The sequence below is a fragment of the Papaver somniferum genome, unplaced genomic scaffold (genome assembly GCF_003573695.1).
Source record: "Papaver somniferum cultivar HN1 unplaced genomic scaffold, ASM357369v1 unplaced-scaffold_45, whole genome shotgun sequence".
In the NCBI taxonomy this organism is placed as follows: Eukaryota; Viridiplantae; Streptophyta; class Magnoliopsida; order Ranunculales; family Papaveraceae; genus Papaver; species Papaver somniferum.
In genome coordinates this window covers 282,242-426,420 of record NW_020647082.1, presented here as the reverse complement: position 1 = coordinate 426,420, position 144,179 = coordinate 282,242, and the positions used below count along the sequence as shown (strand labels likewise).

The 144,179-nt window shown below is 36.7% G+C and overlaps 5 protein-coding genes, 1 long non-coding RNA gene and 1 pseudogene across 8 annotated transcripts; 4 read left to right on the top strand and 3 right to left on the bottom strand.

Annotated features, from left to right (window-relative positions):
* Positions 1 to 34,379: 34,379 nt before the first annotated feature.
* Positions 34,380 to 36,277, bottom strand: LOC113342601 (ribosome maturation protein SBDS-like). Its single transcript, XM_026587093.1, has 5 exons — positions 35,908 to 36,277; positions 35,664 to 35,793; positions 35,359 to 35,559; positions 35,044 to 35,211; positions 34,380 to 34,924 (listed from the first exon to the last, which is right to left on the bottom strand). The coding sequence occupies exons 1-5, from the start codon at positions 36,054 to 36,056 to the stop codon at positions 34,442 to 34,444; spliced, it is 1,131 nt and encodes a 376-aa protein (XP_026442878.1). The 5' UTR covers positions 36,057 to 36,277; the 3' UTR covers positions 34,380 to 34,441.
* A 36,721-nt stretch (positions 36,278 to 72,998) lies between these two features.
* On the top strand, positions 72,999 to 74,488 carry LOC113342605 (ribosome maturation protein SBDS-like). The gene is made up of 5 exons (XM_026587095.1): positions 72,999 to 73,019; positions 73,164 to 73,301; positions 73,406 to 73,606; positions 73,754 to 73,921; positions 74,018 to 74,488. The coding sequence occupies exons 1-5, from the start codon at positions 72,999 to 73,001 to the stop codon at positions 74,486 to 74,488; spliced, it is 999 nt and encodes a 332-aa protein (XP_026442880.1).
* Positions 74,489 to 76,130: 1,642 nt separating this feature from the next.
* On the top strand, positions 76,131 to 78,165 carry LOC113342616 (galactokinase-like). The gene is made up of 6 exons (XM_026587101.1): positions 76,131 to 76,265; positions 76,486 to 76,590; positions 76,971 to 77,156; positions 77,268 to 77,402; positions 77,694 to 77,828; positions 78,070 to 78,165. The coding sequence occupies exons 1-6, from the start codon at positions 76,131 to 76,133 to the stop codon at positions 78,163 to 78,165; spliced, it is 792 nt and encodes a 263-aa protein (XP_026442886.1).
* Positions 78,166 to 79,500: 1,335 nt separating this feature from the next.
* Positions 79,501 to 82,033, top strand: LOC113342626. The gene is made up of 3 exons (XR_003356762.1): positions 79,501 to 79,711; positions 80,006 to 80,079; positions 81,526 to 82,033. It is a non-coding gene; the product is annotated as an uncharacterized LOC113342626 (long non-coding RNA).
* A 12,496-nt stretch (positions 82,034 to 94,529) lies between these two features.
* On the top strand, positions 94,530 to 98,859 carry LOC113342593 (galactokinase-like). Of its 2 annotated transcripts, none has more exons than XM_026587088.1 (13): positions 94,530 to 94,838; positions 95,399 to 95,585; positions 95,743 to 95,789; positions 95,876 to 95,970; positions 96,090 to 96,172; positions 96,247 to 96,315; positions 96,662 to 96,847; positions 96,947 to 97,081; positions 97,365 to 97,499; positions 97,676 to 97,746; positions 98,027 to 98,104; positions 98,258 to 98,399; positions 98,580 to 98,859. In XM_026587088.1, the coding sequence occupies exons 1-13, from the start codon at positions 94,642 to 94,644 to the stop codon at positions 98,688 to 98,690; spliced, it is 1,536 nt and encodes a 511-aa protein (XP_026442873.1). In that variant the 5' UTR covers positions 94,530 to 94,641; the 3' UTR covers positions 98,691 to 98,859. The 2 variants fall into 2 exon arrangements, with proteins under 2 accessions (XP_026442873.1, XP_026442872.1); XM_026587087.1 differs by having other exon boundaries at positions 94,532 to 94,810.
* A 4,221-nt stretch (positions 98,860 to 103,080) lies between these two features.
* On the bottom strand, positions 103,081 to 107,154 carry LOC113342622 (F-box/LRR-repeat protein At4g14103-like). 2 transcript variants are annotated; one of them, XM_026587106.1, is made up of 6 exons: positions 106,885 to 107,154; positions 105,501 to 106,724; positions 104,181 to 104,342; positions 104,030 to 104,071; positions 103,631 to 103,920; positions 103,081 to 103,403 (listed from the first exon to the last, which is right to left on the bottom strand). In XM_026587106.1, the coding sequence occupies exons 1-5, from the start codon at positions 106,918 to 106,920 to the stop codon at positions 103,702 to 103,704; spliced, it is 1,683 nt and encodes a 560-aa protein (XP_026442891.1). In that variant the 5' UTR covers positions 106,921 to 107,154; the 3' UTR covers positions 103,081 to 103,403; positions 103,631 to 103,701. The 2 variants fall into 2 exon arrangements, with proteins under 2 accessions (XP_026442891.1, XP_026442892.1); XM_026587107.1 differs by having other exon boundaries at positions 105,501 to 106,691.
* An 18,284-nt stretch (positions 107,155 to 125,438) lies between these two features.
* On the bottom strand, positions 125,439 to 126,837 carry LOC113342603 (annotated as a pseudogene).
* Between the last annotated feature and the right edge of the window lie 17,342 nt (positions 126,838 to 144,179).

Genomic DNA, 144,179 nt, shown 5'->3' with positions numbered 1-144,179 from the left:
TTGTTAACCATTGAGAAGATCAGTCCTTTCATGGTCTCTTATATACAAGTATAGACACATTTAAAAAAGTAAAGTTCTTCATCTGTCTTTTCTTTTCTTTTTTTGTTTTTATTAGCCTTTATCATTCCTGTCAGAGGTATACATATCTAATTACCAAAGGGTTTATAACTAATATCCACTTTTTTGTTCTGTAGATAGCGAACCACTTACCTGTCTCAGCTTAACCTAACAGCATGTTACACATTGTGAGTTTTTATCTTTGCTTGAATGATTAAAAGTTGTAGTAGGAAGGAGGAGCTGGCTTTGAAATTTGAATGTAGTTCCTTGCTTGGTATGTTAGCAACTACTTTGTGTCAGATGATAAGAGAAACCGGAATATTTAAAGCAATAACTATTCCTGGCAAAAGCCAAAAAAAAGCAAACGCAAGAGAAAATATCTTACGGAGAGAGATGCCAATTGACAGAAGTTCGGAACTGGTAGGGTTTCCCTGCCTTTTTCAAGCATCAAACATGTCCCTCCTTCTCAGCTGATGTCAGTGTCCTTTCATATAATCGTGCTTCTCATGTAGTCATGTTGTATATGTCATCCTCAAAAGAATTTCTTGAGAACACTACCTTTTCCGAACTATGTTATTCCTCTTCTAATCGGGACGACGGAAGGAGTCCCTTCTATACTATATTATGGGGTTAAAAATGCATTGCTCGCAACGTTTATTATTGTTATCTTTTTAATCAATTCAATTGAATGAGTATTGGTTATTTTTTCAAGAAATTGGGTCGGCAACCTCAACTACAGCTAGGAGGGATGAAAATCAAAGAAAATTCGTCACCTAAACTTTATATTTTAATCTTGATTGTTGATTACCAACAAAACTAAGCCATCAAATCTATCATTGTTAGAAATATTGCTACACGACTGTTACAAAATAAGTATTACGTAAAATATGACGCTTACAGATTCTATGAAAACTGTTACGAATATTATCACAAAAACCATCCCTACGAATCCACTAAGCCGCTCGGCACTCCAAATTTCGGTCGTCCTATACTGTTGAAATAGTCATCTAGTTTGTATATCTCAACCTTGCAAACCACAAAAATTGGGTCCAATGCCCAAGAAAGCTTAAAATTTAGTTTTAAAGTACATATAAAAGTTATAGGTGGGTGAAATGGACATTAAATATTGTAAACCCTTATGTCCGTTACTTTTTTATTTTGTTTTATTATTTCTTAATCGATTTCTCTCTTTGATTAATGTTTTTCTTTATCTCCAATTTAAAATCAATCACAAAAATAGATCATAACTTCCAAAATAAAAGTCGATTTTTAACAAAATTTATATTTTTGGAAAAGGTTTTAGTAGACCTATAAACAAGACCCGTTGTTGATAGTAAATTTGAAACTTTTATTTCTTCAAAAAAATAGCGAGGATGAAACTGATTGCATCTTATCTTAAACGAATATAAGAAAAAATTAATCAATAAATAACTATGATGAAATTGATTGCATTCAGTGTTATTCTTGGATTAATATGATTTACATATAGGTAAAATCTTTGTTTCTACCCCTTGTTCAATATAAAAATCAAAGGAAAAAAAAACAAATGATCTAGCATAACCGCTAGTAACAACATTTTAAACCGCCACAAACAGCATACTCCCACCACCGCCTTCAATTGTAATAAACACCACCATCACCTTCGGCATAAAAATAAATATCTAAATATATGCATAATGAAACAAGATACATTTTGAGAATAACATATGTATTTGTTAGAATATGCATGATGAAACTAGATACATCTTGACGAAAATATTTTTTTTGTAACCGTACGCAGGATGAGAACAATTTTTATTCAGGTTTTAAGTAAGATAAAATTGGTTCCATCTAGAAATTTGTGATAACAATTAATTCTGAGTATCCATGTCGTTTTCGTTGCGGCGTTTTTACGAATAAGTGGTGTTTGGACTGATGTAAAATGGTGGTCAACTAAGAACCTGATGTTGTGTGTCTAATTTAGCTTGTCCCTTGCATTTATTCAAATCCGGTTAAAAGAAACCCATCAATCATGTTAGAAAAATATATATACCATGATGTTCAAGTTATTATTTTCTCAATGTTCTAGAATTTATTATACATAGAATGTTTTGTATTCTAGGAAATCTTAAGTTAGGAATTACTTGTATCACAAGTCTTTCAATTGTTTAGGAATCTACCTTATGAGTTTGTATAAATATATAGCTCTAATGTGTGAATAATACACACGAATTATAATCCAAATTTATTATTCTAAACACTTCTCTTCTCTTGTCCATGTCTTAGAATACATAAACCTAACTTGGTATCATCCTTATTCGATTCTCCATGTCTTCCGTAGCTTCTACAGTCTCTACAATTTCAACTATTATCAACTCGTCTCAATCTATGATGGCTTCATCTGTTTTCTCTCAACCTCATCACGTTATCACTGTCAAGCTTGATGAAACAAATTATTCTCTTTGGGATGCTCAAGTCTTACCCCATCTTCAAGGTGATGATTTTGATGGATATGTGAATGGTGAAACACCTTTGTCCTTTTGCTACTCTGACAGACACAACAACCCATAATCCTGAATATGGTCCTTGGAAGAGATTGAATCCACATGATCACAGCAGTAGCAATAGCAAGACCACGACATTTAGCTTCACTGTTGGAACGGGATACTATTTTCTGTTTACGAGCACTCCAAGAAATAATATTACCACCTAATTAGATAAAATATCCACTGGTAGAGTGACGGTCAACCAAAGAACCATCCCAATTAGAGTTTGTATAAGCAGTGAACGATAATTATAAATTTTGATGGTTTAAGAAGAATCCCAAATGTAGAAGTTGCTTTAAAAAACGTAATATACATTTAACTAAACTCCGGTGCATGGTATTCAGTTGGAGTATGCATGAATTGATAGACCTTATTAACTGCATAGGCTAAATCAGGACGAGTAAACGTCAAATATTGCAATGCACTGACAATGCTCTTGTATTTTGTAGCATAGATTAACAAAGTGCTACGATCAGAGGATATATCTCCAGTTCTACAGAGTGGAGTTTGAATTTGTTTTACACCATCCACTTTTTTCTCTAATAAGAAGTTTATAAGCATATCTTATTTGTGTAAAAAATATACCTGAACAAATACGTGTTGCTTCAATCCCTAAAAATAAGATAGAGAACCAAGATCTTTAATTTCAAACTCAGTTTGCAAAGAAGTACGAATAGATTCCAACACTTTTGTACTTGAACGAGTAATAATAATACAATCGACAAAAACTAACAAGAGAACAACGCCAGTGTCATTACGTCAAAAAAGAGATGAGTTGATGGTACCAGGCACGTGGGGATTGTTTCAAGACATAGAGAGATCGATGTAGTTTACATACATATGTAGGAAAATTAGGATCAGTGTATCCTGAGGGTTGTTTCATGTAAACCTCATCTTCAAGATTTTCGTGCAGAAAATCATTTTGAACATCATACTAATTAGTAGATCAATTATGAGCAAGTGTCAGTGTAAGAATAATATGTACAGTGCAGGGTTTTACAACCGTACTATATGTTTCACCATAAGCAACACCTTCCTGTTGATTGTATCCTTTGGCCTCAATCATGTAAAACTGGTCTTACTCCGTAAAGACCGCATCATACCAGTAAGAGGAAGCCATGCGTTCTTTATAGTATAGTGCTCTCACGTTAAACGGTGATGGAACCCTTGCTTCCTATTGCGGCGAATAGGCCTTTTATAATGTAGAATCTATGGTGAGGACACTTGGCATAACTCTATTGATCGGGATATTAGAAATTGGTTACACTTTGTTTACATCAAGTATTTAACCGTCCGTTAGTCTTAAATTTGATATTTGATAACTAAAGATGAAAGTAAAAGACACAAATATTGGTTTCTTCTGTGATGATGGAAGATGAAAACTTCAAGTCTATTTATATTGTACTAGTTCATTAATACAAGGAAGAATTTACTTAAATATATAAACAAATATATTTACAATGAATGCATATAATCCTAGTTTACATAACTAATTCGTCTTCTTTCCATTCCATGAGATATACGATAGTTATTGTCAATCTTTTCCCTTCTCATGAAAACATGTAGCTTTGATTTGAAGATACACGGAAGTAATGCTCATTTATTTCATAATCTTTTAGTCTTTAAGAATAATGAAAACTGTTTACAGGTTGGAAATGAAAATTACACGTATGTAATTTTCAATACCCCCTAAAGTTGGAGCGGGGGAAGAAATAGAGACCACGCCCAACTTGCTAACGATTCTTTGATAAGCTTCAGCTCCAGTGGTTTAGTAAAAATGTCAGCAAGTTGTTGATGGGAAGGAAGAAAAGACGGGATAAGTAGACCAGACTTGATTTTTTCACGAACAAAATGACAGTCGATTTCAATGTGTTTCGTGCGCTCGTGAAAAACTGGATTATTGGCAATGTGCAATGCAGCCTGATTATCACAGTAGACAGTCATGGGTTGAGAATGAGATATCCCAAGATCACGGAGTAGAAACTTGAGCCATTGAAGTTCTGAGGCTAAGGAGGAAAGTGCTCGATATTCAGCCTCAGCAGACGATCTTGAAACTGTATGGTGTTTCTTACTTTTCCAGGATAGTGGACTAGAACCCAACATGGTAAAATATCCATTAGTAGATCTACGGGTTATTGGGCAACCAGCCCAATCAGAGTCAGTGAAGCCACTAATATGAAGTGAACTAGAAGAGGAAAAAAGGAGACCGTGATTGATAGTACCTTTTAGGTAACGTAGAACCCGTGTAGCATCATCCATGTGAGCTGTATGTGGACTTTTCATAAATTGACTTAAGTAGTTGACGGAATAGTTAAATATAGTAAACGACGATAAACAAATGGGTCAGGGAGAGGAGTGTCGTCTGTAGGAAGAAGTTTTAGATTTTTTTCCATTGGAAAGTTACAAACTTTTCCTCCAAGCAGACCGGCATCATTTAGAATATAATGTTTTAGTCTTTAAGAATAATGAAAATTGTTTACAGGTTGGAAATGAAAATTACACGTATATAAAAGACACAAATATTGGTTTCTTATGATGGAAGATGAAAACTTCAAATCTATTTATATTGTACTAGTTCATGAATACAAGGAAAAATTTACATAAAGATGGAAACAAATATATTTACAATGAATGCATATAATCCTAGTTTACATAACTAATTGGTCTTTTTTCCATTCCATGAGTCTTCTTTCCATTTCATGAGATATATGATAGTTATTGTCGATCTTTTGCCTTCTCATGACAGCCTGTAGCTTTGATTTGAAGATACACGGAAGTAATGCTCATTTATTTCATAATCTTTTAGTCTTTAAGAATAATGAAAACTGTTTACGGGTTGGAAATGAAAATTACACGTATGTAATTTTCAATAGTTAGCAACGCCGTCAACAAAAAGGAAGGTGCACAACACTTCCCTGAGAGTTTTAAACTAATTAATTTACTTACACCGTGTTTACACCAAGTACTTAACTGTATGGGCCGGTAAGGCAACTTTCACTTTCACTGACATTGTCGGTCTCATCTCACTCAGAACTTGTGAATATACACGGCACCCACTGTCTTAACAAATGTGTCTAGATTGCTACTCCACGGATAAACAACAGCTCTAAATTACATGATGGTAAAGTAATCGAAGAGCAAACAAGATGAGACACTTTCCTCGTACCATCAAGGGTTGCGCATGGTGGCCGAGCCAGAATCGTAAGTTGGAAGGAGGGGGGGGGAAATCATTGTATGGACTATAAGTGCGAATTCTAATTGACATTTTAGGTTCATAAAAAGAATTGAAGTATTCTTTCTGTCTTTTTTAATCTGCCCTAATTTCTACTTTGGTCTGTCTTTTTCTATCTATCCGCTCTGTTTATAGACATACTTTTCCCTTAAACTATCAAATATAACCTTAATTTTTATAATCATAAAATCATTTTTAATATAAACTTAATTTAAAATCTTAAATATTATCACCATATATAAGGAAAGAATTTATTCAATATCTTTGTATTAATTGTCATTCTTTTTTTTGAATAAAAACATTTATGGATAGTTATAAAATTCCTAACTTATTCTTACATCCCGTTCTAATTATGCACTCCATAATAAAAACAGTATATGTTTGTTTTATTTTCTTAAAATATTTTTAAAATAATAATAATATCTAATTTATAATTTTTAATACTATTAATTTTAGTTTTTGCTAACAAGATAACATTAAGTAGGCTAGTCAAGGATTAGTCACGATATTTTATAGAATTAACTTAATATCTTGACAAAATCAATTAGGACTGTTAATGTGAGACAGAGGGAGTAATAAACAAGGCGATACACAAAAGCCATTACGGCACAAGGTGACTGGCACTCCATCCACGGACAAAGCAAATAGCTTAACGAAAGGAAAAGCTCCCAACTAAAACACAACAAATGGACTACAACCAGCGGCGTATGAGGACAAACCACTCAATGAATTTCAAAAAATTAAGATGTTTTCCCATTTGACCACAACATCTTCGGGATGAATAGAAGGGAAACCTGGTTTTGTAGACGCCCAGTAAAAAGATTGAATTTTAATGTCGTTTATTAAAGCGGTACTTTTTCTTTTCCGCAACAGACCATTGAAGGACCTATTATTTCTTTCCAGCCATATGTTGCAAATAATACTGGTTGGCAATCTCATCCAAATTTCTTTTCCCATATTAGACAAACCAGACCAATTCCAAGAAGAAATCAAACTCAAGACAGTTGAAGGAGCTGCTTCCAATTTGTGAGCACAGTTTCTAAAATAAGACCAAATCTTGGAGGAAAACCTGCAATACAAGAAAAGATTGCTATCCTCTGGAAACTGCCGACAAAAAATGTGGTTCATTGACTGTTTGCACTCTCCTTGCACTAAGAATCTGGCTTAACTAGCAATATAGTCCTTTGCTTAACCGTTCATGGAATTGGGATCTTAGTGCTCGAGGGAGCATTGTATCATGGGAATCTGGAAAGAAGAATCCCAATAATGACTAGGTACGAACCCTAGGGTTCAGTCCCATCACACCAAGTTGAGCAGTTTGATGTTTGAAACACCAATACGATGGAGTAGTTAAAAGTATGTGGAATTCAACCACAACGCAATGTTCCTATACAGAAAAAAAAAGTACATCAGCAATTGAGTAGTTAAAGTATGCTCATGGGAGGATCGTCATGGAAGACATAAATCAAACTTATTTTTGTATCTAAAAACGATAAACTTACTATAATAATAAAAAATCCCTCTTTATTGCTCATATTAATTTTTTTATTTCATTCTATTAAGAAAAACATTTTGATCATGGATCCCAAGTATATCTTCTTTCCCAACCCTTTCTATCAACACGATAGAGATGGAGTCCATCTCGGCGAGCAGACCAGAGGCAATTATTGCGACAGAAGCTGTAGTACTTGTCTTTAAATGCAAAAAATTTTGCATGATAAACTTCATGGCTACCCTCATACCAACGATGATTCAAGTTATCATACCATTTATAATCACACCAAAAGTGTGTCGTACCAATTCCTATATGAAACGACCAGTTCCATTCTTCACCAGGATGGAGTCCATGTTCACCCAAATCGTCGTCGTTGGAATGGCAATGGATGTTCAAGTACACATCGTTACCTTCGATATCATTCTGTACGTGCACAGTCCGTCTGGTGAGAGATTTTGAGTAACCTTTCGAAACTAGTATCGAAAACAAGATGAAGAAATAAACAATAACGAAGCTGGAATTTGTAACACCCATTGTGTTATTTTTCTTAATCATGTAAACCATGTAAACCTAGTTAGCTGATGCTCTAGATATAGACACACAAATTTCCATGTGCATATAGGCATAATTAATGCGGATTATTTTGGTTAACAGCGCCATATGTATATTTAACGTATGAATATTATGGAAATATAATGAATAATGCCAATTTACAGCTAACATAGGAACAATATAAGGAAACAATAACATAGACTGATGCTCTAGATGTCGACTTACAAATTTCCATGTGCATATACGCATAATTAATGTGGATTATTTTGGTTAACAAACTAAGTGAAATTTTTGACGAACCCAAATTTGGTTCCTCTTTCTTCCAAAAACCTGCCATAAAGATGGTATATAGTTGTAACCCAAAAAGTATGATCTATGGTTAAGATACTGTAGGTTAAGATACTGTAGTTTAAGATCAACTTTAAACTTTCTAATTTTTAGATGGACTATTGTAACCTTTATCTATTAAGTATTATTAACAAAAAAAAAAAACAATTAAAGAAAAATAAGGAACAAAAAAGTCTGTTAATAATCGGTCATTAACTAGGGCGTCTTTTGTGGGCGTTTACTCAGGGAGTCACGTTTCTCCTTTTCCTATCTTTTTTCTAACAATTTTTTTCGCTGGAGATTATTCTCCGATCTTTTATTTGACTGTTAAACGTAAGTGTATTAGTTTTTGTCTTTAAGGTATTCCTTGAAATTATTTTGCTCATAATTTCGATTTTCACTATACTCAACTATGTCAACGAGGTGAAAATTACAATTTTTTACCAAAAAGTGAACTGAAATTTCATGAGGGGTGATAATTGTGAAAATTTGGTACAGTAATAATTGGTGAAAACTAGAATTTTCAAGGAGGTGATAACGGGTTCAGTTGATTAATAAAAAGTGAAAATTATAATTTTCAAGGGGTGACTGATAATTGTGAAAATTCAATTTATCTGAAAACTAAAATTTGAAAAGCGGAATTTTCACAATTCTCATCTGTTTCACTCATCTGTTTCAAGTGAAAACACGAGTTTCCACTTCATGAAATCATGGATATGATGTTAAGTACCAACTGCAATGTTCCATTGCACATAAAACAAGTTTATAAAACTTGTTTTTAGACGATTATTACAACTCAAATAAAAGAAGTTTTATTACCCAAAAAACATGGAGATTGAAAATTAGGGTTCTTACACTGCCACACATGACCAAGATGAAAATTGCTTTTTTCACATATAAAACAGTTGTTTTGAGACTAGGTCTTTAATGTCAGTAGTCACACAAAAACTAAAATAGCTATTTTAACTTTAGAAATATAAACCATGCGTATAGTAGAAACCATGCGTATGATTGATGATCTCAATTCCTTCGGGGCTTTAGCTATATAAAATAATGATTTTTTACCAGCAAGAAGCCAAGAGGGAGAACAAAATAAAATAACGAAAGCGTTAGGAAACTTTTTAGGGGCATTTTTTCAGGAGATAAAAGAGGAAATAAAATACGAAAAATTAGTTAATCCAGGACCTTTTTAAGGAGATATTTTGGGGATTGAATAGCTGTCATTTTCTAGGAAAATCCAGTATTAGTTGGAAATTAATTTGAAATTTAATAAGTTAGTTAAAGGTCATTTGTGTAATCCAACTCACACTATTATTAATTATGGGTTCTTTATGTATACAATCTTATTGACGGATTTGTGATAAACAAAAATAGCAAAATGGCTACAGATAATTTTCCCCTATTTTACGTATGAATATTGTGGAAACAATATAAGCTATAGTATTCATACCATTCGAAAATAGGGTTTTTGGCGCATTACATATATAGTGGGGGAGTTACTACCCATGTATTTTTGGCCGATTCTGAAACTACTGGAGAAATATAAAACAGGCGCGATGTTCTCATCATGGCTGGTTTGTGAGTTGCCGGTGTTGTAATTGTTCGGAAGTGTTTAAAACACCTCTTTAAATTCAAGGAGGGGTTTAAAACTGCACCTAAAAACTATGAGGGGTTATTGTATAAAACACGTCACCGAGTTTCAAACAACGCATGTTGTGTTTGGGAATTGTTAAACTAGAAGTAGTTAAAGTGACACTAATTAACTCTACTCCCACCAGGTTCATAGTGGTTTATAATGTTGCATCACATAAACAAAGCAGCAGTTGAAAAAATGCAAGAAGAGATTGCAACTATGTTCGCTTTACTACTAGAGAAGAGTTACATGGAAGGACATGAGCTTACTAGAGAAGAGTTACATGGAAGGACATGAGCTGACTAGAGCTGGCAAACAAGCTGAAACCCGCGGATTAACTCGTACCCGGCCCGTGAAAACCCGAGCCCGGCTTGGCTTGGTCCTAAACAAGCCGGGCGCGGGTTGGAGAAATAGCGGCTTGTGAGAAAACGGGTTTATCCGTCCCGGCCTGTAAACCCGCGGGTTAAACCCGTCAACCCGTCTACAACACCTAATTAATAAGTTATATTTAATCCCTACCGTCAGATTATTCTAGGGTTAATCTTATCCATACGTTAAAGGTATAAAAGGATAAACCTAAACCTAAATGAAGAGATATCATTCTCTTTTCTTCTCTCTTTTCTTCTTCTCCTCCGTTCTTCGACAGCCGAATCTTCAAATTTGGATACGTAATCTTCAAAGCAATTCATAGTTTCATACCCTTCACCTTCTTGACGTGTTTTTGATCATATTTACAGAAGCTCTTTGCCATTAAATGGTCGATATTTACAGAAGCCCCTTTAATCTAGTAATCGATTTGTTAGATGAAACAAGGATTTGTTGGCTATTGATCATATAGAATTGGTAAGTCTCTCTCTGTTCTATTTCAATTTTCAAAGATTATTCTTCTTGAATAGATTTTGATTGCCTTGATTTTGAATCTGAAATTGATTTTGAATCTGAGTTCGATTTTGATTGCCTTACACTGTATTGTATCAGATTTGCTTTCTTTTCAAGGTAAGATTTACTTCTGTTTTTCCAATTCTAACGTATTGTATTTTCATATGTGCGTGATATTTGATCAACATTTGCATGTAAAATACTGGATTCATAGATCCACATTCTTTGCATCTACAGTTTTATATGTTAATAAATTGTTTAGATGTAATCTGCCAGCAACATGTTGAATATGGGTTTGATTTATTATCTGTACAGAATTCATGGAATTGCTTAGGCATCCAATGAGGTGCAGCAGATTTATGATGTTAATGACAGTGGTCGTGTATTATCAATAAGCCTACAACAATCACAGTATGTAGTTGGGATTCGATTTGTGGTTGAAAAGGAAGAATGTTTATCTCATTCTATGCCATATGAAGGCGACACGGTTCAAGTTTCTTATGTTGTGATCAAAGCTGATGTCCCATGGAATTCCGGTTTAGAAGACGGTGTCGATCTTATTGTAAGTTTTGTTTACATATTCTTTTTCTGTTGGACTTGTTGAGCAATTTCAGCTAGTGTCATTTGTGCCACATTTGGTTCTGAATTTATTTGGCATGTATATGCTTATTAAAAATGGAAGTTTCCTTGTCGCTGACTTATTATCATTCCCCTTTCTTGCTTTCGTTTACAGTCAGGTGGGACAGACCTTCGACGTTCTGCCAGGAAGAGGAAGCGTTTACAGTCAGTTAAGGAGTCATTCACTAGGAAGCGTTTACAGTCAGTTAGGAAGCGTGAACCTTTTTAATAAATTCTTGGCTTGTTTTGACCCCTTAATTAGTGATGGTGTATGACATTGTTTGCCATTTTTTAGTTTCTTTCATATGGTGGTGTTGTACTGATGTTCTTCTTTTCTTTCTCCTTCCGCAATTGTTGTTGTTGCTATTGAAGTAGAGATTGTAGCAGTGTGTAATGTATCAGCGTCTAATGTCTTGATCTTGAATGTGCGAGTGCAGTGAATGAGTTAGATGAATGTTATGTTGCAGGGAAAGTGTTTTAGATGGTCTGAATGTGGTCGAAAATAAACCAGGAAACTGAGGAAACTCTGTCAAATCGGTTTCTGGAGAGTTGACTCACCATAAACGGGTTAACCCGTGAACCCGCAGGTTTAACCCGTTACGGGTGCGGGTTGAAGAAATGACCACCCGTGAAGAATATCAACCCGCGGGTTTTGACCCGTGTTAACCCGAATCCGTGTAACCCGTAACAAGCCAGCCCCGGCCCGCCCGTTTTCCAGCTCTAGAGCTGACTTTGGGCTGATACCCAGGAAAATAAGACTTTTCATTGGGTAGATTGGAGCAAGATTTGTAAATCTAAAGATAAAGGAGGGTTGGGCATCCGAAGAATGTCATCCATGTAGGGGCGAAATATCACACAAGACAAATCTACAACTTCGCTCCAAACAAAACAATATTAAGCACGACGATACAACAATTACCATGAAGTAAGGCGAAGAACAATTACGCGATAACAGAAGAAGAATGCGAGGAATAGTAATGTAATGATCAACTCCACCAGAAGAAGCGCGAAAAACCAAGCAGTAACGCGACAGATAGAAACAGTTCCCAAAAGCCTAGCGAATAAGACAAACTTAAATAGAATCAGTCAACTGACATCTTGCACGTGAACCACGGTTGTCTTCTACTGATGTATTTGCCTATATAAGGGCTCAAAAATGATAGAGAGAGAGAGATCGACATCAGTTGAGATAGAAAGGCTAAGGAAGTTGTCAGAGAGAAAAGAAATAAGTCCTTAGAACTAGCTTTCATCTTGTATTTCTCCGTTGATGTATACAATCTCAACTTGAATCTATTGTAAGAAGAACACACATTCCATATAAGGTGTTTGAGAAGATCATACTAGTTTCAAAGTGGTGAATAATATCATTAATGTTCGAGTTGATTCATATGACTTAAGCTTTGTATTATTATCGTTGCAAAGGATGTAGTTGTGGGATTTTCCGCAACTACATTTTGGCGCTAGCAACAGGGAGGGTGATGAGTGCCAAATATTGTATATATTTATCCCTTTTTGTTGGCATTCTAACTCATCTGTTGTGCATTAATTCTACATTTTATCCCATATTCTGTATTTTCATTGTTTTCAAGAATAAATATTTTTATTAATTAATTTTGCATTTTTAGGTAATAAATAAAGTTCGGATGAGTCGCGGAGCGAAAAGAGCAGAAAAGTAGTAAAAAGCCGGGAGAAATTACGCAAGGAAACCGCGAAGAATGGTGCGCACAACCTCATTTTCTACACACAAAAGCGCCTCCGTTCTCAGCCATCAGATCAGTTCTCAGAAGCATCCGACGGTCGCTCCTTCATAGAGCATCAAAATCTGATGTCTCTGCCGAGCACCACAGCGCTGAAATTCCAAGCCTTCAGATTAGATGGTAGTTGAATCCAACGGTCGCTCCCTTGCTGTGCATCAAAGTTTGATATCTCCGCCTAACACTACAACACCTAACTCCATCTGGCATCGTTGATTTCGTTGTATCAAAAAATCTGACGGTCGCTACAAGCTTCACTTCACATCACCGTCCGATCTACCTACCAGCTTCGCATCCAGTGACTCAGCGTCACAGAACATCAAGATTGGATGAAGCCGCCTCACACCCTAGCGACCGAATCCATCCACCTAACCAAACACCCTTCTCTCCCAAACCATCGAACCCTTTCTTCTCCACCACCCCCCTCTGCAGAACCATCACCCTGCAACTGCCGCACCACCATCATCACCACCAACTCCACTGCCACCACCACACCTCCACCATCATCACCCTATCACCCAACAACCAATACCATCTGTTCCCTAGCCCTCTAGTTCCCTATTTCCTCACTTTTTCACACTTCTCTGCCTGAAACCCTAGGCGTGAAAAATTGATGAATTAGGTAACCTAGAGAAGCAATTGATGCATGGAGGTGATACAGGAGAGTCAGAGAAAGGATGGGTCGACAACAATTTCAGAGAATTAGGTGAGATTTCTCCAATTTCTAAAAGCCCTAATTTCACTGACTTTGGGGAAAAATTTGGGGAAGAACCCTAATTGTATAATTTAGGAATTTGGGGGTATAAATAGACTATGGGTGTGTTGTAGAAAGTATGTTTGGACTAGCCTACATCCAGGACTCTCATGTCCTGTTAATTTTCAATTTACAAGCTCAATTACAGTTCACTTGTTATGCTTAATGTTTTTAGTTCAATTTGCTGCTTGTTTAATGTTCATGTTCTGTTAATTTCTGTTTAGTGTGATGTTTCTGTTAATGTTTTTATTTTCATCTCCTGTTAACATGTGTCCTGTTTAGGTGTTGTTCATTGTTAGTTCAGTTAGTTCTGTTAAATGGAGTGTTAGATTAAACTTAGCTGCATAGTGTTAATTGAGTAGTGGGGAGAAACTAGTGCTCACTAGTGACAATGAGCAAGCTAGCTTTCTTCCCACTCTAAAAGAGTGCCTTAGTTTAGCTCCATGTTAGCTTAACCATCTTCCCCTGCCCTAGGCTAACTGCCTTTGTGTCATTTTCACTTTGCTCCTTTGTGTTTTGTTCACTGTTTAGTTTTCATTTGCTTTGTTCCATTGTTTTTGTTGTTTAGTTCTTCCATTACTTTTGTCTTGTTGTTTCTTCCCTGCCCTGCAACTCTGTTGCTTTTCTGTTTTGCTGCTATTTGTTGTCACTTCCCTTGCAGTTGTCTGCAGCTGCTTGTGCATTCTGTTGCTGCTGCTTTCTCTGCTGCACTGCTGCTGCACTGCTGTGCATTTTATATTGCTGCTGTACTGCTTTCTCATCTTGTACATTCTATTGCACTGCTGCATTCTATTGCTGTGCAGCACTTTTCTTTCACTGCATTGCACTGCTGCTTTGCATTGTTTGCCTTCCTTTTCCTGCCTGCTGCTGTTGCTGCTGCTGCTGTGCAGCACTTGTGCTGCTGCTGCTGTTGATCCTGCAAACTGCTGCTGCTACTTGCACTGCTTGTGCAGCTGCTGTGCAGACTTGCTGCTTCCTACAGCCAAGCCAAAGACTGCTGCTGCCGAGCCCAAAGCTCAGTTCACTTCCAAAAGCCTCTGAAGCCCAGTTAAGGCCAAAGCCTAGTTCACTGCCAACCCAAAGCTCAAGTTCAGACTGAAGCCCAATTCAGTCAACTGTGGGCTTAACCAAATCCCAGTTGTTTAAGACCAAAGCCCAAATTCATTAAGGCCCAATCCAATTCTGGCTTAATCAAAAGCCTAAGTTTAAGGCCAAAGCCCATTTGCATTTCAAAGACCAACTGTGCCCAAGCTCAGTTCCTTTTATTGTGAACAAACCCATTAGTACTCAAGCCCAATTTAAGCCAAAAGGCTTCTAAGCCCAAAGCAAATTTAGGAACCCAATTAGCTAGAAAACTCAAAACACACCCGATCTCTGTGGATCGACCCGTACTTGCACGAGCTACAACCGACGACCGTGCACTTGCGGTATTAGTGTAGGCCCCCGTTTTATCATTGCTTCATTATATACACCTTTCGGACCTGCCAAGTTTTTGGCGCCGCTGCCGGGGACTAACATAGGGTTCATCCTCACCTGCTAGCTAATCACTAAAAATCATCATTTTCCGAGGTGTAGTTGTTATTCTCATCTCTTTCATTTTCCTGTCCACCATGAAGTTTCGGTAAACATATCACTACCCTTGTTGGAAAATCTCCGTCAAAGAACCTTTTACCTCTCAAAGTTTCAAAAAACACACTGTAGAAATCCTTTCTTGAGATTCCTTCTCTGTAACCGAGTACTAGTGGAATCTCGTTTACCAGATCCCCTCACTAACAGAATGATAGGAGTCTCCTCAAGGGAAGCACATGACATCGCAACGCGGAGAAGCAACAGAGTTGCAGGCAGAAGAGGAATAGGAAATGAAGAAGAAACTTCACCTACAGGAGAAAGACGGGGCTTAGAACAAAAGAATCGCAACCGCAGCATACTCTCCATCATCGAAAAATCCAATAGAACAACACTACTACCACCCAAGATCCAACATAGCAGAATAATAATGAGGATAGAATCATCTATGAAGAAGGTCTTGTCCACACGACTGATACAGAAACAATGGAAGAAGAAAACCCAGCGACACAAAGTAGAAGTGAAAATCCAGTCAATGAAGACAACTTGACATTCAACAGTTAAGAGAACGTCTCTCACAAGACAGTCGAATTGAAAGAGAGCTGAGAAAAGGACACGAACGAAATAGAGCAGGATATGCAGAATTGTTGGAGGAACGAGTAAACTTGGCACGACGAAACGCCCTGTTAGTAGAGGAAAGTAATCGAATGAACAATGAGAAGCAGGAGCGGACTCATACTAGGAAAACAGAAACTCAGACAAGTAGGAGTTCATCAAGGCGGAGAAGATCGTCATGCAGGACATAGAGAGGTACAAAAGTAACAAAACAATTACAAAGAATATGAACGAGAAGTGCGCGAAAGAGAGCGAGAAAGGGAAGATGCACGCGATAGACAAAGAAGGCAGCAAGAACGAAGAAAAATAAGAAGGAATCGTGAAAGGAGAGAAAGCTCAGAGTGCGAAATACAAAGATATGATCTTAGGAGAGAAAGAAGTTGGGAACGAGATACTAGAAAAGCGATAGAAAGAAGCCTAATAAAACAAAGAGGACTTGAGGCAACAGGAGAACCAAGGAAGACAGGGCAGACTGATGCGAATCAAGCCATACTACAACAACTCGTAAAACTCATAGCAGCGATGAAAAACAATAACAGGAGAGGGGGAAGAAGAATGAAGTTGGCAGAAGCAAAAGAAGTGGTAGAGCGATCACCATTTTCGCGCGAAATATTACAAGCACTGATTCCCGCTATATGTACCTTGCCTACATTCTCCCGTATGTTTGACCGGAGGGGAAACACGGTACAACACATGAAGGCTTATAACCTTATTTTAACGAAATGGGCCCATCATCAAACATTGTTATGCAAATATTTTCCCGCAAGCTTAATAGGAGAAGCCCTATTATCGTACCTCCTTGCAATGACTTCGTTCGCAGAACTGCAAAGGCTGTTCTTGGGAAACTACATAACCAACAGCCAGTCAAAGGAGGCAATCGAAACTGCATTTGACTTAAAGAAAGCTCATGGAGAAAGTTTACGAAGCTTGACTACACGATGGAGGACCATGTGCAGTGAGTTATCTAGGGAAGTATCAGAGAGACATTTGATTCTAGCCTTCGTCAATGCTCTATACCCGATTGATCTCTTGTACATGGAAATATTTAGAATCAGAAGCGAGCTTGAAATGCAAGAACTAAAGCAGTACCAGGAGGAATATATCGAGTTGGAGGAAAAACACAGAAAAATGGAAACCAACATAACCACCATCACAACTGCAAAAGGAGGAAGCGCGACACTTCTACCGCGAATAACGGGCAATGTGGAATGTAATCCCAGTATCTTACAGAGCAGACCAGTGATAGAATATACTGCGAAAGAGGTAACCCTATCTGGCAAGGACGAAAAATGGTTCCGAAGGGAATATGAAGATAGACTCCACGCGTATAACTACCTAGCAAGGAGGTACGGTAATCAGGGGGGAGATTCAACAATGATCGGAGAACGGGGAACAATAATAACCAAATATTTGAGCGAAATCCATATAACCCTCCCTTTGAAGATGTTAAACTCCCTCGGCTAAACGTCTCAATAGAAAAAAAATCGAGACAGTTGTGCAGACTGAAGAAATACCGTCACCAGGGAATCTAGGACGAGAACCTCTGTCAGGGAATATGAGTAATGAATAATTCTTGTACCATCGGTTTCATGGCCACAGCACCACACGCTGCAGGAATGTGCGAATGTTCTTATTGGAATTAATCGAAAGAGGAGAGTTGAACCAATATCTGGAGACAAGTGAACTACCACGAGCACCCCCTCTCCAGCACGATCACCAAAATCAGCCGCAACAACCGGCAGTGATACATCGCAATGAAATTAGGCAAAACTCGAGGTGAATAAACTATATCATCCATTTCTCTAAAGATATAAGTGAATTTCACGATAATGTCTTAACTCGAGTACTACATAAAAGAGATCGCAATGGAGAAGAAATACACTTGGTGACGAAAGGCCCACCGCTAGAAGAATGACAAAAGCAACAGATTTCATTCACAACATAAGATGTTCCTAAAGAAGGAGGAATGCATACAGATCTATTGGTCGTCACCATGACCATGCAGCCGCACTCTAGGTGGGAGGAAGTCGAAGGAGAAAAGAAGTTACTTTGGGAGATAAACAAAATCTTGGTAGATACAGGAAGTTCAGTAGATATCTTGTTTTATGACGCGTTCAAGACTATGGGGTACACCGACTCGGACATGATCCCTTCTACATACACGATATATGGATTCAACAGCTTCACGTCGAAACCCAAGGTCGAGATCACCATGGACATTCCTGCGGGAAGTCTGGAGACAGTGGTGACATTTTGCGTAGTAAATGTAGAATCGCCCTACAATGCTATCATTGGGAGGCCCTAGATCCATGGAGTAAGGGGAGTCGCTTCAACTTGCTACAGGCGTATTCGCTTCCCCATGCCATCTGGCATAGGAGAAATCTTATATGGGATTGTACAAGCGCGAAGTGATGTAATGAACTGGATGTGAAAAGTATTAAGGAAAGGCGAAGTTAAAGGAAAAACAAAAACAAGATGTGAAAGATGATAAACGAGACGAAAGATTAATGATTGATACAATAAGGGTGGAAGAAAAAGCAACAAGAGATTATGCGAAACAGAAAGGCGATCAGAGGAAGAATCTGGGGTGAAGTGCAAAAGGGAAGGATAAGGCTGAACGCGACATTATAAGCATGCACGAATGCAAGTTTGCGAGAATTGAAGAAAGTATTCAAGCATGGCGAAGGGAAAGCATTATGCAAGACCAATCAGTTACATAGCGTACCCCCTGAAGGAAAAGCGAAACAAGGCGGGGCGGAAAAATGCAAGTGTCCACAAGAAGCAGGTATCACATCCTGCTCAGAGTTACAAGGTGCATTCATAAATGCATATGCACACTGTTCAGTTTGAAAAGGAGACAGGGCGAAAGTTTGCGAGACCTGGTGTCACGATGGAAGGCTCGGTACAATGATACCCCTTGTCGCACATCGGAAAACGATTCAGTTCACAATATAAGTAAGGAAAGGGTTGCATATCATCTGAAAGAAGTCAAGACCGAATTCGCGAGAAAAACAATTGAAGGCGAAAACAAAATTTGTGCATCGCATCCGATGTATAATGCGAAGGGCGTACGCAAAGAAACAATATCCACGGCTTTGAAATTACGTAAGACCTCAATAGGGGACATCAAAGTTACATATTAAAACTTCTACTTAGGGAGGCTGGTACCCAATTTTGGCGTGTCAACTTAGTTCGCGTGATTGTGCGACGACGATTTAGCACGATCACGTAAGAGGCAATCATATTCCCTAACGCGCATCATATCGGGAAACTAGAAAATTCATTTATATTTGGGTGAATAAAAAAGCCTATCCGTCGGAGGCCACTGTGAACGAACCACTCAGCGAATAAGTTCTCCGACATAGGGTGTGGAAACGTGTCCACTGTGGAGTAGAAGGAGTTCCTGACATGGTAATGCACTCGGTCCCGAGTAAACCCACCTAGGGTGTGATCTTGTACCCATAAGCCACATAGGCGGAAGGAATGAGATTACGAAAACAACTGATTGTCGCATGACTGGATTGAGGAGCCCAACTTAAATGGGTAGGGTAACCTGCTTGAAAGGGAAACTCATGGGGAAGTAAAGGTACATCACCCTCCACTAGGGAGTTGAATTGTTTCAAAGACGGAAATGTGTTGGGACTTTTACTCACGGGAGTATCTAAGACCTGGCATTTTGTCGCAAATACAACCTGAGGAGGTAAAAATACTTACACAGTTAAGGTGAGATCGATGGCCAATGACTCGCAAGAGCACTTGGAACTGAGATTTCGTCTCCCAATATTGAAGACCCTGCCCAAGGCGACCATAAGTCCTTTAAGTTCTCTATGTGGGGGAAGGCAATAAGACCTTACTTAGAAGGCAAATAAGACATGTAAAAGATCGTGCGAATACAAATCACAAAAGAAACGCGAAGGAAAGTGAGGCAATGAAAGATCGTGATGAGACACGGAGGATCAATAGGAAGACACCCTCAGCGAGCTAAGTATTTCCTAAGTTGAACAAATCTTATAAGTATTTGATGCTCCCAGTACATTCATGTGCATGATGACATAGGTATTACGTTATTTCATTAGCTTATTTATAGTAGTATACTTCGATGATATTTTGGTGTATAGTCGTACCAAGGATGAACACCTAGTTCATCTAACACAGTCGAATGAAAAATTATATCCCAATCTTAAAAAGTGTTACTTTTGTAATTTTTGGGAACTATGCTTGATAGTAATCTTGTTGATCACTCGGTTGACGACGACAATCGCCAAGAACCATCTTTACTGGAAGTCAATAATGATGGTGTAGTAAATGGGCTCTTGCTATACTAATGCAGAACGGAAGCGTGAATAAAGAATTTTGATAGTAAAAATAGAAGAATAGTTGAAAAATCTCAATACTGGTTTATGATAATATGTTCTAATACAAAGGACTTGTCCCCTATTTATAGTGAAGAAAATAAAACTCATATTCCTAAAATAATCTAAGACTCAAACTTGGAAAATAAGAAATCCCTAAAATAAATAACGTTCTAGAATTTAGTAGATTCTTAAAAATAAGTAATTCTAATAATTAAATACTTCCAAAAATAAAGAGAGCCTAAACATAGGATGTTCTACATCAGGACAAGAACTCGTCCACGAGTGTAATACCTCAAATCAAATCAATTGGAAAGATAATCACCGACTTCAGCATAAGTGTGAATTTCCGGAACATCAGGGGGATCTTCTGTTAAGGAATTATCACCTGCTTGAATTACAGCGGTACGAGATTGATTGCTACGACATTCGTGAGATTGGTGACCTGATTGCATGCACCTGTTACATCTACCGATAGTCGGACGAGCATATGGATTTGACTTGGATGTGCCAACTTGAATTGGGGGATTTGTAGCATATGGATTTGAGTTGTCTGTACCAGCTTGAAGTGGAGGATTGGTAGTAGGTGTTGATGACATACGAGCATTACTTGATTGAGACGAATTCACAACAATGGAAGGAGTAAATGAAGGTGTAGGTATAAGAGGTGGAAGAGACTTGGTATTCATGGGTGTATGGGGTAGTTTTTAGCTGGAAGTTGGGGTGTATTCCATGTTTTGTGAAGACGACTTCGAAACATAATGGTTTTCCACAACAGACTCCGCTTTTATTTCCAAACACACAACATCATTCAAAGTATGGATAACCTGTAAGGCTAAGCATTCTTGGATGTCTTTCCGAAAACCATTGATAAAACGTGCAGTTTGTTGGGAGTCATTTTCAAGCAAACCATTACGAGCAGATAAACGATAAAATTCAGTTGCATAAATTGAGATAGTACGATTACCTTGTTCACAATTATGGTACTCACGGAATAAGACTTGATCGTAATCAACGGGAAGGAAGTGAGCCTTTAACAAACGACGCATCTTTTGCCAAGAACGAATAGGTTGCTTTCCAACACGAGTGCGAGAAAATTGCACATGTTCCCACCATGCAGAGGCATCACTTTTAAGTTTTGAAGCGACACAAATAACTTGTTGATTATCTGGAATGTTGTAAAACTTGGAAAGATTTTCAACTTCCGTTATCCAATCAAGAAAACTTTCGATATCACGGTTTCCATAAAATTGAGGAAGAGCGTTTGCCATTCGATAATTAACTTGATTATTATTTGGGACTTGAACAACTTCATCATCATCACTATCTTGCTCTCTTTGGTGTTGAATAATATGACCATTCAAATTGGCTTCTCCGTCGCGAGTTTGATGGTTATTATTTTCTCCGTCATTGTGAGGTTGATGGTTATTATTTTCATCGTTGCGATTAAGAATAAGAGCATCCAAATTGGTCGAAATTAATTGAAGTTGACGTTAAATTTCGAATTGAAATTCCCTAAGTTGACGTTGGGTTTCGAGTTGAGATTCCTTAAGCTGACGTTGGGTCTCGGCTTGAGTATCCGTAAACTTCTGTTGGGACTCCGCAATAGCACAAACAAGATCTAAAAGGCTAGCACGATTATGTTTTCCACCGTCTTTCTCTTTGCCCGTCATGGTGATACACAGTTCACGGAAAAAAAAGAAAAGAAATGGATATTGGGTAGACCTATGCGACTGTTGGGCTTGGACCTTTGGAGTCAGTAAAGATGAAAAAGTGGTTGATTGTTTACTGTTTGCCGTAAGAAGTAAAGTTGGAAAATATTAAGGGAAGGTGGACAGAACAGACGTGGGACGGAAGAATAACGTGGAACAAAATTTGTGGAAAAGTTACGGAAGTAGATGGTGAAAATTTGGATAACACTGACACAGAGAGTGTTGTTAGGGTTTTCTGTTGCGGCGATTCTTTTTTTTTTTTGAAAATAAAAAGATAATAGGGTTTGGAAGAAGAGATGCGGAGATCTCGATAAGTAAAGGTGACGAAAGGGTAAAGGGAGTTTAGATGAAAAGAATAAAAGGATCGAAGCCGAAGCTCGTGGAAGTGTGAATAAAGAATTTTCATAGTAAAAGTAGGAGAATAGTTAAAAAATCATCCACCTAACCAAACACCCTTCTCTCCCAAACCATCGAACCCTTTCTTCTCCACCACCCCCCTCTGCAGAACCATCACCCTGCAACTGCCGCACCACCATCATCACCACCAACTCCACTGCCACCACCACACCTCCACCATCATCACCCTATCACCCAACAACCAATACCATCTGTTCCCTAGCCCTCTAGTTCCCTATTTCCTCACTTTTTCACACTTCTCTGCCTGAAACCCTAGGCGTGAAAAATTGATGAATTAGGTAACCTAGAGAAGCAATTGATGCATGGAGGTGATACAGGAGAGTCAGAGAAAGGATGGGTCGACAACAATTTCAGAGAATTAGGTGAGATTTCTCCAATTTCTAAAAGCCCTAATTTCACTGACTTTGGGGAAAAATTTGGGGAAGAACCCTAATTGTATAATTTAGGAATTTGGGGGTATAAATAGACTATGGGTGTGTTGTAGAAAGTATGTTTGGACTAGCCTACATCCAGGACTCTCATGTCCTGTTAATTTTCAATTTACAAGCTCAATTACAGTTCACTTGTTATGCTTAATGTTTTTAGTTCAATTTGCTGCTTGTTTAATGTTCATGTTCTGTTAATTTCTGTTTAGTGTGATGTTTCTGTTAATGTTTTTATTTTCATCTCCTGTTAACATGTGTCCTGTTTAGGTGTTGTTCATTGTTAGTTCAGTTAGTTCTGTTAAATGGAGTGTTAGATTAAACTTAGCTGCATAGTGTTAATTGAGTAGTGGGGAGAAACTAGTGCTCACTAGTGACAATGAGCAAGCTAGCTTTCTTCCCACTCTAAAAGAGTGCCTTAGTTTAGCTCCATGTTAGCTTAACCATCTTCCCCTGCCCTAGGCTAACTGCCTTTGTGTCATTTTCACTTTGCTCCTTTGTGTTTTGTTCACTGTTTAGTTTTCATTTGCTTTGTTCCATTGTTTTTGTTGTTTAGTTCTTCCATTACTTTTGTCTTGTTGTTTCTTCCCTGCCCTGCAACTCTGTTGCTTTTCTGTTTTGCTGCTATTTGTTGTCACTTCCCTTGCAGTTGTCTGCAGCTGCTTGTGCATTCTGTTGCTGCTGCTTTCTCTGCTGCACTGCTGCTGCACTGCTGTGCATTTTATATTGCTGCTGTACTGCTTTCTCATCTTGTACATTCTATTGCACTGCTGCATTCTATTGCTGTGCAGCACTTTTCTTTCACTGCATTGCACTGCTGCTTTGCATTGTTTGCCTTCCTTTTCCTGCCTGCTGCTGTTGCTGCTGCTGCTGTGCAGCACTTGTGCTGCTGCTGCTGTTGATCCTGCAAACTGCTGCTGCTACTTGCACTGCTTGTGCAGCTGCTGTGCAGACTTGCTGCTTCCTACAGCCAAGCCAAAGACTGCTGCTGCCGAGCCCAAAGCTCAGTTCACTTCCAAAAGCCTCTGAAGCCCAGTTAAGGCCAAAGCCTAGTTCACTGCCAACCCAAAGCTCAAGTTCAGACTGAAGCCCAATTCAGTCAACTGTGGGCTTAACCAAATCCCAGTTGTTTAAGACCAAAGCCCAAATTCATTAAGGCCCAATCCAATTCTGGCTTAATCAAAAGCCTAAGTTTAAGGCCAAAGCCCATTTGCATTTCAAAGACCAACTGTGCCCAAGCTCAGTTCCTTTTATTGTGAACAAACCCATTAGTACTCAAGCCCAATTTAAGCCAAAAGGCTTCTAAGCCCAAAGCAAATTTAGGAACCCAATTAGCTAGAAAACTCAAAACACACCCGATCTCTGTGGATCGACCCGTACTTGCACGAGCTACAACCGACGACCGTGCACTTGCGGTATTAGTGTAGGCCCCCGTTTTATCATTGCTTCATTATATACACCTTTCGGACCTGCCAAGTTTTTGGCGCCGCTGCCGGGGACTAACATAGGGTTCATCCTCACCTGCTAGCTAATCACTAAAAATCATCATTTTCCGAGGTGTAGTTGTTATTCTCATCTCTTTCATTTTCCTGTCCACCATGAAGTTTCGGTAAACATATCACTACCCTTGTTGGAAAATCTCCGTCAAAGAACCTTTTACCTCTCAAAGTTTCAAAAAACACACTGTAGAAATCCTTTCTTGAGATTCCTTCTCTGTAACCGAGTACTAGTGGAATCTCGTTTACCAGATCCCCTCACTAACAGAATGATAGGAGTCTCCTCAAGGGAAGCACATGACATCGCAACGCGGAGAAGCAACAGAGTTGCAGGCAGAAGAGGAATAGGAAATGAAGAAGAAACTTCACCTACAGGAGAAAGACGGGGCTTAGAACAAAAGAATCGCAACCGCAGCATACTCTCCATCATCGAAAAATCCAATAGAACAACACTACTACCACCCAAGATCCAACATAGCAGAATAATAATGAGGATAGAATCATCTATGAAGAAGGTCTTGTCCACACGACTGATACAGAAACAATGGAAGAAGAAAACCCAGCGACACAAAGTAGAAGTGAAAATCCAGTCAATGAAGACAACTTGACATTCAACAGTTAAGAGAACGTCTCTCACAAGACAGTCGAATTGAAAGAGAGCTGAGAAAAGGACACGAACGAAATAGAGCAGGATATGCAGAATTGTTGGAGGAACGAGTAAACTTGGCACGACGAAACGCCCTGTTAGTAGAGGAAAGTAATCGAATGAACAATGAGAAGCAGGAGCGGACTCATACTAGGAAAACAGAAACTCAGACAAGTAGGAGTTCATCAAGGCGGAGAAGATCGTCATGCAGGACATAGAGAGGTACAAAAGTAACAAAACAATTACAAAGAATATGAACGAGAAGTGCGCGAAAGAGAGCGAGAAAGGGAAGATGCACGCGATAGACAAAGAAGGCAGCAAGAACGAAGAAAAATAAGAAGGAATCGTGAAAGGAGAGAAAGCTCAGAGTGCGAAATACAAAGATATGATCTTAGGAGAGAAAGAAGTTGGGAACGAGATACTAGAAAAGCGATAGAAAGAAGCCTAATAAAACAAAGAGGACTTGAGGCAACAGGAGAACCAAGGAAGACAGGGCAGACTGATGCGAATCAAGCCATACTACAACAACTCGTAAAACTCATAGCAGCGATGAAAAACAATAACAGGAGAGGGGGAAGAAGAATGAAGTTGGCAGAAGCAAAAGAAGTGGTAGAGCGATCACCATTTTCGCGCGAAATATTACAAGCACTGATTCCCGCTATATGTACCTTGCCTACATTCTCCCGTATGTTTGACCGGAGGGGAAACACGGTACAACACATGAAGGCTTATAACCTTATTTTAACGAAATGGGCCCATCATCAAACATTGTTATGCAAATATTTTCCCGCAAGCTTAATAGGAGAAGCCCTATTATCGTACCTCCTTGCAATGACTTCGTTCGCAGAACTGCAAAGGCTGTTCTTGGGAAACTACATAACCAACAGCCAGTCAAAGGAGGCAATCGAAACTGCATTTGACTTAAAGAAAGCTCATGGAGAAAGTTTACGAAGCTTGACTACACGATGGAGGACCATGTGCAGTGAGTTATCTAGGGAAGTATCAGAGAGACATTTGATTCTAGCCTTCGTCAATGCTCTATACCCGATTGATCTCTTGTACATGGAAATATTTAGAATCAGAAGCGAGCTTGAAATGCAAGAACTAAAGCAGTACCAGGAGGAATATATCGAGTTGGAGGAAAAACACAGAAAAATGGAAACCAACATAACCACCATCACAACTGCAAAAGGAGGAAGCGCGACACTTCTACCGCGAATAACGGGCAATGTGGAATGTAATCCCAGTATCTTACAGAGCAGACCAGTGATAGAATATACTGCGAAAGAGGTAACCCTATCTGGCAAGGACGAAAAATGGTTCCGAAGGGAATATGAAGATAGACTCCACGCGTATAACTACCTAGCAAGGAGGTACGGTAATCAGGGGGGAGATTCAACAATGATCGGAGAACGGGGAACAATAATAACCAAATATTTGAGCGAAATCCATATAACCCTCCCTTTGAAGATGTTAAACTCCCTCGGCTAAACGTCTCAATAGAAAAAAAATCGAGACAGTTGTGCAGACTGAAGAAATACCGTCACCAGGGAATCTAGGACGAGAACCTCTGTCAGGGAATATGAGTAATGAATAATTCTTGTACCATCGGTTTCATGGCCACAGCACCACACGCTGCAGGAATGTGCGAATGTTCTTATTGGAATTAATCGAAAGAGGAGAGTTGAACCAATATCTGGAGACAAGTGAACTACCACGAGCACCCCCTCTCCAGCACGATCACCAAAATCAGCCGCAACAACCGGCAGTGATACATCGCAATGAAATTAGGCAAAACTCGAGGTGAATAAACTATATCATCCATTTCTCTAAAGATATAAGTGAATTTCACGATAATGTCTTAACTCGAGTACTACATAAAAGAGATCGCAATGGAGAAGAAATACACTTGGTGACGAAAGGCCCACCGCTAGAAGAATGACAAAAGCAACAGATTTCATTCACAACATAAGATGTTCCTAAAGAAGGAGGAATGCATACAGATCTATTGGTCGTCACCATGACCATGCAGCCGCACTCTAGGTGGGAGGAAGTCGAAGGAGAAAAGAAGTTACTTTGGGAGATAAACAAAATCTTGGTAGATACAGGAAGTTCAGTAGATATCTTGTTTTATGACGCGTTCAAGACTATGGGGTACACCGACTCGGACATGATCCCTTCTACATACACGATATATGGATTCAACAGCTTCACGTCGAAACCCAAGGTCGAGATCACCATGGACATTCCTGCGGGAAGTCTGGAGACAGTGGTGACATTTTGCGTAGTAAATGTAGAATCGCCCTACAATGCTATCATTGGGAGGCCCTAGATCCATGGAGTAAGGGGAGTCGCTTCAACTTGCTACAGGCGTATTCGCTTCCCCATGCCATCTGGCATAGGAGAAATCTTATATGGGATTGTACAAGCGCGAAGTGATGTAATGAACTGGATGTGAAAAGTATTAAGGAAAGGCGAAGTTAAAGGAAAAACAAAAACAAGATGTGAAAGATGATAAACGAGACGAAAGATTAATGATTGATACAATAAGGGTGGAAGAAAAAGCAACAAGAGATTATGCGAAACAGAAAGGCGATCAGAGGAAGAATCTGGGGTGAAGTGCAAAAGGGAAGGATAAGGCTGAACGCGACATTATAAGCATGCACGAATGCAAGTTTGCGAGAATTGAAGAAAGTATTCAAGCATGGCGAAGGGAAAGCATTATGCAAGACCAATCAGTTACATAGCGTACCCCCTGAAGGAAAAGCGAAACAAGGCGGGGCGGAAAAATGCAAGTGTCCACAAGAAGCAGGTATCACATCCTGCTCAGAGTTACAAGGTGCATTCATAAATGCATATGCACACTGTTCAGTTTGAAAAGGAGACAGGGCGAAAGTTTGCGAGACCTGGTGTCACGATGGAAGGCTCGGTACAATGATACCCCTTGTCGCACATCGGAAAACGATTCAGTTCACAATATAAGTAAGGAAAGGGTTGCATATCATCTGAAAGAAGTCAAGACCGAATTCGCGAGAAAAACAATTGAAGGCGAAAACAAAATTTGTGCATCGCATCCGATGTATAATGCGAAGGGCGTACGCAAAGAAACAATATCCACGGCTTTGAAATTACGTAAGACCTCAATAGGGGACATCAAAGTTACATATTAAAACTTCTACTTAGGGAGGCTGGTACCCAATTTTGGCGTGTCAACTTAGTTCGCGTGATTGTGCGACGACGATTTAGCACGATCACGTAAGAGGCAATCATATTCCCTAACGCGCATCATATCGGGAAACTAGAAAATTCATTTATATTTGGGTGAATAAAAAAGCCTATCCGTCGGAGGCCACTGTGAACGAACCACTCAGCGAATAAGTTCTCCGACATAGGGTGTGGAAACGTGTCCACTGTGGAGTAGAAGGAGTTCCTGACATGGTAATGCACTCGGTCCCGAGTAAACCCACCTAGGGTGTGATCTTGTACCCATAAGCCACATAGGCGGAAGGAATGAGATTACGAAAACAACTGATTGTCGCATGACTGGATTGAGGAGCCCAACTTAAATGGGTAGGGTAACCTGCTTGAAAGGGAAACTCATGGGGAAGTAAAGGTACATCACCCTCCACTAGGGAGTTGAATTGTTTCAAAGACGGAAATGTGTTGGGACTTTTACTCACGGGAGTATCTAAGACCTGGCATTTTGTCGCAAATACAACCTGAGGAGGTAAAAATACTTACACAGTTAAGGTGAGATCGATGGCCAATGACTCGCAAGAGCACTTGGAACTGAGATTTCGTCTCCCAATATTGAAGACCCTGCCCAAGGCGACCATAAGTCCTTTAAGTTCTCTATGTGGGGGAAGGCAATAAGACCTTACTTAGAAGGCAAATAAGACATGTAAAAGATCGTGCGAATACAAATCACAAAAGAAACGCGAAGGAAAGTGAGGCAATGAAAGATCGTGATGAGACACGGAGGATCAATAGGAAGACACCCTCAGCGAGCTAAGTATTTCCTAAGTTGAACAAATCTTATAAGTATTTGATGCTCCCAGTACATTCATGTGCATGATGACATAGGTATTACGTTATTTCATTAGCTTATTTATAGTAGTATACTTCGATGATATTTTGGTGTATAGTCGTACCAAGGATGAACACCTAGTTCATCTAACACAGTCGAATGAAAAATTATATCCCAATCTTAAAAAGTGTTACTTTTGTAATTTTTGGGAACTATGCTTGATAGTAATCTTGTTGATCACTCGGTTGACGACGACAATCGCCAAGAACCATCTTTACTGGAAGTCAATAATGATGGTGTAGTAAATGGGCTCTTGCTATACTAATGCAGAACGGAAGCGTGAATAAAGAATTTTGATAGTAAAAATAGAAGAATAGTTGAAAAATCTCAATACTGGTTTATGATAATATGTTCTAATACAAAGGACTTGTCCCCTATTTATAGTGAAGAAAATAAAACTCATATTCCTAAAATAATCTAAGACTCAAACTTGGAAAATAAGAAATCCCTAAAATAAATAACGTTCTAGAATTTAGTAGATTCTTAAAAATAAGTAATTCTAATAATTAAATACTTCCAAAAATAAAGAGAGCCTAAACATAGGATGTTCTACATCAGGACAAGAACTCGTCCACGAGTGTAATACCTCAAATCAAATCAATTGGAAAGATAATCACCGACTTCAGCATAAGTGTGAATTTCCGGAACATCAGGGGGATCTTCTGTTAAGGAATTATCACCTGCTTGAATTACAGCGGTACGAGATTGATTGCTACGACATTCGTGAGATTGGTGACCTGATTGCATGCACCTGTTACATCTACCGATAGTCGGACGAGCATATGGATTTGACTTGGATGTGCCAACTTGAATTGGGGGATTTGTAGCATATGGATTTGAGTTGTCTGTACCAGCTTGAAGTGGAGGATTGGTAGTAGGTGTTGATGACATACGAGCATTACTTGATTGAGACGAATTCACAACAATGGAAGGAGTAAATGAAGGTGTAGGTATAAGAGGTGGAAGAGACTTGGTATTCATGGGTGTATGGGGTAGTTTTTAGCTGGAAGTTGGGGTGTATTCCATGTTTTGTGAAGACGACTTCGAAACATAATGGTTTTCCACAACAGACTCCGCTTTTATTTCCAAACACACAACATCATTCAAAGTATGGATAACCTGTAAGGCTAAGCATTCTTGGATGTCTTTCCGAAAACCATTGATAAAACGTGCAGTTTGTTGGGAGTCATTTTCAAGCAAACCATTACGAGCAGATAAACGATAAAATTCAGTTGCATAAATTGAGATAGTACGATTACCTTGTTCACAATTATGGTACTCACGGAATAAGACTTGATCGTAATCAACGGGAAGGAAGTGAGCCTTTAACAAACGACGCATCTTTTGCCAAGAACGAATAGGTTGTTCCAACACGAGTGCGAGAAAATTGCACATGTTCCCACCATGCAGAGGCATCACTTTTAAGTTTTGAAGCGACACAAATAACTTGTTGATTATCTGGAATGTTGTAAAACTTGGAAAGATTTTCAACTTCCGTTATCCAATCAAGAAAACTTTCGATATCACGGTTTCCATAAAATTGAGGAAGAGCGTTTGCCATTCGATAATTAACTTGATTATTATTTGGGACTTGAACAACTTCATCATCATCACTATCTTGCTCTCTTTGGTGTTGAATAATATGACCATTCAAATTGGCTTCTCCGTCGCGAGTTTGATGGTTATTATTTTCTCCGTCATTGTGAGGTTGATGGTTATTATTTTCATCGTTGCGATTAAGAATAAGAGCATCCAAATTGGTCGAAATTAATTGAAGTTGACGTTAAATTTCGAATTGAAATTCCCTAAGTTGACGTTGGGTTTCGAGTTGAGATTCCTTAAGCTGACGTTGGGTCTCGGCTTGAGTATCCGTAAACTTCTGTTGGGACTCCGCAATAGCACAAACAAGATCTAAAAGGCTAGCACGATTATGTTTTCCACCGTCTTTCTCTTTGCCCGTCATGGTGATACACAGTTCACGGAAAAAAAAGAAAAGAAATGGATATTGGGTAGACCTATGCGACTGTTGGGCTTGGACCTTTGGAGTCAGTAAAGATGAAAAAGTGGTTGATTGTTTACTGTTTGCCGTAAGAAGTAAAGTTGGAAAATATTAAGGGAAGGTGGACAGAACAGACGTGGGACGGAAGAATAACGTGGAACAAAATTTGTGGAAAAGTTACGGAAGTAGATGGTGAAAATTTGGATAACACTGACACAGAGAGTGTTGTTAGGGTTTTCTGTTGCGGCGATTCTTTTTTTTTTTTGAAAATAAAAAGATAATAGGGTTTGGAAGAAGAGATGCGGAGATCTCGATAAGTAAAGGTGACGAAAGGGTAAAGGGAGTTTAGATGAAAAGAATAAAAGGATCGAAGCCGAAGCTCGTGGAAGTGTGAATAAAGAATTTTCATAGTAAAAGTAGGAGAATAGTTAAAAAATCTCAATAGTGGTTTATGATAATGTGTTCTAATACAAAGACTTGTCCCCTATTTATAGTGAAGAAAATAAAACTCATATATTCCTAAAATAATATAAGACTCAAATTTGGAAAATAAGAAACCCTAAAATAAATAACGTTCTAGAGTTTAATAGATTCTTAAAAATAAGTAATTCTAATAATTAAATACTTCCAAAAATAAAAAGAGCCTAAACATAGAATGGTCTACATCATATCCGAAGCAGGTAAACTCTCCAAGATCGTCAATCCATGTTGTGCTTTTTACTGTTATTATGATGGTTAGAATATAATATTTTACTTAACTACTTTTTACTGTAGATGTAATTTCAAAACAAAAACTCAAATTATCATTAAGTTATTATTTAATTTCATTCTTATTCGTTTTATTGATAACTTAAAATAAAAAGGTTAATGAAGTGTCACATGACGTAATTTGAAAAGGAAAATAATAGTGAAATAGAAATGAATTGTATATATAGATTTATGGTTAATTTTCCCATTTATAAAATAAAATCTAAAGATTTAAAGGCCTAGATAAATTAAGCAGGAAACTCTCGCTTCCTATTGGTTGAAATATGTTTTTTTTTTTTGAGTTTTGTGAAACGAGCGTTTTGATGAGGACATTGGTAACGTATGCTTGGTTTAAAAAGAATAGGAAAAGATTAAAAAACAGAAACCAAATTCAATTTGGAATTTATAAAGTGATAATGTTTAGGTGAGGACACATGGCAATATATGATTGATTTAAAAATTACGAACTTATAAGGAAAACCTAACTTATCATATGTTTGGAATTTTATGGAAGTCCAAATTCAATTTGGAAAAAAAAAGTAATTGCTATATTAGGACTATTTTTCCAAATTAATATATAAAAAATGGAAAAAATCCCTATATTTTCAGCGAAAATAAGTAAAAAATAAATAAAATTTCCACATATTTTCCATCTATTTAATGTATTTTCCCCGCCACACCAAATCAAAAATACATCTCCACGGGGCGGGGCGAAGCCCCGCGCTCACCAAATCAAAAATGCATTTCCACGAGGTGGAGTGAAGACTTGCGCACACCAAGTTAAAAGGAAAAAAAATTTACACATATTTTCAACCTATTTAATGTATTTGCCCAACATACTAAATCAAAAATACATCTCGACGGGGCGAGGGGAAGCTCCGTGCACACCAAATCATGCATTGTCACGGGACTGGGCTAAGCCCAGCACACGCCAAATCAAAAATACATCGCCACGGAGCGGGGCGAAGCCCTACGCACACCAAATCAAAAGTACGTCGTCACGGGACGGGACAAAGCTCCTCGCACACCATGTTAGCAGACTCCCAGTGAAATCGCTTATGAGATTCAAGTGTGTCTGTAAACTTCGTCGATTTACACTTAACCAGATCAAAACAACGTCCAGGTCTCTTCATAAATTTACCAGTCATTGCCTCCCGTTATCCATTTCCAAAAGTCAGTAAAGGGGATGAATTGGTTTTGTTGACAGCTGACTTATTTCAAGAGGGGCACCCAGTTGCAGTCAACACGGTGTGGAGAACGAATTCTTTGCATTATGATCGAGTTTTGGGACCTGTTATGTTTCATTGATATGTCAGTATATGCTTTTCAGATATACAACGTTTCTACCAGAGAAGTAACGCCATGGATTAGTTCATTAGTATTTATGAATGAAAAGAAAATGTCAAATTCATGTATTGGTGTGTAGAGTATGATGTTCCTGTGAATGATAATCCGATGGAATATAAGTCGGCTGAATTCTTAGTAGCGTTTGATATCCAGAGTGAGAAGTTCAGAACGATCAAAATCCCTGAAGGTTTTGATAATTTTGAAAGCGTCTGTGATTTATTAAAAGTTGATGCAAGGATAGCTGTATTGCGTAGGCGTAGGTTATGTAACAGTTTCAAGATGTGGATATTTGATGATTGTGATAAGATGGAGAATGGAACTACCACTCGTTCTATCAGTGAGGATCTTCGGTCTGTAGTGACTATCACATTGCCTTTCTACAGCGACCAACCATTCTATTTTCATTCCATTCCTGGGACAGACCAGATACTCATAGAAACCGCAGCGTTTGATGGAGGAATGAAAAGTTATGAAGAGACGGCTGAATACCGAATAGCGCTTGCTTGGATTCATTTATACAATTGGAAAGAGCATACTATGGCTAAAGTTGATATCTGTGCTATTTCCTCTGCAATTCCTCCTAAAATTAATGTGGTTACTAACCTCTGTTCGACATTTGTGGAAAGCCTTTTGCCTGTTCGGAAGAAGCTGCAACACCGTGGTACTCAACCTCAAGAAAAGTGAATATGGGAGATACGAGTCAGACATGGGAGACGGTAATGTTTGAAGCCCAAATTTTTCGTCATTCAAGAACCCAAAAAAAAGACTCAAATTCACATCAATGGTCAAGCTCGAGATGATCAAAATCAAAACTAAGCAAAAGAATTGAGCGAGAAAAAAAAATATTAGAAATTATCAAAACGACCTGCCCGGAGAGGATCACCAACCACCTGATTTTCGTCTTTCTTGCACAAAAGCTACATTGTTTGTGGGCTTAGTTCATGGCATTCTGAAGCAGTTGAATAAAATAAGAGCAGAATTAATGAATTTCGATGCTAAGTAACAGATGATTTCCGTAAAAACTCAAACAAATTAAGGATTCATCGATTTCATCTTTACAATCATTCTTCCTAACTAACTTTCCAAGTTCAATTCTTCCTAAATATCCAAGTTAAAAAATATTTTTGAACAAATTGTTCTTGGCGCCCTAAGTTTCACCGCCTTTCTCAACAACATATCAATTGTAAACAACAAGTTCTACAGCAGATATTAAAATGTGTACTCTTTCAAATCTGACTTCGCATCACGCATGTCCATATCTTCCAAGCATTCGTCAGCAGTGAGAGGGGGGAGTTGCCTTGTCTTTCGCCTCAGATTATGCTTATGCCATTCACTCTTTAAGTGTTCACGGTATTGCTTAGCATCCCCCACGAACACATTGCAGGTACTACATTTGCTTTGTTTCACCTCTACTGCTTCGACTCCAGCACTTCTCTTATCAGCCCCATTATTTCTTGTGGAAATCGACTGTTTCTGTAGTCCCCCACTTAACTTGATCTCATCTAAATCCGCAGCGTTCGATGATGTTATAGGATGATGACTTGGTTCAATGACGTCCTTGTGATCATCGTAATGGTCAATATTGGTATCCTTCTCAAAGTGGACTGATACGGCAAGCATTTCTGACCTTCCATGGAGACTCTTAACCAAAGCATCACATTCTCGGAAAAAACTAGGCTCCATCTCACAGACCTATTCAGATTCAGATATAACGAGGATTAAACACCAAAAACACCATAAGAGAGACATCCCACACATTCTCCAAAAGAAAAGGATAAATGAAAATCAGACTATTTCAATTAAGTTCTTACCAAAGATATCTGATTTCCAGATTCATCTTTCGATGCTATATCTGCATTCCATGCATTGAGCTTTTCCATAAGAGAAGATGAACTTTCTTCAGGTATGATGAGCCGTAATCTCATTGGGGCCCTTTTGATGGGATACCGCTTCTGAAGCTCACGTATAACTTCTAAGGCCTGTGCAAGTCATAACAAAGGATAAATTAGAAGCAGATAGAGAAATGAGTCGAGACTCCTGATATGAAAGAAAAGTGGTTCCCTAATTAAACACAGAGATAACTAAGAGGTGCCACTTCACATATCTAAAAAGTGGGTAATACATACCTGTTTCTTTGAGGTGCTATGAGGATCAACACCAAAGTGAATTCCATGCATAAGCTGCTCAATCATACTAATAGAATATGGACGTTTAGTTTCTGGATTGATCGTTTTCTGCATGACTATGGTTGCAATATCCCGAAATTGACTTGATAACTGAGAGTCTCTTTCCTTCCCAGCAACTTGAAGCTCTCCCTTCTGCATAATCTGCACAATTTTGATACAGCAAGCAGAAATCAGTATTTCCTTCTCATTATGTACAGAACACTAGAAAAAGACTGTGCGCGGTGATGGATCAATGATCAATTTGCCTCAATGCAAATCTTTGATAAGTCGTCCGTTTGAAAGGCAGCAATCATATCTTTGGACTTGCCAAGTACTCCTTTAGAAACATTTGAGTAAACAGTAACCGACTGCAATACTTCATCTATATCTTTCTCTCTGCAAAGCAAAAAAGACTAAGGATATCAGTTCTTCCTTGCACATACTTTTAGATGCAGTACGAATTAAGTTAATTAATTAAAGGGAAGGAGATCTAGAGAAGATGATAATTACATTCCAGAACGCCAGGACAGGACTTTGTTCTTGAAACAAGCAATCTCGAACCGCATTCCATGCTTCTTTAGACGAACAACCGCAACGTTGGTCAATCTCTTTTGACCTACTGGATCGTTAATCACACACCCCCTTGCTCGGAAAGACATATCTATCGAATACTAACAGAGGCTGAGTGAACGAATTATTAAGATGTTGGTATGAGAGACGAAAGTGAAGACTGAAACACAGAAATAATAAGACCACTTACAACAGACTTGCATCTTTTATAGGGGAAAAACAATAGGTTTCCGATTTCTAATTAAACCCTACTTTCCTTAACCTGCAATCTAAGTATTTCCGAAAACAAGATTTCCTAACCCTAAAAACACTTGCCATAAATACACTCCGGGTTAAGCTTCTAAATAACGGCACCAAAGCCAGTTTTGTTTGATAGGAGGAAATGAAGGGATAGAAAATATCACAATTTCATATCCATCAAACGAAAAGAAACAATTAAAGTTATTTCTGTGTATGAAACAAAAATCCCCTAATAAGGAGTAAATTGAGATTATTATATATTATGATCTTACTAATGGTAGAGAGGAAATATCATAATGCTTCGTCTTGATTGATTCAGGTTTTGAGTTTCAACCACTACCACCACATTCCCATGCATATAATCTATCTCTTCGCCTCTTTGCGAATAAATCAGAATTCTTGTGGAGAATGAGTGGATAGTAGTTGTAAATCAGAATTCTTGTGGAGAATGGGTGGATAGTCATTGTAAAGTGTTGAAACATATATTGAATGAAAGTTAGTTACAACAACAATAAAGTGGACAGCACTATTTATTACACAGAGAGAAAGGGAAAATACAGGCTATCATGAAAGACAGACTGGCACAATGACAGCCATACACCTATACTAATTGAAAGACTCTAAAACAGATAAAGACATAGGACTAAAAGTAAAGACAGAATGAAAGAACTATTACCAAAGATGGAGAAGGTTATAGGGAACAATCTTCAGCTTTTCTCTGAGAAAGGAGAATTTTGGTCCTGCTAAGCCCTTTGTCAAGATATCAGCTACATGCTGCAGAGTTTTTTTTTTGAACCAAGTCCCTCACAAAATGAAAATCAATAGCAGGGTGCTTCATTTTACTGTGAAAGACAGGATTAGAAGAAAGAGATATAACACTGATGTTGTCACATGAAATGAGTGGTGGAATGGCTAAAAAGAGATGCAAGTCTCTGAGAAGCTGACAAACCCAAACAACTTCAGCAGCAGTATTGGCTAGAGATATGTATGCTGCCTCAGTTGAGCTTCTACCTACACCATTTTGTCTTTTGCTAGACCAAGAAATGAGATTTGATCCAAAAAAGATGCAGAAACCACCAGTAGACCTTCTTGTATCAATGGACCAGCCCAATCAGCATCACTAAACCCTTTTTGAACAGAAGACCATAGTGCACAATATGTTTGATATACCTGAGAATTCTTTTGCAGCAGTGAAGTGGACATCAATAAGTGCCTGCATATGAAGACAAACCTGATTCACTTCATACCCAATTTCAGGTCTTGTCCAGGTTAGGTATTGAAGAGCTCCAACAAAGATTTGTAGCTCCCCCAAAGCTAGCAGCTGACTAATCCAAGATATTAACTAAATAAAGAGGCACTAAGAATCTAAATCATATACTTAAACATTCAATTACGGAATATTTTACCAAACTTAACCCAAACACTAACCCCGCTCCGAAATATATATATATATACAAGAAACTTCTCTCAAATGATACATATATAGTAGTCATTTGGTTTACAAACGGAATATACGACATAATAAACATAGCAGAAGTTAACCACTAATTAACGAACTCAACCCTGAAGCTTTCTTTAGCGCCCCTAAAGCTAGCAGCTGACTAACCTAAGAGATTAACTAAATAAAGAGGCACAAAGAATCCAAATCAATTAGAAAAAAAAATCTGTTACAAAACCTAACCCAGAAAACAAACCCCACTCTGAAGTATAAATATACAAAACTTCTCTCAAATGATACATATACAATAGTCATAGTTTGCAAATAAAATATATAACATAATAAACATAGTAGAAGTAATCTAACAAACGCCTCGAAGCTTCCGCTGCGCAACTTTGATCTGTCTCTGAAACTGAAAGTGGGAATAATTAACATTTAACTTCTAAGTAATCATAGGCAAGATTTGGAAAACAATAATGTTTCCCCAAGCATTAAAAAGTGACCAAGTCACTCAAAGAAACAAATATGTATATGGACAAACTCCTTCGTCAAACAATGTATAATATGGTTGTGTAATTTCGCACTCGCAAATCCATACCTAATAGTTTGTATGGATGTCGACAATTCCAAACTCGCAAACTGCCGACCAATATATCATAAAAGCTCTAGGTATAAATGTGAAGGAGCGTATCATATACCATACGTGGAAATTCTCATTTCCCATAACAATTCATATTGACCACAAAACATTACAGGTCCTTTCCAAACCATGGAAAGATTAACAGAATCAACAGAGTAATCATAATGCAAATTAAATAAAGCATGGAATGCATAAACTGAAAATGCATGAGTTTATTAAACAAAGACTTTTGTAAAAGAACCAACAATGGTTACAAAAGGGTCAAATGTATTCCCACCTCTTTGATGATAAGCCACGCCTACCTTGAGATCCACGATCCACTGGTTCATCCTTTGAATCGATCGTTGTTAATATAGACTAACTGTTAATCACACAAGAGGTCTAAGAATCTAGCAAAAATAGCTCATACGAGAATCATACAATTCTATCTAGTTGTTTTAAGCCAATTTATGGTTCTACACCTTTTTATCATCTATCTTTAGCATAACTGGGATTTACTAATTCAATTATATTGGTTCTATAATTCCTTAGCTAAGTCACATGAATATCTACAACCTTGTAGAAAGAACCAAAGGTTAATTTGGACCATAAAGGTCCAACACATCAAAACTATAATCCCAAGCCCAACAAACAATTTCCTTAAACTAAGGCCTTTTCCAAAAGAGTATATTAACGGTCACTGGCGGTCAAATGGGTCAACTAACAGTCCACGTCAGCCAAAATCTAGGGTCAAGGTCCAACTCGATCCAACGAGTCAACTCGGGTCAAGACAGGGAACTCGCTGAGTCAACAAAGTTCAACTCGGGTTATCAGGGTCAACTCGACTGAGTCAGCTAAACAATATTGAATCAGACTGAATAATCTCAGTCAGACAGGCCAAGGTCCTTCTCACATATTGTAACCCTAACTCTCTAACTCTACAACTCTAACTTTACAATTGTAACTCAAATACAACTTCATTCTACTCAAAGCATCTATCCACAACATTTTTATTATAACTCAAAATTGATTTCAAGATAACAAAGTCTACCTGCAAATGCAGTTTCCAAGCCTCAACCACACACACCACTACTATCTTTAGCTACCATTGGTCTGCAACTGCAATTTTATTATCTTACAAAACACAAAACTCCAACAGAATGAGCTTAAGTCTCAACACTTCAAAACAACCAACCATACACACCTGCAATTCATATCACATCTCCACTAGACCAAACTCAGATCAACTCTTGTCCTCGGCCATAATAATCCAATCCCCATATTACCAATAATCAATTCAACTCAGAACCACATCATTAACACCTCTAGGATTCATTTGAACAGTTCACTCAACCCACCATAATAACATCCTAAACATTAATCCACATCTCCAATCCCTGTACAAACATCCCCTGTCATTCATCATAACCTAACTCCATCTGCAAATCCCTTTTAAACACACAAAATAACTTCATAACTCTAATCAAGATTACAATTAACAGATCCACCATGCTTGATTAATATCCTCATTAATTCATCCACTGCTTCAGCTCAATCTCACAAAGAAACATAACAAGTCCTCATATCATTATGTAACTCAATCTCAACACAAACCCATAAGACAATCCATCAATTCATACTCAATTTCATATAATTAATTAAACATCATTTAAGAAACACTAATTTACCTCTTATCTCTGAGTTTGATTCCACCTCTGAATCAACACCAATAGTATCTTCATCACTTTCTTAAACCGAGAATCAAACCTTAATCCTTCATCAACTTCAATTCATAAATTCCAGAACCCTAACTTTCAATCTCCAACAATTCTTCGGCCTAAACCTAATTCCTAACAAACCCGTCTTTAATCTTTCATTTAAACTCTCAATTTCATCTTATAATTCTTCTTAATCGTTACTCGAATCGAACTCCAATGCAATTCACTGAGAATCCCTAACTCTTTGATTCACCAACAAAACCACTCTAAAATTTCAATTAACCTCTACCCATGATTCTTCATCTAACCACAGTTCTGTTTATCATGTTCTAAATCTTCATAATCATAATCAAATCTAAGAACCCTAATTCTGCTTCATAAAACTTCAGCACCACTTTCAACTCTTCAGCAACCTCAGAAGCTACTTATAACCGAATCCTCATCGCAGATCGATTCTCTCAAACGAATTCTCTAGATTTTCTCTCAAAAACCGCACAAGAAGAAGAACATAGGAGAAGAAAAGAAACAGAAGAAATGAGAAGAAAGAAGAAGGAAGAAAAGATAAGAAGAAATGTTCTTCTTCGATTTGGTTTTGATAGATAAGACGAACAGGGAACACTAAACACATACTATCCGAATAAGGGGAGCTCGGTCGGTCTAATAGAAAAAGACTAATTTACCCTTTATGATAATCTGATGATTTCTTCTTCGTTCAGTATCCGAACTACACGTTCGAGTAGTCCATTCCACCTAACTTTTAGAGATCTATCCAGTTGTACTAGTTTCGTATCTAGTTCGTTGTTAGATTAATTCCTATTAATTAGCATTCGTGTTAAACTAACCGAGTTATTATCGACTAAATCGTCTCTTGACTAGTCTAATAGCATTGACGAGCTTGACGGTCCTTACACTTTCGCTGCAACTCTGATCTTTCTCTGAAACTGAAAGTCGGAAAGGGTGAGCACATCATCCCTAAAAGGGGTGCCCCGTGGAAATAACATTTAACCTTCAAGTAATCATTGGAATGATCTAGAAAACAATACATGTTTTACCTAAACATTAAAAGGCAACCAATTCACAGATTTAAACAATCATGTATATGGAACTAACTCCTTCATCAAACAATGTATAATATTTATGCTAACTACACTTAATAATAATATTGCGGTGTATCGCCCTATCCATGTCCATAAAAGCTGAATTCATGTAGGTATAAAAGAAGGAGCAGTATCATATATACCACAGACGGAAATTCTCATTTCCAAACATACAAATGGAAATTATTATTTCCCAAACAATTCATAAAGACAAGCAAAGCATTATAATTCCTTTCCAAACCATGGAAAGATTAAAAGAGATAACAGAACTTTCAGAATTTAAAACTAAACAATGCAAGGAATACACAATCAGAAAATGCATGAAGCATGAATTTTTTAAACATAAACTTTGGTAAAATAAAACAATAATCACAAAAGAGTTATATATAAATTCCCACCTCTTTTAATGACAAGCCACACCTACCTCAAGATCCACGATCCATTGGTTCATCCTTTGAATCGATCGTTGTTAATAGACTAATTGTTAATCATACAAGCACTCTAAGAATCTATCCAAAATGACTCATACAAGAATCATACAAATCTATCTAATGGTTTTAAGCCCATTTATGGTTATACACCTTATTATTATCTGTCTTTAATATATCAAAGGTTTAATAATCCAATTAGGTTGGTTTTATAGGCCATTAATAAAGTCTTATGAGTCTCCACAACTTTGTAAAAGAAGCCAAAGGCTAAATCAGACCATAAGGGCCCAATACATCAAAATAGGAAACTAAACCTAAGCTCAAGTACACTTAACAAGCCCATTAAACTAAGGTCCAGTCCATCTGAGTCAACTAACGGTAAATGAAATTCAACTAACGGTCAACGTCCAAAGTCAAGTCAATGGTCAATGGGTCAAGGTCGGATCAACTGGTTAGCCCAGTTAACTAACTGAGTCAGGAGAGTCAAAACCGAGTCCACACATACAACTCAGTCAGACCATAAAATTCAGATAAGTGAGTTAAACTGACTTGGATGATTATAGGCCTAAACTCAAGGTTGCAAAAGTTCATACAATTCAACAACTATAATTCTGAACAATAAACTTTCTCAAATCAAACTTCATAATTCATTAACAAATACAACTTCAGATTACATGCAATTGCAGCTTTAAGCCACACTCAGATCATCTCAACTCAAACACACTCAACTTCACCCTTAATTGTAAGACCATTGTACTTACTAAAGTCCACCAGCATAATAAAATCCAACTCCAACCACCCCTGCACCTGTAAACACCAACACTGGAAGTTCCAAACTTGTGCAATAATAACACATACACCCTATTAACTTCAAACCACTAAATCTTCTTTCCCACCATTCACCTCAATTAACCATTATTCTACTTGCATAACCAAAATTCTTCTCCAACAACTCCATGAGACTCAATTCCCAACAACCCATGACTTCATCAAAACCATTATCACTTTTGTACATCTAACATCTCTTCATACACAACTCCAGATTTCTTCCCTGCATCTTACATCACCACTAATACAGTTCTAACACTAAGTTCAGCTCATACTTCTCAAGTCACTAGACTTTCCCCAACTACAACTTCTCAACTTTATTCAACAAAAATATCTACAAACACTCATCCATTCTAAATAGAATCAACATCATCTGCACTTCCACTTCAGCACCACTGCTTCTAACTTCACATCCTTTCAATTATAATTCATTAGACTCAATCCAATACAACCAACCAATGTTGTAAAAGGCGCTGGGCGACGCGAGGCGCCAAACCCAGCGCCTAGGGCGCCTAAGGCGAGCGCCTAGAGCGCCCGAGATTTAGAAAAAACAAAACTAGGTTTTATTTTTGCACCTTGAGCGCCTAGGCGAGAGCCCGGGGTGCCTTTTACAACATAGAAACCATCCAAGCCACATCATCTGTAATTCTTCTCAATGCTTGTTCTAACAACTCAATCTCTGCATCAACACAACATCCACCAATTACTATGATTCAACACCATCATAAACTATAACTACAACTCCAACTATAATAACCATGCATCACCAGATACATAATAAAACAACATCTTCTTCACAACTGTCTCTTCTATCTCAACAGTGCCACCACAACCAACAACAGTTCCCTTAATTCAACACAATACTATCTATAACCAAACTTCATTTCATAGTCATCTCAGACCTTAGTTTAACTATCAACCTCCCATACTCAAATAATAAAATTACATAACTTTATTAATCAATTCAGAAGAACAATTACCTCAAGTTAAATCCCAATTTGAAACAGATGATTCACCTTTGCTTAATCTTCAACCTCATACCCTAACTCAGACTAAGCCCACTTCTAATCATTTTTTGAGTTCTTCTTAAAAACCCTAACTTCTTCAGTTCTTCCCTAAACAACTTCCGAACATTATTTTATCAACAACCCTTTCATTCTCTGAATATCAGCATCTCAACTTACTGACCAAATTCCAAACAACTTCGAAGATAAAAATAAAAACCCTAATTAAAAACTCTGGGAAACCCTAACTTTTGATTCATATTCAAAAATACTTCATAACTTCAATTAAACTTAGACCAGTTCGTTCTTCATCTAACATCAGCCCAAATCACTCATCAATTTTCTTAAGAAATCAATATAATCACCAAAACCCTAACTTGGTTCTCTCCGTTCTAATTCGTCAACCTCTAATTGATTTTATTTATGATTTACACCACCACACCATCTCCTATTTTCTCTGATTAATCTACTTCTTCCACAAACAAACCCTAAATTCAACTTACAGTAACATCAATTATCTTCTCCCGGTCCAGTCAACCATAATCCATCACTTACCCCTTTGATTAATAAAGATAACAAACTTCTACGAGTCACTCTCATCAAAACACGCTCGCTTATTTGATAAGAAAGTCGACAGAGAGAAGAAGAAGAAGAAGAGAAACAAAGAAGAAGAAGAAGAAGAAGAAGAAGAAGAAGTAGAAAAGAGAAGACCGAGTTTATCTTCTCGGTTTGGTGAAGATAAGGCCAACGAAAAATGATAAAGGCACACATCACCTGGATATGGGAATCCAGGGTCGATCCAAAGAAAAAAAACTTTTCTTCCCTTCATATTTATCCAATGATATCTCCTTCGACCAGTATCCGATTTTCATGTTCGAGTAGTCCATTCTGCATAAGTTTTCGAGACCTATATAATGGTACTAGTTTCTTATCTATATCTTTGTTATATTAGTTCCTATTAATTAACGTTCGTGTTAAATTAATCGAGTTATTAGCGGCTAAGACGTTGCTTGACTAGTCTAATAGCGTTGACGAACTTGAGGGTCTTTACAAGATCTATATTCACTTGGATTACAAAGAATAGTTCCATCTGGCTGAGACGTTTGAGAAGATGGTGAAACTGGTGTGCTACATCATTTGGCACCTGTCATGTTAAACTTCTCCACAAGGTCAAGAGCATACCTTGTTTGGCTGAGAAAAAGACTGTCTCCATTTCTTTTGACCACTAGTCCCAAAAAATAATGCAGATAACCTAAATTATTTATTGGAAAATGAGTTTGGAGTATGGTGACAAAGTCATTGCAGTATTGTGAAAAGTTTCCATTGATAATAATATCATCTACATAGGCCTAGTATAATTGTTATTCTTGAACCAATTTTCTGAACAAAGAGAGAAGAGTCTACTATAGGATGAGTAAAACCATATGAAACAAGCACTGTCACGAGCTTGTGCTACCAAGCTCTTGGATCTTGTTACAATCCATAGATGGACTTTTGCAATTTACATACATGATTAGGTTTAGACTCATCCACAAATCCTGGAGGTTGCTACATATATACCTCTTCAGTTAAGTCACCATGTAGATATGCATTACTTACATCAAACTGATTTATCTTCCATCCAAAATGAACTTCTAAGGAGAGATCTAGTCTAATTGTTGTTGGCTTGGCAACAAGACTAAAAGTCTCTATGAAATCAACACCTTCTTTTTGATGAAACCTGTAAAGACCCTCAGAATCGTCAACGGTATTAGACTAGTCAAGAGACGTTTCAGCCGATAATAACTCGATTAGTTTAACACGAACGTTAATTAATAGGAATTAATCTAACAATGATTTAGATACCAAACTAGTACCATCTATTAGATCTCGAAAAGTTATGCGAAATGGACTACTAGAGTGTGTCATTCGGATGTCGGATAAAGAAGATATCTTCAGATATGTATGAAGGGTAAAATCGTCATTTAGTAGAAAAACGTTATTGATGCAACACAGACACGTTGTGGCTTCCCTTACCAAAGCAAGTGTGTGTCATAGTGCTTCCTTTAGGCATTATCCTCACTAAATCGAACGGAGAGAACTATTTTCTCTTATTCTTCTTCTTTCTTCTCGTTTTCTTCTTTCTCTTTCTTCTGCTAGTGAACCGAGAGATGATTCGAGATTTGATTTTGAGTGAATCAAGTGATTAAACTGTGAAGATAAATGAGGAGTTGAGGTTTCTGTGTATTGTGGGGAAGAAGGTGGCGCCGTTGTGAATCACGAAGAAGGAATAAATGAGAAATTATTAGGGTTTCTGTAATTCAATTCGAGAATTCGATTAAGGGTGAATAAAGAGAAGTTAGAAGATGGGTTTGTTCTTATTTGGTGTTTTATGGAAGCTGTGGTGTTGTTTGATAATCGTCTAAGTGAATTAGGGTTTTAGTTGGAAATCCAGATGAAGAACTTCAAAATGAAATTGAGGGTTAAATGACGGATTGGAGATGGGTTTTTGATTGATTTGAAGATTGAGATTTGAGATAGAGATTTTGAGATGAAATCGAGTATTAGGGTTTCGGGCTCAAACTGATGAAACATATGGTGATTGTAGATGAAGGAGAAGGGTATCCAGCACTGATTGGAATTATGTTGAGTTAGCAGAGATGATTGTATAGCCATATGAGTTTTGTATTTCATTTGAGGTAATCATGTTCTCTTTTGAATGGATTGATTTTCAGTTATTATGATGTGTTGTTGAGTTTCAGTTTGTTGTAGTAGTTTTTGTATTAAAGAACAGAATGGTTGGAGGTTGAGTATGAAATTGGATTGTGAATGAGCTTGTAATAGGAGATTTAATTGTTACAATTGATGGTGAAATTCAGTTGGATAGAATTCTTGTTGATGGTGTTGTGGTTTAGGTTGTGCTGAATTCTAGGAAGATTATATGTGCTGGAATGATGTAGTGCAGGGATGTAGTCAATTTGATAGTATTGTTACTGATATTGTGTTTACAAGGTGGTTGTGAACCGAAAGAGAAGTAGAGGTGGAGAAAAGGATGTTGTTTGGTCTGTAACAGGTGAAAGATTAGTGGCAGTGTTTGTGTAATGGGTTGGTTGGCTGTTAGAGCTGAACTGTTGGTGGTTGGTGCTGATTGTGTTAAGCTAAGACTGAAATATGGAAGTATGGCAATGTTAGTGATGATTCGCAAATGAGTTGTGCAGGTTCTGTGATTTCTGGTTATGGAGTGAAAGATGTGATTTGTGGTTAAATGAAGAATTGCAAATGGGGTTGAGCTGTGTTGTGTGAGTTGCAGTGAAAGGGTTTATATGAGTGGATTGATCTGAGGTTGAGCTTAGTTTGATAGGGATGATATAATTGTAGCTAGTGTTCCTGTGAAAGCTTGCAACATCTGAATTGCAGGTAATTTAAGCTTCTGTTGTAATTAGACTTTGTAGCTTATTTAAAATAAATATGTTGTTGTGGTGTTGAGAAGTTTTAGTGTTATCTATTAGAAATGAAATAAATTTAGATGAAACTGTAACCTAGTGAGACTGTTACTTGGATCAGGCTTGTGGGGTGACTCATTAATGCTTCTGAATCGGTATATCTGACTGAGTTGAGTCATCTTGACTCACTGAGTTTACCTATCTTGACCCTGAGTTGAATCATTGACCGATTCATGTTTGACTCATTTGACCATTGACCCTGGACTTTGACTTGGCATGGACTGTTAATAGACCTTTGACTGTTAGTGACCGTTTGTTGACCTAATGGACTGGGCCTTAGGTTAATGGGTTGGTTCGGTAGACTTGGGCTTAGAGCCATTCTTCTTATTAAACATGAATTAGACCTTTGTGGTATGAATTAGCCTTTGCTTCCTTTCATAAAATTGTAGATGTTCATAAGTCTTATCTAATAGACTATAGACCTAATCTAATTGAATTAGTAAACCATTAGATATGCAAGAGATGGGTAATGAAGATGTGTAGAACTTTAAATGGGCTTAGAACAATTAAAGTAGTTCACTTATCCTGTAACTAGAGAATTGTATGAGATTATGTTGTGAGCCTTGTGTGGGCCTTTTGGCAAGATTCTTAGACTTCTTGTGTGATTAACAGTTAGTCGTTATTAACAACGATCGATTCAAAGGATGAACCAGTGGATCGTGGATCTCGACGTAGGCGTGTTGTCATCAAAAGAGATGGGAATCGATAACGAACTCTCTTGTATTCATCATTATTTTACAAATCAATCTTGGTGCTGTGAATTTCATGCATATCTTTGTGTGCTCTGTGTGGTATGAGATGTGTGCCGACACAATATCCAGTATTCTAATGAGTGTGGTTAGCATGAATATTACCTAATGAGTGTGGTTAGAACGAATATTATTCTTCATTTATATCCAGTATTCTCATGAGTGTGGTTAGCACGAATATTACCTAATGAGTGTGGTTAGTGCGAATATTACTCTTCCCTTATGTGCAGCAACACACATCTCATACATGGATGTTTACTGTTATTTATGAATGTCTGTGAAGAAGTTTCTACATTATGTTTTATTGTATGTCCTTGTATTACCGACTTTCGATAAAACCTGCATTGTCTTCGAATCATATTAATGATTACTTGAAAGCTAGTTGTTATTCCTACGGGGCACCCCTTTTAGGGATGATGTGCTCACCCATTCCCACTTTCAGTTTTAGAGACAGATCAGAGTTGCGCAGCGGAAGCTTTGTGGCGTTGAGTCTTCTATCATGTATATTATGTTGTATATTCTATTTGCAAACCAAATGACTATTGTATATGTATCATTTGAGAGGAATTCTTATTTATATGTTTCTGAGCGGGGTTAGTTTTTTGGTTAAGCTTTATAACAGATTTCTTAATTGAATGTTAAGTAAATGTTTTATATTCTTAGTGCCTCTTTTTTTAGCTAGTCTCTTGGATCAGTCAGCTGCTAGCTTAGGGGGCGCCACAAGTTAGTATCAAAGCTCACTATTAGATCTTATATGGGAAAAGATAGAAATAGCCAGTGCAAGTTAAATCTTAACCACTAAAAGCTATCAACAGTTAAAATATTTATTTGATTGATTGATTTGCTTGTTTGATTGTTTGTTTACGTAATGAAGTAAAAATTGTAGGGTACACCAATAACTTTAGCCAATAAGGATTTGAGAATAATTAATAAAAAGTATGAACACGTAAACAATCTAATATTATAATAATTGAGGGAGTAGTATTATTGATAGAACTTGTAAATCACATGGAAGTTTACTGAACACGTTGACTTATGAAGAGTAAACAAACTATAATTACCTAAATGTTAATAATATTTTTGGGACTTAATGATAACTATAACAATAGTTGAAATAATATTTCGACCACCAATGTTAATAATAAAAATATTATAATTGTAACTATAGAGGATAATAATAGTAATAATAATTTTAATATAAAATAGTGTTAGCGTTTATCAATTAGTATCATACTACACTTAACTAAAATTTCAATAAAGATATATAACGATAAAAATAATAATTATGTTTAATTAAATAGTTATTGAATATTAATAACGCTTGTGTACGATTAAATTGTGTAAATTATAATAATTAAAAAAATTAGAGATATATGTTTTGCGTCTAAACTAGATGGTTAATGTAATATATATATTAGGCGTTAGATGTAAGAAAATAAGGATATAACGTATAAAATAAAAAGACTCAACTTGTTAATAACCATGTACCGAAATTATCTTTAGTCTAACAAATGATCCAGTAAATCCTTAAAATGAAACAAATAGACGCGAAGTAATAATAATAGTATTCAGATGCTTAGTGTAATACTAGAATTAAAAGAAAATAAATTCATATATTGATAGGATCCTTCTTCGTAAATAGATTCAATCGTCTTTTGAAATGTAAAATTAGTATGACGAACTTAAACTGTTAGAATTTAAATTAGTATTATATTGAGTATAACTTAAATTAAAATCTCATTAACAAATATATAGAGATATAATAATGATTTGGAGTAAATAGCTACGAAAAATTATTAGTACATATCTACGGTTAAGTTTTGCAATGTTAACTAATAACAAATGATCTGGGCTTGAAGAGGATGGGGTTTTCCCTAGTTGCTCGTCTGCGATGGATAAGTTTGGTGATCACGCCCTGCACTGCAAAAATGATCTGGGCTTGAAGTTCAGACATGACCTCCTTCGTGATATTATTGCGGATATATGTTACCGGTTGGGTGTTCCGACACGGAAAGAAGTTGATCTCGGACTTATCTCTGATAATGGCTCTGGTCTTATTCCGGCGGACATAATGGTTTATAACTGGGACAATGGTCGTGATGTTTGCTTTGATCTCACTGTTGTTTCCCCCTTCACATGAAATGGTGTTCGTTCCTTTGTACCCGGTCAAGGCATTGAAAAAGCTGTTTCCCTCAAGCATAAGAAGTATCTGGAAAAGTGTAATGCTCAGGGTTTCGGGTTTGGCACCTTAGCTTTAACCACTTAGGGTGGACTGGGTGATGAGACTATCGACTTTCTTAAGAGATTGCGTAATTTCTCGGCTAGTCATGATGCTAATGTTAGAGTGGGAAATTTTCTTTTCCATAGAGTAGGGGTTGCTCTTCAGAGAGGGGTTGGCACACAACTTGTGTCTCGTGTGCCAACTAACTTCTTGAAAGAACCAGTCTTGGAGTGATGTTTAAAAATACAACAATTATAACAAATTAGAATTATGAGTTTTGCGTTTAAACCGGATTATTAGTAGACAAGACTTATTAGGTACGATTGAGAAACGTGAGGTCATATAATATATAAAATAAAGACTAAACTTGTTAACGACCTTATAAACGTATTTTCTTTAGTCCAATAAATGATTCATTAAATCACTAAATAATACACATGAAGTGATATTTATAATACTTTAGTACAAAATTAGACTTAAAGGAGAGTAGATTTGTCTATGAACAAGATACTTATTATTAATATCAAACCCTAAAGACTATTAAGACATATTAAAATTTTATGCAGACTCAAATTTAGATCATATTAAATATACCAAACCCTTAATTCAACACAATACTATCTATAACCAAACTTCATTTCATAGTCATCTCAGACCTTAGTTTAACTATCAACCTCCCATACTCAAATAATAAAATTACATAACTTTATTAATCAATTCAGAAGAACAATTACCTCAAGTTAAATCCCAATTTGAAACAGATGATTCACCTTTGCTTAATCTTCAACCTCATACCCTAACTCAGACTAAGCCCACTTCTAATCATTTTTTGAGTTCTTCTTAAAAACCCTAACTTCTTCAGTTCTTCCCTAAACAACTTCCGAACATTATTTTATCAACAACCCTTTCATTCTCTGAATATCAGCATCTCAACTTACTGACCAAATTCCAAACAACTTCGAAGATAAAAATAAAAACCCTAATTAAAAACTCTGGGAAACCCTAACTTTTGATTCATATTCAAAAATACTTCATAACTTCAATTAAACTTAGACCAGTTCGTTCTTCATCTAACATCAGCCCAAATCACTCATCAATTTTCTTAAGAAATCAATATAATCACCAAAACCCTAACTTGGTTCTCTCCGTTCTAATTCGTCAACCTCTAATTGATTTTATTTATGATTTACACCACCACACCATCTCCTATTTTCTCTGATTAATCTACTTCTTCCACAAACAAACCCTAAATTCAACTTACAGTAACATCAATTATCTTCTCCCGGTCCAGTCAACCATAATCCATCACTTACCCCTTTGATTAATAAAGATAACAAACTTCTACGAGTCACTCTCATCAAAACACGCTCGCTTATTTGATAAGAAAGTCGACAGAGAGAAGAAGAAGAAGAAGAGAAACAAAGAAGAAGAAGAAGAAGAAGAAGAAGAAGAAGTAGAAAAGAGAAGACCGAGTTTATCTTCTCGGTTTGGTGAAGATAAGGCCAACGAAAAATGATAAAGGCACACATCACCTGGATATGGGAATCCAGGGTCGATCCAAAGAAAAAAAACTTTTCTTCCCTTCATATTTATCCAATGATATCTCCTTCGACCAGTATCCGATTTTCATGTTCGAGTAGTCCATTCTGCATAAGTTTTCGAGACCTATATAATGGTACTAGTTTCTTATCTATATCTTTGTTATATTAGTTCCTATTAATTAACGTTCGTGTTAAATTAATCGAGTTATTAGCGGCTAAGACGTTGCTTGACTAGTCTAATAGCGTTGACGAACTTGAGGGTCTTTACAAGATCTATATTCACTTGGATTACAAAGAATAGTTCCATCTGGCTGAGACGTTTGAGAAGATGGTGAAACTGGTGTGCTACATCATTTGGCACCTGTCATGTTAAACTTCTCCACAAGGTCAAGAGCATACCTTGTTTGGCTGAGAAAAAGACTGTCTCCATTTCTTTTGACCACTAGTCCCAAAAAATAATGCAGATAACCTAAATTATTTATTGGAAAATGAGTTTGGAGTATGGTGACAAAGTCATTGCAGTATTGTGAAAAGTTTCCATTGATAATAATATCATCTACATAGGCCTAGTATAATTGTTATTCTTGAACCAATTTTCTGAACAAAGAGAGAAGAGTCTACTATAGGATGAGTAAAACCATATGAAACAAGCACTGTCACGAGCTTGTGCTACCAAGCTCTTGGATCTTGTTACAATCCATAGATGGACTTTTGCAATTTACATACATGATTAGGTTTAGACTCATCCACAAATCCTGGAGGTTGCTACATATATACCTCTTCAGTTAAGTCACCATGTAGATATGCATTACTTACATCAAACTGATTTATCTTCCATCCAAAATGAACTTCTAAGGAGAGATCTAGTCTAATTGTTGTTGGCTTGGCAACAAGACTAAAAGTCTCTATGAAATCAACACCTTCTTTTTGATGAAACCTGTAAAGACCCTCAGAATCGTCAACGGTATTAGACTAGTCAAGAGACGTTTCAGCCGATAATAACTCGATTAGTTTAACACGAACGTTAATTAATAGGAATTAATCTAACAATGATTGATACCAAACTAGTACCATCTATTAGATCTCGAAAAGTTATGCGAAATGGACTACTAGAGTGTGTCATTCGGATGTCGGATAAAGAAGATATCTTCAGATATGTATGAAGGGTAAAATCGTCATTTAGTAGAAAAACGTTATTGATGCAACACAGACACGTTGTGGCTTCCCTTACCAAAGCAAGTGTGTGTCATAGTGCTTCCTTTAGGCATTATCCTCACTAAATCGAACGGAGAGAACTATTTTCTCTTATTCTTCTTCTTTCTTCTCGTTTTCTTCTTTCTCTTTCTTCTGCTAGTGAACCGAGAGATGATTCGAGATTTGATTTTGAGTGAATCAAGTGATTAAACTGTGAAGATAAATGAGGAGTTGAGGTTTCTGTGTATTGTGGGGAAGAAGGTGGCGCCGTTGTGAATCACGAAGAAGGAATAAATGAGAAATTATTAGGGTTTCTGTAATTCAATTCGAGAATTCGATTAAGGGTGAATAAAGAGAAGTTAGAAGATGGGTTTGTTCTTATTTGGTGTTTTATGGAAGCTGTGGTGTTGTTTGATAATCGTCTAAGTGAATTAGGGTTTTAGTTGGAAATCCAGATGAAGAACTTCAAAATGAAATTGAGGGTTAAATGACGGATTGGAGATGGGTTTTTGATTGATTTGAAGATTGAGATTTGAGATAGAGATTTTGAGATGAAATCGAGTATTAGGGTTTCGGGCTCAAACTGATGAAACATATGGTGATTGTAGATGAAGGAGAAGGGTATCCAGCACTGATTGGAATTATGTTGAGTTAGCAGAGATGATTGTATAGCCATATGAGTTTTGTATTTCATTTGAGGTAATCATGTTCTCTTTTGAATGGATTGATTTTCAGTTATTATGATGTGTTGTTGAGTTTCAGTTTGTTGTAGTAGTTTTTGTATTAAAGAACAGAATGGTTGGAGGTTGAGTATGAAATTGGATTGTGAATGAGCTTGTAATAGGAGATTTAATTGTTACAATTGATGGTGAAATTCAGTTGGATAGAATTCTTGTTGATGGTGTTGTGGTTTAGGTTGTGCTGAATTCTAGGAAGATTATATGTGCTGGAATGATGTAGTGCAGGGATGTAGTCAATTTGATAGTATTGTTACTGATATTGTGTTTACAAGGTGGTTGTGAACCGAAAGAGAAGTAGAGGTGGAGAAAAGGATGTTGTTTGGTCTGTAACAGGTGAAAGATTAGTGGCAGTGTTTGTGTAATGGGTTGGTTGGCTGTTAGAGCTGAACTGTTGGTGGTTGGTGCTGATTGTGTTAAGCTAAGACTGAAATATGGAAGTATGCAATGTTAGTGATGATTCGCAAATGAGTTGTGCAGGTTCTGTGATTTCTGGTTATGGAGTGAAAGATGTGATTTGTGGTTAAATGAAGAATTGCAAATGGGGTTGAGCTGTGTTGTGTGAGTTGCAGTGAAAGGGTTTATATGAGTGGATTGATCTGAGGTTGAGCTTAGTTTGATAGGGATGATATAATTGTAGCTAGTGTTCCTGTGAAAGCTTGCAACATCTGAATTGCAGGTAATTTAAGCTTCTGTTGTAATTAGACTTTGTAGCTTATTTAAAATAAATATGTTGTTGTGGTGTTGAGAAGTTTTAGTGTTATCTATTAGAAATGAAATAAATTTAGATGAAACTGTAACCTAGTGAGACTGTTACTTGGATCAGGCTTGTGGGGTGACTCATTAATGCTTCTGAATCGGTATATCTGACTGAGTTGAGTCATCTTGACTCACTGAGTTTACCTATCTTGACCCTGAGTTGAATCATTGACCGATTCATGTTTGACTCATTTGACCATTGACCCTGGACTTTGACTTGGCATGGACTGTTAATAGACCTTTGACTGTTAGTGACCGTTTGTTGACCTAATGGACTGGGCCTTAGGTTAATGGGTTGGTTCGGTAGACTTGGGCTTAGAGCCATTCTTCTTATTAAACATGAATTAGACCTTTGTGGTATGAATTAGCCTTTGCTTCCTTTCATAAAATTGTAGATGTTCATAAGTCTTATCTAATAGACTATAGACCTAATCTAATTGAATTAGTAAACCATTAGATATGCAAGAGATGGGTAATGAAGATGTGTAGAACTTTAAATGGGCTTAGAACAATTAAAGTAGTTCACTTATCCTGTAACTAGAGAATTGTATGAGATTATGTTGTGAGCCTTGTGTGGGCCTTTTGGCAAGATTCTTAGACTTCTTGTGTGATTAACAGTTAGTCGTTATTAACAACGATCGATTCAAAGGATGAACCAGTGGATCGTGGATCTCGACGTAGGCGTGGCTTGTCATCAAAAGAGATGGGAATCGATAACGAACTCTCTTGTATTCATCATTATTTTACAAATCAATCTTGGTGCTGTGAATTTCATGCATATCTTTGTGTGCTCTGTGTGGTATGAGATGTGTGCCGACACAATATCCAGTATTCTAATGAGTGTGGTTAGCATGAATATTACCTAATGAGTGTGGTTAGAACGAATATTATTCTTCATTTATATCCAGTATTCTCATGAGTGTGGTTAGCACGAATATTACCTAATGAGTGTGGTTAGTGCGAATATTACTCTTCCCTTATGTGCAGCAACACACATCTCATACATGGATGTTTACTGTTATTTATGAATGTCTGTGAAGAAGTTTCTACATTATGTTTTATTGTATGTCCTTGTATTACCGACTTTCGATAAAACCTGCATTGTCTTCGAATCATATTAATGATTACTTGAAAGCTAGTTGTTATTCCTACGGGGCACCCCTTTTAGGGATGATGTGCTCACCCATTCCCACTTTCAGTTTTAGAGACAGATCAGAGTTGCGCAGCGGAAGCTTTGTGGCGTTGAGTCTTCTATCATGTATATTATGTTGTATATTCTATTTGCAAACCAAATGACTATTGTATATGTATCATTTGAGAGGAATTCTTATTTATATGTTTCTGAGCGGGGTTAGTTTTTTGGGTTAAGCTTTATAACAGATTTCTTAATTGAATGTTAAGTAAATGTTTTATATTCTTAGTGCCTCTTTTTTTAGCTAGTCTCTTGGATCAGTCAGCTGCTAGCTTAGGGGGCGCCACAAGTTAGTATCAAAGCTCACTATTAGATCTTATATGGGAAAAGATAGAAATAGCCAGTGCAAGTTAAATCTTAACCACTAAAAGCTATCAACAGTTAAAATATTTATTTGATTGATTGATTTGCTTGTTTGATTGTTTGTTTACGTAATGAAGTAAAAATTGTAGGGTACACCAATAACTTTAGCCAATAAGGATTTGAGAATAATTAATAAAAAGTATGAACACGTAAACAATCTAATATTATAATAATTGAGGGAGTAGTATTATTGATAGAACTTGTAAATCACATGGAAGTTTACTGAACACGTTGACTTATGAAGAGTAAACAAACTATAATTACCTAAATGTTAATAATATTTTTGGGACTTAATGATAACTATAACAATAGTTGAAATAATATTTCGACCACCAATGTTAATAATAAAAATATTATAATTGTAACTATAGAGGATAATAATAGTAATAATAATTTTAATATAAAATAGTGTTAGCGTTTATCAATTAGTATCATACTACACTTAACTAAAATTTCAATAAAGATATATAACGATAAAAATAATAATTATGTTTAATTAAATAGTTATTGAATATTAATAACGCTTGTGTACGATTAAATTGTGTAAATTATAATAATTAAAAAAATTAGAGATATATGTTTTGCGTCTAAACTAGATGGTTAATGTAATATATATATTAGGCGTTAGATGTAAGAAAATAAGGATATAACGTATAAAATAAAAAGACTCAACTTGTTAATAACCATGTACCGAAATTATCTTTAGTCTAACAAATGATCCAGTAAATCCTTAAAATGAAACAAATAGACGCGAAGTAATAATAATAGTATTCAGATGCTTAGTGTAATACTAGAATTAAAAGAAAATATTCATATATTGATAGGATCCTTCTTCGTAAATAGATTCAATCGTCTTTTGAAATGTAAAATTAGTATGACGAACTTAAACTGTTAGAATTTAAATTAGTATTATATTGAGTATAACTTAAATTAAAATCTCATTAACAAATATATAGAGATATAATAATGATTTGGAGTAAATAGCTACGAAAAATTATTAGTACATATCTACGGTTAAGTTTTGCAATGTTAACTAATAACAAATGATCTGGGCTTGAAGAGGATGGGGTTTTCCCTAGTTGCTCGTCTGCGATGGATAAGTTTGGTGATCACGCCCTGCACTGCAAAAATGATCTGGGCTTGAAGTTCAGACATGACCTCCTTCGTGATATTATTGCGGATATATGTTACCGGTTGGGTGTTCCGACACGGAAAGAAGTTGATCTCGGACTTATCTCTGATAATGGCTCTGGTCTTATTCCGGCGGACATAATGGTTTATAACTGGGACAATGGTCGTGATGTTTGCTTTGATCTCACTGTTGTTTCCCCCTTCACATGAAATGGTGTTCGTTCCTTTGTACCCGGTCAAGGCATTGAAAAAGCTGTTTCCCTCAAGCATAAGAAGTATCTGGAAAAGTGTAATGGTCAGGGTTTCGGGTTTGGCACCTTAGCTTTAACCACTTAGGGTGGACTGGGTGATGAGACTATCGACTTTCTTAAGAGATTGCGTAATTTCTCGGCTAGTCATGATGCTAATGTTAGAGTGGGAAATTTTCTTTTCCATAGAGTAGGGGTTGCTCTTCAGAGAGGGGTTGGCACACAACTTGTGTCTCGTGTGCCAACTAACTTCTTGAAAGAACCAGTCTTGGAGTGATGTTTAAAAATACAACAATTATAACAAATTAGAATTATGAGTTTTGCGTTTAAACCGGATTATTAGTAGACAAGACTTATTAGGTACGATTGAGAAACGTGAGGTCATATAATATATAAAATAAAGACTAAACTTGTTAACGACCTTATAAGTATTTTCTTTAGTCCAATAAATGATTCATTAAATCACTAAATAATACACATGAAGTGATATTTATAATACTTTAGTACAAAATTAGACTTAAAGGAGAGTAGATTTGTCTATGAACAAGATACTTATTATTAATATCAAACCCTAAAGACTATTAAGACATATTAAAATTTTATGCAGACTCAAATTTAGATCATATTAAATATACCAATGCCAATATTCAACAAGATAGAGCATACGGATTTAATATGAATAAATAAAATCTATTATATCAACCTTAACGTGAAAGAAGAGTTATATTTAAAAGATTACGATTTTGTGTACCAATTGGACTATTAACTTAAGAATAATGAAAACGATAATATAATTAAGACAATAATTTTTGATAAGATAAGCAAATAATAATATTGTATAATACCAATCACTATAAAATTTAGAGTTATTGTAAATGTCAATTGGATAATTATTATTGGACAGGAATAGCAAAATGTAATTTTTATTAATAGTATAACTTACAGATTACTTAGCAATAATTTAAAATTTAAGGAAATAAAGTTAGATCAGATCAAATCTAGTATTAATAATAAAATAAAACTTGCATTATGATTAATTATGATTAACTTTATCGGCCTAAGAAATAAGACGTAAATTTATTATTATAATAATAAAATATCAATACCAACGACTATGAAAAATTGTTAGCGGTTATTTATTTATATCAAGTCACATAATGAAATAAACAAATAGATTCGACATTATATAGTAACATTTGGATAATGGTTAAAACATTAAGTTATTCTTAAATAGTACATGAATTTAAAAATTATATATATTATTACAACAAAGTTAAAAACATCATATATTCTAAATGGAAGTAAAATCGAATTCTGATTACTTATACTGGTAAAAGAAATAAATAAAATAAATTTTGGATGATTAAATTATTTAAAAAAAAACTGAAAACTATTTATATATTTTGCTAAGTAAATTTATAAGACTTACACCGATTACGACAACAGTTAGAGAATTACTTAATTTTAATAAATTAATACTTAGTTAATCCAGCACTGGGGAATAATGAAGTTGGTAATTCTGATGTGTTCGAGTGATACTTGTTACGTAGGTAGGCATTGTCAGGAGTCATGTACCTAGACAGGGAAACTGCATTCTTGTATCACTAGGCATTGAAGGGAGACTTGCTTCTTTTAGTGGACTGATAGATCCCAGATCTTACTTAGAAACTTATTTATAGAGTATTTCCTCTTGTAATTAGAACCAGTAACTTATTAAAATGGAAATTAGTATTTTGAACCTAAAGCCGCAAATTTTAGTTGTAGAAAGCCATATAGGTTTGTGCTTTATTTCTTGTTGTTTGCGCTTAGACAAGAGATAAGTTTATTTTATAAGGTGGGGAGTTTTTGAAGACCAGAAGGATGTTTCGATTTTCGAGGACGAAAATAAATAAGGTGGGGAGAATGTAAAGACCCTCAAGCTCGTCAACGCTATTAGACTAGTCAAGAGACGTTTCAGCCGATAATAACTCGATTAGTTTAACACGGACATTAATTAATAGGAATTAATCTAAAAACGATTTAGATACCAAACTAGTACCATCGATTAGATATCGAAAAGTTATGCGAAGTGGACTACTCGAGTGTGTCATTCGGATACCGGATAAAAAAGATATCTTCAGAGATGTATGAAGGGTAAAATCGTCATTTCATGGGAAAACGATATTTACGCAACACAGAAACGTTGTGGCTGCCATTACCAAAGAAAGTGTGTGTCCTAGTGTTTCCTTTGGGCCTTATCTTCACCAAATAGAACGGAGAGAAGTATTTTCTCTTATTCTTCTTCTTTCTTCTCGTTTACTTCTTTCTCTTTCTTCTGCTAGTGAACCGAGAGATGATTCGAGATATGATTTTGAGTGAATCAAGTATTAAACTGTGAAGATAAATGATGAGTTGAGGTTTCTGTGTATTATGGGGAAGAAGGTAGTGCCGTTGTGATAGACGCATTTATGTGTCTAATTTGTCCTCAATTTTTCGTATTATTAGTACTCGTTTTCTTCCTTATTACGGTGTTTTGTGTGTTTGTAGGCATTTTTGGGAAATAAACATTTTTGGAAAATTCGGCTCGAAAAGTTATTTTTTCACCCGGAGGACACGTGTTATTCGGACTCCCCTGCCTTGATAAGGGGCACCTCAGTTTATAAGGGGCACCCTAATTGGACATCTGTTATTTACACTCCACAGACGGATAGGGGGTAAACCCTTTCTTCCTCATTTGGACGATGTTTTTGGCGGGAAACAAATCATCTCACCTGCAGAATTAGGGTTGAGTTTTTGATCGAGTTTTAGAGAGACTAAAAGGTTGAAATTGATTGGGTTTATTTATTAGGCCTAAACAGGCCTGGTATAGTCATTTGGTTGAACCCAAATTGGTTAGAACTCGAATTAGAAGGAAACAGAAAAGCACGAGTTATGCGGGAGAATATACGGGATTACGCAAGATTTAGACGTGTAATGCTTGTGCTTGGATTGTGCCAAACTGGAGCAGAAACGTGTAGAAATCAAATAAGGATAGTTTACAGTAACAGACGCGTGAAGAAGAAGAAAAAGGAAATAAAAATATCTCCGAGGCTGGAAGAGTTAAGGAGAATTATTACGAGTTATTACAAGAGATTTTCATCGTATGTTGTGTATAAATAGCGTCTTGGTGTAGCAGAGAAGAAGACGGAGAGTTTGGGAGAGGAATAGAGCACCACAGAGTCGAAAAATCAAGCTGCAGAAACCACCATTTCTGTTGTTGCATAGCTGAAGAACACGAAGAACAGACCAGCAAAGACAGTCGTTTTTCTACAGTGGTAACGACTCACAGCCGAGGGTCGTACATCAGAGGCAGACTTATTTGCTACAGTATCAGTGACACATACTGTGGGTCGTTCTGGTTTATAACACATATAACTGTTACAAACCCGGTTTTCATTATATTTCTCCCTTTCATCATTTATAAACCATTTTTGAGCAATAATAATGAATTTCGAGCGTGTTTCCAACATGATGAAGCTATTTACGCATGAATAATTTGGTAACTATTATATTTTCTCTAATATTTAATTATAATTCACTCAATCACTGCTTTTGCAGAGTTTTTAATTGTTTGCATAATTTTCTTCATTAGTTGTGATTCAAGTAGATAGGTTATGCTTTGATTAGATAATCTATGCTTAGGGGATACAATTAATTTTTGAGAATTTTCATGATTATTTGTGAGTTATGAAAATAAGGGACTTAAAAGATAATTAGAGTTTTGGGTTATTTACCATCATTCATTCATGTGTAATAGTGGAATCAGTGTCTTGGTTATTTTCTCATATCTTGAAATCAAATTTTGAGTTAAGTTTTCTTTTTACTACAACTCAATTGAAAATCACATCTATTTTTGGCGCCGCCGACGCGGATTTGTTTATAAATTTTTTTTTTAGTTTTTTTTATTTGTTCCTTTTTACGCCTTTTGATATTTTTTGTTTGCTTTAAGATTTGGAACTGAGCTAAAGAAAAGGGGAGAAAGTGCTGAAAACAAAAGCGAAGCCAAAGAAGAAAAGAAAGGAGGAATCCAAAAGGAGTGAAGAAGAAAATTTTTGTATATAGATATTCTAATTTATTTTATTTTTTTTAGAAACTGTAATTAAGGTTTTTATTTTTGTAATCTTTTATTTTCGGACATTGAACTTTGGGACTTTATTTATTTTATTTTTTTGAACCCTACGTAAGGGTAGTTTTAAATATAATTGTGTGCAGAGAAGGACGACGATTACGATATCGTCTCGGCCCCTCGGGTTCGTAAACGACATTGGAGTTGTGGCCCGAGTCGACTTCAACGGTTCATCCCCCGTATGGAACGGGAGGTTAGAATTTTAAACACCTGTGAATCCCCTGTCAGCGGGTTTACTGGATGATTTTGTATGCATATATGCTGAGGAATCGAATACGGCTGTTTTAATTTCCTAGTAAAGGGCAAGGCCTGGCCATACAAGATAAGGGTTCGGATTTCATCACCGTTCTCTTCTTGCCCGCCTTAGGAAAACGAAACCAAACGCGAACATAAGCCTAAAATTTTGACTAGAACGAGGCCGATAGGGTAACGAGCTTAATAGGAAAGTCATTCGAAAAATATTGGTTACTCTTTTAAGCATACTTCGAAGTTCATGATGGTTTCTGTGAGTTGAATGTGTGACTGCGCCGCCTTGTAATGCGGTGAAGCCTTGGGTATCAAAGCTCCACGAAGCTTCCCTCGCCTCTATTCAACTTACTTTGACTCGGATTGATTCCGGAGGGGTTTGCTTAAATTGTAACGAATTCCTTTTCGAAGGATTAGAAGCTGGTCTAGAAACAATCTAAGTGGAGCCTTCATGCTTTTTGTTTTCTAGATAAAATAGGCTTGTGTGGTCGAGTCAGCCTTCTCTGTGCTTGTTTAGAATCCCCTTGCAGTTAGGATGTCGAACTGGTATAGACAATACAATGATTATCCAACCGAGCAACATGGAAATTACTCTTTTTATGATCATAGTGTGAATAGTGGTTGGGCGCGCCAACCTTTGCAAGATTTTGGGTCATACCATGGTGAGCCCAATTACTATCCACACGTGCATCAGTCTTACGAGCAAGAAGATTATAGTACTAGTTCTTCGTCTCTAGAGGATACAATCAAACTATTGAAAAGTAGTCCTTTTTATGATCCATCTGTTCATATTACTCCTTTAGAAGAGTCCCTCAGGAAGTTAGCTGAGTCGACGCGTAAGTTAGCTGAGATGAATAGTATAATTATAGACGAAAGAACTACAATAATGAGTGAACCTTCTTTAGAAAACCACCTCAAGCAGATAGCTGAGACGAACGAAAGAATTACTCGAAATTATATGAATTTCCAACACAGTGTTCCCAGTTTTACCCTTGAAAATGAGGATAGTTACTATTCACCTAATCAAGATGACGAGGATAGAATTGGAGACACTATTTTAGATGAGGTTCGATCTCTTTCATGTTATTATGATGAGGATAGTGTTGATGGAGAATCATACTTATGTAGGAATAGTGATCAGGAAATGGTTACTCCAATTGAGCTTTACAATGATAGTATTCTTTCTAGTTCAAATCCAAACAAAATTAATAATTATTCACCTATTCAAAAGGACGAGGATTTGACTAGAGATACCCTCGTTTTAGACGATGTAGTGTTTCCTATTTACAAAGCCGATAATGATTTAGAGGAACGAGTTTATTCTGAGAATAATGTTTTAGAGTCTAGCGATTTAGAAACAATAGTCTTAGACGAAGAAGATGAACTCGTAGAGCTTTTAAATATGAGTGAGGATGCATCACTAGAGTATAACCTTAAAGAAGCAATTGACCATTTTCAGGATTCCAATGATCTAGAAATTGTAGTTAGTCTATCTAGAGACACCCAAAACTCTAAGTTTGGGGGTGATTATCATTCTCCTTGTGATTTACCTTTAACTCTTAGAAATTTCCCTCGTCTAGGACTTGACATTTGTGCCTCAACCATCTTACAAGATTATCTCCATACACGTTTTCCCGAACCTAGTAATGTCCAAAAAGAAACTCAGTTGTTAGAAACCCATCCTCTGGATACCAAGATTGATTTTGTTTTTCCACCAAAAACTTTTCTTCCAATTGTGGGAACATATGATTTTCAGATGTGTCGGTTATTAAGTTTTGAGACTAAACCTAATTACTCTAGGAGAATAGGGTCGACACATTTTCTTAAGGAAGACCACCTCTTTCATTGTGGTCAGCTGTATGAGTCAAATCTGACTGACTTAGAGGATCCCCAGTTATTCAGGCTTTTGTTATGCGCTTCTAAGTTCTTACTTGAGTATTTCCAGACTCTTCAGCCTGATATTCAGAATGTCTTTGAGGAAATCGAATCAATGAAAGCTTTTTTTATCTAGACCATGTTATAGAACCTGAACCTGAACATCAGCTAGATGTAGTTGTCTTAAACAGGAAACTAGACAAGGGTGTGCTTTATTTGCTAATTTTCTTGGGATGTTGCGGATTCCTTTTACTTGTGATAGCCCTATTTGGTTTTGGTGATCCACAGTTATTCCGGCTATTACTTTATGATTCTAAGAGGTGACTAATTCCTTTTGATGTCTGGCTGAAGACTTTAAACTTAGCACTTCTTGGGAGGTAACCCATGCTCATGCAACACGGTAATATCTTTCCTTAACTCTTTTGCTTCAAGTGGTAACAGTTTCTCCTTGTTCATGTTTTTAATTTTATCTTTAGAACATTGAGGACAATGTTAGATTTAAGTTTGGGGGTATGGGAGAAACTTTTTAGTTGCAGTGAAAAAAAAAACTCCAGAGACTAGAAATTTATGCTTATTAAGGTCGGCACTAACCTATCTAAGTGGATGGAAACATCTTGGTTTTAGGAGTTGTGGAACCAATCTTATTAGATGGAAACATCTAAAGAGTCTATTCATAAAAGCACAGAGCTCAGGTGTTAGAATAAAAAAAAAAACATGGTAGTTTCGCCATATCTCGTTGAATCCTAATCCTTCTGTTTTTATTTTTTAAGTGATTTGGTGGGGCACACGATTCAAGTTGATACCTTTGCTAGGGTGAAATAGGGTGATTGAGATACCAAAAAAAAAAAAAAAAAAGAATTAAGACCAGACCATCAGACCAACCAGAATAAATTCAATAAAGTCGACCACTGGTGCCCTTGTATATGCCAGTTGTGTTGACCTAGATTTAGGTTTATCCACCACCGGTCCCCTTGTATATGCCAGTTGTGTTGATATTAGTCAGACCGGTATCTCAGTTCATTAAGATAGGTTCATCTTGGAAGAGGCCTCCAGACAGATATGGGAAACACCGTTCACTTTAAACCATCGATTTTTTCTCTTTATCCATCTTCTTAATCTTTCCAGGTGATTGGTTGACTCCGGTTATGATGTCCAGAAACTATTTGAGTAGAGCTCTGTCACTTTATATGAATTTTAGTATGTGGGTGCAAACTCGTGTACAACAACTGGAATTTCGCATCAGGGTACTTCCTCCTGTAGTCAATAAGTATGCCAACCAAGGAGATTATTTAGTTCCTTCCAAGGTTCTGCCTAGATATCTAGGGTCTGGAGTAAAAGGTTTTTATGGGTACACCTCTGTTAAACCCACCGAGACTAACTCGGTTTCATTTTTTTATTAGTTTTGCTAGAGGACTAGCAAAGAATAAGTTTGGGGGTATTTGATAGACGCATTTATGTGTCTAATTTGTCCTCAATGTTTCGTATTGTTAGTACTTGTTTTCGTCCTTATTATGGTGTTTTGTGTGTTTGTAGGCATTTTTGGGAAATAAACATTTTTGGAAAATTCGGCTTGAAAAGTTTATTTTGACACCCGGAGGACACGTGTTATTCGGACTCCCCTGCCTTGATAAGGGGCACCTCAGTTTATAAGGGGCACCCTAACTGGACAACTACTATTTACACTCCACAGAAGGATAGGGGGCAACCCTTTCTTCCTCAGTTGAACGATGTTTTTGGCGGGAAACAAATCATCTCACCTGCAGAATTAGGGTCGAGTTTTTGATCGAGTTTTAGAGAGACTAAAAGGCTGAAATTGATTGGGTTTACTTATTAGGCCTAAACAGGCCTGGTATAGTCATTTGATTGAACCCAAATTGGTTAGAACTCGAGTTAGAAGGAAACAGAAAAGCACGAGTTTTGCAGGAGAATATCACGGGATTACGCAAGATTTAGACGTGCAATGCTTTTGCTTGGATTGTGCCAAACTGGAGCAGAAACGTGTAGAAATAAAATAAGGATAGTTTATACTAACAGACGCGTGAAGAAGAAGAAAAAGGAAATAAAAATATCTCCGAGGCTGGCAGTGTTAAGGAGAATTCTTACGAGTTATTACAAGAGATTTTCATCGCATGTTGTGTATAAATAGCGTCTTGGGGTAGCCAGAAGAAGACGGAGAGTTTGGGAGAAGAATAGAGCACCACAGAGTCGAAAACTCAAGCTGCAGAAACCACCATTTCTGCTGCTGCATAGCTGAAGAACACGAAGAACAGACCAGCAAAGACAGTCGTTTTTCTACAGTGATAATGACTCACAGCCGAGGGTCGTACATCAGAGGCAAACTTATTTTCTACAGTATCAGTGACACATACTGTGGGTCGTTCTGGTTTGTAACACATATAACTGTTACAAACCCTGTTTTCATTATATTTCTCCCTTTTCATCATTTGTAAACCATTTTTGACCAATAATAATGAATTTCGAGCGTGTTTCCAACATGATGTGCTAATTCTCTCACAACCAAGGAAATGAGGAAGCTATTTACGCATGAATAATTTGGTAACTATTATATTTTCTCTAATATTTAATTATAATTCACTCAATCACTGCTTTTGTAGAGTTTTTAATTGTTTGCATAATTTTCTTCATTAGTTGTGATTCAAGTAGATAGGTTATGCTTTGATTAGATAATCTATGCTTAGGGGATACAATTAATTTTTGAGAATTTGCCTGATTATTTGTGAGTTCGCAATAGTTCTGTTAGGGTTCTCTGTAACAGTGGGTTTTGTAACAATTATAACTGTTACAAACACACTGCTTGATACATTTTCTTCTATAAAACACCTTTTTGAGCTATGGAAAATTATTTTGAGCGTGTTTTTACCATGTGGAGCTAGACCCCATCACTGGGACAACGGAGGAAGCAACTTTTCATGATTGTGGTAAATGAATTAATTCTTTTATTGACTTTTTGCATAGATTTAATTGCTTTATGATTTCTATTAATTATTTGTTATTTTGTTAGATGCTGCATGCTTAGTTCTAAATACTTTAGATGCGTCATGCTTTTAACTTACAAATAATATTTTACGAAATCTATTTTTGGAAAATAACTAGAGTCACAACTTCTTTTGTTTGAGCTATATTGTCTAGAGTTAATGACTGAACCATAACAATATGAAAAGTAGTGGAATCCCGCGTCTCAGTGTCTCTTCATCTTGTGACAAATTGTGTATATATATTTTTCCTTATTTTATTTATTAAGTCTTAAAACAAATTGTCAACAAATCTGAATGAACGAATCATCTTTTTACTACAACTCAATTGACAATCACATCACGTTGTGAATCACGAAGAAGGAATAAATGAGAAATTATTAGGGTTTCTGTAATTCAATTCGAGAATTCGATTAAGGGTGAATAAAGAGAAATTAGAAGATGGGTTTGTTCTTATTTGGTGTTTTATGGAAGTTGTGGTGTTGTTTGATAATCGCCTCGGTGAATTAGGGTTTGAGTTGGAAATCCAAATGAAGAACTTGAAAATGAAATTGAGGGTTAAATGACGGGTTGGAGATGGGTTTTTGATTGATTTGAAGATTGAGATTTGAGATAGAGATTCTGAGATGAAATCGAGCATTAGGGTTTCAGGCTCAAACTGATGAAACAGATGGTGATTGTAGATGAAGGAGAAGGGTATCCAGCACTGATTGAAATTATGTTGAGTTAGCAGAGGGGATTGTCTAGCCATATGAGTTTTGGATTTCAGTTGAGGTAATCATCTTCTCTTTGAACGGATTGATTTTCAGTTATTATGATGTGTTGTTGAGTTTGGGTTTGTTATAGTAGTTTTTGTATTAAAGAACAGAATGGTTGGAGGTTGAGTATGAAATTGGATTGTGAATCTAATTGTTAGAATTGATGGTGAAATTCAGTTGGATAGAATTCTTGTTGTTGGTGTTGTGGTTTAGGTTGTGCTGAATTCTAGGAAGATTATATGTGATGGAATGATGCAGTGCAGGGATGAAGTTCTGAACTGGTGGTGTTGCTCTGGTTGTGTTTTTGTTGGTAAAATGTGATGAATGTTGTATTCAATTTGATAGTATTGTTACTGATGTTGTGTGTACAAGGTGGTTGTGAACCGAAAGAGAAGTAGAGGTGGAGAAAAGGATGTTTTTTGGTCGGTGACAGGTGAAAGATTAGTGGTAGTGTTTGTGTAATGGGTTGGTTAGCTGTTAGAGCTGAACTGTTGGTGGCTGGTGCTGATTGTGTTAAGCTAAGACTGAAATATGGAAGTATGCAATGTTAGTGATGATTCGCAAATGAGTTGTGTAGGTTCTGTGATTTGTGGTTATGGAGTGAGAGATGTGATTTGTGGTTAAATGACGGATTGCAGATGGGGTTGAGCTATGTTGTGTGAGTTGCAGTGAAAGGGTTTATATGAGTGGATTGATCTGAGGTTGAGCTTAGTTTGATAGGGATGATATAATTGTAGCTAGTGTTCCTGTGAAAGCTTGCAACATCTCCATTGCAGGTAATTTAAGCTTGTGTTGTAATTAGACTTTGTAGCTTATTTAAAATAAATATGTTGTTGTGGTGTTGAGAAGTTTTAGTGTTATCTGTTAGAAATGAAATAAATTTAGATGAAACTGTAACCTAGTGAGACTGTTACTTGGATCAGGCTTGTGGTCAGCTTAGATGACTCATTAATGCTTCTGACTCGCTCTATCTAACTGAGTTGAGTCATCTTGACTCATTGAGTTTCCCTATCTTGACCCTGAGTTGAATCATTGACCGATTCATGTTTGACTCATTTGACCATTGGCCCTGGACCTTTCTTGACATGGACTGTTAGTAGACCTGTGACTGTTAGTGACCGTTTGTTGACCTAATGGACCGGGCCTTAGGTTAATGGGATGGTTCAGTAGACTTGGGCTTAGAGCCATTCTTCTTATTAAACAGGAATTAGACCTTTGTGGTATGAATTATCCTTTGCTTCCTTTTACAAAATTGTAGATGTTCATAAGTCTTATCTGATAGACTATAGACCTAATCTAATTGAATTAGTAAACCATTAAATATGCAAGAGATGGGTAATGAAGATGTGTAGAACCTTAAATGGGCTTAGAATAATTAAAGTAGTTCACTTAGCCTATAACTAGAGAATTGTATGAGATTATGTTATGAGCCTTGTGTGGGCCTTTTGGCTAGATTCTTAGACTTCTTGTGTGATTAACAATTAGTCGTTATTAACAATGATCGATTAAAAGAATGAACCAGTGGATCGTGGATCTCGAGGTAGGCGTGGCTTGTCATCAAAAGAGGTGGGAATCAACAACGAACTCTCTTGTATTCATTATTGTTTTAAAAATCAATCTTGGTGTTATGAAATTCATGCATATCTTTGTGTGCTCTGTATGGTATGATATGTGTGCCGACAAAATATCCAGGATTCTAATGAGTGTGGTTAGCATGAATATTACCTAATGAGTGTGGTTAGCACGAATATTATTCTTCCTTTATATCCAATATTCTAATGAGTGTGGTTAGCACGAATATTACCTAATGAGTTTGGTTAGCGCGAATATTACTCTTCCCTTATGTGCCGCAACACACATCTCATACATGGATGTTTACTGTTATTTATGAATGTCTATGAAGAAGTTTCTACATTATGTTTTATTGTCTTTCCTTGTATTACCGACTTTCGATAAAACCTGCATTTACTTCGAATCATATTAATGATTCCTTGAAAGCTAGTTGTTATTCCTACGGGGCACCCCTTTTAGGGATGATGTGCTCACCCATTCCCACTTTCAGTTTCAGAGACAGATCAGAGTTGCGCAGCAGAAGCTTTGTGGCGTTGAGTCTTCTGTTATGTATATTATGTTGTATATTATATTTGCAAACCAAATGACTATTGTATATTTATCATTTGAGAGGAATTCTTATTTATATGTTTCTGAGCGGGGTTAGTTTTTGGGTTAAGCTTTATAACAGGTTTCTTGATTGAATGTTAAGTAAATGTTTTAGATTCTTAGTGCTTCTTTTTTTAGCTAATCTCTTGGAACAGTCAGCTGCTAGCTTAGGGGCGCCACAAAACCCTTTAGCAATCAGTCTAGATTTAAACCTAGAGATAGTACCATCAACATTATGTTTGATTCTATAAACCCATTTGCATCCAACAATGTTGTAAGAAGGATGAAACTCAACTAAGGACCATGTACCAGCATCTTTTAAGGCAGTGTATTCTTCAACCATTGAGTTTCTCCATTTTGGAATTTTGTTGGTTTTAGAGAAACATGTTGGTGCAGGTTCTGGAATTTGACTAACTAAATTTGCAGAAAGCGCGCACATACTTTGCATTAAACACTTTGGGTCTAAAAATACCTGATTTTCCTCTGGTTTGGATTTGATGTATATTAGAAGGAACTGTGTTAGATGTTAATGAAGTATCAGCAGATGCAGAAGCAATAGAAGTAGAAGTAATTGGAGTGACTGATATACTGGAAGCATCAGTTGAAGCATCTATGTCAGAAGCACCATTTGTATAACTATGTCAGAAACAACAGAAGAAGTAGATGAAGGTGCTGAAGTTACAACTGATGAATGAGATAACTCTGATGCTGAACCCTTGGATAAAATGGTGGAAGAAATAACTGCAGTAGGTTTCAAAGGAAAACCATTTTCATTGATGACCACATGTCTTGAGACATAAACTTTACCAGTCTTGATATCCAAACATCTGTAGCCTTTATGATGAGAACTGTAACCCAAAAATACACAGTGAATGCTTCTAGGTTGAAGTTTGTGAGAAGTATAAGGCCTGAGCCATGGAAAGCAAGATGAGACCACAGTTACATCCGAAAACATGTCACGACCGTTGTCCCAATGATAAACTAAAATATTAGCAGGTCGTAAAGTTGCACCCTCATTAGACATGAAACCCAAAGAAATTTCTTTCCTGGGGGGGACCCCAGCGCGAAAACACATATCAGCAATGGTATCTCGAAGAAGGTCATGCCTAAATTTTAGTCCACCTCATGGGCACAATGCAAGGCACGGTGTCCATAAATATTGATGTTACGGTTGCAGAACGAACACTGTCTGCCTTTAGAAAAATGTGGGATACACAAACGATAGCATAGGATAGCACTAAATTGTCAACCCCCCACTCTCTGACTAAGGCCCTCGATAGGAAGAGCTTTAAGAAAGTCTTGAGCATGTATGGAGTTATTACATTTCCATAGAGCACAATCACGTTGAGACATTGACTATTTCGCCGACATGTTCTTCATAACAACCTCAAAATATTTAACCGCCAGTAACTTCATTTGATGGGGGGCGGTAAAATCGACACTGGTATCAGTGCACACACTAGAAAAAAAAATGCACGACTCGTTGCAAACCATGGTCCAAGCTTTGTAGACAAGATTTTCGAAAGATAATGAATTGGAGAGGCTGAGTTTGAATAACATATGCCAAATAACAATAATGAAAAGCATCATCCATAAAATACAGGCCCAACCCACCATGTATGAGTGGAAGCGAGGCTAAAAAATTTGCAACGGTCCCATACCTGATCAATCATTCACGACAACGTGATGTAGGTGCAAAGCAAGGTGGGAGTCGAAAACATCTTGCACCTCCTTTAGGTACTCAGGTAAAGTAGTTCTAGTGTGTTGAATTTAATGTTGAATGTGGATCTCTAACTGAAACATATAAATGAAAATTACTTACGAATCTCCTTAGTCAATGTATTAACGGTGCGGCCATCACCTCCCACTACAATCGCATCCTTAACAATATACATTTTGATGCTAGTCCCGTGACAGTGAGCGCCCCTACATATAAACAATCCAAAATCAAGCAACATTATATTGTAATTACAGAACTTAATGGAAAGTTGTTTCGGCAGTAACTGAATTACGCACTCCATTATCCATAATGTCAATGCAACTTACCAAGTGGGATTAATGGGAAGCCCGTCTTCTTCTCGAAACAGACATCGGGGGATTGAAGATGGATAGGACGCAGCACTTGCATAGCCTTTACCTCCCTGAGAAAATCGCCCAACATTGTTCAATGCTGCACTCTTGATGAAATCCGTGGCTTTAGGTGATTGAGTAACAAGGAGCATATCACTCTCCTTCATCTGAACTCCCAACTCTACTGCAGCAACAGCCTACATTACACCCGGTGAAAAAAAATAATGAACATTCCCTTCGTATAATTTATGCAGCATATGAAGTTATGAACCACTTGCTTAAATTAGGTGCAATTACGGACAATTTAATCAGTTATGCATGATAAGCTACGCAGTTATGCATAGTTGATTTTACTGCATAACCAGTTATGCATAATAAGCTACGCAGTTATGCATAATAAGCTACGCAGTTATGCATAGTTGATTTTACTGCATAACAAGTTATGCATGATAAGTTACGCAGTTATGCATAGTTGATTTTACTGCATAACAAGTTATGCATGATAAGTTACGCAGTTATGCATAGTTGTTTTTACTGCATAACAACTTATGCATAATAAGTTATGCAGTTCTGCATAGTTGATTTTACTGCATAACCAGTTATGCATCGTAAGCTACACAGTTCAGCATGTTTGCTTTTATTGCATAACAAGTTATGCATGATAAGTTACGCAGTTATGCATAATAAGTTATGCAGTTCTGCATAGTTGATTTTACTGCATAACCAGTTATGCATAATAAGCTATGCAGTTATGCATAGTTGATTTTACAGCATAAGCAGTTATGCACATTATTTTTTTTTGGGCCTGCGCCTAAGTTCGCCTAACGTAAAAGACGAGGAATAGCTGCAGATTCTGCTATTTGTCTTTTTTTTCACCCTTATGCGTCCACCGTCTCGAAAGTCTGAAGTCTCAAATACTGTACTAAATTGTAAGCTTTAGGTTAGGCAATTGTCTGGGTTAAGGCCATGTTCCCATTCTATGTCACTATTCAGAAGGCAAAAAGGGCCTCCAGTCTTAGTGCCATTCCCATTCTTCGGACTTTTCTGTAATGTCTGTTGCATTCATTCCGACCGGTGCAGCGTTGCTTCTTTACTGATGATGTATGCTCAGGCAATTCAATGAGTTCAACAAGCACTGAATGTTCAATAGATTTGAAGGACTAAAACGTCTTTTTAGCTAAGAAGATATGGACAGCTGGAAGATAACTGCAGCTAACATTCCATCCATCACTTTTGGTCAAAACTTGCCTAGTCTAGCAATAAATAAAAAAAATGGCCTAAAAATGAAAAGCACTAAAAAAACGGGCCTATTTTTGTAAAAAGCCCTTTACTTTTCTTTCGATGGATTTGAAGTGTGTAGGTATAAAATTGTGATATAGGTTTTCCTATCCTCCCGTTAAGCAAAACTCTCCTTGTGCCGTTGTTTAGAAGTTCAATTCGGAGTATATTTCTGGAATGTGTTTTAGGATTAGATCGTCTGATTTTCGGAAATACTGAGATTCCAGGTGAAGGAAAGTAGAGTTTAATTAGAAATCGGTAACCTATTGTTTTTCCCCTATAAAAGATGCAATTCTGTTGTAGGTTCTTATTATTTCTGCGTTTCAGTCTTCACCTTTGATCTATAATATAATTCAGTCTTCACCTTCAATCATACCAACATCTTAATAATTCGTTCACTGATCCTCTGTTAGTATTCAATAGAGATGTCTTTCCGAGCAAGGGGGTGTGTGATTAACGATCCAGTAGGGCAAAAGAGATTGACCAACGTTGCGGTTGTCCGTCTAAAGAAGCATGGAATGCGATTCGAGATTGCCTGTTTCAAGAACAAAGTCCTTTCGTGGCGTTCTGGAATGTAATTATCATCTTCACCTAAATCTCTATCCCTTAAATTAATAATTAACTTGATTCGTATATAGCATCTAATAGTATGTGCAAGAAGAACTGATATCCTTAATCTTTTGCTTTGCAGAGAGAAAGATATAGATGAAGTATTGCAGTCAGTTACTGTTTACTCTAACGTTTCTAAAGGAGTACTTGCCAAGTCCAAAGATATGATTGCTGCCTTTCAAACGGACGACTTATCAAAGATTTGCATTGAGGCAAGTTGATCATTGATCCATCACCGCGCACAGTCCTTTTCTAGTGTTCTATACGTAATGAGAAGGAAATACTGATTTCTGCTTGCTGTATCAAAATTGTGCAGATTATGCAGAAGGGAGAGCTTCAAGTTGCTGGGAAGGAAAGAGACTCTCAGTTATCAAGTCAATTTCGGGATATTGCAACCATAGTCATGCAGAAAACGATCAATCCAGAAACTAAACGTCCATATTCTATTAGTATGATTGAGCAGCTTATGCATGGAATTCACTTTGGTGTTGATCCTCATAGCACCTCAAAGAAACAGGTATGTATTACCCACCTTTTAGATATGTGAAGTGGCACCTCTTAGTTATCTCTGTGTTTAATTAGGGAACCACTTTTCTTTCATATCAGGAGTCTCGACTCATTTCTCTATCTGCTTCTAATTTATCCTTTGTTATGACTTGCACAGGCCTTAGAAGTTATACGTGAGATTCAGAAGCGGTATCCCATCAAAAGAGCCCCAATGAGATTACGGCTCATCATACCTGAAGAAAGTTCATCTTCTCTTATGGAAAAGCTCAATGCATGGAATGCAGATATAGCATCGAAAGATGAATCTGGAAATCAGATATCTTTGGTAAGATGTGCTTTCTGAATTTTGAATAGTATGATCCTTTTGGAAAATCATATTTTATGTTGTGGTTTAATCCTCGTTATATCTGAATCTGAATAGGTCTGTGAGATGGAGCCTAGTATTTTCCGAGAATGTGATGCTCTGGTAAGGACTCTCCATGGTAGGTCAGAAATGCTTGCCGTATCAGTGCACTTTGAGAAGGATACCGATATTGACCATTACGATGATCACAAGGACGTCATTGAACCAAGTCATCATCCTATAGTACCATCAAACACTGCAGATTTAGATGCGATCAAGTTAAGTGAAGGTCTACAGAAACAGTCGATTTCCACAAGAAAAGATGGAGCTGCTGGAGTCGAAGCTGTAGAGGTGAAACAAAGCAAATGTAGTACCTGCAATGTGTACGTGGGGGACGCTAAGCAATACCGCGAACACTTTAAGAGTGAATGGCACAAGCATAATCTGAGACGAAAGACGAGGCAACTTCCCCCTCTCACTGCCGACGAATGCTTGGAAGATATGGATATGGGTGATGCGAAGTCAGATTTGAAAGAGTACACATTTTAATATCTGCTGTAGAATTATAAGTTGAGTTGTTTACAGTGTTGATATGTCATTGAGAAAGGCGGTGATACTAATTTTTTCATAAACATTTTTAACTTAGAATTGGATGATTGGATCCTTCGTTTGAACTTTGCGGAAGAGAATCTATCAAATATTAAATACACTTTTACTACTAATCGAGAACCATATGCAATGCATTATTCCCAGATTAATAGGATTTTACTATCAAATTCTGCTCATATCTTATTGAACTGATCTGTTTTAGAACGAGCTTGAACGTACGCACGAGCACATCAGAATAGTCCACTACCACCTAAGAAGGGACATTAATCCAACTCCAGATAGTACCTTTTCTCTAGGAAGATGAGTACCATGGTGTTGCAGCTTCTTCCGAACAGGTAAAAGGTTTTCCACAAATGTCGGACAGAACTTAGTAACCACATCAAACTTAAGAGGAATCGCTGAGGAAATAGCACGGATATAACTTTCACCATAGTATTCTCTTTCCAATTGTATGAATAAATCCAGGTAACCGCTATACGTCGTTTTTCACAGCAATGGACTCCACCACCAAAGTGCTTATGTTAAAAGTAATGTTTATGCTGCTTTCATCCCCAATAATGGTGCGGCAGGAGTATTGCTCAAGATCAATGTTGCTCGATCAAGATAATTCTGGGTTGTGAAACAGGACGCAACATCTCCACTTTTGGAGGAATCAATAACGTTAGTGAAAAGGTTATCTCCTGAAGAAGATTATCATCGAAGAGGATGTTGTAAATGTAACTACTGCAGTTATGGGTGATAATAGAGATATTCCATGGAGTATCCGGTCACTGTCAGTGATCCTAGCCAATAGACAAGAGTCTGGTGGGATCTGGTTTAGTAGACTCTTGTTACTGGCTAGGCTCACTGACCCATGAAACTTTTCCCTTGTGTTGATAGTTGTTAGAGAAAAGGAAACTGTATCGAGTCCTTTTTTTAGTATGTTTCACTGTTGTATTAGGTTTCCTTTTTGTAGTTTAGTTTCTCTTATAAATACAAGCTTTTCTATTTGGTTTTCCCAATTTGAGAAACCAAGTATTATTTATTTACTATCAAATCAGCCTATATTTTTTATATCTCAGAATTCTTAGGTCTCCATGGCTTATGTTAGAAATGCAACGGTAGATTTCGTGAAGGGTGACGATGAAGAATCTGAGAAAGTTTATCAAGAATTTGAAAAGTCTATTCCAGAAGATGTAAGGATTTATCATGAATTAAAAGCTGAATTTGAAAAAAAATATCAAGAACTTGAAAAGTCTATTTTAGAAAAGATTTATCAAAAAGTAAAAGCTAAATTTGAAACTGAAACTGAACAAGGAGGCATGCCTCCGTATGAATGTTGTTTTCCTATAAGTCTGGAGATTAGGTTGAGACACGAGATTCTTCTAATGGGAGATTCTGCCTTGGTAAAACGAAGTAAGTACTATTATTTTATTCAATCTCTTAAAATAACTGTTTCTTTTCTTTTTTCTAACCAAATTTTATCTACTGCACGGGGAATCAAATTGTATATGCAGTAGATGATCAATCCAGCAAGCTCCGGATGTTTCTAGACTTTATTATTCCTCTAGTAAACCAATATAATCCAGTTTATTATGCAAAAATGGCTGTAAGATTCATAAGGAAACAGCTTGTTTCTCCAAGAATGGAAGATTTGGCAGTTCTAATTGGAGGTTTTGATTCCCATAACCCTATGTTACCTTGTATACTGCGAGCAAACAAGTTTGCGGTTTTAGCGGTAGAGGAAAGCACTTGCACTGACGGTGACGACTGTGATTTAGATTTTGCATTAAAAAAAAAATTCAACGAGATATGACTGTTCATCAAGTGATAAGAATTGGCGAGTACTTTCACCGGATAATAAAAGACAACACTGAGAAAATATATAGACTGCCTGATAGGTTAAAAAGTAAGTTTAGTTTTTCTCTAACTTGCACATATGTTGGTGTGATTTCCAGCGGTACGATAACTTTCCTCATAGTTCGTATGAAGCTAGTCATGAAGTTCATTATGCAGCTGCAGGACTCGTAGAAAAGTACTATGAATACTGCAAGGATAACTTTGTTTTGCCTGCGTGACCATGAAAATGATCTAATGTTTGGCCAGCTTGACTCATTGTGTTTCCTTGTATTGTTCCCGTATTAGATGTGAAATGGCAATAATATAAATTTCCACGATATGTAAGATCCATTTTCACGCGTATAGATACGGTAAAGTTTAGTTTGTAAGGCATATGTTTGATTCAATTTTCAAGGTGTGGACCTTGTATCGTCTGCGTGGTTCTTTTTGTAGATTGATGCTGTCATTCCTAGGTACAAATACTTTACTTAATACATGAGTGAAATATACTTGCTGGCTGTAATGTGTTTACTTGTATATTAAGTACTGTCCTTTTTCGGTTAGTTCATCGAAGATTTAAGCTATATCTTTCTTTTTTTGGCAGGCAGCCTCCGAAAAAATGAAATGTGGATCCGCAGCATTGATTGATTTCAACCCTATCCATGCCACTGATGTGCAACTTCCTGCTGGTGGAACTTTTGTGGTAGCCCATTCCTTGGTAGAACCCCAGAAAGGAATAACTGCGGCAATAAATTACAATAACAGAGTTTTTGAGTGTCGCCTAGCGGCAGTGAGTTTTTATTGTTTTTTGTTCAAACTTCTTATGGTGCAATCCACAATAGTCTGAAAAATGTTGATTGAGTTTAATATAAGTTTTCGGTGGTTTCTGAAAAAATTGCAGATTGTCCTTGGTATAAGGCTAGGGATGAAACAAGAGGATGCGGTCTCTAAAGTTAAATCTCTAGATGATGTTGAGGGTTTATGCGTTTCTTTTGCTGACAGTCGCGGCTCATCTGATCCTGTCCTTGCTATCAAGGTATCCATATGCTTTCTGGCTTCAGAGATTGACTCTCTCTTTAGATTAGTTATTTTTCAAATAACGTCACTATTCAAAGATTTGCAAGAGCCAATGCTCCATTAGTATGATTGTACGACACTTGTTCGTGTTTAATATCAATAATATGGTTAAAGATTCCTGGGTTTTATGATGTTTATGTAGCTAGCATAAAATACTAACACGGTCGTTTAAATTTGGCTCTTTTAATTCAAGTTACTTTTAGTTTCAGTTACTATTGTTTTGTAAGTCTAATTGCTTCATCCTTGACAGGAATTTCTGAAGGAAAAGCCTTATACAACTGGAGAAATTGAAGAAATCATACAGGAAAGTCTGGAATCAGTCTTTTCTAGTTCTTCATCTTCACTGGATGTGCTTAAGGCCACAAAGCACTTCAAATTGCTCCAGGTAATTCCTAATTTCATATCCATATTTCATTACTCAGTTGTCTAACCATGCGAAATTGTTTAGGAACTCTCTAGTTTTCTAGGTCAATTAATAAACTCATTATTAATTTGGATGGATCTGGGTTTGCTTGTCCAAAAACGAAATAAAAGTTAATTGCTCCTTACTTCTTAGATGTTGTCCAAATTTGTATGAGTTCTTTTCTTGTAGTTGTTTTTATATTTTGTGTATATATCTGTTCCAGCGGGCATCTCACGTATACTCAGAAGCTAAGCGTGTTTATGCTTTCAAGGAAGCTGTATCATCAAAATTAAGGTGCGCCCATCTTGTAAATGTGTGATTATTTAACGTCTAAATATGATAACCCATTAATTTGCGTATTGTTACCCATTTATGGTGTTTTTATTTTTACCACTAAAAGTGTGGTAATGAAGTGTGACACCAAACCAGATCTACGAAATAAAAGTACCATTTTTCTTTCTTCTGTCCTGTCATCCTCTACATAAATTTCGATTGAACAATAAGAAAAGCATAATTCTAGAGTCAGCACGTGTGCCATACTTATATTTAGTTTTCCATAAATTCTAACGGCTACCAAATTTGGTTTTCTAGTGACGAGGAGATACTACAAAATCTTGGTGACTTGATGAATGATAGCCATCAAAGCTGCAGTGTCCTGTACGAATGCAGGTATTGTAACGATTTCATGCTTGTTTACATGTAGTTTATATAGATACATATGGTGTAGACGTATCTTCACGCATATCTACTTAAAGATTCTTCTATAATTGTATAATGCTGTCTAGTTTCTAAGTCTTTTTTCTCTTATCTTCTTTCCAATTCCTTAGCTTCCCAGAGTTGGAAGAGCTGGTAAAAGTTTGCCTGGACAATGGCGCACTTGGGGCAAGACTTAGTGGACCCGGATGTGTGTGTGGGGGGGGGGGGGGGGGGGGGGGGGGGGATGTGCAGTTGCTTTGGGGGGGGGGGGGGGGGGGGGGGGGGGGGGGGGGGGGGGGGGGGGGGGGGGGGGTGGGTTTTTGGTGGGGGGAGTAAGGGTTTTCCTTTTACCATTTCTCCTATAACATCTAACCATGTGTAATTTTTTTCCGCCTTTCTGCAGAAATCGAGGATTGATAAGCGGGTTATCAGAAAAAAAGAACTTGGAATATATGTGTTTGCCTCCAAGCCTAGTAAAAATTAGCACAAAGGTCGCCTTATCTTTTTTAACTAATGAAATTTTGTTTGCACTAAATGTAAAATAAAGCTTAATGAATTTTCTTAAATAGTCTGATGTTTATACCCAAAATTATTTTTAGGAACTAAACACGATTGGTTGGTGTTGATGATGCGAAATTTTTGGTTAAAACTAATAAAAAATAAAGATGATGTGAAATTTTTGGTTAAAACTAATAAAAAATAAAGATAATAGGGTTATAAACAAATGTACCCCGTTTTTATACCGGATAGACAAATGTACCCTGTTTTTTTCACTTTTACAAATATAGGCTTGTTTTAATTTTTCCATCCAAATATGTTAGTTTAGTCGATTTATCGTACAGTCGGTCAAATTTTCGTTGACTGAGATGAGAATTTGAAAACACAGATTACTACTTTACCCTTTAGATGAAGTCACTTATTAAGCTCGAGGCACATCGTTCGTTCCTATTATTCTCTGTTCTTCTCTCGGGTTCTTAACAACCTATTCTTCTCTCAGCAAAATCGGTAGAAATCTTAGGGGTTTGTTTCAATTGATTGCGTTTGCGTTGTTTATTTGGTAATTTTTTGGTGACGATTTGGCAGTGGGCGAGATGGTGCTTGGCGGCATAATGATTTGGTTGCTGTTGTGTTATTGATGGGGTTCTCGCTTGAAGTTGCTGGTGGCAACGGTGCTGATTTGTTCTTGCCGTGCTCGATTTTTTTTTTTTTTTGACGGCTACTGCTATTGAAATATGTAGATTGCGATTTTCAATTGAGATAAGAAAATTGAGAGTTAAATTAAAAGCTTGTAGGACGAGGGTTGAGACTTATTTTCCATGGGGCATAGTAATATGCTATGAGAATTGAAGCTTGAAAATTGAAGGGTTATCTCTAGCATGTGTAAATTGTAGCTTAAATTTGGTTAGTTTCAGTTTTGAGAATCGCCAAGGTCTTTATAACAACTGATTTTGGGGTTTATATAGGCTATGGAGGTTGGAGGCCAACACCAGCAAAAATGCATAACAAGTGTTTGATAGAAGTCCCAAAAGAAACAAAGGTAAACTTCCTCTTGCTTTCTTTACTCATTTCAGTAATGATAGGGGTTTCATTATAGCTCTTTCCATGAATTGATGAATTGGGTATTTAGTAAAAACCAACTCTCTCCATTACAGTTTAGATGACATTCTAGGAGTTTTCATGTACATTAAGAAATGGAGAGAAATATGAAGATTTTCCAACTATACCCATAAGAAAAGTCTCCAAACATTAATTGTTATTAGTGCATTTTAAAATAAACTTATAATTCCAAGACAAGGTGTTAGGGTATTATTGGTAATTTTGTGGGAATATATGAAAACTTTCAAGTATTGTGGAACAAGAAAATAACCTTAAAACATCATCTAAAATGGAATGGAGGGAGTAGTATTTATGATTCATCATCTTAGATTATAAAATAGTATCACAAGTCTAATTTGGTTAAGTACTCTAGGATTTATCCCATCACAAAGACAGCATGTCAGAGCTCTTTTCATACTAGATACTGCATTAATTTGATTCTCTGTAGTGATATGTGGAAGATGATTCCAATATATAGATGCAAGACGGTATAATTTACCTGCTCATATTGATAGTCTCAATTAGATATCTTATATGTGATAATTAAGTTTGTCACAACTCTTCTACTTTTAAATAAGGCTCAAAGGAAATCATCCCGTTGTTTTCATTATCACACCTAGCTTATTCATGGTTATATGGTATAATATTGTTCTGTTTTGCTATATACAAGCTCATGTTTTGACATTGATTGATCTGATACAGTGGAACCATGAATCTCGGTCGTGATAAACAGTCTTGTTGTAGCTTTTCTTGTGATATTTTTCTTTGCTTTTGAATATCTTGATGTGTGAATTTAATTTGGATAACAACCAGCTAGGAAGTTTAAAAATAAGTCTTGCATTTCTTAATGTCATGTTTCACTTTGATAATAACAGATATTTGCTACATCATCTCTGGACCACATTGGCGTTCATCGAGAGCTTGTGTCATGGCTTATTATTTATTAAGTAATTAACTGGTACATTAGATTTCAGAACATGTGTCAGTGTCACCATCTCCACTAAGCCTTTAACCATCTTAGACGGTAACATGATCGATCAGTTAGGCAATGGAATGAAAGCTAATTATTTATAGAAATTTTTACACTATTGACAAAGAAGTCATTTTATTTGGCCAAGCATATTCTCATGCCTGGAGTTATCATCTATAGCATGGATGAGTGACTTAGGAAACTTACAGGCACCAAGGCTGAGTGGTTCACATTGATGTGCAACTATTCTCACATCCTTAGCGTCCAGTGTATGCATTGATGATGCTGAATTTTCCACAACTCAGTTGCAATGTCAGTAGTTTATCGTTTAATGGTCGTTTCTTATGACTAGTTTCACTATAGTGTATTATGGGTCAGTATAGAGTACGCTTGATGATTATGTTCCTGCCGTTGCAGATGCCAATTACTGCGATGGAAAAATTAGTGGTGAAGTTCGCAGCACACGAGTTACAGATTCTATTTCAGGGATTCAATTGTTGAACCAACTACCTTCGGCGAAAGAATCCATAGGATGTTGAAGTTGGGTGTGAGCATCGACGAAGATAATACTGACACAAGAGCTGACCTAGAGATGCCCGAACTTGTTGAACATGATGCTAAGGGCAGCAAGATGGAGGAGGTTGACGAATCCCTTAAGCTTTGAGTTTCTGATACGGACGCTCTCGACATTCTCTTTAATATTAGCTTTATTTTTACTTTCTTTTTAATTTTCTTCCTTTTCTCTTTAGTTTCTGCCTTAGAATTTTTTTTCTCCCTTTGAGTTTGTAGCCTTAGAATTTTAGTATTTTCTTTTATTAAAAAAATAGCAGGGGTCAATTTTAGAATGCCACGTGTCAAAGAAATAGTGCCTTGTACACGGGCTGGAACAGAGTTAACTAGTAGCTGAAATCGGCAATTCAATACACTAAACAGCTTGTTTTTATTAAAAGGACTAAACAGTCTTTTTAAGGCCACTTAACTGTCCACGTGGAGGATAACTTTACATCTACCGTTTTTTCAAGATCTAATTCTCCGGAAAGGATCAATTGAAACCCCCTAATGGTTTTTGCTAGACCAACATATTTTCCTGGAGAGCCCGTGGTCAAAAAAAGGAGTACATTTGTAACAATCAAAAAAATGGGGATACATTTGAAATGGCATAAAAAAACAGGGGTACAAATGTATTTCACCCTAAAAATAAAGAGAAGAGACAAAGATGTAACGTGGTTTCGTAAGTTGTGCCTGCATCCATGGATGGACCTGGTGGAGAGAGTTATGGTATTGATATGTGATTACAAAAATAATTTGGTTAGCTAACCTAGAATTCCCTCTCCCTTTAGGGGATACATTTAGTTATATGGTTACGTAACTCTAATTCTGATATAAACTTGATGTGCAAGCAACTTGGGCAACAAGATTTCTGTAAACTTCTGGAATCTTCCTTCACAGATTAAACGAGATTGATTTGCGGGCTCTCCGTTAATTTATTGACGGTACAAACATCAACCTCTCTTAACCTCCAACTTGTTGGGGGTTAAGAAGTTTTTTTTTTTCCTTCGCGTCGATCGTCGATCACGTAATTCGCCCTCAAGCGTGAGTAGAGAAATTACAAAGACGCCCCAACAGTGATAACCTGCAACGAAAATTTTTCACGTGCTAGGAGAGACTTTTTGCCACGTGGGGACTTGCTACTCGAGACTTGAAAGGAATGTAGTTTGTGTGCTTGCGGATGGGGAAAGTCTTTTTTCTAGCAACGTAACAAGGTTATAACGCTTGCTGCTCGGGAAGGCTGGCTGTTTCTTGCGTTGAGAACAAGTTTTTTGACCAATATCAGGCATTGGTATCGTGGTTGAGACGAGACTTTATGCTTTTCATGGTGCAAGTCTTTCATACACGCATGCAAGACGAGATTTTATGCTTGCGATAAAAGAAAAATTTAAGTGCTCAGTGAAAGGTGAGGCTTTAGGTGCTTTAAAAGTGGTGCGAGGATCAATATTGAAGGGTCTATGCAATCGTCATCTTGAATTTGATCATGTTGCTATCCACGAACTTCGAACTTGATCATGCCGTTATCAACGAACTTCGAACTTGATCATGTCGTTATCAACGAACTTCGAACTCGATCATGTTGCTGCTCCAACTGCACATAAAAGTTTCTTGGGCACATAAAAAAAATTTTCCATGCTCTGGGGAATTAAAATACTATACGAATGAGCCAAAAATCCCTCTGTTCGGACTTAAAACGAAAACGTTTTTGGAAAAACAAGATTTGATTGAAGAGCGCATGTTATTGCATATATATGTGTCAGTGCTGATTGGATCACGAGGATGACATGGAACTGCTAACTGGAATGACATTGTTGACGCGACAACCAATGGTGTTGACGTGGCATAAATTATACGCACGTCTTCTAGACGAGGCAGAAGACAAGATCTAGACGTGGCAACACACCTCATAGACGAAATTTCGCTGACTGGGTTCCTGCTAACATGGCAGATGAATATAGACGTGGAAAAAAGACTAAATGTAATGAATTTATGACGTGGTACCTTAGGTTTGACCCAAAAAGTCTCAACCTGGTTGGATCGGTTACACGTGTCATTCCCCAACTCGCTGATGTTGGTGCAACCCTTAGTGTTTATCAGAAGATGGATCCGTGGATGGAAATATATGTACGACCAAATTTCGTCGATTTTATGGATTTTATAGTCTCGATCTGGAGGTGTACGTGAGGCTGGACCTATGTGGTTGTACAATAGAGAAGCTTTGGCCACGGTGTCCGTGAGGGTAAATTACCCGATGGCCACATGTCAACATCTCAAGGGATGATTTCATGATAAGGTGTCAGGATATAAGCACCATATAATACTCCATAAAGTTTTTCTTCTGAATCGAGACGCCCGCTACAACATTACATGAATGACGCGTGTAAGTAGTTGTCTAATCAACTCCGACGGTCAAGTCTAAAAAGAATGACTTCATTTAGTGAAGGATCAGAAGAGGCGTGGACGAGTCTACATCATCTCAGAAGGCTCAGGCGATCTATACTATAACCCGAGGATGGTACAGTACGAGGTTACTTAAGAAGAGCAACACAATGATGTACAAATCGAGATAAATCGGAAGAAGAACCAAGCAGACCATCACGAGGGATCCACGAGCAGGAGCACAACCAACCCTTCTCTTCACACATACCCTGGACTGGAGCAAGCTGCCAATCGACTTCCCACCGCTTTAAACATATTACAAGCCTCTGGTGCTACGACATAAAACAGGGGAAAGGTATATATATATACGATTGAAAACAGAAATAGTATTTTATACCCTAGCACCTCCGCACAACATACAGTGTTCCCAAGTCCAGTCGTAAGAAGAAACACAACACACGAGGTGTTCCGAAGCTTGCCCGTAGAAGTAAAATAAGTGATAAATACGAGATCCCATAACAGGAGGTGCAGTCACTTGACGAACAGACGAGACTAAAGATGTCATGCGAAAAGATAGGTCTCTCCTAGAAGACATTGGTGATGATCTGAACAGTACCAAGAGAAAACGAAGCAATATATGAATGAAAGGACATACCATCATGGTAAAAAATACATGAATAGCTACCTTGTTCCCATGGGGGACGAGGAGGAAAAAATTTAGCATACATCGGAGGAAAGAATGAAGGAGACCATACCCTCATCACAAAAATACCCTTCTTAAATAGAAGAGGAAATCTTTGGAAAACTAACTAGATGACTCAAACCCAAGAAGGTCAAAGGCGCGACAAGCTAGAGGATAAGAATTCCGGAGGAAAAGTACAAAAGAAAAGACATCCTGTTCCCAGAAAATCTGAGAGAACCAATAGATATCTTAAAACGGGATGACAGGTACACGTGTCGAAAAAGGTGGGACAGTTACATTGTTTTCTTCCAATCATGCCATAGGCAAGTTGCAAAGAAAATGAGCAAAATGTGTGTGTAAAATACCCGATGGCCACGTGTCAACATCCCAAGGGATGAATATATGATGAGATGATGAGGTTGGAGCACCGAATCATTCGATGAGAGAAGGATTTGTCTCAGTCGAGGCAACTGCACAAGCGCCACATGAATGACGCGTGTGTATAAAGGTCTAATCTGCTCAGACGGTCAAGTCTAAAAAGCAAGACCGCATTTAATGAAGGATAAGAACAGAAGTTGGGTAGTGGGGCATCGTGACAGAAGACTCGGACGATCTATACTACGACCCAGAGGTGATGGAGCACGAGGTTCTCCACAGAAGGGCAACACGATCCAAAGGAGAGCAAGACAACTCGGAGGGAGGACCAAGTATGCCATCACGAGGGACTGTATAGAACGAGTCCGAGGGAGCCAAGACGATGGAGGACAGCTCACCCAGCTCGGATGATCAAGCGACTACGAGTTTATTCTATCTATAAATACCAGTCCATGTACCAGGAGATGGACAACTTATGTAATGTTAGATGGTTTTTCTACGGAGAATTCCTGAGAGAGACTTAGATAGAGAGAAAGTCAGAAATCTAGAAGAGATCTGTAACACTTTGAAGGGTAAGACCTTATAATCAATAAGAAAACATCTTCTTCTCCGTGGACCTAGGTCTTCATGGCCGAACTACGTTATATACGTGTGTGAATCTTTACATTTCATGCTATTTACATCTTGCCCATGATGAATCTTATATGTTTAAGTAATTTTTAGCCTTTAATCTTACTTGGATGTAGTAGTCAGAAAATATGCAGCTACACAACCATAGATCTATGGGACGTAGCAGCACATTTCTAAGCATCACCATCCATATTTCATTTCCCATTTGAAGCAGGGACCGATAATCCGATAATAAACAGCACACGGTATTCCCACGAAACCACTAATCAGTAACAAGGATAAATTGCAGGACCTAGAAGTGGCCCAGCCGGAAAAAAATTCAAACTAGACTTCAGTTTCTTAGTACGAAAATTCAAATTCATGTTACTTGATATCTGAAGCATAATTCTAACTTAATGGTCCCCTGTTGAAATGATTTCTCCGTGCAAATGCAAAGAACAACTTGTATAATCAGGTATAACCCCATTACAAATTACCACCTGCATCAAATCCAAACTTCTCATAAACTAAGCATCGCCACGTACATAACATTTTCAAGTTGGCGAATTTGGAGTTACATTCATGGATTCGTTCAAAGTTAAAACTAATTAGTAAAACACAAAATTGATTTAAAAGACCAAAATCAATAATTCCTGGGTGAAATGGATAGTTAGATTTTGATACTGTTTAAATGGACAAAAATGTAAAAATAGGCAGGATGTAACCAGTTTCATCGTGCCCATTTTCAAATATTTTTTCTTATTTTTAATTTACACAGGATATATACAGTTTCATCCTTACTATTTTTTAAATTTAAGTTAGGATGAAACCAGTTTCATCCGTACTATTTTTTTTGACCATTTCACCCAAACTATTTTTTACTCGTCCATTTGAACCGTGATATAAAATATTTGGACAAATGACCCATTTTCCGTTAGTAAAACAAGATAAAGAGATCAAACCTTTTCCTTATCATCAAATTTCTCAATGAAATTAGTGAGTGGTTTTACATACTGACAAACACTAGTAACATTATCAGTCATAAATGAATTAACACTATTGCATCAACCTTAAATCCAGCTTATGTTAAAAGGTCATAATTTTATACCAACACCAAGCACCAAACCCACCTCCATGAACAAGGACAAAATGTTTCGCCTCCAAACTAGGGCTGCACAACCGGTAGGGTGGGTAGGATATGACCTATACCCGCCACCCTACCCGTTTACTGGCGGTTAAGAAAATTTTTATCCGCCACCCTACCCGCCATTAAACGGGTAAGATCCTACCCAACCCATTCTCTGGCGGGTCGAGTAGGGTAGGGTGGCGGGTATAACCGTTTTTCCCTTTTCTCCATGACTTTCTGAAGTTTGAATTTCAGAATCTGAACAAGAAAAGGAAGTGTGCATGTTGTGCTAGTAGACCAACGATGAATTTAGAAACAAAATCATAACCATAAAAAATGTACAAACAAAAGTACTCTCAAGAAAAGAGTTGTATTCTTTTTGAAATAGACGATGAATCCCAGCCCAATTCCATGTTCTTCACGTGACCTTGTTCTTCATATAACAGTATCATCACCAAAAGCTCTTCATATTGACCTTCTTCTTCAATCATCATCTACGATGATGGAATAAGTACTAAGATCACCAAATAAATCTGCATACAAGTTATCTCTTGTTAGATTCAGTCATAGTAGTGAATGATTTGATGCAAAGTTCAGTCATAATACCAACATCAAGTAATATCACAACAAGTTTTGTATCTGTTAATGTTTGAAAGACAAAATAAGAGGCTAGGAAATTGCTAAATTCTATGAGTTCGAGATAGTAACTATACTTCAAAAAAAGTACAGAAAAATAAGAAGAAGAAACTGCTCCTTTGATAGGTTTAGAACTAACATGCAACTCAGAGCACTATATTCAGAAAAGGCAGTATATTTCAGAAAAGGCAGAAACCCAGACATGAAATAATGTTATCCTAAATATACAAGTGTTGAATAAGCAGGACATTATCTTATAACCTTAACATATTATGGCCAAACAAAACCATGTGCAAGCATACACAGGAATAATGACAGAGACCTAACTCTAATCATGTTCAAGTACCTGTCATCCTTTGCATATTTTTTGTTTTCTGAGATCACATCTCTTTGCATATATCACCACTACATCAATAAAAAGACACCAAAGCTATATCTGCAACTTCACGGTTTCCTAATGAGATACATTCCAGGTAGTTCTACAACACCTAATATAATACAATGCATTTATACGCTTGAATCATCCTTTACAGTCATCAAAAGATTTGATTTAGGCACTGCGAACTGTAAAACAATTCTGACTTCAAGCTACATGGCACTTGATTACAACAACATGATAAAATAAAAATCCTTGCACCGAAGGAGAACCAACAAATGTTGATTAAGAGGTCTCGGTATACTTACTGATGGAAATATACATATGGTTATACTATATTGTAAGAAACTGAAAACAACAGAGACTTGACAAATGTAGGAGAATCAATGTAGGAAAGTTGTATACCTGACTCTAAGACGTCATCCTCCTTCTCTTCAGCTCCAAATGTATATGGATCCATATCAATCGGTGTCCTTAACCAGTTTTGTAGGAGAATCAATGCTTCCACAGTTCGGGGTTTTAAAGAACTTCGGAAATGACCAAGTATTCGCTTTCCAGTACTGAAAGCAGATTCACTTGCAACTGAAGAGACGGTAATAGCAAGTATATCTCTTGCTATAAGTGATAGAATATCAAATCTTGCAGCATTGCTTTTCCACCAAGTGAGTATATCAAACTTCGAACCATTTTTGTTGTCTTTTGTTGGTGAGTAAATCTGTTCCGATAAGTCTCTTTCCACCTCTCAACATCCTCTGTTATAGATAACTGGGTTTTACGTTCTTCTCTATGGGACTTATGTCTTCTCTTTCTATGTGACGTAGAACTAGAACTAAAACTCTCTTGACTAGGACTACCACCAGTATCACCTACGGACTCCGACGAGGCTAACACACTTCCTTACCTATATATTCTGCCTTATAAGCTGTGAATAATTCATTAAAATCCTCTTTCACTTCATCTAACCAATTTTTTACCAATCTTTGTTTCATTCAAGGAATATCATGCACAATCAGGTCTTCTAGTATTACTTGCAGTCCACGTTCTTTTTCTCTTGGGTCAAGAAGCACAACAATAAACAATAAAGGATTCATGTTCTTATGCTCACCCCAATACTTGTTGTATTTAAGTAACATCTTCTCACCCATATGGCTTAAGTGAGTATCATGATGAGATTTTTTCCATTCATTTAACTCTCCACGTACATCACAAATTTCCCCCAAAAATGTATGCGAAGTGACATACGTAGAACCAGAAAACTCAACAGTGGCTTCAAAAAATACCTGTAGAAACAGTTTTAATTGTTATAGAAACTTCATATACAGATCATATTAACTCGTAAGAAACACAACAAGCTACTCAAAACATTCTTAGAAAATGTTTACAGATGGCTAAATATTATGAACTAAGAAATATAAAAACTACTGAAACTAAATTAGGCTACAACTAGTATACAGGGACTAAAAGAGTGCACACCGAAATGGAATCACTGAAATTAAAAGTTGCAATTAATATACAGGGCTAAAATGCAGTTATCTAAGTGAAATTAAAAAGCAAAGCAAGAGCTATTCTTTACCACTAGTATGAACAGGCACAGATTGACTCTTTAAAACAATACACAGAAAAACTAAAAATAAGGAATATAATTAAAGTAATAATGTTTTAAGATTACTAAAACTAATCAGTGGTGAAATGTGTTAGGCAATATCAAGTTTAGGGATATTTGATCAAATGGATATAATCATGCTGATAATTAAAGAGAATGAAATTTAAAATACCTGTAGAAACTGAACTAGGACTCGAGCATTAGCCCAGTCATACTTTTCAGGAGCATGCAGGCGAGGCTTTTTCTTCTTGGCTTTTCTTCGACCAGATAAGGGAACTTCATCAGCATCAGAATCAGAAGAACTTGATTCTATTTCATCAAGAAAATCAGTACTATCAATATCATCAACATTAACACCCATTACTGATTCATCGGGAATATCGAAGATAAACCTCTCACGAAATGATTTATCAGATCGTCCTAGCCTTATAAAGACTTTTTCGTATTTTTCTGCTGCATCCAACATCAAGTAAATGGAGTTCCATCTTGTTTTCACGTCTAACACTAATGCCTTTTTGTATTCCATTCTTTCAAGAAATAAGGCATCTAAGAATTTCTTCATTCTAGCAGGAGAGGCCGTGACGTATTTAACCACCGACCTGATTCTGCTCACTGAAGTATGATATTTCTTCAACCCATCCTTAACAACTAAAGCTAATACGTGGGAAGCATACCTTACATGTAAATGTTTACCTCCTACAATTGACGATCCCTAACTTACAACTTTCTCTTGGACATATTCAATTGCTTTTTTATTTGCAGATGCATTATCGAGCGTGATGGTGAACACTCTCTCAAGAACCCACTCTATCAAACATTTCTCCAATGCTCTTCCAATATGCTCAATTCCATGACTAGTAATTTGACAGAAACATATTATTCTTTTGTGTAACTTCCAGTGGTCATCGATGAAGTAGGAAGTAACTACCATGTAATTGTAGTTCTGAATGGATGTCCATGTATCGGTTGTGAGACAAACTCTAACCTTGTTCGACTTGAAATAGTTCACGAAATTGGCTTTTTCACTCAAAAACAGTCCACAGATATCACGATAGACGGTCATCCGCGATGGAAGTTTGAACCTCGGCTCAAGATATCTAAAAAATGCTATAAATCCTTCTCCATCAACCATTCAGAAAGACCGTTCATCTGTGATAATGAACTTTATCAAGGCTCTCCTACATCCATCTTGACAGAACGTAACCCCAACTGTTTGCTGCTGATCTCCCAGACTGCTAGGCTGACCGAGAGAGTCCAACTGCGCAGCTTCTAGTGACTCCATATACTTCCGACACTTGGTCAAATGCCAGTTCAAATTTGATGTGCCATACTTCTTACCACCATCCCTATATTTACCACCTTCACAGTAGTTACATTTCCCCCATTTAATACCATCTTCATCAACACTCTTTTGGAAATGCTCCCACACCGAAGATGTTCTGTTCTGCTTCATACTTTCCCTGACCTCAGGTTGAGAAGATGGTGAAGGTGGAGGTGGCGGAGATATAACAACACTTACCCTTTGTTGCACAGATTGATATGAATCTTGAGAGGGAATAGGAGGTCTCGTTGACATCAATTCTGTAATCTCAACCATGCTTCCTCACTAGTCACTTCTGCAACCAGTAAAGAATACCTCAACCAGTAATGATACTGCAACAGTTACTAAGCCTGAGAACAAAGTAGAACTTCTACTGTAGAAGAATACTGCAGCTAGAGAAAAGGTTCCCAATAGAAATAGAGGTTATAAGGCAAAGAACAAGTGATATGAATAGAAAGCAAACATTTAAGCAGAGAGTAACAATTGATATGAATAGAAAGCAAGATACACTATTTATGATTGAAACCCTATGATTTTTCAATCAATTTAACACACAAAAAAAAAATGAAACAAAATTCCTATTATCTTTTACTGAAATTGAGAAAAAATAAAAATTGATTATACCTTTCCAAATGGTGAGACTAGTTGTTGCAATGCTGCAATTCTTTCTCCGATTTTTTCTTTCCTCACCTGTCGATTCATTATCAAAATCACTAATAAAATCTCTGTTTATGAAATCTAAATCCTTAATGAGACTAATTACAAAGAGTTTGATGACATGCAAAGATGAATTTTTTTACCTTGACAGGTGCTCCAACTGAAGGTGGGGTTTCTTTTTTAAGCTTCTTATTAGTAGTTGTTGTTCTTTTGGTTGTTTGAGAATTTGTACTACTCCCTAAACCTGATACTGGGATTGGATTGTTAGAAGCATACCCATTCTCTCTATCTTCTTGCTCTATCTATGCAAGGTTTCCAATTTGACCCCTCTGCATCAAAAGATTCAAATAAACATTAAAAATCTGTGATATAAGAGGTAAACTGGGAAAGAAAGTAAAAAAAGGAATCTGGGTTTTACTCATACCTTTGAAAATTAGTTTGGATTTCAAATTAGGAGGAAGAACCACTCACTAAACCCTTCATTAGCTTTGCAAACTCAGATTCCTCGTATCCTGCAACATGCATGAAACCCTATGATTTTTCAATCAATTTAACACACACAAAAAAAATGAAACAAAATCAACTTTGAAGTTAGATCTTACCTTGAATCAACCGATTAAAGGGTCCTAAACGAGATCTGTTAACAAATTTGATTTTGATTTGATTATGCTTCTGCGTTCTGGGAGTTTCTCTGCGTAGAGAGTCTTCTGGTTTGAGAAATCAATTCAGTTTTTAGTTTTTACTTTTTAGGTTGAGGAAACCGAAAATCAATGACAAAGATTAAACGAAAACCAACGGCAGAGATTCATAGTATAAATATCAACGGCAGAGATTAAAAGAAAACCAACGGCAGAGATCAATAATATAAATAGGCGGGTAGGATGGTAGGGTATGATAATTTCGAGCTTTACCCGCCACCCTACCCGTTTACTGGCGGTTAAGAAAATCTTTACCCGTCATCCTACCCGCCAAATAGTGGATGGGGTAGGATACGGTTAAAAAATTGACGGGTAGGGTAGGATTGGCGGGTATGGGTAGGGTATGTGCACCCCTACTCCAAACCATTAATGTTTGCATCCTGTACGTGTTAATTGAAATTAGAAATAAATTTGATAGTATCATCAATATTTTACTTGGAATTTAAAATAAAAAATCAAACCATATGACAAGCTTGAAGCAGTGGACAGTGGATCAGTAGATGAACGAAAACAACGATAGGAATTCTACAGTATGACTTTATACGTATATACTTCCCCATCTTTTTAACACTTCTTACATTTGTATAGCCAATTCTATTGCAGGGAAAATGCAAAGTGCTTAAGGAACTTTTAGATTAAATTCACACGACAAAACATTCCAAAAAGAAAACAGGTAGTCTTACAAGTGCCATTATGAGATTGTGCAACTAATTCCTTGTAGGGGGTTTCAAAATCATAAGTAAAGTTACTGATTGAATACATTTACCACTAAAATTGTGCCTTAAGTGCAGGCACAAACCAAGCCGCAATCAAATAAGAAAATCTAACAACAACATTATACTTTACCTATAGATCCAAATTTGTCATTATCAATACGCAACGAATAAATCATCTTCGGATCCCGTTCTATCAAAAATAGTTGTATCTGTATTAAATAGATATGAAATTCGAGTTGGTTGTCGATTGAGAAGAAAGAAAACTTTTAATCAAGAACCTAAAATCAAGTCGATATCAAACATCAAAATAAAATTAATATGGAGTTAAGTATATGATGAAATTAGGTTATCCACTTACAATTTTGAATTGGGATCAACTTAGGTCGATGCTTCGTAAGCTGTAAACTTCATATTGCATCTACCAAAACCAAACCAAAATTAATTTGATAGATCTACTGATAATAACCGCGAATGTGACGGAGGTGGTGGTGCTGTTTGTGGTGGAGGCAATCGAGATGGTGATGGTGATAGGAGCGATGCAGATAATGGCGGTGGTGGGAGCGATGGAGGGAATGAAGATTTTTCTTATGTGTTAGATAGAAATAAAGAAGAAGAGATGGAAGTTTAAAAATGGGATTACAAAAATTATGTTTTTAATTAAAATTTCAATTATGCCATTGAGAGTATTTATAAAGATCTTGAAAAATATTTATGAAGGTCCATCAAAAATGAGGGTATTTATCCAATTCCCACTTTTCTTTTTCTGTACCTCTTTAAAAAAAAACTAGCACCCAAGAACAATTATTTTATAGCATAGGCTTTATTGATAGGAACTTAATAGATATGTTGTGAAAGGCACTCTTGGTACACGAATCGTCCAAGGAACGCCTATCCACCAAAATTCTACGTTATTATTTTTTTTAATTTTGTCTCGGACGCCTAGGCGAAAGGCATGGTGCATCATCGGTCTAGTGCCTAACAAAACATAGCTTAACAGAGAAGTACCATTACCATTTTATTGAATTCTTGATCTATGTCCTTGTCATCGCATTCATGGCCGTTGAAGTCTACATATATTCTGGATTATCAAAATTCTACTCAAAAATTCCGAATTCATAATTTCACTCCGTATTTTCTTCTTGAATGAGAATGTACCGATAAACAAGACAGGTGCGAGTATGGACGGTTCAAATTTTCTCAGATTGCTCCCCAGTTTGAAGTGGATTAAGAGTCCAACTATGATTCAAATATATATATATGGGTTATGTTAACTTGTATACCCGTGTACATGTTAAGGTTTAATAAATAATTGTTTAATGGTATTGGAAATTGTGTTTTTTTGTCTTATTCTACTAGAAATTGGTAATTTTTGCAATAAAAACAACAAATCATGTTCCTAATGTAAAGAATTGTTGTTTTCATTGCAATAAAACAAACAAATCTTGTTTCAAATGTAAAATAATGTTAATTTAATGCACTTTAACATGTATACGGATATACAAATTAAGAGGACCCTATATATATATATATATATATATATATATGTATATATATATTGGAGTCCAACTAGATTCGGGATAAAGATTATCCTGAAACCCGTAAATTTCTCTCTTTATCCAACTAAAATAATCCTTATTATAAAATAAATATATTAGATAAATTGAATTATTATTCTTAGAATTTTAGTCATATTATAATTGTTTAATTATCCGCTTCTGATTTATTTTTATTTATTTATAACAGCTCTATTTACTGAATTTTCAGAAGAAGTTCTTTGTTTTTTCCATTGATTCGTTTTTCAATTCAATGGCTACTACGACCAGTGAGAATGTACCAGTATTTTTAAGTCTTGAATCAGTATACGGCGGAGACGGAGGATCTCAATTAGAAGAAGTTCAAATTCGTTATGATAGTTTGAAATCTAAATTCCAACAAGTTTTTGGTCACCTGCCTGATGTCTTTGCTCGATCTCCAGGTTTGATCTTTTTTTCCATCAATTTATTGTTTAAAGTCTCGATTTCGATCATGCTGAGCTTGATAAGTGATGTGAATTTGGGAAATTTTTGGGTTTTTGAAGTTTTTATTGTGCTGTGATTTGAATGAATTTGATCATGATGGTGAAGAAGATGCTAGCAGAATTTGGGGTTTAAAGTTTACAGTTTCTGACTCGGATCTGACTCGTATCTGAGTGGGGCATGTTTACTGCTGAGATAATTGATCATTGATATTTTTAGGTTCGGTATGTTTTTGTGTTGTGATTTGAATGAAATGAATTTCACCATGATGGTGGATATGTTAGAATAATTTGCGATTTAAAGTTTACAGTTTTCCATGTCTGACTCGGAAGCTTTAGAGTCAGTTACACGAAATTGAACCAAAATTGTTCATGCCTGGATAGATAGAGAGGCCTTATGTACGTTGAGCTAATTGATCGATTCAGATATGGATGAGTTTCTGTCTTCTGATTTTTTGTGTGTTTATTTTGGCTAGAGTCGGTTGATATTAGTGTTCTGAATGAAATATGTGCTGAGGTTACTATTTGTTGAATGTACTATATATACAGGAGAGTGAACTTGATTGGGGAACATATTGATTATGAGGGATACTCGGTGTTGCCAATGGCTATACGTCAAGATACCATCATTGCCATTCGTAAGCACGACGATTCCGAATCACCCAAGCAAGTTAGAATAGCTAATTTGAATGAGGAAAAGTATGCTATGTGTACTTATCCCGCTGATCCTGAACAGGTATACATCTCTTTTCTTTTTCATATTTTGGAATATAATTCGAGCATATACTAAATTTCTTGTGTACATTGGTGTTCCTTGACCGATTAGTATCATTTTCTGTATGCGTTTACGTTGTGTACTTTAATAAAGGTAAATAACAATGGGTTACCTGCAGGACATTGATTTGAAGAATCACAAGTGGGGACACTATTTTATTTGTGGGTAAGAAAAGTTTTTTTTCCTGATTGCGTAGTCTAGTCAGATGATGGCAACAAATATTGAATTGCTTGTGTACAATGTGTCTGCAGGTACAAAGGATTTCATGAATTTGCTAAATCAAAAGGTGTAGATGTTGGTGTTCCAGTTGGTCTCGATGTTCTAGTAGATGGAACTGTGCCTACAGGTTTTCCCTGCACTTTCAGTTATTACATGCTATTTTAAAATAGTTCAATTTTGCTGAAACCGGGTTAATAACTGTACACGTACAGGAAAAGTTTAAATTTTTTAGCAATTTCTACCCAGGATCTGGATTATCAAGCTCAGCAGCATTTGTGTGTTCCTCAACCATTGCATTGATGGCTGTTTTTGACGTGAATTTCCCTAAGGTATCCTGAACTCAAACCTTTGCCATTTTATTTTAGTATGTCTTGTGTAGATGCTAATTGATTCCACTTTACAGAAAGAGATAGCTCAGCTTACATGTGAATGCGAGCGCCATATTGGGACACAATCTGGGGGGATGGACCAGGTATGATAAACTCACTCTGATACTGCTATTATGCTCGTTTTTTCTAGCATCTTCCGTTACAGTTACAGTAACTTTATATAGTTACTATAAAGTTCAGTTGTAAGACATCAATTGGACCCCATCTATTGGTTGCTTGCTTTTGTGTAGGTTGATTTTGTCATCCCTAAGCAAAAATATGCCACGTAGTCTTACACCCCTTGTTGCACTACATTATATGTATTCTGTTATAAGTTAAGGGTATGAGTTAAGCACCCTTATCGGCTGTAATAAGCTTACTTGTATCTTAAGTATAGTCCTCTGTCAGTTAATTCATCCTGGATGCAAGCTGATCTTTCTTTTCTGGCAGGCAATCTCCGTAATGGCCAAATCTGGATTTGCAGCATTGATTGATTTTAACCCTATCCATGCCACTGATGTGCAACTTCCTGCTGGTGGGACTTTTGTGATAGCTCATTCATTGGCAGAGTCTCAAAAAGCAGTAACTGCAGCAACAAATTATAATAATCGAGTTGTTGAGTGTCGTCTAGCATCTGTGAGTTTTTACCGTTTTTTCTTCAAACTGCTTCTGCTGCTATTCTCCAAAATCTGAAGTATAATAGAAGTTGTTTCGATGGTTTCTGAAAAATTGCAGATTGTCATTGGTATAAAGCTAGGAATGAAACCAGAGGAGGCACTCTCCAAAGTGAAAACTCTATCTGATGTTGAGGGTTTATGCGTTTCATATGCTGACAGTCGTGGCTCTTCTAACCCTGTCCTTGCTGTCAAGGTATCCATATGATTTCTCTCTGCTTAGGCTTATGAATAATGCCACTATTCAAGGATTTGCAAGAGGAAATTCTCTGTCTGTTACATTTGTGTGATCGTATAAAGCTTGCTTGCGCTATGGGTTTATGATAATTAAGAAATCCGACTGAAGGCTCTATGGGTTTTATGGCGTCCGCTTATTTTGAAAGATTAAAGGGCAATATGTTGTCAAAGTTTTTCTTTCAGTTCAAGTTATATTTCTTTCCAGTTACTATTGTAAGTCAAATTCTCTTCATTCTTGACAGGAATTTTTGAAGGAAGAGCCTTACACAGCTGAAGACATTCAAGAGATCATACAGGAAAATCTGGAATCAGTCTTTTCTAGTTCAGCATCTTCACTGGATGTTCTCAAGGCCGCAAAGCACTTCAAATTGTTCCAGGTAATTCTTTCGACACAATTTAACCATCATGTATCCAATGACAATGGATCTGGGTTTGCTTGTCCAGAAAAGTAAAGTTGAAGTTAATTGCTACTTACTGCTTTTATGATGTAGAAATTTGTATGAGTTTTGTTTCTTGCTGTCGTTTTTGAGTTTTGTGTACATATCTGTTGCAGCGGGCATCTCACGTTTACTCAGAAGCTAAGCGTGTCTATGCTTTCAAGGAAACTGTATTATCAAAACTAAGGTGCGTCCACCTTGTAAATGTGCTATGCTTTAACATCATTTTATATGCCAACCCATTTGCACACTGGTGCTTATTTGATAAAAAAACAAATAGTGTTTTCTCTGTCCCATAGAAAATGTGGTGATTAGGTGTGGATTTACAGAAGAAACTGTTTTTTCTTTCTTCTATCCTGTCATGTTCTTTTTGAATCTGGAATAAGTAATAAGAAAAACATAATTTGACAAGACTAGTAGTCTTTAAGTTTCCTTAAATTTAACTGCTGCTAAATTTGGTTTTCTAGTGACGAGGAGATGCTACAAAAGCTTGGTGATTTGATGAATGATAGCCATCACAGCTGCAGTGTCTTGTACGAATGCAGGTATTCTAATGATTCGCTCTTGTTTACGTGATTCATATAGATACGTATAGTATTGATGTATCTTCACACATCTACCTGAAAGATTCTTCTAGTCGTATAATGCTATCTAATTTCTTAAGTGTTTTTTGTCATCTCTTTTTCCCAATTCCTTAGTTGCCCAGAGTTGGAAGAGCTAGTAAAAGTTTGCCGGGACAATGGCGCACTTGGGGCAAGGCTAACTGGAGCTGGATGGGGTGGTTGTGCAGTAGCTTTGGTTAAAGAGAACATTGTTCCACAATTCATTCTCAATTTGAAAGTTAGTACAACCATCTTGCATTACTAGAAATTGCCCATGTTACTATTAAGATTTTACCTTTTAACATTTTTCCATATAGTCATGAATTGATTATATTCTTTGTGTTTCAGTGACTATTTCTGAAAGGGTTGTTCTTTTAACGATCTAGTCATGCTACTAACTGATATTTTTGTATTTCAGGAACAATTCTACCAATCAAGGATCGATAAGGGAGTAATCAACAAGAACGAGCTCGGACTTTATGTGTTTGCCTCCAATCCATCAAGTGGAGCTGCAATACTCAAGGTTTAGTCCTCCATCTGTAAATGTTGCATATACATCAATGTCCTTACATTATTCAACATCGTCTTGTAAAGAGAACTATCTAGTTTCTTCTGGTTTTTCAGTGTTCAATCGTTGAACATACAATTTTTTTCCCAAGTTCAATAAAATATATAAAAAGTTGTAAAATATTATGGTACAACCTCACATATCAAAGGACCCAAATACACAATCCTGGTGGTGGTTCGATGACAAGGAAAGGTATTAAAAATTGTACAGGTGCTAAAAGGAGGTACCTTTTTGGTTAAGGGGGGGAACCAGGACTGTATTGTATAACCGGAACTATAGAGACGATGGTAGTTGTCAGTGCTGAAAACCGACAAGAATGGTCTCAGTTACGGTTGGTGCCAAAAACCGAAACGATAACCATCGGTTTTAACCGTTTTGTATATGACGTTGGTCTTAGTGAATATTAGCCGGTGATTGAGAAATAAACAGCTTGAAGTCTGAACCTAGGAAGCGTCAGTTTTCTCTTTCTCTCAGTTCTCACTCTGAGTTTTCTCTCTTCACTTCTTTGGTTGTTTTCCGTGACTCCATTAGCAGTCGAGCTTGAGCACCAATGACAGCAGTCACACCACCACTCTAAAATTAATTAGTAAAGTTCCGCAACTTCTTCTTCCCTTCTTCTTCTTCAAGTTTAATCAAGCTAAGACTAAGTTACTTTAGATATTATAAAGGTATTGAATGTTTCATTCTATCTTATTTCTTCAAAGATTGTGATACTATGACTATGAGTGTTAGGTTTGAATACGTTTTGATATTATGAGGAAGATTTGATTTTATGAATCTGCAAATTAGGGTTTTGTGATGTTAAATTTTTCGGGGGATATTTCAAAATTAGGGTTCATTTTTGCTGATTTACATAGTAATATGAACTGGGTTATGCTTAATTAGGTCAATTTATTTAGTAAACATAGAACTAGGTCAGAAATCAGTAGTGCTGATTTTGATGTTTGGTATTATATGATGCTGTTCTTGACATCTTGCTCATGTTTTCATGTTCTATATAGATTATTATTGATAATCGAATTTAGGGGAGATACCCATTTTTGTGGTCTATATAGATTATACCCATAATGTATAAGCTGCAGTTAGGAAGTGACGGCATGTTAACCCTTCCACTTATATCTTCAATTTCAATACAGCGAGGAACACGAGAACGATCTTATATAATTGTGAAAGCTAATGAATGCTTGCTCTTAAGTAAGTAGAAGACACAAAATTTGGTAAAACATTGAGGCGGGGCTGTAATGTTTAAGTAGAATTCTGAAACTGAAGCACTAGAATTAATTGAACAACTGAAAAGAATAATCCAGAATAATATACAATATTTGGTTAAACAATATGTGTAGATATGTACACAGAATAATCCAGGGTTTATGTAGAAACTGAAAAGAGGATGATAAGGACGAACTTATTACTGTGGATTCTGCATGACTGCTTGTAATCATACATTATGAGTTGGTTTTCATGGAATATAATTATGATTTGTTTTTTTTGTTTTGTTTGTTTATTTGTGGAAAGAGTAGTTAATTTGATGCCAGAATTGAATTTCTAAATAAGAAACTAGAATTATGTACCTCCACTGCCAAGTCACTGGTGAACTGCGGTTTTGAATAATGTAGTATTCCAACAAAATACTGTATTTGTTTTGAAAGTGAATGCCTTAGCGAGTGAGCAGATGCAACCTTTGATGTATTTGGTTTTCAGTTGAGATGCTTTTCATCTCATTAGTTTCTTGCTGTTGTTTCTTTTGTATGGTTTCGAATACCAACTGGCACAAGGACTGTTGCTAGGTCGTATCAAACCCTTTGTAAGCAAATCATTTACCTGTCCCTGTAATATCTCATGCTCAGCAGGACTCAAGCGATAGTGTGCTTGGTTTGGTAAAGAGGCTCCAGGAATAAAATCGATGCAGTGTTGAATATTTCGTAAAGGAGGTAATGCAGTTGGTAGTTCATCTAGAAATAAAACATTATATTGAAATAATAAGGGCTTCACCTTTGCAGGAAACTCAATCATAGGCTTAGAATCTTCATGGGAATGTAAAGAATGTTGTGGGTGCAAAGAACGAATAACAGTGGCTACAACAACATCAGTCTGCGCACAAGAGTTTGAAGTGGAATTGGATGGACTAAGAACCTTGGTTTTCCCATTATGAACAAAAGTGTAAGTATTCTCGAATCCATTGTGAACCGCGTGAAGATCGTATTGCCAAGGTCTGCCAAGAAGAAGATGGGTTGCCGTCATATTAATGACATCACATAGAACTGTGTCTTCATAACCCTCAAAAGAGAATGACACATAACACTGAAGAGTAATCTTCTGTGTGCTAGAGGCATTAACCCATCCTACAGTGTAAGGTTCTGGATGAGAAGTTACTGGTAGTTCAAGCTTCTTAACTACGTGATCAGCAATATAATTATCCACACTGCCACTATCAATTATCATCTTGCAGATTTTACCCCCAATATAACATCTTGATGTAAAAATACTGTGTCTCTGAGACTTGCATTGTTGAGTAAGAAATAATGGAAGAATCATCCCAACAAACTCGTCTCCATTACCAAGTGAGTCTTCATCTTCGAACTCATTAAGCGCACCAGTGACTTCATTAATGAACTGAGGTTCACCAATCAAAGCATTGAATTTCCGACAATCACTAGAAGTGTGCCCCGATTGCTGACATTTATTGCACTTATCTCCAAGAAATTTTGTATAAGCATTGTTAGCTCGCTGTTGCGGTGGAAATTGTTGTTTCCTGTTATGAAACCGATTCCCTGTAGTAGGAGGAGTTGGTTGCAAAGAGTGAGACTGCTGACCCGGCTGAAGATCAACTGGATTGGCTAAGATAGGTGTAGCCAGAGGTGGAGTATAAGGCACAATATGGCTAGGTTGTCGATGTGAATGGCTAACATCATCATAAAGAGGCCTGGGAATATTCAAAACAGTATCTGGAGAAAAGTTTTGAGATGAATTGGTACCCCTGTAAGTATTTTGATAACGCCCTTGTCTGGATGGATAAATCCTAGAAGAACGAATAAGACGATTTTCTATCTTAATAGCTTGCTGCACAGCTTCGACCATAGTAAAAACTGAATGAGTCATACCATTTTGTATTAATCTATTCAGTCCCTCAATGAATCTTGCAACTAACTGTTCTTCAGATTCTTTGAGTTGATTTCGTGCGACCAAATTATAAAAATATGACACATATTCTTCAACAGTTCGTGCCCCCTGCTGAATGTTTTGTAATTTGATGAAAAGTTGCTGCATAAAGTCTCTAGGTAAGAATTTATCCCTGATCAAAGTTTTCATACGTTTCCAAGTATGTATTTTCGGTTTGTTAGTGTTTCTACGATCATCACAGATCTTATCCCACCAAGCTGCAGCTCCTCCTTTGAATTTGTATGTCACAAGTTTAACCTTAGAATCTTCAGGGACTTCCATGAATTCGAAAAAAGCTTCTACCTCAAAGAACCAATCAGTTAGTTCTTCAATACGAAAATTTCCAGAGAAGTTGGGAATATCAGCTTTTAGTTTATATTCTGGTAAAGAACTGTAAGGGTTGTGACCAGTTTTTAAACGTCGTTCTTCAATCCAATTCTTCTCTAAATCGTTCTCACTTTCATCTTCATCATCACTGTCAAGTGCAGGAGAAACTATCTTCTTCTTTGAATGACCTATGAAACCTTCATACGGTTTCTTAATGTTTAAAGTACGCAATACATCTTCAGGTACTTCATCATTCTGTAAAAACTGAAGTATATCTTCTTTAGTTTTTCCTTCTAAGTCTACAAGCTCAGGCATATCCAAATGTAGATTTATATGTTTTGCAACCTTCAAAAGTTGATTCTGCATGGTTTCAAGCTTGGTATCTCTTAACCCTAATTTGTCCTCCATGGACTTATCAAGAGCTTCAGTAATGTTTTTTGCCAAAATCTCGGTATGAGATTTGATGAGAGCTTCGATTGATGCTAGAGTAACTGGTTGAGCAGTCATTTTTTTTTTTTTTGTATACGAAAAGGAACTAAAAAAGGACTGAAAGGTGTTGCGGAAGCGATGTAAAGGATCAAGTTATAGGATGAAAACCTAAAACTAAGCGGTTGATACCAACTAATGTGGAACAAGGTAAAAGAAAGCAATACTAGATTGCTATAAGCAAGAAGAGAAGAGAATTCAAGCAAGAAAAGAAAGATAAGTTTTGTGTTTAATAATTTGATTGAGTAATAGATAGCTCTGACAAGACTTAATCTAGCCTTTATATAGGCTTGAAGAATAACTAAAATAGGAAACAGAAAACTAAAAGGAAATCTAAAAGAATCCTAAAAATAAGAAAGACTGAAACTAGGAAACCATGGAAGCCAAACCTCTAAGCAGAATCTTCTGGAATTGTAGTATGCCCTGCATCATTTGTACATAACCCTGCTAACAATTTTCTTCTTTTCTGAATCGAAATCAACAAAGAAAAATTGATGTGAAAGACAATAAACACAAGCAACTAAAAGTCTAAAACCATGAATTTTGCATCTACAAACTAACATAATTCCTCGTCCTCAGCAAAAATAAGCAACAGTAATGGTGTGCTACAAATTCTTGAAGAGATCCGATTCTACAATTCTGGGCCCAACAAATTCTTGAAGGGATCCGATTCCACAACTTTGCAAATTCATACACATCGACCTGAAAAGAATGGTTGGGATGAAGAATAACTGAAATATTAGAGATATATATATGAAGTCATCAATAAGTTTATTGAGGCAAATAATTATAGTGCAACGGGTAAAAGGATTGAAGTTCATCTATCATTCATTATCTATTAACTAGCAATAAAAATGAGATATTCCATCGACATTAAAATTAGAATGCACAAAAAGAGATATAAAATTGATCTCACAAAATCAACTTACTCATAAATTTAACAAGATAAGGATTTTCTTAGAGGCTGTAGGAAATTTTAGCAGCATCTCACTAAATTTCATCATCCGTTTCTTCCTTTGCGAGCCTTGTTCAGTTCACAACTGCTGATGACCACTTTCTCCAAGCCTGTGGCATGTTTCAATAGAATCTCTAAAAACTTCAGTTCAGTAACATATCCACTAAGACCTTTAATCTCGACAAACTTTACTTGACATATCATGCACGACATAGACAACCCTGCATCCCAGTAGTCTCCTATGTTCTCTGGATTAAATTTGACCTAGATAACAATAAACAGATAAAATATTAGAACTAACCACACGCTATAGCTCTCAGATTTGCGGTTCAATAATTATGAAAAATTCATATAAATGCTTCATGATGAATACCTCGTCACAATATGGATACAGTAGAGGATTCAAAAAATTTCCCTGGATATTGAGCATTGCCAAACGTTAAATAAAGAAACTTATCTTGACTGAAAAACCGGTTACTTGATATGAAAACATAAAGAGTAATGAATATGAATTAAGTTAAAACCTGTGACCACAAGGAAATAGATTCTATTCTAGGAGAACTCTTTAGTATGGAGAATATTGAATGCAGGCATTCCGCCGTCAGGTAGGCATCGAGCTCCAACTGTTGCAAATTATAATATTCCGGCAGTTGAGTGTCTAATATATCAGGAGCTCCACCTAAAGCCTATGGTGGATAAAAAATATAATCAGTGAAATGTGTCATTCAGATTAAAGTTGCACTACAACATTCACAAGAAGAACCATTTCTAAAAACAATAAGAAATATGCATCCTATGGTGGTGAGTCTGGTGCCTGGTGCGTGGTACAAAAGCTGCCTAGCTTAACAACCAACTCCATATTAAGTTACATAATACATATCTAGCATCCTTCCTTTCCAGTTACAAGAAAATGCATTAAAGGTCTAAAATATATTGGTCAAGAGCAACATATAGCTCAGTTCTTGTCAATTTTGAGGTTTACAACATAGATTAGTGAAGGACTCTAATTCTATTTTGTTTTTTGCAGAGTAAACTAGCAGAAGTAGCATTGACATGGGTAGAGATTCATATCAAGCATCCTCGTCAACAAAGCAGGAACCATGGTTTCCAAAACGGTGTTAAGGCAAAACCAATTAATACATCCAATTAAAGGTCAGCGCATGGAACTATCAGGAGTTTACCGAAGGGGTTACCCCAAATATATTCACAAAATTGATTAAAAAGACCAAAATCAATAATTCTTGGGTGAAAAAGATTTGTACATTCTGATACTGTTTAAATGGACAAAAATTAAAAAGATATTGTTTAAATGGACAAAAATATAAAAATAGCCAGGATGTAACCAGTTTCATCCTACTCATTTTCAAATATTTTTAATATATATCAGGATGCATCCAGTTTCATCCTTGTTATTTTTTAAGTTTAAGCCGCGATGAATCCAGTTTCATCCTTGTTTTTTTTTTGTTCATTTCACCCATACTAATTTTTACTCGTCCATTTGAATCATGTTTTAAAATTTTTTGGACAAATGACCCGTTTTCCGAAATATATTTGGGTGAGCTTCATAGGTAATGTAAGGGTCAATTACTCTTATTTATGGTCTCTAGTTTCATATATTCCATGATCTGTTTTTTGTTTTAATTTTCTTCTTTCAGTAGATGCATCCATGGAAAACCCTCGACAGGTTTCCTATAGGTTATAAACACATGGCAAACGATATCCGCAATTCCTATATCCTACACAGACGCATAATGCATAATTGTAAAAGCCTAAAACAAAGCCTGATATGTCCACCTGATTGACATTGAAACTATTTATGTTGACAAGAAGGTTAGAGGCCATACCTTGAGGACAGAATCATGTAACTTTAGGACTTTCACACTATGAATTCCTCGCAAAAGTCCCATCGTACCCTGGGCATACATTTCTTTCTTCTCTTCACAAATTTCTGTAGAATATATTGATACTCGATCTTCAGATTTCACATTCATCTCAATGTCAGCAATGGCTAGAGATGAAAGATTCTCTAGAGTGAAACTTGTTGACACATGACCGTTGAAAATGAAGGATGACAGACTTGGAGCATGCAGTTTAACCTCACAATTGCTTTTATAATACCGACTATTACCGCTTTCCCAACTCTGACTATTAAATTTAAAATACTTCAGTTTAGGCAAAGAAATTTGTAAATTCATGTTATGAATTCCGAAAGACCCCGTTTCCATGATCAACGATTCTAGAGAAGGAAAACTTGCAAAGAACCTATTTGTTAGTTTTTCATTATAAAACGCCATGTCATGAAGACTCAGACGCAATGATTTGAGCCGAGGTAAACTCATTTTATGAGGCAGGATAATCCTGCTGTCACCATATTCCCAACCCCACAGTCCCAGCTCCATTTTTGTCAACGATTGACAAGTACATAAACAAGGAGGAATCACAAAACCGTTCTCGCTCTTAAACAATACGCCTTCAACATAGCTCCTAAATATTAGCACTTGAACATTACCATTGACAGCAGTATCAATCCAATTATGTATTTCACTAACATCCGGACGAAATCTAACAAACTCAATATGAAACCTTTGTATATCATAGTCGCCTCGAAGATTGAGTACTTGGTTAACAAATTTGATGTAGCGCTTGGTGGCTCTTTCTAGTTTTTCCTCCGTGCTTTCTTGATAATCGTAACATTCGTCACTGAATTCTTGATCTGGTTCTTCTTCTTTATAATAGTGAATTGAGTCATCGAACTTTAGGAGGGGCATAGAAGTCCAGATATATCGCCATCTTCTAGACAAAATACAAGTCTGAACCGCATATTCGATATCCATGAAAGATAGGATATGGTGAATTAGAGAATCCGGTAATTCGCTGATCCTATCTTCTTCTATCCCACTGCTGATCCTATCTTCTACTATTCTACTACTGATCCTATCTTCTTGTATTTCGGAAGAAGAACTTGAATCGTTTCCTCTATCCATTTTATGAGATGCCCAAAAGTTTGATGAAGATTCAACAATTTTCGCTAAAAACTGAAGATTGCGATGAAAAGAAGTTAAAGCAACCTAATAAAAATGATAAACAATCAATGAATAAGGGATTTAACAATCATGATTAATCTAGTCTAGTGATTTCTAACAAGGAGGAACGAAAATTAAGATTCAGTTAACCTAGAAATGTTATCTGACTAAAGTAATATCAATAGAGGGAAAGCACGAACAATACCAGAGATGAGAATGAAATCTTGAATTTGTTCATCATTGCGAAGAAGAATGAAGATCCTGTATTCGTTGATGTCAAAGAAATAATGAACGATACCTGAGAGTATAAGAAAAAAGTGATCCTGTATTCGTTGATTATCACAAGAAGGAGAAAATGATTGAATTTGAAGGTTGCGTTTGTATTCTGGTGAAAAGGGAATGAGAGAAAACTCAAAAATCTCTTCTTCGTACATCTACTTTTAGTCTTGACTGACTGTTTCACTACTTTTACTTTGTTGTTATGGCCGACCAAATGACGTCCTTCCACCTCTGTGAGGATGAGAATCGAATAAACCCCAAAAATCTTTCTTTTTTCTTTTTTTTTTTATAAAAATGTTCTTTCTTTTTGACCAATTAGGATTTATTTAAATTCTTTTAGCATTACTTTATCTTTTTTAATCAATAAAGGAGTGATTACCATTATCACGCCAGTGGCTTTATCTTGAGGTTATGGATGATGTTCTTAAAACTCGGCCACCATGGTTACCAAGTGATGCATAGAGATCTGTAGTTGTCCAAGAAGGAACTGAAATGAGAGAAAAGAAAAAGAAAACTGCTGCTTTTTATATGGGTTTAGATTTAGATATATCTACCCTTAGTTTGGGGTTTAGAATCATCCTTGATTTATTTCTTGGTGAGTTGATCTAACGGATAATATAATATTGTACGACTGAGTGACCGTATTTGCTGGCAGACATTTCTTTCTATTTACACGTCTGTAATTATGTGTACTCTTATTCCACTGGGGATGAATACTGCTCAATGAAGGGGACTCTAGCTAGATGTAGATCTTGAAAAATAAAATCCACCTTAATTAACAAAAAGGAAAATGAGTCATTTGTCCAAATATTTTTAAATCACGATTCAAATGGACAAGTAAAAAATAGTTTGGGTGAAATGGCCAAAAAACAAAATAGTAGATTTAAAAAATAGTAAGGATGAAACTGGATATATCCTGTGTAAATTAAAAATAAGAAAAAATATTTGAAAATGGTCACAATGAAACTGGTTACATCCTGCCTATTTTTACATTTTTGTCCATTTAAACAGTATCAAAATCTAACTGTCCATTTCACCCAGGAATTGTTGATTTTGGTCTTTTTAATCAATTCTGTGTTAACAAAACAATGCATAGATTTATTGGGCTATGATTTACAAGAAGTCAAGTACGAAATGCTGTTAAATTAAACAAAGCATAGATGAACAACTTGCTTCACAGAGAATAGTAGTGACTCTCGTATGAGATCCTTACACTTGGTAAAGCTATAAGTGTACAACAATTATTTTTTGAAATTCAGTAATATCTTATGGAAAAGCTTTACAAGAGTACACATGTCTTTCTTTTGATAGACATAAATGAAAATGGATCATTAGTGAAAGACATAATATCGTTCATTACACAGTAGAATCACCGGTTTTGGAATCCAATTTCTTAGTCCGTGCTTGAGCTTGAATATCTGGTTAACTAACTTAATATCATACTTCAAGAGGCGAATATCGGATCCTCGTGACTGGTAATCTTAAATTAAGAACCAAACTAAAGATGGCAACTTCTCCCATACAAACTGATTAACACTATGTAGAAAATTATAATTAAATATTCGCATACATTACATTAGATTACAAAGGGATCTGACTTATCTTCTAGAGTAAAAGGTAATCATCCAAACTAGAGTAGAAAATAAAATAAGAAAGCATCTTAATCTCGATTACAGAAACAATTAATTAGATATTTTTCAAAGAAAAAGAACTTCCTAATGCAACCAAAAGCAAAGAAGTTTTAGATCAGAAACTAAACATCCAAGTAATAAGGATGAATTTCTCTACAAGCCCATATTTTTTTGCTTCTTTTCTTCTACCACGGCGGAGTAGATAAGGACCATAATTTCTGCCGCACAGATCAATGAACATTACAGAAAAATCTCTGTACCATGACGTTTTGAATATATTTTAACTTTTTGAGAGGAGAAACTGTCCCGCGTATGAGAACATTGTGGTCGCTAGTGAATTAAATAATGCGCCACAATTTTGAAGTCAAACGAAGGGATCTGTTTTCCTGTTTATGGTTTCTTTGTTTTGCCTATGCTGGGAGGAAGGAAACTGAAAAATAGGGTAAGAGAAAACTACTTCTTATAAGGGTTTACAGATCTGCCCCATCAATTTAGAGTTTAATATGGCCGTTGATTTGTTCTTTGGTATATGATCTGACGAATGATTTGTAGTATATAGGCTGACCGTAATATCTGAACACTCTCTAATTTATTGAAGAGAATAATCACGTCTTATATGACAAAAGGTTCATATGTGACTTCTCAAGACAAAATTTGACTAGTATATTAGTATACCTGTCCACCATGTATCTAGCTTTTTATGTTCTTTTTTTTACGTTCTAAGTTAGCTTCTTATGTTCTAAGTAAGCTCTCCTGAATAAGCATTTTAGAAATTTAACTATTTTCAATTCATTTCTCATCCTATTCCTGGTAAGTAAGGGGCAAAATCATGTCAATGAGAGAAAACCACACAGTAAATTTCAAGTAAACCAGCTATCTCAGACAGCGTCCGCCCTGAGGCAAGGTCAACGAAGGTTGACTTTGGGGAAGCAACACAACAGGGGCAGCAAATATAGTTTTTGGTTCAGGGAGTTTTGTGCTAAAATTAAAATATGACGGCTTAAATCGTGATTACACAAAATAAAAGGATATATTCCTAATAGATTTAGGAGTATATTGAAAATATGTAATTACTGTAATGGCTTATTAATAATTATATAATAAGTCTTATATATTACAGATTTACTGAGAATGAAAGACTTAATCAAGTCTCTTTCGACTGTCTTTCTAGAAAAAAAACTTCATCTCCTTTGTGGTTCTTAATTCTTCCCCTACGCCATCATTATGATAATCCACTTGATTCACCATCTCCACGGTAAGCAAAATTAAATCCCAAATTCAATCATGAGAATAGATTTGCTTGCCGTTTTTGTTTGTTGAGCATTTTTCTTTTATTTGGATTAATTGCAGGTATGATTCTAACAAGAAAGGGGAAACATTTTTTGGTTTTGTTTGGGGCAGCAAAATGTCAGGGCCGGCTCTCGGACTTTCAAAATTCAAACCTCTTGTACCCTGTGCAGTTCACATCCTAACTAGAGTTTCTACCTTTTCTTTCTCTAATCCCATGTTCTCTAGCTTTGCCTTCCTTTCGAGCTGCATTAAAGATCCGTAATCCTCACCTACACCATAATCGGTGTCTCAAAAAGCTGAATAGTGTATCGGGCATATAGGCTCAGTGGGCTTTGTTCAAATCCATTTGGAATATTTCAAACGGGCATTTTAGTAAAGAATGATTTTTTAGGGACCATATATGGTTTTTTCGAGGGGATCATGGTTTTATTAGGGCACCTTCCCTATAGTTATATGAGGTGTCCTAAAGTATTAAAATGACTAACCTACCCTTAACCTAATTTAATTTACAACCAACCTAATAACCACCTATATATATAACCACCACCTCCTCCCACCACCACCACCCACCGCCGTCGCCGCCCATCACCGCCGATTACCACTGCCACCACCACCTCCGATTATCACCACCACCAACCACCAATTACCACCACCACCTCCACCCACCACCACCGCCAACCACCTCCGATTATCACCACCACCAACCACCGATTACCACCACCACCTCCAATTACCATCTCCACCAACCACCACCACCTCTATATATAGCTTAATTTAAAACATTAACAAATATATTGTCACAAACCCATTACTTGTCATTCGTTTTTGATTGAATAAATGAGAAGTAATCATCAAAATGAGTTAAAAATGGAAGTTGCAGAGAGGTTTAATGGAGGTTTTTTTCAGAGAAAAGTTCGGTTATGTCGAAAAAACAAGTCTCATCCGAACTTTTAGTTCGGTTACGTCGCAAAACGTTCGGTTTGTCGCAAAAAGTTCGGTTATCACCGATTAATTTTTCTTAACCGAACTCAGAGTTCGGTTGATTCGCAAAAAATACTTTTAACCGAACTCCTTGTATTAGAACAACACAAGTCCATAAGTTCGGTTCCTTCGCAAAATAAGGATATCACCGAACTTTAAGTTCGGTTGGTAGAGAAATTTGATATGTAACCGAACACACAAGATGTACCCAAATAAATTGTTAAGTTCAAAGTTCGGTTACCTACCATTTTATATTAGGTAACCGAATATAGCACTGTAACTTTGTTCTTTTTTTAATCGGTGAGTTCGGTTAGATACGCTTTTGGATAAAAGTTTGCGAACCAACCGAACTTCTTACACTTGGAATAAATTTTTTTTAATGTAAAGTTCGGTTGGATAGTTGGTTGGTATGAACTTTGCGTACCAACCGAAATTATGTATAGTTGGTAAAATTTTTTTTGACGTAAAGTTCGGTTAGTTATTGTTTGCAAAACAACTGAACTTCTAGACCCTAAAGTTCGGTTACATTGCGGGCAAACCGAACATTACACTGTACGACCAAAACCTCCATTAACGAGCGAGTTCGGTAACCTGCGTGTTTGGAAAACGTAACCGAACTACACTTTCAGGTGTGTTCGGTTACATGTTCTTGACATATGGTAACCGAACTGGCCCAAATCTACATACAAAATTTCATTTTTTTGAAAGTTTGGAGCAATTAAACCAACATTATTTAAGTTTGAAGCCTACCTGATAACCCAAATGCTCTTCCTCCGGTTGTGGTTGGTAAAATCCATCGTTTTCATCTTGAGATTGAGTTTGAGGAAGAATACAATCACCATCTAAGAAATAACTCATATTCGGATCATTGTGAAGATTAACAAATACTCTAGGAGAGGAAGGAGATGAAGATTCAGATGTGCTATCCTCAATTGAATCATTACTTGAATATTCAAGATTAGTGAACTCAAAAAAAAAAAAATATTTTCCATGTTTTTCTTCTTCATCTTCTCTAACTTTACTCTCTCAATAATTCTACTTCTTTAGCTTAATCATTTCACTAATCATTGTCCAAAATTAATCAGGAGGGTAGTTTAGGTATTAATATAAATATCTAGATAAGGGGTGACCTAGATTTACTTCTAAATGTCTTACTAAAAATAGAATCATGGTCCGCAAAAAAACTATGGTCCCCAAAAAATCTTTCTTAGTAAATCACATGAATTGTCCATATACATCCACCAAACCCTATATTTTTTTTTGTAGAAATTTTACTACGAGGATTTTTTTGCTCGATAATAAATTTTTTACTAATACTAAAAAATTGCAAGAGCTTTACAATTCACTCAAAGGAATGCCCACATTAACAAATACAAAAACGAAAACTAAGCTTTATCTAGAACTTCCAGATGTGAAAAGAAACTAGGCATACACAAAAATGTTCTTTTTTCTCCTCTAGACAAACTATCACCTAGTTTTCCTAGATTATGTGTAGAGAAATTTATTTCCCTGTAACTATGAAATAAAATTAAAACTCCCCAGACCAGCTAAAATTTTATTATTTCATCTATTGAGTGCATACCAAGGCACTTTTCCGTAAGTAAATGACTTGATAGCAAGAACTGAATTAGATCTAATGCATACGTGCAGAAACCCCTTGCTTAATGCCCAGTGACATGCATTTATAATTGCAAAAATCTCTTCTTGAAAGTTTGTTGCCACTCCTAGTCCACCTGCAGAAGCAACCAGAACACCACCTCCACTATCTCTGCATATAAATCCATACCCTGCATCTCCAGGGTTACCTCTTGAAGCACCATCACAATAATGCATAAGTTCACATCCTAACTAGAGTTTCTACCTTTTCTTTCTCTAATCCCATGTTCTCTAGCTTTGCCTTCCTTTCGAGCTGCATTAAAGATCTGTAATCCTCACCTACACCATAATCGGTGTCTCAAAAAGCTGAATAGTGTATCGGGCATATAGGCTCAGTGGGCTTTGTTCAAATCCATTTGGAATATTTCAAACGGGCATTTTAGTAAAGAATGATTTTTTAGGGACCATATATGGTTTTTTCGAGGGGATCATGGTTTTATTAGGGCACCTTCCCTATAGTTATATGAGGTGTCCTAAAGTATTAAAATGACTAACCTACCCTTAACCTAATTTAATTTACAACCAACCTAATAACCACCTATATATATAACCACCACCTCCTCCCACCACCACCACCCACCGCCGTCGCCGCCCATCACCGCCGATTACCACTGCCACCACCACCTCCGATTATCACCACCACCAACCACCAATTACCACCACCACCTCCACCCACCACCACCGCCAACCACCTCCGATTATCACCACCACCAACCACCGATTACCACCACCACCTCCAATTACCATCTCCACCAACCACCACCATCTATATATAGCTTAATTTAAAACATTAACAAATATATTCTCACAAACCCATTACTTGTCATTCGTTTTTGATTGAATAAATGAGAAGTAATCATCAAAATGAGTTAAAAATGGAAGTTGCAGAGAGGTTTAATGGAGGTTTTTTTCAGAGAAAAGTTCGGTTATGTCGAAAAAACAAGTCTCATCCGAACTTTTAGTTCGGTTACGTCGCAAAACGTTCGGTTTGTCGCAAAAAGTTCGGTTATCACCGATTAATTTTTCTTAACCGAACTCAGAGTTCGGTTGATTCGCAAAAAATACTTTTAACCGAACTCCTTGTATTAGAACAACACAAGTCCATAAGTTCGGTTCCTTCGCAAAATAAGGATATCACCGAACTTTAAGTTCGGTTGGTAGAGAAATTTGATATGTAACCGAACACACAAGATGTACCCAAATAAATTGTTAAGTTCAAAGTTCGGTTACCTACCATTTTATATTAGGTAACCGAATATAGCACTGTAACTTTGTTCTTTTTTTAATCGGTGAGTTCGGTTAGATACGCTTTTGGATAAAAGTTTGCGAACCAACCGAACTTCTTACACTTGGAATAAATTTTTTTTAATGTAAAGTTCGGTTGGATAGTTGGTTGGTATGAACTTTGCGTACCAACCGAAATATATGTATAGTTGGTAAAATTTTATTTTGACGTAAAGTTCGGTTAGTTATTGTTTGCAAAACAACTGAACTTCTAGACCCTAAAGTTCGGTTACATTGCGGGCAAACCGAACATTACACTGTACGACCAAAACCTCCATTAACGAGCGAGTTCGGTAACCTGCGTGTTTGGAAAACGTAACCGAACTACACTTTCAGGTGTGTTCGGTTACATGTTCTTGACATATGGTAACCGAACTGGCCCAAATCTACATACAAAATTTCATTTTTTTGAAAGTTTGGAGCAATTAAACCAACATTATTTAAGTTTGAAGCCTACCTGATAACCCTAATGCTCTCCTCCGGTTGTGGTTGGTAAAATCCATCGTTTTCATCTTGAGATTGAGTTTGAGGAAGAATACAATCACCATCTAAGAAATAACTCATATTCGGATCATTGTGAAGATTAACAAATACTCTAGGAGAGGAAGGAGATGAAGATTCAGATGTGCTATCCTCAATTGAATCATTACTTGAATATTCAAGATTAGTGAACTCAAAAAAAAAAATATTTTCCATGTTTTTCTTCTTCATCTTCTCTAACTTTACTCTCTCAATAATTCTACTTCTTTAGCTTAATCATTTCACTAATCATTGTCCAAAATTAATCAGGAGGGTAGTTTAGGTATTAATATAAATATCTAGATAAGGGGTGACCTAGATTTACTTCTAAATGTCTTACTAAAAATAGAATCATGGTCCGCAAAAAAACTATGGTCCCCAAAAAATCTTTCTTAGTAAATCACATGAATTGTCCATATACATCCACCAAACCCTATATTTTTTTTGTAGAAATTTTACTACGAGGATTTTTTTGCTCGATAATAAATTTTTTACTAATACTAAAAAATTGCAAGAGCTTTACAATTCACTCAAAGGAATGCCCACATTAACAAATACAAAAACGAAAACTAAGCTTTATCTAGAACTTCCAGATGTGAAAAGAAACTAGGCATACACAAAAATGTTCTTTTTTCTCCTCTAGACAAACTATCACCTAGTTTTCCTAGATTATGTGTAGAGAAATTTATTTCCCTGTAACTATGAAATAAAATTAAAACTCCCCAGACCAGCTAAAATTTTATATTTCATCTATTGAGTGCATACCAAGGCACTTTTCCGTAAGTAAATGACTTGATAGCAAGAACTGAATTAGATCTAATGCATACGTGCAGAAACCCCTTGCTTAATGCCCAGTGACATGCATTTATAATTGCAAAAATCTCTTCTTGAAAGTTTGTTGCCACTCCTAGTCCACCTGCAGAAGCAACCAGAACACCACCTCCACTATCTCTGCATATAAATCCATACCCTGCATCTCCAGGGTTACCTCTTGAAGCACCATCACAATAATGCATAAGTTCACATCCTAACTAGAGTTTCTACCTTTTCTTTCTCTAATCCCATGTTCTCTAGCTTTGCCTTCCTTTCGAGCTGCATTAAAGATCCGTAATCCTCACCTACACCATAATCGGTGTCTCAAAAAGCTGAATAGTGTATCGGGCATATAGGCTCAGTGGGCTTTGTTCAAATCCATTTGGAATATTTCAAACGGGCATTTTAGTAAAGAATGATTTTTAGGGACCATATATGGTTTTTTCGAGGGGATCATGGTTTTATTAGGGCACCTTCCCTATAGTTATATGAGGTGTCCTAAAGTATTAAAATGACTAACCTACCCTTAACCTAATTTAATTTACAACCAACCTAATAACCACCTATATATAACCACCACCTCCTCCCACACCACCACCCACCGCCGTCGCCGCCCATCACCGCCGATTACCACTGCCACCACCACCTCCGATTATCACCACCACCAACCACCAATTACCACCACCACCTCCACCCACCACCACCGCCAACCACCTCCGATTATCACCACCACCAACCACCGATTACCACCACCACCTCCAATTACCATCTCCACCAACCACCACCACCTCTATATATAGCTTAATTTAAAACATTAACAAATATATTCTCACAAACCCATTACTTGTCATTCGTTTTTGATTGAATAAATGAGAAGTAATCATCAAAATGAGTTAAAAATGGAAGTTGCAGAGAGGTTTAATGGAGGTTTTTTTCAGAGAAAAGTTCGGTTATGTCGAAAAAACAAGTCTCATCCGAACTTTTAGTTCGGTTACGTCGCAAAACGTTCGGTTTGTCGCAAAAAGTTCGGTTATCACCGATTAATTTTTCTTAACCGAACTCAGAGTTCGGTTGATTCGCAAAAAATACTTTTAACCGAACTCCTTGTATTAGAACAACACAAGTCCATAAGTTCGGTTCCTTCGCAAAATAAGGATATCACCGAACTTTAAGTTCGGTTGGTAGAGAAATTTGATATGTAACCGAACACACAAGATGTACCCAAATAAATTGTTAAGTTCAAAGTTCGGTTACCTACCATTTTATATTAGGTAACCGAATATAGCACTGTAACTTTGTTCTTTTTTTAATCGGTGAGTTCGGTTAGATACGCTTTTGGATAAAAGTTTGCGAACCAACCGAACTTCTTACACTTGGAATAAATTTTTTTTAATGTAAAGTTCGGTTGGATAGTTGGTTGGTATGAACTTTGCGTACCAACCGAAATATATGTATAGTTGGTAAAATTTTATTTTGACGTATAGTTCGGTTAGTTATTGTTTGCAAAACAACTGAACTTCTAGACCCTAAAGTTCGGTTACATTGCGGGCAAACCGAACATTACACTGTACGACCAAAACCTCCATTAACGAGCGAGTTCGGTAACCTGCGTGTTTGGAAAACGTAACCGAACTACACTTTCAGGTGTGTTCGGTTACATGTTCTTGACATATGGTAACCGAACTGGCCCAAATCTACATACAAAATTTCATTTTTTTGAAAGTTTGGAGCAATTAAACCAACATTATTTAAGTTTGAAGCCTACCTGATAACCCAAATGCTCTTCCTCCGGTTGTGGTTGGTAAAATCCATCGTTTTCATCTTGAGATTGAGTTTGAGGAAGAATACAATCACCATCTAAGAAATAACTCATATTCGGATCATTGTGAAGATTAACAAATACTCTAGGAGAGGAAGGAGATGAAGATTCAGATGTGCTATCCTCAATTGAATCATCACTTGAATATTCAAGATTAGTGAACTCAAAAAAAAAAATATTTTCCATGTTTTTCTTCTTCATCTTCTCTAACTTTACTCTCTCAATAATTCTACTTCTTTAGCTTAATCATTTCACTAATCATTGTCCAAAATTAATCAGGAGGGTAGTTTAGGTATTAATATAAATATCTAGATAAGGGGTGACCTAGATTTACTTCTAAATGTCTTACTAAAAATAGAATCATGGTCCGCAAAAAAACTATGGTCCCCAAAAAATCTTTCTTAGTAAATCACATGAATTGTCCATATACATCCACCAAACCCTATATTTTTTTTTTGTAGAAATTTTACTACGAGGATTTTTTTGCTCGATAATAAATTTTTTACTAATACTAAAAAATTGCAAGAGCTTTACAATTCACTCAAAGGAATGCCCACATTAACAAATACAAAAACGAAAACTAAGCTTTATCTAGAACTTCCAGATGTGAAAAGAAACTAGGCATACACAAAAATGTTCTTTTTTCTCCTCTAGACAAACTATCACCTAGTTTTCCTAGATTATGTGTAGAGAAATTTATTTCCCTGTAACTATGAAATAAAATTAAAACTCCCCAGACCATCTAAAATTTTATTATTTCATCTATTGAGTGCATACCAAGGCACTTTTCCGTAAGTAAATGACTTGATAGCAAGAACTGAATTAGATCTAATGCATACGTGCAGAAACCCCTTGCTTAATGCCCAGTGACATGCATTTATAATTGCAAAAATCTCTTCTTGAAAGTTTGTTGCCACTCCTAGTCCACCTGCAGAAGCAACCAGAACACCACCTCCACTATCTCTGCATATAAATCCATACCCTGCATCTCCAGGGTTACCTCTTGAAGCACCATCACAATAATGCATAATTTCGCTTCCAACTGGGAGATGGAAAACCCGTTATTGTTTCATATGAAAAAACTGTAATTGTATCATAGGAATAAACATGAAAATAAGCTTCTAGGAGACCGAGGAAGATCCCGAGCAAAATCTTACATCACTATTAGAAATTAACATGACCCATCAAAGAACATATCTGATATCTCTATCAGGTGGACACACAAACTGTTTCTTAATGAAATTGAGTTCACATGCACGTAACCCTGCTAATCATGTTATACATTGTCTGAATCAAAATCAACAAACAAAAATTGATGCAAAAGTCCATAAAGACGAGCAACAACTAAAACTATAAATTTTTCATCTACAAACTAACTTAATTCCTCGTCGTTTGGAAGAATAATGAAAAAACTAAAGAAGCCCAAAACTTACCAAACTATGATTGATGTCTGTGTACCTCAAAAAGCCAAAAAGTAAGTATCAAAGATGGTAAGGATCTTGTATAAGATTTCAAAGAGTAAAGAATCTGAAAAGGCATCTTTCTGACCCCAACCAGTTGTTGAAGAGATCCAATTCCACAACTTCCCAATTTCATAGACCATCCTAATTAGAGCACCTGAAAATAAGAATTTGAATACTAGAGATATATATATATGAAGGCATCAAGGAGTTTCTTGGGGCAAAAAAGTACTCTCTCCGTCTCTAATTAGATGACTTAGTTGTAGTTTGCACAATTTTTAAGATAAGGATGTTAGTAAAACTTAGAAATGATTTATCTCTTAAACTATATCGCGGTTTTTCGTAAACTTTATACCGTTGAAAAGCATTTTAAAACACCTACTTAACGAATATAAACATAACTATCAAGTTATACATATTTCTTATGGTAACAAAAATAGGTCATCTATTTATGGGACAAAACTTAAAACCAAGTAGGTCATCTAATTAGGGACGGAGGGAATATATTGCAACAGGTAAAAGGATTGAAGCTCCATATATTATCCGCTTTTAACTATCAATAAAAATGAAGCAATCTTTCTTCAACATTTAGATTAGAATGCACAATAACAGATAAATGAAATAGGTTTCACAAACTCAACTTAGAGTTTAACACTATACAGATTTTCTTTGAGGGTATAGGAAATTTTAGCAGCATTTTACTAAACTTCATCATCCGTTTCTTCCTTTGTGAGTCTTGTTTAGTTGAATAATCACTGGTAGTGAGTACCACTTTCTCCAAGCCTGGAGCATGTTTCAACACGATCTCTAAGAACTTCAGTACATTAACACATCCGCAAAGACCTTTAATCTCAACGACCTTTAGGTGGCATATCGTGCATGACACAGACAACCCTGCATCCCAGTAGTCCCCTGTGTTCTCCGGATTGAACTTCACCGAGATAATAACCAGATAGAATATTAGATCTAATCAAATTTTATAGCTCTCAGATTTGGGGTTCATTAATAATGAAAAATTCGTACGAATGCTTCATGAATACCTCGTTACAATATGGATACAGTGGAGGATTGAATGGATTTCCCTGGATATTGAGCATTGCCAAACATTAAATAAAGCCACTTATTTTGACTTCAACATGACTTACTTTGGGTGATATGAAAAAGTAAAAGTAATCGCATTGAATTTAGTTAAAACCTGTGACACCAACGAAACAGATTCTAGATTAGGAGAATTCCTTAGTACGTTGAAAGTTGAACACATGTAGTCCCTTGTAAGGTAGGTGTGGAGCTCTAAATGTTGCAAATTATAAAATTCCGGTAGTTGAGTGTCTAAAATATCAGGAGCTCCACCTAAAGCCTATGGTGCACAAAAAGAAAATTAGAGAAATGTCATTCAGATTATAGTTACACTGCATGAATCACAATTACAACAACTTGTTAAAAACGATAAGAAAAATATGCATCCTATGTTGGTGACCGGTGCATGGTGCAAATGCCTAGATTGAAGGATATGCAGCTGGATAATCTCATTCATATATTAATCGACAATTCCTTATTAAGTTCCACAATGAAAATACATGTCAAACATCCTTACCTTCCAGTTACAAGCAAACGAAGGCCTAAAAAGTATTGGTTGAGGTTTGTAACATTTGGTGCAGACCTTTAATATTTTCTTTTCAAGGTCTCTAATTTTTTTCGTTGCAGAGTTACGCTAGCAGAATTAGCCATGACATGAGTAAGGATTCGTATCAAGCATTCCCGTAGGCGCTACACTTTCCAAAAACAGTGTCAAGCCAACATCAATGCATCCAATTAAGGGCTGGTTGTGCATCTCTCTACTATATACCAAGCATAAAACAAAATGGTGTTCTAATAAAACTTAATGATGAAAAGTACTATAACACAACACCACACCGGATGTCCACCTAATTCATGTTTCAAGTATTTACGTTGACAACAAAGGTTAGAGGCCATACCATGAGGACAGAATCACCGAGCATTAAGACTTTCACCTTTTAAATCCCTCTCAAAAGCCCCATTATATGTCCTGGTTTCGTATGATAGCCAAATGGTTGCAAGTGGTAATAAAATTCTGTCGCTTATGATTATTTTTTGCTATGACTATGAAGAGTGTAGGAATTGCAGCTCTTAAGACAGAGGAAGAAGTTCACAAGCAATTTGACACCATTCCTTGTCTCATGGAAGGTACTGCAAATCCAGACATTCAAAATGGCTTTCATGATTACACATTTCCCATACTATAGGTTTGTCACTATATATGAGCTTATTGAATATAGTTATGATGCAGGTTATTTCTAAAGATTAATCAATTGAAGTATCAAGAAATTTGTATATGCCAGGCCATTGATGGATGGGCTGGTACTTCATGTATTTATCTGTTTTCATTGAAGTATCAAGAATGAATGTTAGGCTTCTTCTTTGTTTGAAACATTATGTAAGAATTGACAGTTCTTATTGTATTTATGATTCTTGTGATGTATTTATAACTTTGTTGTGTATATGAAGTTTAGAATTTCATTGAATGTGGGTAAATTTGTATTTAAATTATAGCAGGAAACCCTGGCTAAGAATGAAGCCGTGGCTTCACTCTTAGCCATTTTATTTTTGTTGCTAAAAATTTAGTAACGGCTATATCATGTTATTAAATTTTTACTCTGGGAACGGAAGTCGTTCTTTGCTGACTTAATCAAGATTTAGTAACTACAGTAAAAATTTAGTAACGATTTGATTTCCGTACTAATTGAAATATTAGTAACGGCGACGTCACTGTTACGAAATCCGTTGCGACCCCAATTTAGTAACGGCAACATGGACGTTGCTAAAAATTGTTGCACCCTCTTTGGTAGCGGTTGGTGTTACAACCCTATTTTGCAACATCCTATTACAGTTTCTAAACGCTAAATTTTGTGTACTTTCCGCAATTGATTGAACAAGGAATCAGAGATGATATAGGAAGAACTTTTTTGTCCATCTTGCAAATGTATTGCAAATACGAGATAAAGAAACAAGGCTAGTGTAAATATTCTTTTACAGTGACAGAGCATGGATTCAGAACAACTCCAGAACTATTAGATACTACTTGTTTCGTAATTGGTCCATCCGGTAACCAAAAAATACAAAAATTATAAATTGGGTCTATCTGAAAATCAATTATAATGATAGAAATCCAATCTTTTCCATATTTACTTACCCCTTGATGTAAACCATGAGAAGCCACGCATAAGCTTAGATCCATTTGTGATTTCAATTTCATGGTGTCCTCCAAAAATATCCCTGTTCAAAACCCATGGACGAATTTATTATAAGATTCAGTTATTTAAACTTGCAGAGGAAAAGAGAGGGGAAACAAAGTGATACCTTTGAAGATGAGTTTTTGAACTCTAGGGAGAACATTAGTGAGAGGTTGAAGGAGAGATTCAAGGTCTTTAATGGTTGATTCTATAGAAAGTGGTTATGTAGGATGCAGCAGCAACAAACACTGACTCCTTCATTTCCCTTCTCTACCTATTCAACAAAAATTTAATTAGTAATCAAAACCCTATAATTCCATAATTCAAACCTTTAATGGTAAACACTATTTTATTATCTGTTAGAAACAAAAAACCAATACCATATTTGGAAGTCGAGTTAACTTGAGATATAAGTTGTTTTGGTTCTAGGAGAGTTCTATCATTAGAGTTTGATCTTATTAGGAAAGTGTCTTTCCTTAGTCGTGAAGTTTGTTAAACTATAAATAGGATGTTATGCCATGAGAACTTGTATACCAAATTGATTATCAATGTAGTCATTTTATGGTTCCGCATTGTACTCTCCTTTATCTTGTCTCGGTCCAACAATTGGTATCAGAGCAAGGTGAGAGGAAGAGAGAGTAGAAAGTTATAGGAGTTTTTTCGTTTTTTGGTAAAAGAATTTGGTTGCCAAAGTGTTGGTGTTTCTCAAATGTTTGAAGAGTTACGAGAGTTTAAGAAGAAGCCGAAAGTTATTCTCATGGACGTCATATACATGAAGAATCCTGGAATTTTGTTGTAGACGAAGTTAGTTATGAAGTTGGTGAAGCTGATACCCCAACAAGGTTAAGTAAGCTGCAGTATAGGATATAGATGGAAAAGTTATTCATTGAATATAATTGGTGATTGGACAAGAAGCCTTCTGTCATCCAAATAGAGATGAATGAAAGACATAGATTCAAAGTATTTTGAAGTCAGTCATGATTGGGTGAAAAATAAGGTGAAATCAGTACCATAGATTCATCATCAGAGTTGACTTGAGATTCACAAAAGAAGAACTAGGAACTAGGGTTCCTGAATTGTAGAGTGGATGTTGTTGTTGAAACAAGATGAAGAACTGAAGATGTTTCTGGTGCGCCTGTGAGAAGTTTTCAGGATAAAACAGTGGGAGTTGTTCTTGATACCAAGGTGGACCTTCCAGCTGGTTTGTTGCCATCTTTTTTGGTTATGTACAACGAGTTGTGTAGACATGTCCGTAATAAAAAAAATCAAGCAAAATTCAAATCAAGAACAGGGAGTTACGTGATGGGTTGGAGGCGTTGTGAAGTTTAGATGGAGATTGAATTAGGGTTAGAAAGAGTAATGGGTTTGTTGTAATTGGAGGCGATTCTGAGATGGAGCGAAGCAGAGTTGATGCTGGTAGTTGTAATGACAGATGGTGTTGAAGAAGAACTGAGGATTGAGAAGATGGATGATGAAGCTAGGACATATGTGTGTCTCAAGAGGACTGTTGGTTGTTGTCAGTGGAGTTGGAGGCAGTGAGGATGCTCGAGTTGTACAATGACAGGGAATCAAGGCTGTTACTGCCATTATTGGCAGTGGATATTTTCGTTTGGTGACGACAAGAGGGATTGACTGGCAGAGGAGTAAACAAAAGTTTGAATACAACTTCTATAGAAACTTGAAGGAACGTGCAATTTAAATTGAAGTTGGATACGAAGTTAAGAAAAGGAAAGTATGCAATTAAAGAAGAACAAGAAGGTTTGGTATTTTTCCTGTGACAGAGAGATTGTGAAGAAAGATATCGTGGATATATTTTAGGGGTGCGGAAGTCAGGGAGAAATTAAAAAAAAAATAATTAACTGTTGTGACTGAAGATTAAAGGCTGTTGTGGCATGGTAGGATTTGGTCTGGGAAGAGTTTCGACAGTGGTTTCAGCTTAAGGGAGGAAGGTATTATATTGGAGTTTAATCTCACATGGTGATGAAGATGATTGTGGTGATTCAGAAGTTATAAAAAGATTGTTGATAAGAGGTTGGTTGTAAATTCGAATTATGCACAAAAGATAGGAAAATTTATTACAAACTCAGAAGAGTGGCAATTCTGAATTTTATGGCAAAATTTGTATCAGTAATATAACAAAATGTGGTGAAGGAAGTGAATCAATTCCAGTGTGGAATTTGAGAATAGAAGAAGAAATAACAACAAAGTTGTGAAGAAAGAGAAGTATCAGTAGAATTTTTGGCTTCATTTGTTATTCTTTGTGCTAGGTTTTTTGTTCTTTAATTGCAACATGAGTTGTGTAAGTAAGGAGTACGATAGGAGTGTGTGTTCCTCCTGTGAAAAGAAGAAGTAGGAGTGTGTGTTCCTCCTGTGAAGATAAGTGGACTCGGTTTCGTTAAATATGAGCAAGTGAAAGATGGCAACTCATAGAGTTTAACTCTCAATAGCGATTATGGATCTTGTTAGGGAATGTTTATATGAAGCCGTGGTCTCATAAGTTATTGGGACATCGGGATTAGATCTCCCATCATCGGTCTAAAGGAGACGGAGTGATATGCAAGGTGTCATGTTGTCTAGACGATCACATTCTACTGAATAAATCGAGGGACTAAAGAGTGAACCGTTTGTCAGTTATAAAGGATTGTTGAGAATGTTTTCTCAAAGAAGTTTCAATTGAAGTGAGGCTTGATCAGTGTGCGAAAATCTTGGAGGAATGACAATCTTAGTTTAACGAAGGATGTTGGAATAATAAACCAAGACTATATTTGGAAGTCAGTTTAACTTGAGATACAAGTTGTTGTGGTTCTAGAAGAGTTTTATTATTAGAGTTTGATCTTATTAGGAAAGTGTCTTTGCTTAGTCGTCAAGTATTTTAAACTATAAATAGGTTGTTAATCCATGAGAACTTGTACACCGAATTGATTATAAATGTAGTCGTTTTATGCTTCCGCGTTGTGCTCTCCTCTCTCTTGTCTCGGTCCAACATTCTCATATTCACTTTAATACCATCTCGATTGCATTTGTATCTCACAGATCCACCTTCAACTGATTTCAAAATCAACTTTAAATAACTCTCAACTTCACAAACTCGATATAATTATCTTCAACCTCTAGGGAGAACTAGTAACACCTTGTGAAATAAAGATGAAGGTGGTGAGGAGGCGCAGAGAAAAGGAAGAGACAGTGGAGAAGAAATAGAAGAGGAAGAAGAAATGAAATTTGTCCAGGGTTTTTGGATTTTATATCCTAAACGAACGAATGTGATTAATCCAGTCAATCCTTGGATATCTGCTGCAAATTGACCATTTTCTAGTTCTGGAACATCTATATATTCGAACTAAATCTTATAATGACGGAAACGGTTTGAAATTACTTTTTCCCTCTAGCTACATTTGTACATCTTCTCTTATACAATTTAACTTCTTAATTAAGAAAATATTGTCTAAATGAATAAATATTCATTTATCGATAAATAAAAAATCCCGCTAAACGAAATTTTTTTTTGGTCACGAGGCCATTCATTTATCGAAGTTTGACTGTATGAAACATCAACCACAGGCGAGATATCTTCGACTTCGAAGTAATAATGAAATCCAATGAAAATTTGAGATGACAAAAGATCATAGAAATAACTAGAAACAAGTGAATAAATAAACAATAACAAAAACGCAAAGCCACAACCTTCAAAATATAAACCAAAAGGCGCTTCTTGCTTCAGATGGAAAACTAAATAAAAACTTGTAATTTCATATTCATAATTAATGTGCGACATTTATTCAGATGGGGCGCTCTGGGATTCCAAGAGTGTTCCCTGCCTGAATCGTTCCCCAGCCAATGAGACGCCAGCGATTCTCAACACGTCGGCTGAGAGGAACATTCTCTCCTATGCTAGTGCACACAGGTGAGGTAAGTTGAAGCGTTGCCCTGTTGTTCCTCACTGCAATAACTCGTGCGCCTGTAGACTTTGACCCAATAGTCAACATAAGCATCTCACCCCTAGCCAGGTTTGCCACTTCTCTTTGCTCCTCTGCACCTAGTAATCGCGTGAGGAGATGAAACCTCACCTGAAGTTCTACAAAAATGTCAGGAAGTGATCCAACCTCTCCAAGAACCTGACAAACCAAATTATCAACACGAGCCAAAGTGGGGTCAAGGGTGGTTCCAACCCCAATAAGGTCACCGGGCACAACAAATTGTAACTCGTTTTTCTCAGCAAAAAGTGAAACTATTTTCGAGTATACCGGTGTGCAATGGAAGATACCGTTTCCATTTTTCGCAACAATACCTGGTCGTATCTCAATCATTTAATTCACTTTCAAACCACCCCTGAGAATTCTCCCACCCTCAACGCCACCCTTAATTTGATCAACCTCAGAACCAGGCTTGTTAACATCGAATGACCGGATAATAATCATGTGTGGCGGCAAAATAAAGTTCCTCTCCAGAATAGGAATCTTTTTCACTAGGTATTCACACAAAACATCAATGTTGTATTTTAGTTGAGTAGAGATTGGGACCACCGGTGCACCATCAGCAACAATTCTCTGAATAAGCTCTTGAATATCTCCATGTTGAATTTCGCTGCAGTTTGTTGGATAATATCGACTTTGTTTTGAAGGATGATTATGTGTTGGAGACGCTGCAGACGCATGATATCCATTGCAGCCAGATGCTCTAAAGTCTGAGGTTGGGGACAACTTTCATCGACAGCTATCAGAAGTAGTGCACCGTCCATGATTGATGCTCCATTAAGCATGGTAGCCATATAAAGATCGTGACCAGGGAAGTCGACAAAAGAAACATGCCTCAGTAGTCTCATCTTTGCAGTTTCAAACCCAGGCACATGGCATGAGGGAGTATCTTATTTTCCACTTCCGTAGGCCTTATAGCACATGGGCCGAGGGCACCGTTCATCTTCACACTTGTATATTTTTCATTGGCGTAACCAAGTTTCATTGTGATGTTGCGCTCCAATTCATTCTTGAATCTCACAGTCTGAATTCCAGATATTGCTTTTACAACTGTCGACTTTCCATGCGCGACATGTCCAATCATACCAATATTAATTGTAGCTTGCTGAGAGATTACTTCAGGTGATAAAGGATGCAACATCATTACATCCAATTCACTCAGATCCTGCTCCATTAAACCTTTCTGTGCCATATTGAATCCTTGAATGAGTCAAGCTAGCGTTTTAATGTGATATCTAGCGCAAACAATCAGATCTTTCGGCAGTACTTGTAGGAGTAAAATATCGCACATGTTAGTAATCAAGCGAAGTAAAGAATACAACCTAAGCGAAGAGCATCGCACACAGCAAAGTTGAGGTGACACACCAGATGATGTCAGCAAATCACGAGTAAAGTGTGAAGAACTGTGTGAAGAGGTACGCTATGCGAAGATGAGCGATTGTATATGAGCGAATGTGTCGCATAGTGATCCCGAAAATAGTGGGTTTCTTAGTTGTCATCCACTATGTAAAATCCTATATAAAGGAGAGAGGTCATTACTTTTGGGAGAGTTCTGAGGTGAGTCTTGATCAAGAAATAGGGAGAGAGAGAGTAAATCTAGGTTTCAAGTAAGATTGTTGTAATACTTGAATCTAAACTTGTAAACATTCGCAAGATTCAATAAGAATTCATAATGATGACTTAGTAATTGAATTAGTTTGAGTGGAGTGTAGTTGTAGGAAAACATACAACTACATTTTTGGCGCCAGAAACAACTCTGAATGATAATTCCTGATAGTATATCATAGATTTTAAAGAAACAAGTGAGATCTAAAATTGGTAAGGATTGAATCTGTTGTGGAACAAGGATTGGAAACTAGAAGAAGTAACATAATTGCTGAATGAAGAAGAATTACAAATCTTGAGCAAGAAGAAGAAAGAGTGGAGTGTAGTTGTAGGAAAACATACAACTACATTTTTGGCGCCAGAAACAGCTCTGGATGATAATTCCTGATAGTATATCATAGATTTTAAAGAAACAAGTGAGATCTAAAAATGGTAAGGATTGAATCTGTTGTGGAACAAGGAATGGCAACTAGAAGAAGTAACATAATTGATGAACGAAGACGAATTACAAATCTTGAGCAAGAAGAAGAAAGAGTGGACGAACATCAAAGAACATAAATTCCAATTGGATCTCAGCGAGAATAAGGACAAAAGAGTGATATAGATTATGATAGAGTGAGTGTCCATACTGCAATGACAGATTCTACAGACGAAGGACAGAGAATTGGGAACGAAGAACCAATTACAACGAGTGAAGGAAATGTGACGATTGCAGAACTTAGGCAAAGATTACTAATTGAAAGAAAGAGAGACGAAGAAGAGCGTGCGAATTAATCCGTCAAAATGATGATTTAGTAGAAGAGAATCTTAGACTACAAGAACAAAGGTTAGGGAGTGCTACAAGCTCAAGGTCAATATCAAGTAGAAGTTCCTCCCGACAGAGTCAATCTAATCGAGGAAATGATAGGCGAAGGCAACACATGGAAGTCATTGAAGAAAACTCGCAGGAAAATGAAAATTTGGAAGATCAAAGGGAAAGGATACGTATAGTTGACTTAGCAACTAATCGGTATGAACACCCACATGAACTTCTTCGTCGTGCAAATACTAATTTTGAAAGGAAGAAGAGGATCCAAGGCAAGGACAGATGATTTTACATGGTAGAGAAATATTAAGAGACGAATATGAGCGCGAACGAGAGACTGCACGTGCCAGAGATAGACAGAGCAGAAGGGAACAATTAGAATAAATAGAATTACAAAGCGGATTGCGTCAACTTGATTATGATAATCGAGTTAAGAAATGCGAACGTCGTCACAAAGATGATACAAAACAAGGTCGAGTTACCCCACAAGAAAGAGAAATATAAAGACATCGATATGATCACACAGGCAATGAAGAAAGACATGATAAAGTACAAATTGAAGAAAATACCGAAAGGCGTAGGCGAAGAAGAGAAGAAACTTAACAAAAAGAGATACAAGAAGCAACACGCCAAAACAATCATGAGAATAGATTAAGATAAGCAAGATTAAAAAGACCCATGCGAGAAGATTTGGATCAATCATTAAGCAAAGAAATTCTTAAGGAGATGGAAGAATTAAGAGAAATGATGACTAGCAAAAGAAATGAAGGAAGAAGACAACTAGAGGAAGCAGTGGAGGAAGCTGGAAAAGCTCCATTTACAAAGGAAATTCAGAGAGCACCGATACCATCTAAGTGCAGTTTACCGCCATTTACAAGTATATTTGATTGAAAGCTTATGAATGATCTTTATTGCAGTGGGAAAATAATGATGCAGCAATGTGCAAGTATTTTGCTGCAAGTTTAGCATGGGAAGCTTTGAAGTGGTTTGAAGGAACCTTTAGAATCCATTGGTTCATTTCATCACTTACAAAATGTCTTTTTGGGGAAATACATAAGTAATAATTTATCCAGACCAGGAATTGAGACAGCATTCAGACTTCGCAGAAGAACAAATGAGAGTTTGCGTCATCTAACGACACGTTGGAGAACCATGTGTAATGAAATGGGAAGACGGGTGGATGAGCGACATCTTATTCTTGCATTAATTAATGCTCTCTTTGGAACAGATCTATTATATACCCAAATCTTCAGAATAAAGGATACAATAACAATGTCGGAGCTACGCGAATTTCAAGAAGAATACATAGCACTTGAGAAAAATAAAAGAGATATGGAGTCTTACCCAGTCGCAATATATGATTCGAAAGGTGGAAATACAAGTTTACTTCCGAGACTGACAAATGTTGTTGCGAGTACATCGCAGGGGAAACAGGGAAGGAATAATGCAGAGATGGAACAAAAATTAGTGGCTATGGGCAGTGCAGATCAGGCAGAGTTTGATAAAGAATGCAGAGACAAGCAACTTCAAAATCGTGGAGGTGCCGATAAAGTTCAACCAGGAAGTTCTGCAGGAAAACAGACACATTATAACAAGAAAACTGGAAGAGATACCTTAAATTTTGGGGTGAGAATTAAACGATAATGCCCATCAGCGAGAGATACCTTAAATTTTCAGTCTAAGATAGTAATCTTAGATTGAGAGCCTAAGGTGAGAAAGGCTCTCCCAAAGAGTGCAGAAACTCGATCAGGGCGCCGAGGTACACGGTTGAGTCAGGAGTAACCGGGGCGTCTGGAGCATACCTTGCCACTCTTGACAAGTCCTGACTATGATGCACTCGCTCTGAAGAAACCCCACTTAGGGAGTAGTCTTGTAGCTGAAAGTTTATAAGACTGCGAAATCAACTGGTTGTCGAAAAACTGGATGGGAAGAGCCATAATCTTAACCGATAGAGCTAAGCTTCCTTGAAGGGGCAATCAGGGGGAAGATAAGGACGTCACCCACCATTAGGGAGCTGAATTGTGTCAAAAGCCGTAAATGTCACAAGAATTTTAACTCATACGAGTATTAAGACTTGTGATATTTATGCGAATTAACCTGGAGAGGAAATAATACAAGAAAATGATAAGACAAGATCAATGGGTCAATATACTATGGTGTAAAGACTGCCTGCGATTTCGTCGCACATACAGAGGCAACGTAAGACCTTTACATAGGAAGGAAAAAATAAGACCTCATAGATAATACAAGAAAAGAAATTCATAAAGTTTTACATGTGCTCGCACCAAGAGAAGTTTATGATAAAGGATAACAATCATACTTGGTTTATCAAGATATGCCAAATAACAAGAGGAAAGAATGGGAATGCAAAGGAAGTGTTATTTTCCCCATTTTGATAGTCTTATACGCACATGAAGAGGTCATAAACACGAAGCGAAGAAAAGAAGAATTATATTAAAAAGATGAAATATGAATTTACAAGAATTTACAACAAAAAACTACAACAAGAAGAAGCGATAAATTTTCATCTTCCTCATTTCGCTCAGTTTCAGAATCACTAGTTTCTTCTTCAGAATCTTCTTCTCCATCAGTAACTTGGATATCAGGAATGGGTACATTTTATGGAATCACTGGAAAATTGTACTTTGATAAAGGAATACCGTTCTCCAGACAAACTCTTTTAACAGCAGCCTCACGAGAGCGATTAGCGTCGTTACTGTTGTTTTGGATTAAGTTGAACCAATTTTCCCTTCAATTGCTGATACTTGGAGTTACGAGCGGATGATTCTTCTTCTTTAGCAGCTAAGCGAGTTTCTAACTCTGCAACTTTCCTTTGATATTCCTCCTCTTTCTATGCGAAGCATCAACAAAAGAGTTAAAATAACAGACAATTATTCTTAAAGAATATGAGTGAAGATCAAAGAACAACAAATGACCTTCATAATTGGAAGTAATGTTTGCGATCAGTTTAGAATGCTCAGTGTGAAGGCTAACATTTACACCTAAATTATTTCTAGCATCGTTCAGAACTATAGCAGCCCAATTAAACTCAGCTTTACTTTTTATAAGGAGTTGAGATCGAATTAAGTTTCTTTCCTCAATAAGCGTGTCCCTCTCATGAAAAGCTGAATCACGTTCTATTTTAACTTCAATAATAGATCTTGAAAATGTTCTAGTGCCTTAGCACCCCTAAGAGCGATTTCATCTTTTTCAATAATAAGTTGGTTCTTCTTCGCTTCCAATGCTTGAATTGCTTCTCTCCCCTCATAAAAACGTCGTTTAAAATTATTTGCATGGGATAATGCACTTTTATGACGTTGTCTAAGGGTAGTATATTTTAAGAGTAACTCTTCCAAGCTAAGGTTTTCAAATCCTCGAGTAGGATAATTATTTAAAGAGGAATTGAGGTGCTCTAAAAGAATTTCAGCATCGGGAAGGTTAGCCGCTTCATCTGAAAGGTCATAAAGGTCTGCGAAGATAACTAAGTAAGAAGTGCGAACGATCGCATAAAAGAAAAGAGTGAGAAAATATAAGTTGCATACCAATGAGTTCCTTGTTCTTTTCTGGAGTTTGGAGAACCAATTGAGAATTACTTAATTCTCATTTCTAAGTTTTTTATTCTCGCTTGTAAGATTCGCATTCTTATCCGAAAGATTAGATTTCTCATGTCTCAGTTTGGCATTCTCATCTTGCAACTTGCGAAGGTTTCTTTCATTGTCTAAAGAAATCGCCTAAGATATGCGGGCATTCTGTGAAAATGTAAAAGAAGCATTATAAGTAAAAAAGAAAATATTAAGGAAAAGATAAAAGAAAAATGTTGCAGAATATTACCAAGCCATTCATCGCAAATTGAAAATCTGGGTTTATCACAGAGGTAGCCCCACGAAGAGATCGATCTCCCCAATCAGAAGCAGTACAGATCCTTGAGACCATCTTGAAGGCACGATCCGTTTTATCATCCTCAAGAGTAGAAAAAGCATCTCCAAAAAAAAGATCAGACAACTTCTTCCGATACGAATCAATTGATACCTCTTCTTCAGAAACAAAGGTATCTTCACTCGAAGATTTTGAACTTGAAGAAGAATCATATCTCGCACGCTTCCTAGAGACGTCATCTTTTAATGAGGTTATCTTGGATACAGATTTTGATGTGGGTTTCTTAGGAATGCTCTTTCCTTTGCCTAAAGTTTTATCATTCAAAGGATTCACCTACGCGAATAATTAAGATAAGAAACAGAGGCAACAATATTGTTAAAAATAGAAAGTGTGTTTCTTACTTCCTTATTCTGTGAAGTTGATACTTTGTGCGAAATACTGACCTATTTAGCAGCCTGTGAAGGAAAAGAAATAACAGATAAGAAGGAAAGTTATGAGAGTTTACAAATTGGGTCAAGAGGATCACATATCGCTACTTTCCTTTCCTCATTTACGAGTAATTTAAACTCCCAAGGTTGGTAAGGAGGGAAATCTTCGGGCAGAGGATTATCAGAACCATCCTCAGCTTTACCAGATACAAAGGAGCCTTCTAAGATGACAGGGAAATTAAGCCAACTAGAATCATTGGATCTGCGAGCAGCACGATTAGAATTTGAATTCCAGTCAACATATCACATAATTTTCTTGTCTTCAACGATACCATCTACTCTCCTTATGCGAACAGCCCATTTAGTTACGTTACTTTTCATAACAGCAACGTAATAGTTATTAAAGAAATTATCGAGAGTATAATCAGCGGGATCTATAATTTTATCACGATGATCCTCTTTTCGCACTTCATCAGGGTAAGAATTTCCAAGACCAGCTGCACGACGAGCATACTCTAGTGGTATCCTAATGGCATCAACACTGAACTGAAATATTCCTCGTGTGAATCTATCATCAGCAAGAATTCTATAGAAGAGAGGAATCTCGGGGTTATATAGAGGAATTGGTAGATATTGAAGTTGACCTAATACAACGATGATTTTTCGGTTGTTCCATTGATCAGAGTTAATTAAATCAAGATTAAGTTTTGATGCGAAATCAGATAAAGTAGGAAGAGAGAGTTCATAACCCCTCTGATTGAATTCAGTTTTTTAATCTGTTAAACTCAATGTCCATCTTTTTACCAGCAGGAGCCATTGAAGAATGAGAATGAAGAAAATAAACTTGCAGAGAAGGTGAATAAGAATAAAAGAGATAAAAGGAATAAGGTATAAGAGAATATATAGGAAAGCGCGACCCGTTTTTCAAGACTTATTCTCATTAATGCGAATAATTGAACGAGTAGAAACATATGGTTAAAAAGGACGTGTCAAAAGATGAGTGGTTAAAAGGACACGCGTACATAAAGAGAGCTTGAAATAAGGGAAATTGTCTGCAAAGTAAAATGAAAAAAGACAAGCATGTGCGATTTACAAGAGGGGAATTTCACATATCGCTCACTTTGAATAGTAAGAGAAATGAGAAGAGGCAAAATGTAGGAGTAAAATATCGCACACGTTAGTAATCAAGCGAAGTAAAGAATACAACCTAAGCGAAGAGTATCACACACAACAAAGTTGAGGTGACACACCAGATGATGTCAGCAAAGTCACGAGTAAAGTGTGAAGAACTGTGTGAAGAGGTACGCTATGCGAATATGAGCGATTGTATATGAGCGAATGTGTCGCATAGTGATCCCGAAAATAATGGGTTTCTTAGCTGTCATCCACTATGTAAAATCCTATATAAAGGAGAGAGGTCATTACTTGTGGGAGAGTTCTGAGGTGAGTCTTAATCAAGAAATATGGAGAGAGAGAGAGTAAATCTAGGTTTCAAGTAAGATTGTTGTAATACTTGAATCTAAACTTGTAAACATTCCCAAGATTCAATAACAATTCATAATGATTACTTAGTAATTGAATTAGTTTGAGTGGAGTGTAGTTGTAGGAAAACATACAACTACATTTTTTGCTCAAGAAACAGCTCTGGATGATAATTCCTGATAGTATATCATAGATTTTAAAGAAACAAGTGAGATCTAAAAATGGTAAGGATTGAATCTGTTGTGGAACAAGGAATGGCAACTAGAAGAAGTAACATAATTGATGAACGAAGACGAATTACAAATCTTGAGCAAGAAGAAGAAAGAGTGGACGAACATCAAAGAACAGAAATTCCAATTGGATCTCAGCGAGAATAAGGACAAAAGAGTGATATAGATTATGATAGAGTGAGTGTCCATACTGCAATGACAGATTCTACAGACGAAGGACAGAGAATTGGGAACGAAGAACCAATTACAACGAGTGAAGGAAATGTGACGATTGCAGAACTTAGGCAAAGATTACTAATTCAAAGAAAGAGAGACGAAGAAGAGCGTGCGAATTTAATCCGTCAAAATGATGATTTAGTAGAAGAGAATCTTAGACTACAAGAACAAAGGTTAGGGAGTGCTACAAGCTCAAGGTCAATATCAAGTAGAAGTTCCTCCCGACAGAGTCAATCTAATCGAGGAAATGATAGGCGAAGGCAACACATGGAAGTCATTGAAGAAAACTCGCAGGAAAATGAAAATTTGGAAGATCAAAGGGAAAGGATACATATAGTTGACTTAGCAACTAATCGGTATGAACACCCACATGAACTTCTTCGTCGTGTAAATACTAATTTTGAAAGGGAAGAAGAGGATCCAAGGCAAGGACAGATGATTTTACATGGTAGAGAAATATTAAGAGACGAATATGAGCGCGAACGAGAGACTGCACGTGCCAGAGATAGACAGAAAAGAAGGGAAGAATTGGAAGAAAGAGAATTACAAAGCGTATTGCGTCAACTTGATTATGATAATCGAGTTAGGAAATGCGAACGTCGTCAGAAAGATGATACAGAACAAGGTTGAGTTACACCACAAGAAAGAGAAATATCAAGACATCGATATGATCACACAGGCAATGAAGAAAGACATGATAAAGTACAAATTGAAGCAAATACTGAAAGGCGTAGGCGAAGAAAAGAAGAAACTGAACAACAAGAGATTCAAGAAGCAATAGGCCAAAACAATCATGAGAATTGATTGAGACAAGCAAGATTAAAAAGACCCATGCGAGAAGATTTGGATGAATCATTAAGCAAATAAATTCTTAAGGAGATGGAAGAATTAAGAGAAATGATGACTACCAAAAGAAATGAAGGAAGAAGACAACTAGAGGAAGCAGTGGAGGAAGCTGGAAAAACTTCATTTACAAAGGAAATTCATAGAGCACCGATACCTTCTAAGTGCAGTTTATCGGAATTTACAAGTATATTTGATGGAAGTGCATGTGCGATACAACATGTGAAAGCTTATGAAAGATCTTTATTGCAGTGGGAAAGTAATGATGCAGTAATGTGCAAGTATTTTGCTGCAAGTTTAGCAGAAGAAGCTTTGAAGTGGTTTGAAGGAACCTGTAGAATCCATTGGTTCATTTCCTCTCTTACGAAATGTCTTTTTTGGGAAATACATAAGTAATAATCTATCCAGACTAGGGATTGAGACAGGATTCGGACTTCGCAGAAGAACAAATGAGAGTTTGCGTCATCTAACGACACGTTGGAGAACCATGTGTAGTGAAATGGGATAATGGGTGGATGAGCGAAATCTTATTATTGCATTCATTAATGCTCTCTTTGCAACAGATCTATTATATACCCAAATCTTTAGAATAAAGGATACAATAACAATGTCGGAGCTGCGCGAATTTCAGGAAAAAAACATAGCACAAATGCTGTTGCGAGTACATCGCAGGGAAATCAGGGAAGGAATAATGCTGAGATGGAACAAAAATTAGTGGATATGGGCAGTCCAGATCAGGCAGAGTTTGATAAAGAATACAGAGACAAGCAACTTCAAAATCGTGCAGGTACCGATACAGTTCAACCAGGAAGTTATGCAGGAAAACAAACACATTATAACAACAAAACTGGAAGAATAGTGTGGGAACAGATAAAATTTCCAAAGTTGAATACTACGATGGATAAAGTATGGGAAGCCGCTCTCCTAATGGATGATATTTAGAGCTACATAATATAGGCGAAGATCCACCACCAGGGAGGAGGAGTAAAGAATTTTGTGTCTATCATACATTCCATGGTCATACAACAAGGAACTGTAGAAATGTGAGGAAGATTATATTGCGAATGATTGAGAAAGGAAAGTTGGACCATTTCTTACTAAAACAACCAAGGAATTTACCACCACTGCAACCTCAAGGAAATACATATGCAAAGGAGAAGGACATGAATACATTTGTTATTGAGGTGGGCGCGAAGGCAAAGAATTTATATTGTAACTCGATCATACACTCATTCAAAAACATAGAATATTTTCATGATAATGTCTTAAGTCGAGTATATGCAAGAGATGCTGAAGGAAGGAAAATTCTTAACCTGGCAAAATATCACCTTTGAAGGAATGGCAAAAGCAGAAGATCTCGTTCAGCGCAGATCAAATACCAGGAGGAGGAGGATCACATGAGTGACCACTGGTAGTGCGATTGGGAATTAATCCGAAGCCGTTGGAATAAGATGAGGAAGAAAATGAGAAAAACACCTCGGCGATAAATAAGATACTTATAGATACTGGAAGTGTTATAGATATTCTGTTTTATCATACATATAAAACCATGGGTGGAAGAGACGATGAGTTAATCCCTTCAACATACAAAATCGATGGCTTTAATGGTTCTGCGAGTAAACCTAAGTGAGAGGTGACTATGCGAATATTTCTACAAAATTTACCAATAGATATCACATTTTGTGTAGTGGATGTTGAGTCTCCTTATAATGCTATCATTGGAAGACCATGCCTACATGGCATATTAGTTGTTGCATCAACATTTCATCAATGCATCAAGTTTCCTTTACCTTAGGGTGTTGACATTATAAGAGGAGATACAGTTGAAAGTAAAAATTGCCAATAAATTGACGTTGATAAATGTGAAGCAAGAGAATTCAAGCGAAGGAATTGGAAAACATATGCGGCAGATAGTCAAAGAGCAGAGAGATTGATGGTTGATACGGTGTACGAGGTTGGGGAAACAAGTGTGCGAAGTGCTGGAATATATTCTTCTGAGAATATCAGAAATTGGAGGGTACAATGACTTTCGCACAAAGCCAACTCAATGGTGATGCGAATGAATATACCCGAGACAAAACCCAAGACAATACTCAAAGAGTTAACAAGACATACCTGAGAACACCATCGAAGAAACCATAGAAACCAATTCTCTAACCATTCTCCAAACCAGCCTCATGCCTTCTCTTCTACACCGTCTTCATAGTCGCAAGTAATAGAGGAGAAACATGGAAACACTAGAAACTAGGTTTAAGGAAATGCCTCAAACCCTAAACCCTAGAGCAACAAAATCCTCTCTCTACAAGTTTTTCTCTCATACCGATATTGACCTTCACGGTAGCACACGATCTGCCCTAACAAAGAGACCGGAATCCTAAACACAAGGACTTACCACTCTTCTAGGTTGGATTCTCTCACACCTCTAATTCTAATCCTATATATAGACAACACAAACTTAGCCCATAATATACCTTAACTTTAGGAACAAGGTTTCCTAACTTGGTTCTTAAGCTCCTAAACTTTAGGAATAAGTTCTCTCAAGATAGAGTTTAACCCAAAGTCAAACTCTTGACCACCGGCTAAACCTACAATTCTCCACCTCGGATCATGGTTTTAAGAATGAGATGATCAAACAAAGAATCACCTCCATCTGGTAATACCATTTCTACATACCAAAAGAATTACGTTTAAATGTCAAACCCGAACTTCCATCTTCATAGAACCATATCTTCGATCAAAACACCATGACATCGATAAAAAATCTTCAAACCATCTTCTTCATGAAGAATACTTATGAAACTGGACACGCTTCACAAACACTATGAAAATCTTCTACCACCATCAATGAATCCTTGCACAGAGTCTACCATTGATCACCAAGAGAACCATCCATAAGAATCACCGCTAGCTCCACCTAACCAGTAAGCTAACAACATATTAAACTCTAACCCAAAAAGGAAAAATTATCTTCAATATCATACTCCAGCATATGGCATGATTACCGTGTATCTAAAATAAACCATCATACTTCTACACTGTGATTAACAGGCTTAATCCTTTGAGTGACTCCCAAAGCCATCACCAATCTGACATACTTTTACCACCATCACACCCAACATACTCGCTCGGATTACATACCGTGTGAATGCCCATATTATCGTGGTACATGCTTTCGAGATCGGCCACATTCTTGATATTACGTTCAAGCAATCAAGAATACTGTAACATAAATTTATAACATCTCGTGCATACCTTCGAAGCGTTTGCTGAACTTGCTTCTACATGAGACCTCACAGTACCATCCTTTCTTCAAACTTTGTAACCCATTATTTATAGTGTATGATTACTAACACCTTTAAGAAGTATATATGTATTCTACCTCATTTAGCCTTATTTTGAATCCCATACAACATCATAAAACTAAACGAAGAACATAAACTTCTACCAAGTTGAACCTCAAGTTTGTAAATCACATCACAAACCCATCTTTGTGTAAACACTGGTTGAAACATTATATTCAAAAAAATTTCTCCACCCGAACAATAAACTATCATTCAATTCCAGGTTCAATCATACCATCCCGTCCTTGCTCTGATACCAATTGTTGGGAAAATTGGCACCCCAAGCGCAGCCGAATCACGGGATCACAAAGGGCAATTGGTGATTTGAACCAAATATTATGGGAGAAATAATTAGAGAGAGACCACAACGCAAGATATACGTGGTTCACATGTACAGGCTACATCCACGGCCAACACCACCAGAAAAACTTTCATTAATCGAAGACCATTCCATGCTCTTTACGCAACCCAAGACAAGACCCAAAGAGTTAACAAGACATACCCGAGAACACCATCGAAGAAACCACAAAAACCAATGCTCTAACCATTCTCCAAACAAGCCTCATGTCTTCTCTTCTACACCGTCTTCATAGTCGCTAGTAACAGAGGAAAAACATGGAAACACTAGAAACTAGGTTTAGGGCAACGCCCCAAACCCTAAACCCTACAATACCAAAATCCTCTCTCTACAAGTTTTTCTCTCACACCGATATTGACCTTCACGGTAGCACACGATCCGCCCAAACAAAGAGACCAAAATCCTAAGCACAAGGACTTACCATTCTTCTAGATTGGATTTCCTCTACACCTCTAATTCTAATCCTTTATATAGAGAACACAAACTTAGCCTTCAAGATACCTTAACTTTAGGAACAAGGTTTCCTAACTTTGTTCTTAAGCTCCTAAACTTTAGGAATAAGTTTTCTCAAGATAGAGTTTAACCCAAAGTCAAACTCTTGACCACCGGCTAAACCTACACAGGCATCCTTTTGATTTTTATGTTACATTATTTTGATGTGTATATCCACATGAAGGTGCAAGTGCCTTAATAAAACTTAGCTAAAAGCAGTTCCTACAGATTAATTAGTAGGTGACAGACATTGTGAGCTTAATTTACTAGATCTTGCAAACAAAAACAGTCTGATGAAAATTTATAAAAGAGTTAGGTAACAACACATTAATTCTATCTGGGATAGGATCCGTTGACATGGTTATAATGACATAATCCGTTGACATGGTTGTCATTTTTTCTACCAAACCCAACGAACAATGAATTTGAAGCTAATTTTTTGATGACATGTTCTTCTTATAAGTCTCTACACTCCCACCAAAAATAAGAGCATTCCGAAATGTATAAGGTCACCATCTACCATTTTGAATATCAACCGTTGAAGATTCACAGTTGAAATTAAAATTTGTGCATGGTGAAGTTTCGTATTTCGGAATTCTCTCATTTTTAGTAGGAATGTAGAGTCTCATACGAGGAACATGTCGCCAAAATATTAGCTTTAAATTCATTGGCAGTTGGGTTTGGTAGAAAAAATGACAACCATGTCAACGAATTATGTCATAATAATCATGTCAACGGATCCTTCCCCATTCTATATTCTGTCAAGAAGCAAGACTTGCAACAGATCCCCGTGAGCAACACGTCCCTTCCGAAATCAAGTAGGTTGGTTTGATGATTCCTCCTTTTATTTGTTTTTGCAGTCAATGGAAACAATTACCCAAAGGATTTGGTTAATTGTTATTATGTCTGGCTGTGCATAGTATGTTATGTTTTGTTTACAAGGGCTAAAACTACTCCACCCCAACAAAATTGTTTAAACTCCATCCGTTCATCAGACTGTACTTGCTTTTAACTTGTTATAAGATAATATAAATTATTAAGGTAGAACTAGACATGAAGCAAGATTTAACAGTCCACAATTAATTAGATAAGCAAGCATAACAGTTATTGAAGTCCCAAAAAACATTTTCTTTCATTCTTTACACGGAAGACGGATTGTAAAAAAAACAGAAAACAATTACAGCACTGCTGTTAGATACACGTCACAGTGTAGTCAAAATCACTCTCTAAGATTGATTACTCGCGAGTAATCGCTATAAACTATATGAGTGAGGCGATTTTCCATTGTTAGCGATTAAGGTGGCCCGATTTTTAAGCAAAACAAGTTAATGATTTTTCCCAGTTGGGGTTGCATGCACTAAAATTAGAAAAAACTTTTTTCGGTAACCCCTCAGATGGAAGTCAACATTTTTTTTCCCCTTCCCACCATGGAAGTGCCTTATTCTGAAAAAAGTAACCTCCTACCGTGGGAGGCAATAATGGGAAAATGTACAAAACAACTTTAACTTCCTCCAAACCTTTGAGGTCAGCATCACATCCGCATCTTCAATTCGAAGAACGTTGGGGTGGAACAGCAGCCTGGCAATGAATATCCTACCTCCGTTTTCATTATGTACTCTAGAAAAATATTCCAAATCCAGCTCAAACTCTAGAATCGTTACTGGTAAAAGATAAATTCAGCTCAAACTCTAGAAAATCCTCCTTTTATTCCTTTTTATTAATCGGTAAGGAATGATGCGGGTTCGGAGGGGTATGCAGCTCCATAAATTGGAGTTGGAACCCTGCTATGAAGCGGTTGGATTAAGGTGAGCTTGCACAATTGGAAATAAACCAAAACCCGAAGACAAAATCATTAATGTTTCAATAATATTCAAGAAAAGCAGATAAAACTTTCAATAGAATTCCATGAAAGACTACTAGACTGTCACTCAAATTTTTGGCATATGTAGCCAAAAACAGTATAGATTGAACTAAAAAAAAAAACGAATGAAACTAAGAAAAAAAAATCGATCAGCACACAGTTTGCACCATCTTTATGGTTGGCAGGTTCTTGAATCGAGGATAATGGATCGATCAGTCAACTACAACAAGTTGGTTGTATTCCTCACCAGAGATTGCTTTTTCCATCACTCCTACGGGTGTAATTTCATTTAAATCCTTGCCATCGAGAAAAGGTTTTATCATATTCTTTGAGAACCCGCTAACCAAAGCCATGTTGGCGCAATGCGGAAATGTGATGGATTTATAAAAATGATTTTAAAAGAGAGTTTGGTTAATTGGAAAGTGAGGCTTTGATTAATATGAAAATGAAAATGTTACAAGAGGTTTGTGTAGCAACTTTGGCTTCCACTAGTTGTTTACAAGGAGGTACTTTGGCTCTTACTCTAACTCTAGCTCTCACTCTACTACTTGGTTACTCACTTGAGTTTTTGATTGTTGTTGGATGATCAAAATGAACCCATTGATTGCCTATTTATAGGATCAATGGAACACTCTAGAAATAAAACATTCTAGAGAACACTTGATCAATCTAAGATTAGTCTAGAGATTGAATATTCTAGACCATGACCAAGGGACCTAGAGACATGGAATATTCAAGAGTCTACAATTGAATTTCTAACTAAAAATGAGAAGAGTCTAGATATCTCTAGACTGGGCCCAATCAATGGAGATAAGCCCATGGGTGTTTTAGCTAATCTAGACCATCACAAATTATCTAATATCTTTAACACCCCCTCTTAATTTGTGATGTTAAGCTTTTCTCTAAAATGGTTGAACTTATCCGCCGTGACTGCTTTTGTGAATATGTCCGCATTTTGTTCTTGTGTTGGAAAAAATTGGAGCTCAATTTCCTTGTTTTCTACCATCCCTCTGATGAAGTGGTGTCGTAGCTCTATATGCTTCGTTCGTCCGTGGAAGACTGGATTTTTTGTCATAGCAATTGTAGACATATTGTCACAGTAGATAGTCGTCGGCTGATTTTGCCTTTGTTGTATGTCGGCCATTAATCTTCTCAACCATACTGCTTCACATGCTGCACTTGTTGATGCTATGTACTCTGCTTCGGCTGACGATAGTGCCACCGTACTTTGTTTTTTGGAACTCCAAGAGATAACTTTTGTTCCCATACAGAAAACATAGCCTGATGTGCTCTTTCGGTCTTCAATAGAACCTGCCCAATCGCTATCTGTGAAGCCAATTAAATCATTATCTTTTTCTCTTGTATACTTGATGCCAAAATTCTTTGTTCCCTTGATATATCGAAGAATTCTTTTTGCGGCGGCGTAGTGTAACTTGCTTGGCTCGCTCATAAACCGAGAAACAATGCTGGTTGCATTGACGATGTCTGGCCTTGTATTTGTTAAGTAGATCAGTGAGCCGACTAGACTTCTGAATAAGGTTGGATCTACTTTTGGCGCTCCATCATTTTTTATCAACTTCTCATTAGTACCCATTGGAGTTGAAATTGGTTTGCAATCCATCATGTTGAACCTTTTCAGTAAGTCTTCCGCATATTTTTCTTGAGAAATTCTGGAGATTGTTTTACTTGAATCCCAAGAAAATATCGCATAAGTCCTAAGTCTGTCATCTCATATTCTTTCATCATCTCCTTCTTAAAATTTTCTGCCATCTCTTGTTTTGTGCTGGCGTAAATTAAATCATCAACGTAGAGACAGACAATTAGGAAATCCGTACCTTGTTTTTTAATGTAGAGGGATGGATCACTTGGACTTTTCTGAAATCCATTATCTCGGAAATACTTGTCGATTTTGCTGTTCCATGCACGTTGTGCTTGCTTCAGGCCATATAGTGCTTTCCGTAGACGATAAACCATTTTTTCTTTTCCTTTTCGGACATATCCTTGTGGTTGTTCAACGTACACCTCTTCTTCAAGTTCTCCGTTCAGGAACGCTGACTTTACGTCCAATTGGTGGACTTTCATTTTGAGTTGAGCTGCCAAGGCTAACACCATTCGGATTGTTTCCATGCGAGCGACTGGGGCGAATGTCTCGTTGTAGTCGATTCCTGGTTGCTGGGAATATCCTTTTGCAACTAGCCTTGCCTTGTGCTTCTGAATAGAACCATCTTCGTTGTATTTTGTCTTGTAGACCCATTTCAGACCAATTATTTCTTTGTCAATTGGCTGATTAACAAGCTCCCATGTCTTATTTTTCTCGATTACTCGCATTTCTTCGTCCATGGCGTCTCTCTATTTTTCTTCTTTTGCCGCTTCCTCATATCTTTGAGGCTCTAGTGCTATAAATGCACAATTAGATATTTCATAAATATCTCTTAGGGAACGCACCTTTCTAGGTGGGGCACTTGCTTCCGATGAACTTGGACTTTGTTGTGTTGGACTAGGAGACCTCGGGCTTGCTGGTGGAGTACTTTCTTCCTGACGTGGCTGATCTGGCTCGTCTTCAAGGAGTAGTGGTAACTCGTGGTTGTCTAGTTCATCATTCCAGTCCCATGATTTGAATTCATCAAAGATAACATCTCTTGAAATTACCAGTTCCTTTGTATCTGGCTTTAGAAGTCTATAGGCTTTAGACTCTTCGCTGTATCCAATGAATATAAGCTTTTCTCCTTTTTCATCGAACTTTTCTCTATGTTGGAATGGAATATGTGAGTATTCTATGCAACCAAAAATTCTGAAAGAAGTTACCTCGGGCTTTTTCTTATGCCAAGCTTCATATGGAGTCTTGTTGAGAACTGCCTTTGTTGGAGAACGGTTAAGGATGTAAACCGCCGTGTTGACTGCTTCTGCCCAGTAGCTATTAGGTAGCTTCCTTGCTTTTAGCATACTCCGAGCCATTTCCACGATCGTACGATTTTTTCTTTCCGCGACGCCGTTTTGTTGTGGAGTGTA

Excerpts from the sequence above, each read along its gene's own strand:
- LOC113342601 (XM_026587093.1), bottom strand. The coding sequence starts at position 36,056 with ATGTCTTTCCGAGCAAGGGGGTGTGTGATTAACGATCCAGTAGGTCAA. Across the intron at positions 35,560-35,663 it reads TATCAAAGATTTGCATTGAG|ATTATGCAGAAGGGAGAGCT; the intron begins GCAAATTGATCA and ends AAAATTGTGCAG. Across the intron at positions 35,212-35,358 it reads ATAGCACCTCAAAGAAACAG|GCCTTAGAAGTTATACGTGA; the intron begins GTATGTATTACC and ends TGACTTGCACAG.
- LOC113342605 (XM_026587095.1), top strand. The coding sequence starts at position 72,999 with ATGCGATTCGAGATTGCCTGT. Across the intron at positions 73,302-73,405 it reads TATCAAAGATTTGCATTGAG|ATTATGCAGAAGGGAGAGCT; the intron begins GCAAGTTGATCA and ends AAAATTGTGCAG. Across the intron at positions 73,607-73,753 it reads ATAGCACCTCAAAGAAACAG|GCCTTAGAAGTTATACGTGA; the intron begins GTATGTATTACC and ends TGACTTGCACAG.
- LOC113342616 (XM_026587101.1), top strand. The coding sequence starts at position 76,131 with ATGGCTGTAAGATTCATAAGGAAACAGCTTGTTTCTCCAAGAATGGAA. Across the intron at positions 76,591-76,970 it reads AATACTGCAAGGATAACTTT|GCAGCCTCCGAAAAAATGAA; the intron begins GTTTTGCCTGCG and ends TTTTTTTGGCAG. Across the intron at positions 77,403-77,693 it reads ATCCTGTCCTTGCTATCAAG|GAATTTCTGAAGGAAAAGCC; the intron begins GTATCCATATGC and ends CATCCTTGACAG.
- LOC113342593 (XM_026587088.1), top strand. The coding sequence starts at position 94,642 with ATGGCTACTACGACCAGTGAGAATGTACCAGTATTTTTAAGTCTTGAA. Across the intron at positions 94,839-95,398 it reads TTTTTTTCCATCAATTTATT|GAGAGTGAACTTGATTGGGG; the intron begins GTTTAAAGTCTC and ends CTATATATACAG. Across the intron at positions 98,400-98,579 it reads AATTCATTCTCAATTTGAAA|GAACAATTCTACCAATCAAG; the intron begins GTTAGTACAACC and ends TTTGTATTTCAG.
- LOC113342622 (XM_026587106.1), bottom strand. The coding sequence starts at position 106,920 with ATGATGAACAAATTCAAGATTTCATTCTCATCTCTG. Across the intron at positions 104,343-105,500 it reads TACATGATTCTGTCCTCAAG|GCTTTAGGTGGAGCTCCTGA; the intron begins GTATGGCCTCTA and ends TATCCACCATAG. Across the intron at positions 103,921-104,029 it reads TGTATCCATATTGTGACGAG|GTCAAATTTAATCCAGAGAA; the intron begins GTATTCATCATG and ends ATTGTTATCTAG.